The following is a 144,179-nucleotide window of genomic DNA, read 5'->3' as shown; positions in this document are numbered from 1 at the left end:
AGCTTATAAGGCTAGTAAAACACGGATCTGGGTTTGATGACTTCAAATTCCAAGGTCTTTTTAATAAACCATGTTGCAAAAGCATTTTACCTCTAGAGAGAACTACTCATGGGGAACAGTCAGTATCCAACACCAGGTTAGTAAACACTTCTTTTTTCCTCTGATTATAAAAAGGAACACACAGGGGCACCTGAGTGGCTAGGTGGGTTGAGCATCTGCCTTTGGCTCGGGTCACGATCCCAGGGTCCTGGGATGAAGCCCTGCATCGAGCTCTTGCTCTCTGCTCAGTGGGGAACTTGCTTCACCCTTTCCCTCTGCTCCTCCCCCTGCTTGTGTTCTCGCTCATTCTCTGTCAAATACATAAATAAAATATCTTAAAAATAATATAAATAAATAAATAAATAAATCACATACTACTATTACATTGGAATTTTCTGAGGATATATATAGTTAATCAAGTATTGATGTACTCATTACCAATCATAAACAAAATGCAATTTAAGCACCTAAACATACAGTGGTTATGTACATTTGAGTTGAAGTGTCTATAGGGAACAAATTGTACAAGCATTTCAAAAACGTTCATCTTTTGGGATCTTCAATAAGATGAAGGTCTTGTTGATTATGTTTATATGAATAAATGCTGCATTATATTTATATAAACCAACTAACAGAAGTGTATATTATATTAATATCTTAAAATGTCCTGTAAATAACTAAAATTTGAAATACTCAAAAGAATTATGAAACCTATCAATTATCCTCCACCCATCTCTCAAGCCCCATGTCCATTCTGTAGCCTCCAGCAGCTCTGCTGGTCACTCAATGTCAACACAAAGTAAATGCAGAAAATTCTCCAATGCAAGAGGCAGCTTACTCTTGAGATAATTAAATACCAAGCTGTATCTTTTCCATCCAGTAGAAGAAGAAAGAAAAAAAAAGGAAGGAAGGAAGGAAAGAAGGAAGGAAAAAAGGAAAAAAGAAAAGAAAGGAAAGGAAAGGAAAGAAGAAAGAAAGAAAGAAAGAAAGAAAGAAAGAAAGAAAGAAAGAAAGAAAGAAAGAAAGAAAGAAAGAAAGAAAGAAAGAAAGAAAGAAAGAGAAAGAAAGAAAAGAAAGAAAGAAAAGAAGAAAGAAGAAAGAAAGAGAAAGAAAGAAAGAAAGAAAGAAAGAAAGAAAGAAAGAAGAAAGAAAGAAAAAAAGAAAGAAAGAAAGAAAGAAAGAAAGAAAAGAAAGAAAGAAAGAAAGAAAGAAAGAAAGAAAGAAAGAAAGAAAGAAAGAAAGGAAGGAAGGAAGGAAGGAAGGAAGGAAGGAAGAAAGACGGGAGGGAGGAAGAAGGAAGGAAGGAAGACAATTAATATACCCTTTGTCTTCTCTCCTCATGTCCATCCCCACTTCTTACCCTCCGTTAACAAAATTCCTTATAGTTGTTGTCTGTATCCACTGCCTTTAATTCTCTCCTCCCATTCTTTTTGCAACCATTCAAGTCACATTCTCTCTAACACAACCCTGTAACACCAAAACTGTAGTTATCAATTCACCAATGACCTCTCTTATGAACAGAGTAGTGACCCTCCCTCCCCAAAAATCATATTCTGAAGCCCTAGGCCCCAGTGTGATTGCATTTGGTGATAAAACTTGAAGCAAGCAATTGAGGCTAAATGCATAAGGGTGGGGCTCCAGTCCAGGAGGACTGGTGTCTTTATGAGAAAGAGAGTGTGTGAGCACAAAGGAAAGGCCCTGTGAGGACAGGTAAGAAGGTACCATCTACCAGTCAAGGCAAGAGGACTCATGAGAAACCAACCCAGGCAGCAGCTGGAATAAGACTTCCAGCTTCCAGAACTGTGAAAAAAGAAAAAAAGATCCTGTTGTTTAATCCACCTAGTCTGTGGTATTTTCTTACCGCAGCCCGAGCTGACTGATATAACCTCCATGTTACTAAATCCAATCATCAGGTTTTTTTGTTTGTTTTCTGTTTGTTTTTTGTTTTTACTGTGTCAGCATCTTACTTTACCTATCAGGAGCATTTTATGCCATTTGACATTCTCTTAAACTGTGTCTCTTAGGACACCATAATCAACAAGCTTTTAGCTTGCTTTTTCTTTTGTTTTTTAAGCTTTTATCTTTCTACTAACTCTTTGTCAGTGTCCATGTCGCACTCATTTCCCTACTTCTAAATGTCGATGTCATCCACATCGAGTGACCCATTCTCTTTACTAAGTAACACAGTCCCTGGGTAATCTCATCTGGTCTCCTGGCTTCCGTTACCTCGTATATGCTGATGACTACAAACTTTATATCACCAACCTGTAACTCTTTCCTGAACTCCAGACCTAAAATTTATACCCAACTTCTGGCAAGATATTTGCACCTGAATGTTTAACAGGAACTCAGATTTAACATATTCCAAACTGGCCTTCTGATAAACCACTACTCTTCAACTAACCTATCCCACCTGCAGTTTTCCTATTTCAGTTAATAAAAACTCAAATTTTGCTGAAGCCAAAATAATTGTATTTTACTCACATCTCAGATCCTGTCCATCAGCAAAGCTGTTGGTTCTCTACTTGGGGAGGCCCCCTTCCTGGTCTACAGATGGCCATTTTCTCATTGTATCTTCACACGACAAAAAGCAGAGAGAGAGAAGAAGCAAGTGCTCTGGGGTCTCTTCTCACCAATCCTGTTCATGAGACCTTCACCCTTTTGGTCTAATCACATCCCAAAGGCTATACCTTCACATATCATCACACTGGGAATTAGGTTTCAATATATAAATTTGCGAGGGTGGGGGAACACAAACATTTAGTAGATAGCATCATTCATATAAGACCCCTCTTCTAAGGGGACTTCTCTTACCCACACAACTTTAAAGAGTTGGCTACAAAAGCAATGTTGCATTCTACATGTTAATGCTCTTTTTGGGCCTGATTAGACCAGGAATGAGCCACAACTCCAGGGCAGAGAAATCCATAGTCATATCAACTGACCTCTTATCACTAGAGCCTCATCTAAGGAAGTGAGATGAGCCAGGAAGAGTCCTCTCCTGAGCATTTGGTTTGTGGAAGCTGAGAGTTTGAGCTACCTGATAGAGTTTAAGAAGAGAATGACTTAGAGGTGACAATGAAGGCCCATGGGGAAAGCAAAGATGGGGGCTACAATGTGCACAGGAAATTAATTCACAGGGAAATGAAACTGAAGCAAAAGAAGAGCACAGAAGCTGTGATAATAAAACAAGGTCCCTAGAGAAGTCTTGCTTCCTAAACATACCAATCTGTCTATAAATTACTGTTTTTAAGGTAACTTGAATAGATCGCTCTTCCTTGCAAACAAGCTAGTATACAAACTCATCAGCTAAGTGCACAATGAGGCTATATTTATATTAACTATGTAAAAAAAATGATCTTACTCATGCATTTGAGCACATGCTTGTGAAATCAGGTGTATCTATCCACGGGTGTCAACAAACAACAATGTAGAGAACCATGGTTAAATGGTTGCATATTTAGGTCAAGTGCAGAAAGCAATGTCTTGTTGAATGGCATTTTGTTAAACCTTTAATGAACTACTCTTTACAAATGATCTCATCTATGTAAAACGGCTAGTGAAGCTCAGAACTATGCAGCCATAATTTACTTTGAACTGGCAGTAATAGGTGTAGCAACTCCGTGGTCTTTCATTTTGCTCTCCATGTTCAAATACACTAAGCTGAAGATCAACCATAGCAAGAGAAGGTGGAAGGTGATTTTTTTTAAGGGGATAGAAATTATATTTTCTTTGGTGATGCTGATTTTTTTGGCATCTTTTGTGTGAAGGGAACAAAGAAAAGTAGACACTACGACATTAATCACACAAAATCTGTCACTAAAGAGGGACACAACCAACAATTTTACCATCAAAATGCAATCCATAATCAGGAGAAAAGGGAATTGCTACGCTGTGTGATTCTACCCCTGATAACTCATTAATTAGATGCCAACTGTTAAATACTAGAGCCAAGGCAGACGAAAGGTCTATTTTCTCCATTTGCAACAAAAGCACTTATCAATGGACGATACTCATTTCTTCAAAATTGCTTTTTGTATTTTTTTGTCAGTTTGGGTTTTGACATGAATCATTTTTAAAACCCTTGTAATTAAAATCTCTAGAGCTTGGGGCATAAATTTGCTAGTTGAAAAATGTTTAAATGTGATCAGTAGTATTTATTCTATATATCTTTGAAAGAGTATGGTATGCTGTTTGGAAAATTTGACACCTTTGTTATTACCTTGAGTTAAAATTTAAATGAGTATTAGACCAAGAGAAATGAGTTTTCTATAAAGGCCAAATTGATACATATTTTTGTGTACACATGGTTTACATTTCCTGTTGAGAGTAACGAAAGAAGTAAAATATAAAAAAGAATGGAATAAGAAAAGTTGTCCTTGGACTTCAGATTTGAAATCCATTAAAAGATACATTGTAAGGAGGTAGTTGCTTTATCTGAACTGTTTTTTTTTTTTTCCTTTCTTTCTTTCTATTTCTATCCTAGTTATTAACCAAATTAGAGTTATTACCCAAAGAATAGAGGTCCTAGAATCAGGCCCAGAGGGAATTCAGGGGAAACAGCTTTTGTGTATGAATTTGTGCTGTTCTGTTCAAAGCAAGCCATTCAGGCTTTCAACACTTTATTTTATTAGTGTTTTAGGGAGAACAACCAAAAAGGGAAGGAAAAAAAAAAGGATTAAGATTGTGCGTGCCTGCGTGCGGAGAGTGGGGGTAGGGTAGTTGGGATTTTAGTGGTCTGAAGACAAAGCAGAAAGATACATTGGTGGGCTAGGGCTTCAGAATATGATTTTTGGGGAGGGAGAGTCACTACTCAGTTCAAAAGAGAGGTCACTGATGAATTGATAACTACAGTTTTGGTGTTGCAGGGTTGTGTTAGAATGTTAGACCTAGTGAGTTGTTGTTATCATCTGGCTTATACAACTCCAAACCTTGTCTGGTAAATCTGCATATCAATTGTCACTAACCACTCTCTATACTGACCCACACATTTTCTGTGACCTCCAATAGGAAGTAATATTCCATGGGTCCCCGAGCTCTCTGGATCTTGAACTAAATTAAAGCCTCTTCAATCAAAAACGTTAGTTAGTCAACTAAGCACAAATCATCTTGGCCCTCTCTGGCACAATTCACTACTTTTTGATTGAGGATTTACCATGTAACTATCCTGTGCAGGGCCTTCTGGAAATTCCAAGGTCTGTAAGGCATGTTTCCTGTCCTCAAAGAGGCCTGTCATCTACAGGCTACAAGGGACACAGATGTAACACACAAGAAATAACAAAGTGTGCACGTGCGTGCGTGCGTGTGTGTGTGTGTGTGTTTGGCAGGAAGGAGCAAACTGTAATGCTGACTTAAAAAAACAAAGGAAGTTTCCTTACTATCAATTCCTCAATTCAGAAATAATTCCTATGTAAGTTGATATGGGGTGTTATGATAAAGATATATAAGCTCATCTTGTTCATGTTTACAGTACTCATTAGAAAAGCTAAAATAATTTACATATATTTTTTAGTTTGAAAAAGAAACTAAAGCCTGTCCTATAGCTAGTCAGTGCTAGTCAGCTTTCCTTGATATGCCACCTTCTATAAAGGTCTCCGATTTGAGTTTAATTTTCAATGACATGCTCATTTTGTTCGGGTGAAGAAACCACACGTTGAATCCTTCTTTACTACTCTGTTCTCAGTTTCCAAGAGGCCCTCAACTCCTAAAGATACTACTGAAATCTTTACTAGTTAAAATAAATATTTGATTAAGAATTCATTTTCTCCATAATATAATACACAGTGACATATTTGAATAGATTTTTAAAAGTATACCTGCGTCATCTTCACTTGTCAGAACATAAATTATTTTATGACATTTTATGTATATTCAATTATTGAGTACATAAATATCATTTGTGTTTTAAAATGTATGTAGAGAGGAACCATGAGAGACAATGGACTCTGAGAAACAAACTGAGGGTTCTAGAGGGGAGGGGGTTGGAGGGGTGGGTTAGCCTGGTGATGGGTATTAAGGAGGGCAGGTACTGCATGGAGCACTGGGTGTTACACGCAAACAATGAATCATGGAACACTACATCAAAAACTAATGATGTACTGTATGGTGACATAACATAACATAATAAAAATAAAATAAAATAAAATAAAAAAGATGTATGTAGACATGGGGCACCTGGGTGGCTCAGCTGTTTAAGTGTCCGACTCTTGATTTCAGCCCAGGATATGATCTTGGGGTCCTGAGATGGAGCCCCATATCAGGCTCCATGCTCAGCAGGAAGTCTGCTTAAGATTGCCTTTCTCCCTCTCCCTCTGCCCCTCCCTGCCACGCTCCTGTGCACTCTCTCTCTCTCCCTAAAATAACTAAATAAATCTTTAAAAATAAATAAAAATGTATGTAGACAGTTTTTGGGTGTATTATGCCATTTCATTTATTGAGAACACTATACTGTTTATAGTTTTGATATTAGTGGACCCTTTAAAAAATTGCACAAAATAACCATTTTTTCAAAAAAAATGTTTGTTTCTACAAACTTTAAGAGCAGTTTTATCTCTGTTTTTTACTTTTCTCAAATCTTAAAAGCGGGAATCTGGAGAGCTAAGTCTCTATTTGAAGCTACATTACTGACCTGTTTTCTGACCTCGGGCAAATCAATAAACAATTTTAATGGTTTACTATTTTATAGTAATAATAGCAATAACAACAATAAAAGTTAACATTTTAACTTATTCCAAGTCAGGTGGCCAGGTGCTACACGTCTTAATCTTTACTACATGCTAATAATAACATCATTCTCCTTTACTGATGATGAAATTGAAGGACAGAAAGACCCAAGTTCACTTAGCTAATCAGAAGCAGAGCCAAGATATGGACAGTTTGACTCGAGAATCTGCGTTTCCAACCACCAGGCTATATGACCTCTGAAACCAAACTCTTATTGTGCCATGTATATCCTTCAACCACTTGCTTTTTTATTTTTCAAAAGCTTTCTCCACATCTCTGTGGCTCCAGAGAAATGACACTCTTTTCCATCCCTAATATATATTCCAGTCCGCAGGCTGTGGATTTTCACTAAAGCCTGTCCTCTGACTGGAATGTCCTTTGCCTATCTCCAACATTCCAAGTCCTGCCCACCCTTCAATAACTAGCTATTCCTAGGAGTAACCAACTGGAAGATAAATTCTCTCATAATCACACCAAAACTTTTAGCTACTAACTATACAAAGAAGAAGACATTTACAAAATCATAGGAGAAAATTTGAATAAACAATAAGAAACCAATTATATGGATGAGGCAATATACCATGGTAACATCAATTCTTCCCAAACTGTTCTACAAATTCAAAATAATTACAATAAAAAATTCAGCAGATGTTCATAGAAAATTGATAAAACTCCTTCTATAATTAATATAGAATAATGATGGTCTGCAAGTAATTATGTCAGTTTTGTAATGAATGAAATAAGGTTGACTTAGTTTGAATTATTTCACCACATATTAAAATATATTATATGATTATAATAAGAGAAGCAGTATGGCATATAAGCAGGAACAAAAATGTCAATGAAACAGAATACATAGCTTATAAACAGACCTACTTATACAAAGAAACTTATGTTATACCAAAAAAAAGTGTGATAAAAATGATGCTACAAAACAAAGAGGATAAGATGGATTGCTCAATATATAGTGTTGGGAAAAAAGGCTCCTTGTATAGAGAATAATTACACCAGTCCTCTACCTTCCATAAAATGCAAAAGCATACCCCATAAAGATTATAAAAAATAATTAAGGCAATACCATTAAGCTAATAAAGTAAAATATTTAAGAATACCTTTGTAAATATCTCTTGACTTAGCAAAAATGAGAAAAACTTAAACAAGAAGAATTTCTATCTAATCGAGGACAATATATACATGAAGTTAACAGACAGATAAGAGACTGGAGAAAGATATTTGAAATGTCTTAAAATAAACATACTATGACTATCTGTAATAGACAAAGAACTCCACATTTTAAAGAAAGACATAAATCCAAAAATTTTAAGTGGGAAAAAATATTAAAATAAGTAATTCACAAAAGAGAAATTTCAAATAGTAATTCTATGATGAGGGTTATCAACTCATTAGTAAGTAATCAGATAAATTAATAGTTTAATGATGCTATTCTATATTCATTTAAATCACAAAACTTAGTACTGGAGAGGATGTGTAGAGATACACTCATGAGTGTGTAAAACAGAACACTCCATATGGAAAGCAGTCTGTTAATACTTAGTGAAATGAATTGAGCACATACCCTGTGATCTGCAGGCACCTTCTTCATAGAGGTCTGTAAGGGTCCAGGTATATAAATATTCTTCATGGCGTTGAAAGATAGAACTGGGGAAATGAATAACAAAATGTCAAGGATGTATGCTATGGAATACTATATATTGAAAGCAATAAACAGATATATCTCAAAAACACAATACTTAGTTAAAACAAGTGAGAAATAATATTTATAGCACAATACCCTTTATGTAAATTTAACACATACACAACAACAGCACCATATTAATTTTTCTTACAAGGATACATATGTATTTAAAGACATATATCAAACACTGTAGTAAATGTCTACAGGATGAAAGGAATGGGGGCAGAGGTCAGGGATGAAGGGGGAAAACTACAGGTAAGGCAAGTAAGACAAACACTTGCTTGAATCCACAATGATAATTTGGCATAAATGGATAAGTTTAATTAACTCAAATTTCAGCCCCTGAAAAACAAGAGCCAAAAAAATAATAAAATAAAATAAAATAAAATAAAATAAAATGTGTTTTAGATTCAGCTAGATTTGTGTAGACTGACACAACAAGGAACTTCCGAGAGGGACTGTGGGTGGGTGTGCAAGGGTCTGAGAAAGGTCAGGAAGCAGGGAAGTACTTTGTCTATCCTCGACACTTAGAACCATGTGCTGTCTGGGTCTCTCCTTCATTCTGAAAATGTGGTATTTGGGCTAAAAGCACTCTTTTATTTGAAGAACAAAGAAATTGAACAAGAGGATCCTTAAGAAGCACTGAGGATTCACAGAAAGAACGGACGCTTTGGCATAGTGTAAGTCTCTACCCAGCTATGCACAGGTTGTGTGACTTTGGGTGGGTCATTGATTTCTCTTTTACAAGCCTTGCTTTTCTTGTTTGTCAATAATGAGAAGAGATCCTATGGTCCAGAGCCATTAAGATGAGATGGTTTCTTCACTTCATTCAACAGATATTTATTGAGTCTGTGGCATAGTCCACTGTTCTAAGGGCTGGACTAATTAAAAAAAATTCTAGCCATTATGGATTTTAGTTGGGGGAGGGATGTCCAGAATAGCAAATGGTGGTATCTTTGGGTGAGCCCCAGAATAGAGTAGGTGGGTAAGAAGTGTCCAGAAGTAGAGCAATTCCATTGTAAATAGGACAGCCGGGACAAGCCTTGTTAAGAGTTTAAACAAAGATCTGGAGAAAGTAAGGGAGCAAGCTGGGCGGTCCAGGGTGAGAAGGAACCAGGAGGTGGAAGCTAGTCTGACATGTCCAGGAAGAGCAAGGAAGCAGTGGAATGGGAGAGCAATGGGCAAAGGGCAAGCAACAGGGAATGGGAGGTGGGAGTTCACAGAGTCCAGGACACAAGGGTCTGGTGGGCCATTGTAATGACTTTGACTCCACTCTGAGAGACAGGAAGCCCCTGAAGGGCTATGAGCAGTGAGGGATATGACTTAACTTATTCTAAAAGAAAACATTCTCTCTGTTGTGTTGACACAGACTGAAGTAGAGTAAGAATGGAAGCCAGAGAGCAGCTTGGAGGCTTGCATCTCTTGCAGCAGGAGATGATGGTGGCTTGGCCTGACTTGTAGATTGGAAAAAGCGAAAGACTCAGACTGGATCTGTTTTGAATATACTGGCATATCTGGATGTGGAGTCCAAAAGAAAGGCATCCAGAAGAGTATGCACAAGTCATCTAGTGTAACTATTAGCATCTAGAAGTTACCTCAAACATTGGTTAAGCTCAGCACTCCCAGGAGGCACTCAGTTAAAATGCAGAGACCTGGTACCTATGCTCAGAGATTTTCTTCAGTATATTTGAGATGAGCCTTCTCAGAAATTTATAGTTATGGCAGGCATTTTAGATAGTTCTGGCCCAGATGGTCTATACAACTATCCTTCAAGAAACACTGCTCTAGAAAGGTGAACATTTTCGGAATTTTTAGCATTCTTGGAAGAAACACAATTAAACTAGAAAAAGCCAATGAAAATCTTGAGGTAAATATTGCATTTTAATTATAAGGTGGGGAAAAATATACAGTTACAACCATGGAGTGATTACAAGTAATGCTTTCTTCTTCCAGCGAATGTAAGAGCCAAGAGGACTGGGGATGCCTAGGAAAATATATTTAATTGTCTTTATAAATGGAATTAATGGACAATACAAAATTGAAGTAAAAGCAGAAACAACACAAGGGAGGGGGTAAACTGACTCTTTGCCTATTCTCTTGCCATTATTTTGTGTTTAGATTAAAATTACATCTACATCTGCGGAGGCAAAATCAGTTAAAATGAAAAGTGTCTGCTGCGGACAGTCAAATTTCACTGTGAATTGAAGAGTCAAGTTAGAAGGATAGAAAATATTTTTAAAGTTTTTTTTTTTTCCCCCTTTTAAACTTGATTTTTATCTTTCTTCTAAAAGTGCAAACTACTTAATACCTCTTGACCAGGGTTTCCTCATTTGCAGATTGAAGACCCTCAAATGGATCCTCAATGAAGATCTTGGGTCCAAATAATATGTCATGCTAAACAAAGCCAAGTGATAGTGTCAGTTGTAATTTTAATCAAATACCAGAGGCTGATATACAGAATTTCCATGCATGTACCGAGTTCCTCTGAATTAGCCAGTTTTCTTGAAAGTGGGAAGCCTAGTGAGAGAGGTTGCTCTCTAATTTCCAGCTCAGAATTTCAGGGTTTCAGAAGGCCCAGATCATTCAGATAAGGTTCAGATAAAGATGCTAACATATGGATGCAGTCGAGCCTTTAAAACTCATCCTCTCCACCTAAAGTGGGAGATCGGTATTTATGACTAAAGCATAGAAATTGCCAGTGCAGATGGAGTATGTAGACAAACATCGAGGTTAATGACAAACAATATCTTTTAGCAATTTTTATAAATAAAATTATAAATAACATCATTATTATTTTGGCCTGGGGACAGCTAGAAGATTATAAACAACCTTGTTATTTAGCCAGGAAAAATTAAAGGCAGAGAGTGCCAAAAGTATCTTATACTCACTAACAAATCACCTCAGATTGGTAAATAACTTGGAAAGATGTGGTACAAATGCAGAAAGATGCGTGCCAGGCTCCAATTCTTACAGATGACAGTTCACTGCAGACAAGTGCAATGTAATTATGACTTTGATGGGTCTTCATGCTACAAGACAACTCTTTGTAAGAAATAAAATATGAGATTTTTTCCTAAAGGATAAAACAAAAAGTCTCTGGAGACAAATTGCTGTGTTTCATTAATGAAAGAGAAACAAAGAAAAAGACAAATCAATGCAGTTAATGAGTCTTAATGGCTGAGTTGTGCATTCACTTCACCAAAACTGAACACTTGAGCGAGCACAAAACAAAAGATGAATTTTGAATAACAAAATCCTCAAAATGAGAAGCAGACTTCGAAAGTCTAGGTACTCTTTGAATGGGGAGGATGGTTCCCGCGTCCTCTCAGTGTCAATTTTGAGAAATCCAAAATGAGAAAATAATGATGCTCACAAGATTCCCAAATGATAGCATGTCTGGAATATCTTATTTCCTTGTTTTTTTTTTCTTTTCTCCTTGTCAACTACAAGTAAGCCCTCAAGGGGCAAATAAAAACCTTCAATTATGTTGAATTCAGTGGCTATTTGGTGGGCACAGGACTAAGGCTAGGGAGATGCAAAAGTTTAGTCGAGAATATTGGTTCTTGACCGTGGCAATTTTGCACCCTCCCCCCGGGAGACATTTGGCAATATCTGGAGGGAGGGGTGCTACTAGCATCTGGTGGGTAGAGGCCAGGGATGGTCCTAAATATACTGTTCAAGTGCCATGCATGGAACAGTTCTATTTAACAAAGAGTCATTCGGTGCAAAATGACAAGAGTGCAAAGAATGAGAAGCCCTGGACCTGTCCTTTAAAGATGTTTCCATCTATATACACGAAGTAAAATAGGTGGAGAAAGATATTCAGAGTATAATGAGAACATACCTAACATTGTGATTAGTTTCTTTAGGGATATGGAGAAAGTAAAGGAAGTTGTCACCCTATAGTGTCCGTTAAGATGCACATTAAAGAATTTTGGTTGATGGAAGTAAAGAAAAATGATATTCCAGGTGGGGGGATGGACTGATCCAAAGCAGAAAGACATAAAAGTGAGTGAAAATGTCGATGCCTGCTGACTTGCAATCAGGAAGACCTGGGGCTGAGGAGAGGCAGATTCGTTCATAAAGCACCAATAGTGTGCAAAGAATTATTCTATAACTTGTCATTACAACTGATAAAGATGAATTGCAGAAGAAACCTCAAGTTTTGGATACCATAGTCAAGAGTTTGAATTTATTCGATCACTACTGTAAAGCCATTAAAAGCTTTTGAACACAGGGATGATATGATCAGACATATAATTATACAAAAATAATTCTGGTGGCAGAAGTAAGATGGATTGAAAGGAGAAGTTTGAATAAAGAAATTGGTCAAGGTATTGGAGCACTTTCCAAAATGTGTTCCTGGACTTGTTAAAAAGTGTCATTAAATAAAAGTTTTCTATGGTTAAATACGTTTGGGAAATTCTTGGTTAAACTAAGTCAGATGAGTTTCTCTAATACAGTACTTCTTGGACTCTTTCCTTAGCTTTTACACATTGTTATTCTTCACAAGGGGCTATAGTATGTAGCATTTTCCAAGTGTATCTGCCTCAGGAATATTTTTTCATGGCATATACAATAGGAATCATGTTCCAAAGGGCACTTCATAAGAAATGTAAGTTAATATTCAGAAAAAAAAAATGTTGAGACTGGGTTAATATAAAAGCTATTGAGCTAGGGGAACTTACTTTCAGACTTCCAGTTTAAGACATTGGACAGAGAGTGATATCCTAAGGAAGACTATTAAGCAAGAAGACAGTCTTGCACACATATGATAGGCCTGGAGCTGGAAGTAAGAAATTCCAGGAAATGGCTAGAAGAGAGATGATGATGCATTTGGTTTAAACTAACATGCTGATTACTGAACAATTATTGTAGCTGTCTGAAGTGCTGAATTGAGAAGGATTCTCAAGCTTTATCCATAATCAATGAGGGATTGCATGAGTAGAGTGATGCCTTCCATAGAAGCGAGGAACATAATATGCAGTACTCATGTCATATGTTGGTCACACATGGGCCAGAAAGTAGCTAGTTTAACATGGATTATGTATTGGTTTTAAATATTCTTAGGTTCATGAAAATTTTCTTCAAAGGGAACCTCTTCTAGAAATGTAAAGAAACAGAACGGATAAAAGCAACACTATCTGTGTAAGGTCTAGAAACTCCACTACTCTCCCTCTGGGACTTCCTCCTCATGGACATAACTAGCTATGATAGCTTCTAGAGCTAATTAACTCATTGATCAAGATAAGGCTAGCAGATCCTAAGGGAAGCTGGCTGTGGTAAAATACTTTTACCTTCTCAGGGAAAATGTTTCCTGTTTTCTTTTATTTTCTAATTGAGTTCCCATTGGTTCTCTATTAATATTCAGTAAAGATTTGAAAATTTCCAAATTAATTCAGTTTTACCAATAGACAATCAAAAGGAGGGCTTTTCAGTTCACACAGTAAACATTCAGGGAAAAGTTAGAGTTTACAGCGGAGGGACCCAATGGACGTTGGATGTGCACTGGCAGCAGTAATAGAAAGTGGGGAAAACAGTAAGCAGTAAGAGAAAGATGTCTCTGTGACAGGCAGAGTCCACCATCTCCTCTCCCTGGCAATTACCCTTGCTGAACTTTAGAGGTTTTGAGATTTATTTAATTACCGGAGAATGATTTCTTTGTAGCGCCAGTTGTTAACTTAATGCTTTTGTCCTGTAAGCTCACAGCAAAGTGCAAAGCAAGAAAACATATTTTAAAACAGTATTTTCTCTTGGAATCAACAGAGAAGTATTGCAAGAATAATTTGTCACTTTGACAAGCTTCAGATAGCCAATGAAATTACCAGATACCTCTTTAAAAAATATTAGATCTGGAACAAAAGCAAACTAATACTCCGTAGTTGGACATTAATTAAAGAGTTTTATCTGATACATACATACCATTCTTGTCAAGTAAAGCAACTTAGTGTCCTCTCTTCCAGTTTCAATCAAATAAACTCTGATGACCACAGCTAGGGGAGCTTCGCATTCAGCTTTGCATCTCCCGTACCTAACATAGATGAGCGGCTCATTTGTGCTAAGTTCCCAGTTATTATTTGCTGAGCTAAAGGTCTTGTTTCTGAGTATCTATCTAGATCACGTTCAATAGCAACAGGCATATTACTTGGGAGAGACTTGAACAAAAGGAGGCTGAAAAACTCTAGTCTTCATTTTGGAGGCCTTGTAAATATCTCTGAGGGCATAAGATGTTTGTTCGAGTAGATGCAAAGTCTGGGGTACATGCGGACTCTGCTTTCTGCTAGTTTTTTCAGCAATGGGGCTACCGGTTGCTACAAACGTGTTTCAATCAATACACTGGTATACTTAGCGAAGTTGACATGAATGGGTAATTCTGCTACATTAAAAATTTCAAGGTATAGGTTAGAAACACATTAATAAGCAGATTTTAAGCAGTGAATCTTTAAACATTCCCCAATGACTTGGGTAGTTACTTCCTGAGATAGCACTTTAAAGTGTTCTATTTTTTTTTTAAGCTTTGTGTTTTGAATTATCTAAAATGTATTCCATGCACTGTGGCTATGAAATGTTGACGAGTTACAATATTGATCACCTTCTTTGGATTTGTTTCAGCCAAAGTAATAAGTTTTTACAACTAATTGTAAATATCACCTTTCAGTGGTTTTAATGAACCTAATAAAGAGATACGGTAATTTGCCTGCTCTCTGCAGGCACTTAGCTGTGAGAAAATTAAATTAGGATTAAGCCATATTAACCCTCATTACTTAGAATAATGGATATATTAACATAACTTAAGACAATAAAACATTGTTATATATGAATCTTCAGCATTTTTCAAAAGAAACATGTATGAGATTCTTTTTAGCTATGGTTTAGATGTGGGAGAATGGAAATTTTCCTCACACTTTGAATACAGTGAACCACCTTTCGGGGAACTTGGAGTTAGTCCTTGATAGACTCTGCCTCATGCTAACAATATACTTTTCTTTCATTTTTATTTTATTTTATTTCATTTTTGTTTTTAACCTATGCACTTTTTCATTAAAAGGAACCATTTCTTTAAATAGAAATGCTCAAGGATTTGTTGTTAGACCTGTGTTCTTCTTTCCAAATGACAGTATAACCAGGAAGATCTTTTGAAGTTGATAAAAGTTTTTAAAAATAGTAAACCTTAAGATCTGCTTTGTGGGACATACAGAATCCATGCATTTTACTTTACTTTCTGGACAATGGATTATTTTTTCCCCTCTGGAAACAAACATAAACATATATATATATATATATATATATATATATATATATATATATGTGTGTGTATGCATGTATATATATATATATATATATATATATAATATATACTCTAAATAAACAGTCTTCAATTGTATTCTTCCAAGTTCTTTTTTCTAAGTAAGTTAAATGAAACCTTATCCACATACATCTGGACATACTCAGGGCTTGTCATGTTGGGATTAAGAACTTGGGATGGCATCAACCTTGCTGTCATTGGTTTTTGACATTTGTATCAATGCCCTCCTTTAAAATGGGACGTTTTAGACAGTTCTGGGAAGGGTTCTCGAGATCTAAAGCACATTGACGTGACTCAATGTACATGATAAGGAAATGTTTCATTGTTTGGTGGTGGTTTCCATGCCAAAATTTTCCAGAGGCTGAAGACACTGACACCATGTTTTCAGAGACTGGGGATTGGAGAAGTGGCAAGAGGGAGGGGCATGGGCAGGATATCTGGATTTTAGATGCTAAGACCAATGAAAGGTTGAAGTTCCAAGTTATATTTGCCAAGAATTTAAAAGCTACATCTTCTCTCATCGATGGCCTAACTGTGATAGCCCAAGAGAAGTATGCCAGAAAGGAGGGGTGAAGGGATTTCCTTTACTCATAACATATAATATCTCCCAAATGTCTTGCAGAAACCAATAATTAGGAATTGCCAAAATATTTTAACATCATGTTATGGTGCAACCTCACTGAATTCATGTCCATCTGCAGAATAGGAAGGATGAGAGCAAATATGGACATGGAAAAGGTAAGAAAATAATGGCATGAGAATCCTAGATCTTTAACATGACAGCAGTGACATTACATGGGAAATTAGTAAAATTCCCATCTTGAATAAAAGTAAATAATGGATGAAACCACTTACAAAAGAAAAGAAATACAATACAAAATATAACCAATGTGATTTTTTGAGGGGAAAAGGCAGATTCTTCACTCGTCTTATCTCTTAAGAATGAGATATTGCACCATCTGCTCCCCAAACAGTTATTGCATTTCACTCTGGATTTCTCCTTGGTCTCCTCCCTATGTTTCTCTGAATTTTCAGATTGGCTCTCTTCCTGTGAGCCACATCCTCTCTTTAAATGCTTCCATATTTACCCTCTCTCTCTGCAGCTTATGTGTGACTCTTTGTTAAGCATTTCAAAATATTACATGTTACCATGTCGTAATACATTGCCTGTATCTAGCACCTTCTTTTCTTAGAACTCAGTGGTGTTCAAACAAATACTGTCTTCCTAATTACTATGTTTTAAAAAGTGATTATTCATTCTATAGGTATAAAGCCATATCATAATTTGTAAAAGAGAGAGAGAGAGAGAGAGAGAATGACTAGCCCCCATTGATTCTACAGTACTTAATCTAACTTGTGTTTGTACATCCATTGAAAGATATCCTCCAGGTTATAATCACTCCTCTTACTGAGTTATTGCCTTCTTCTACAATCTTCTCCATGATACATGAATACATATACCTTTAACCAGACTTAGGGTCATCCATTGTAGTTACCTCTCACATAGAGTTAGAAACTTGACATTTCCCTCTCCCTTCCTTCTAACCAGTGACCAAATCCTTGCAATTTTACCTCATTATCAGCTTTGTAGTTTTGAAAACTGTGGCCTGGGGGTCAATTCCTGCCAGCATTCTTATTTTCTAAATAGTTTTATTGGAACACACCTACACTTATTTGTTTATATATTGTCTATGGCAGAGTTAAGTAGAAAAAGCACAAATTGGTTCTTATCACTCCCCATTTTAAAAAACCTTCAAAGATTCCTTTCTTTGAGGATAAAGCTCAACTTTCAAAATACAACTATCAAGCCCTATTACTACCTATGTCTCTTTTCTTTCCCCCCTCCCCGACAATAGATATTCGAAGCAAAAGGAACAACTTTAAATTTTTGTTATATTCCATACCCTACCAGAAAAAGACTCTTGATTCCAAAAGACTGAGTTAGATGCCTCTTCTATGTTTCTTAATAAAATGTCATATTTCTCTTAATCTAGCGCTTGCTACAATCGAATTGCAATTTCCCTTGTCTGAATACTCTGTAATAATCTACTTCCTGCTGACACATTTACCAGTATAAATTACAGTGTCTGGTATATATAGTATGTCATAGAGTTTCAGAAATATTTAATTATGTAAACAATAAAATATGGATGCCATGTACATACTAAGGGAAAAAAAAAAAAAACTACCCTGTGAAGTTTATAAAAGTACAAAGAGAACAACCAAATTTAGAGAGAGCTAGACAAGGCCCAAGAGTAGGTAGAAAGAATATGGATTTGTTGGGAAATTAGCTAAATTTGAGTAGGTAATATGGTTTAACTATGAGAAAGCATGAGGCAATAACCAGACATATTTACTGGAATGTGATACACAAGCACCAGGAAACAGTCCCATAACTGTGCTTCATACTGCTTAGTCCATTATTATAAGTGTGTTGACATTATCACATCCATACTACCTTGCTATTGATGATTCTAACTTACCCTCTGAAATCATTTAGAGATTAATTATTATTATGCTTAGCAATTGCTTAGTTTGAATCTCACTTATTTTGAAGTATGTGTAAAATACTAGCATGATAGGAGCAAACTTTTAGAAAATAAAAAGAGAGACAGTAGGATCAACGATGAATCTGAAGAAAATTACTGTTGTAGGTATAGGAAATACATGCTTCATTATCCATAAACACTGTATTAATTGTCACCCATTGTCAGTATGTTCTATAACTTGTTTATATATAGATGGTTATGGATTGTCTCTGATCCAGCCATATGATCTTTCTCTGTGTATAAATGTCATCCTGCTGTGAGACCCATCAAGTTTTCCATCCTATCTATACAGAAGGAAGATAGCTTGCTTTTATAGAAGCTCCAAAATTTGCCTTATTAAACCAACGTCTAACCATCAGAGCCATGGCTTTTCCTAAGGGGTAAACAAATGGAGGGAGTCAAACGGCAAAAAAAAAAAAAAAAAAAAAAAAAAGCAGCCAAGAAATTAATTCAATTTACCATATCTAGAACTTCCCAAAAAAACTTTGAAACTAGGAATTGATATTATCTTCTTAACTAAATTGTAAAATTAATAATATTAAAATATACATTGATATGTTCCTGTACAAATTTCAGCCAGCAGCTATTTAAATGGTCTTGTTTGCATTAATTCTTTTGGGATCTTTGCTATTATAGCTTATAAGAACTACATTCCAACTGATGGATATGCTTGAAAACATTTCCATGAAGGAAAATATTAATAAATAAATAATAAAATATTTACAAATGAGAAGAGAATTTTACAGACTTTGGAAGCTAAATGTAACCAAAATTTCAAGAAGAACCTTGAGCAGATTAGTCCTAGTGAATACCAAATGTACTCCGATCCATATCCCAAAGGTGGCCTGGCTTCTTAGTTGTCTCAAGCGGCCCATTCATACATAAAAAGACTTTGCCAACAGGACATACAAATCCGTAAGCAATAATACTTTCCTCTTCATCTCACCCAAAGTATCCATAGGAAGGATTGTCAGCATTTTTTTCTAACTATAACTTTATAGCATTAGTTTCCAAAGGTGGAAAAAAAAAAGGAATATTATGGGATTCACATAAATGATTTGACTTATCCTGAGAAAGGAAATCCCTCCCCACAGTTCTTAATGGTTATGTGACTGGGACAAGCCATGTTTGTACTGTTTGAATACATATCCCCTTACTCCTGCCTGGTGGGATTCAGAGTCACCCACTAAGCAGGATTAACTAATGACTGAAATGAAATCCTGTCAGTTAAGAAAATCTCAAAGGCTGGAGTTTGGTTGGAAAGATGTCACTAATAGAAGGGCGGTACTTTATGCTTTTGCAATGTTTATAGAACCTCTAACACAATGGAACGTGATTAATGAGGCTCTCCAAACTCTAGCCCAAGCATGGAACTTTGTACTTGTCATATCTAAAGATCAGCCCTTTATCACCCTCATCACAAAAGAAATCTAAACCAGAACCTGGTCATTTCCTAGAGGAGTTACCCTGGTTTTCATCCTCAAGTAAGCTAAGGGGTTAAAGAGGAGACATTCACATCTTTTTAATAAGAATGACACTTTTGCTTAAGGAAATGCTTTTCTCATATATATATATATCTACATTTACCATTTTATTCTATGCTTACAAAACGATGCAAAGCAAGTTTGCCAGGAATTATTATCACCTCTGAGAAGAGACATCTGGGGCCTCAGAAAATTGAGTGGCTTTCCTAAATCTTCAGCTAGTTGGGAACATATTTGATACCAGAACTCAGCCTGCTTCTCTTCCAAATAGACTGAAACATGCTCTTATACTTAAACACATCCTATAAGGCATTGACAAAGAACTTGGCCAATTAGCGAATTTTCTTAATATCTTTAAACCTAGTCTCAACTCTCTTCCTAAAGCCTGAGAGTAATGTTAAAAATGAAAAAAAAAGAATGATTTTTCTATCTATGATAAAAGATTTTTCATTGTGTTGATTCAAGACATTGATCTCAAAACCTTCAAAATTGTGTTTTTTTGCCCATTCCAAGCTCACACATCATTAAATGTGCTCCCCCTCATCTCTCCTCCATCTGGGATGCTGCTGTGAATGCGTGATGGATGGCTCACAGGTCCAGTGGATCTAGCTCCACTTCCAACCTCCTTTATTCTAGCAACAATTTCCCGAGGCCTGAAAAACGAGGTCTTCCTGGCTGGAGAAAAGTTATTAAAGAGCACATAAACTTGATTTCACCACATCTAGTGGGCAAGCTCCTGTTGGAGAAAAATGAATGTAGAATACCAACCAGGGCCCATTTTCAACTGAGAACAACTATGTCAGTTGTCCTGAAGCTCCTCATGTGAGGATTATAAATCTGTACTTTGGATCCTTTTATACTGTTGAAGGTAGATGTAGATTATTCTTCCTAGACATCTCATCAGCAATACCCAGAAAAGCATGATGCAGTTCATCCCTCGGTAATAGACACGACATGCCCTAATTCTATTTTCTTCTTCTTTCTTGTCTGCTTTAGCTAATTTTTTTTTTTTTTCAGGTAATCCTCCTAGTAAAACGACATGTTTATCTCTTCTAGGCATTAAAGTGGAAACCGTGGAGAAACACCTTTGGTGGTTTTGCTTTATTTATTTTCTGGTTGCTCACAGTTTGGGAGCTGACATCATTTGAGAAAAGAAAGACTCTTGATCTGAGCTCCTTGATGGACAAGATGTTGTCTTTATTTTTTTTCCTTTGGCAACTGATACTCTGTCTGACTTTCTTCTTAACCCATCTGTCTTATGCTTTCTTGTTTTGCCAGAAAAAAAGAAAAATGTGACATCCTCACAAAATGATATTTATATTGCCCTAACTGGACAGGAAGAAAGAAGATTCCTGATTGATGACTATATAAAGGAATTAAGCTGTTCAAAGGGTATGTTAAAATAATTGATCATTCTATTATCAAAAATTGATTTTTATTACTAAAATATGTTTCCTTGAGCCATAGTAAACAAATGTACTATGTGTTGTAAAAATAGAAGACTCTTTTTGGCAGAGGAGTCTGGTGAGCAGAGAACTTAATACAAAAGCTGAGAATTTGTTTTCCCTTATTGCCTCATAGATATTTTTTAGATGTTACTTTTTTTTTTCAGAGAATAGAGTGGAAAGGCTATGTCACCCTGTATTCTGTTTATTTTACTTCTGAATTTTTACAGATCACATGGGTGGATTTAATCAGATTGTAAATGATCTGCTCTTTTGAAAAAGTAGGTTAATAGGTAGAATGTTTAGACACACATATTAGTTTATTATTTCTACTTCTCTCCATATTCTTTATTTATTAGTCTTAAGATAATTCAAGTCCTATTTATTGGTGATGTAAGAAGTTTTAGCAAGAATATTACCAAGATTAAATATTCATAGATGTTGACATTAATCCTCTTAGTTTTTTAAAAATAATTTTATTTAGACATGTTTTGCATATCATATAATTCATTCCTTTTGAGTGTACAATTCAATTCTTACTTTGAGTAAACTTGCCAAGTTATGCATACATCACCATGAATCAATTTTAAAACATTTTAATCGCTGCATTATGATCTCTTATGCACATTTATGGTAAATCTCTGTTCCTTCTTCCCCTGGCAGCTACTGATCTGCTGTCTTCAAAAACTTTGTTTCTCTGTAATTTTTATGAATTAAGTCACACACTACGTGGTCTCTTGAGTATAACTTCTTTTATAGAGTGAAATTATTTTAAGGTTCACCCATGCTTTACCATGTATCTTTGCTTTGTTCAAATAGCAGTCCATTGCATGGACACACTACATTTTGTCTATGTGTTCATCTGCTGAGAGACATGTAGGCTGTTTCCAGTTTGGGGCTACTCTGAAACATGCTGCTAAGAGCATTCATGGAGAAGTGTTTGTGTGGACGTATGTTTCCATTTTCTTGGGTAGATAGATATACCTAAGGGTGGAATTTCTGGGTTGTATGGTAAATTTATGTTTAACTTTTTAAGAAACCTTCACACCAAAGTGGCTGTACTATTTTACTAATGTCCCATCATCAAGGTATGTGGATTCCAATTTCTCTACTTGCTTACCAACACTGGTTATTTTCTGTCTTTTTTATTATGGCCATTCTAGTGGGAGTGAACTGGTTCCTTACTTTGGTTTGTTTCCCTAATGATGTTGAGACTCCCTTAGCTTTCACAGGCTTACTTCTATAATTTTTAATTCTATCTCCTTAGGATGGACATGTAAGAAATACAGGATGTCTTTTAAGGAAATTGTCTCTTAATTTATAGAGATTTAGAAATACATTTAAATAACTTTGGTTTTATCCATAATGATAAGAAAATATTATTTCCTGTTGATGAGAGACCAAAATCTACATTAGGGTAGTGGCTAAACTCTGGACAGGTTTCTGGAGATCTGACATCTACTGCTAACTGCTTCACTGTTTCTGTGACCTACAACAGGAGGGTAGAGATGGAGAGCTCTCAGACACAGTCATCCATTTGGGAATGGTGTAAGGGATAAACATCCTACAAATGGAGGTATTTTATTTTATTTGTTAAGGATTTTTTATTTATTTCTTTGAGAGAGGGAGTGAGAACAAGAGATGGAACACTAGCAGGGGGAGTGGGAGAGGGAGAAGCAGGCTTCCCAGGCAGCAGGGAGCCCGATGTGGGGCTCAATCTCAGGACCCTGAGATCATGACCCGAGTGGAAGGCAGACACCTAACCACTGAGCCACCCAAGCACCCCAAATTGAGGTATTTTAAAGGTTAACTTCTTGTCTTTCTACTAGCTCTGATTGCTAATCCATATTCTTGTATCTGCACACTTAATAATCTGACATGATTCCATTTATAAAGCATTAAAGTAAAAGGAAGGGGAAACTGTGCTCTTGAAACTCAAAACTGAAGCACAATCCCTAGAAATAAAAATAAATACATAATCCAAGGACAGAATGATTCAGATATTTTCACGGTTTCATATTGTTTGAGATTCATTAGATATCTCTTCAAAACACCGAGGAAAATGGGAAAGACTTTGGAAATCAAGGTTGTAATGCCTTCTTTGGAGAAAGGAACACCTTGGTCTTTGCCAACCTATACACCAGACTGTGATCAACAACGGCCCTTCGGTGTTTAGGAAGAAGAATTTAATTCATGCCCTTGTACTATCAATAAAGAGTAGAAATCAAATGCAAATAAGCCCACTTCATTCATATCATATGGCTTTCTAGTGTGTCAAAGAAATATGGTACTAATGGAAACTTCCAAATGTGACACTATCTGTGAGGAGCTACCTCTCTAAACTTTTTACTATCAAGTTTTAGTGACAATTTACTTTTTTCAAAAATGTTTCAAGTGGAAAGAGGGGAAACATGAAACTAACTTGTTCCAACTGAGTAAGCAAATGAGATGACTAAATTCAGAAAATTCAAGCCTGAAAATAATCTAACAATAAAATAAAAAAAAAAAAAATTAAAGAATCATGGGCGCCTGGGTGGCTCAGTTGGTTAAGCGACTGCCTTCGGCTCAGGTCATGATCCTGGAGTCCCAGGATCGAGTCCCGCATCGGGCTCCCTGCTCGGCAGGGAGTCTGCTTCTCCCTCTGACCCTATCCCCTCTGATGTGCTCTCTCTCTCTCATTCTCTCTCTCAAATAAATAAATAAAATCTTTAAAAAAAAAAACAAAATTAAAGAATCACTTGGAAAAGTTTAGTTACTTCTATTAGCTAAGTGGAGGAACTGCAAAAGAAAATTGGCCAACAGCAATTATATGAATTTTTCAGTGATACAGTGAAATAATAGCTAAGAATTCCGTATGTTGGACAAGTTCACTGTTTAGGTAGTTCAAAACTTGGTTGACTGGCACCCGAAAATATTGTTTAGAGCAATTTTGGAGGAGTTAACAACTCTGTATCTTTGAAGCTCTGAAACTTTGTGTAAAGCAGGTTATCAGAAAAGCCAGGAATCTCTTAAGACAATACAGAGTGAAAGAGATCTCATATTAAATTATGTTCCGTAAAACACAGCCATTACATAAATAATAATAGTTTGCTCTTAATTTGAGCTTCAAAATAACCCACTTCACTTACTGCTTATATATTTACGCTGGCAGATTGTTTGGTTTTTCCCTTTTGGATAAAAGAGAAACTGAGGCCTTTGGCTGTTAGTGATTTCCCTGATAAAGTAGTAGAGACTTGAAGTCCCACCACCCAAGTCCAATTTCAGGCCTCTTGCAACTACATATAGCTTAATCAATATAGTATTTATCCTTATAATAAGAGTCGGGCAGACTTGAAAATTATCTCTGACCTTTTAAAGAATGCAATTTTATTTTTTCTAATATATCAATAGACAATGGGAAGTATATATGTGCGTGTGTTTGTAGATAGATAAGTAGATGATAGATAGATATGTAGTCTAGTGGGAAGTTATATATATTTGTTATATGTTTTAGATATATTCTAATTCAAAATATTTTTACTCTCTCAATGAAATATGTTTTCTCAGATTAAAATGGCACTTCCCTCTTTATCGGAATTGTAGTCAGATACAGAAGGCTCGGTAACATTTGCTACATTTGTAGCTCCTATGTTCAAATCAGTCTCTGGGTAGATCTTTCATCTCTTCTTAAAATGACTTCCATCTTTATATCAACCGTATACTGTTTTTAAAAAGGGCATTTCCCTCATTTATTCTTCCCCAGTGCTGTTGGAGAATGTTTGCTTCAAGTTTTTGCCAGCTTCCCTTTGGAACAGAGAGCAAGTGCTTGACAAATGGCAGGTTTATGTATGAGGAGATCTCCATGGTTTAACATGCTTTTGTTTCCTGTCATTGTGGACCTTCTGTTTTTGTTCACGCATAATCATCTTGTAACCTGCATGGAGAGGCAAAGCAACCAAGGCTTAGGGGAAATGGATAGTCAAGCAATTACTCCTGCACTGATTTTCCAATTCTTGGCCCAAAGAGATTTCCCTGAGACAGGGGACTCCGGTTTGTTCCTGGGTTTGCTGTATGCAGAAGCCTGGAAGTAAAAATAATGTCACAAGTCCCCTATAAAATCAGTACATTATCAAGAAAGCCTCCTCATCACTTGGATGAGGACTTCCCTCCTCAGAGAATCTGTTTCAGGGCACTAATATGCTTTGCATATACCAAATTGTTTTATTTACCTAATGAGTATATAATTATTTAAAGTGTATCTCTACTACACTGAGAGTTTTGATAGAACAGGGATTAAGTCTATCTATCAAAGTTTTCCTACATATTTTGTGTTTTCTACAAATGTTTGTTGGATAAATGGACGAACCATAAACTGTATCACGGTGTTTCAAAACCAGCAGAGTATGCATTTCAGTGTCACAGATTCACATGAATCATACCACACACACAAAAAAATGCATAGAGTGTTTTATACTCATGTGAGAAATGAAAAGCCACCTACCAGCAGTGTGTTAATCATGGATTTTCTTACAGTAGCTCTCATCTTAGAAGAAAGGTTGGCTTTCTCTCTAATTGCTACAGAAGCTTATTCATGAACTCAAGACGCATGCTTCAAGCATTTACCAGAATAAAAGAAAGGTAAGACCAACTAAATTCTTTGAGACTCTTAGACTATCCAGACACAAACTAGTTGATTGCTATTGTCCCTTGGAGGGAGAATAAAATGAACACCAAACTCTCAGGAAACCATGAAAGGGAGAAAGGGATAAGAGGTCATGGATGCCATCTTTTTGTAGGAAAGTTGGAATTCTAAACCAACCAGATGTGACAATAAGAACTAGGAAGGTAGGATACATTTCAGAAAAGAACCAACAGGATTTGGAGACTGGGTTTGGGGATTGTAAAGCATGGAGTAGTGAAGATGGGTTTAAAATACATATCCACGAGGAGATAGTTGAACACTTTCTTAAGGATGTAGAATACAGGAAGAATTTCCTGGGAGATTATTCCTAGGTGGATTCAATATTGGGGTGTTTAACAGTTGCACTAAATGCTTAGTTTGAGCATTTACAAATTCTAAATCCATGAGGGTCAGCAGGACTTAGTGACTCACTTCCAAAGAACAGAGTATAGAAAAGGATGGATAACTTTGTAGTGGAGAAACCTTGTACACAATACCTTGGAGAGTGATGATGTTATCATCAGTGACATCATGCCGATATCATGCTCCACCTGCTATGATGAGATGAGAACAGTACTCCACTTCCCTGCTTTTTTTTCCCCCAAACCCAGAACTATAGTCAGATCAGACAAACCCAAATGGAAAGACAAAATACATGAGCACTATTCTTCAGAACTCCCAGGTTCATTAAAAACAAGGAAAGATTGAGGAATTGTCACAGAGCACAGGGGATATGATGATTAAAGGCAATGTGGTATAATAGATGGGATCCTGAAACAGAAACAGGATGTTAGTGGAAAAACTGATGATATACCAGTAAATCCTGGAGTTTAGTTAATAGCAACATAGCAGTGTTGGTTTCTTTGTTTTGATAAATGTTCCAAAGTAATGTAAGATGATAACATTAGGGGAAGCTGTTCAGGTTGATGTAACTTTCCAAAGTTTTGAAGGCTGGGTCTGTGTGATGTAATGATAATATTGCTAGCAATAACTGAATAACAACTGAAACTTCTAAAGCACTTTCCTATGCACTGACTCATGACGTGACAATATTATGAGGCTGGTATAACAGGTATTTTTATGCCCATTTTATTAATGAGTAAACTGGCTCAGAGCCAATCTTTCCCAAGATCAAAATTTTCAGGGGCTCGGGCTTAAACCATGATCTTACAAATCCAAATCCTATGTTATCTTTACTTCTGCAAAGTGTTATTATTATGTTTTAAGATTTTATTTATTTATTCATGAGAGACAGAGGCAGAGGGAGAAGAAGGCTCCCTGCAGGGCGTCAAGTCCAATGTGGGGACTTGATCCCAGGACCCTGGGATCACAACCTGAGCCAAAGGCAGACGCTTAACCAATTGAGCCACCCAGGAGCCCTTCCACAAAGTAGAAACACAGGGAAATGTACATGTGGATTGTATAGTTGGGGGAGTGTGCAAAAAACATGGAGAGGGGCACGAAAGGTTTGAGATGGCAGTCAAGTTTCAGCTGATGTGAAAACTCCATCGAGGAATGAAGTCCAAAGAATAACGAATGAGCTAACTTTCTGTTGTTTTTTTTTTTAAGGTTTTATTTATTTATTTGAGAGAGAGAGTGCACCCCAGAGAGAGTGCACAGGTGGGGGAAAGGACAGAGGGAGAGGGACAGAAAATCTTCAAGGAGACTCCCTGCTGAGCTTGGAGCCCCACAAGGGGCTAGTTCTCAGGACTCTGAGATCATGACCTGAGCCAAAATTAAAGTCAGACACCTAACTGACTGAACCCCCCAGGTTCCCCATGACTTTCCATTTTGTGAGGCTCACAGATTTGCTTTTTGTTTCTCTACTCTTCTATTCTTTTGTATTAGCGATGGTTTCTTAATAAAAATAAAGTAACCTAATTATCCCAGTTTTGTGAGTCTGCAAAATTATTACCCTCTGGAGCCCCTGAACCACATTTACTACTCTTTCGCTTCCTGTGGCTCCACCATCACACATTTCTAAAGCTGACTTATGGGTCATGTGGTTAAGAAACTTGTTACAGTTATTCTGTTCATACATTTGATGTGATGTTTTTCTTACTTAATTTTCCTTGTCCTGATTACAGTCATCCCATCAAATAGTCTTTAGTAGGAAGCACAGCCAGATGATAGTGTTTGTTTTTAATTTATAAACAGCTATAATCTAAAATACAAATTCTGTACATCTGCAGCCACCTCGCCTCACTTTTTTAATCTTACTCATTTTCTGGCAGCATAAATCAGAAAGTAAAACCTGCACGGATTTCCATTTTCTTTTAAACAGAAACGTATTCTTAAAGATGAAATAATTATACTGTTACCTCAGATCAAGGTTTCAAAGAAAGAACCTCATGTGGATACTTATGTACACTTAAACACACAAAGATGAGTATTTAAAAGGAGGCAGATTAGTATTTGTCCTAAAATGTGGTCTTCCGCGTTGATTCGGCCGGCTGAAGAGCTCTCCCTATGCTTTGCTGCCACCTTGGCAAACTAGAAGGATTTACAAGGAAATTCTGCGCCAGGCCGGCTGGAAAGCGTTCCCATTACCTCCCCGCGCAGGCCCGGCTCCGGAGGCGTTTGAAATGGCTATTACAGATTCCCATTGGCTCGGGTATGTTGCAGAGAGAACTTAGAACATCTATCCTGTGGAGAAACACATTTTTTTTTCTTTTAAAAATAACTCAGTTTTCGCAAGATCCACGTGCTACCCTCTAAATGATTTTTGAAGACTCGTCCTTTCTTTCTTTAGTCCAGAATGGAGATAGAGAAAAAGGGAATCTGTAGAAGATTGTCTGAGTTTGCGCTGTGGGCGACGGTCTGGCTCACTGGGGTGTGCCGGTGACAGCAGAGGCCTTGAGCTGTCAGTTTCTCTTGTCTAAGCTTCCATTTCACGTTTAGGAGATGACTCGCCTCCAACTCCAGTTTACTTCTTGGGAGTCGGGAGCACTTAGACAAAGCTGTTTACAAAACGCAAAGCATCTGTGCAGCCAAGGCTGAGCCTCACTTATTCACTTTCTCTCTCTCATTAAAACAAAACAAAACAAAACAAACTCCCAAATTCATTCATTCATTCATTCATTCATTCACTCGTTCATTCATTCTGCTTCCAAAGGAGCTGGGGAAATATTGCCGATCAAAATTTAGGCACTAAAGCTGACCTGCTGTTTTCAGTGTTGGGACTCAGATATATTTTCTGCATCATCATTCTTGTCTGTGTTTCCCCTGTTTATTCCATTCTAAGGCACGTTCTCTCTCCCTTCCATCTCCCTATTCACAGCTCCCTCAAACCAGCCCCTTCCCCATCTTCTGGTGTCTTGGTCTTACTTGAATATGTGGTCATTCGCCATTGCCTACACTGGGTGAGTGGATGGGAGACAGCTTTCCCTGCGGTTTCATTTAAATTTTGCGTGGGTGGATGGGTACCCTCCACCGTTCGTCTCGCACACGCAAAACAGTTATAAGCTAGAATTAGAATGAGCGGAGTTTCCCATCTTCAAAGCACCGCTAGGAAAGGAAATAATACGGGGGGGGGGTGGTAGAGAGGAAGAAATAAACGAATAAAACCCAACTTTGCTGGCAACTTCAATAAATCTGGTAACTGGAGGCAAAAAATAGATTCCGAGGGCTGGGTCTGGTCCGGATGAAACGCTGGGGCTCCTTCCCATGCCGGAGTCTGGCGCTGGAAGCCTGCCACTGGCGTCTTGCCACGCGAATGCCCCCAGACAGCAACACACCCACTGGAAACGCACGTGAACAAAGCTCTCACCCCGGGAGCCGCCGCTTGCGGTTTCTGAGTCGATTCTAGCTTCTCCAGGGAGTGTAGGGCGCACACAGGGTTAAATTAGTTCCCTCCCCAGTAGGAGGGAAAGAAGGGGGAGGGGGAAAACAGCATACAGTCTCAGGCTGGGTACCTGGTAGTTAGTTGTACGTTCGAAACCTGTCGCTGTCCCTTGCGAGTTTCGCATCTTCCATTGTCACCGCAGAGGAACGAGCGCACCGAGATAACATCAGTGGCCACATTCTCCGCGCCAAGGCGCTGCGCTGCTTCCGCCCGGGGTGCGTCTTTGGCCCTCGGTTCCGGGTGTCTAGCAGCTGCGAGGCCGCTGTGTCCACCCAGCCCCGGGATCAGGTTGGCGGTTCTCAACGATGGGCAGGAGGGACCTTGGCGGTGACCCCTAAAACAATACCATGCCCCGGGATCCCCGCTGCTGCCGCGCCAGCTTCTTCCCTTTCCACCTCCCCGACCCGGTCGGATTCGGATGAGCGCACTGCGAGGAGACACGACGGCCGCCAGGTAAAGGGACAGAGGTGCCAGGTGGAGTTTCCCGTAACCGCCGGGGCTGCTGCTACGCGGCTGGGGGGAGATAAACATTATATATTATTTATTTATTTATTTTTAACCAGCGTAGGGTGGTCAACGGGATGGGATGTTTTTGGCTTTTTTTTTTTTTTTTTTTTTTGCCTCCAGAGAGAGCATAGGCTGCTTAACTCTTCCTCCCGACTTTAGGGAGGTCTATTTGTAAGTAGAATTCACCTCCTCGAAAGAGTTTTGTAACTGAGCTTTGGGTCAAAACACACATTTGCCAGTCTGCTGGGAGGATCAATCCCAAATTGGGGTTCTAGAGCCATTAAGCTTGCTGTAATCCAGCCTCTCACTTCCCCAGAATGAATACGATAACTTCTAGGAGTAACACCCCCTACTCCTCCACCCCGCGCCCACTCCATCTGCTAATGTCACCGATGTTATCAAGCGGTTGCATCTAAAGCCACCAGCCCGCCTCCTGCCCGCAATCTGGGATTGATTCGTGGCTAAGAAGATGCCGAGGATGCCAGTGCATTTTCCTTCGAGTTGGGGAGAGGGTTACTTTTTCCCCCAAACCAAGTCTTTCCCCAGCTCTGCTGGTCTTCAGTGGCCCGGCACAGAGCTCGGGCCGGCGCGTCTTCCCCGCGCGCCAGCGGGGGCGACGAAGGCGCAGGGAGCACACCAGGCTGAACTGGGGTTGCGTTGTCTCAGCTGCGCGCGTGGGACGCAGAGAAGGGGTGGAAAGCTCCGGGCCCCCCACCCGCTCTAAGTGCCGGGGCCAGGCTGCGGCGAGGAGGGAGGGAGCAGAGCCTCGCCAGCTGCCACCCTGTCCCCGCGCGGGCTCGGAGTTGCCTGGAAAGATTCCGCCGCCGCGCTGACCAGTCCCGGGTTCGTCTCAGCGCCTTCAGCGCGGGCGCGGTCACTTCTCATTTCTAATCAGGCCCAAGATCAAGGCTGCCAGTTGAGGTCGGGGCCTTAACCAGGGAAGTTAAGTATCAGGGAAGAGGGTGACTGGGGCCGACTGGTCTCTCAGTGATGCCCGGGAAACTCCAGGATCGCGTGGGGCTCCGGCCAGCGACAGCTGCTGGTGGAGGTGGAGGCCACCATGGCTGTCGACGTTGGCGCCTTGCTCCTGGAACCTCCCAGCAAGATGGCACTCACTGTCTGTCCCTGTCCAATTAACTCCCCCCGGCGTGCCCCTCCTCCTCTGGGTACTTGTTAGTCACACACTGAGTTTGAGTAGAAGAGCGGTTATGTCGATGTAAATCAAAGTTATTTCCCTGACCACTTTGCATAACGCAACAGGAGCAGCGACCCATGGGCACAAACCCAGGTCGTGTGTGCGTGTGTGAGCGCGTGTGCCAACGTGCGTCTCGGCCGTGCGTCTGGGTGGATCCATGCGTGGCTTGTGCTTGGGAGGCAAATGGGGCGTTTCTCCAAGTCCTCTTAACACGACGAAGGTAGTCAAATAAGTGAAGGCGGTAGACACAACAGGGATGCGAAGGAAATAAAAACAATTGGGAAAGTGGTGCCAAGTGACTCAGACTTTGAACTGAGGACGGGGAAATCCTCCTGAGCCAGTCGAGGCCACCGCCCCTGCTCAACCTTTGGTCCGAGACAGCCCCGCGGATCCATAGGGAGTTGGTCCTGAGCTAGTTTCAAGCTCGCCGTTTGCTTCTCGCGTGGCCCCACCGACGGGCGTCTCGGCGCAGCCTGGAGCCTTGGCTCCAGCTCGCTCTCCCTCTTCTGTTCACATTCAGCCTCTCCACAGACTTGTTAAAACATGACAGCAACTTACTAGAGGCAGGAGGAACGACAATGAAAGGAGAGGAGAAAACCAGAACCTTTTAAAATAAGTTTTCCAAGAAAGAGAACGTGCACCTGGTTTTCTTACATTACTCTTTAACCTTTGCAAAGAGATTGCGAAGTGGAAACATTGCCCGTATACAAATCAGGCTCCCTTTGCTGTCAAGTCTGTTTCCTGAATCTTTGAGGCTGAATTTACTTGTCCGTTGTAATCTATGGGGAAAGTGAACAATCTTTTTTTCCAGCAGCCAGAGTGAAGGCAGAAAATAGGTGTTCAAAATAATCATGTTAAAGTTCGGATTATTTTTCCAGTTAAAGTTATTTAATGAGCCCCGGGATCAGGGAGTTAACTGGTGATGGGGTGGGAGTGGGGGGCGCAAATCATCAGGGTTGGCTTCATTTGAAATAACGCCATCTTGGTTGAGAGACTTGTTATATTTTTACCCTCTAATCTCACGTTTCGATCATTTCTCAGTGTCTAAGTAATAGATCCTGGGCTTGGAAGTACAGCCCAGGCGGGCAGGGAGGAAATCGACTTTCAGCGCTGAGACAGCGGCATTATACCTAAGAGTTGGGGGTGGGATGGTGCTGGCTAGAGAGAGGAGAAGGCTTGCTCGGTCAGGGTGGCATCCATGGTGTTGGTCCAGGCGCTCTGCAACTCTCTTCGGGGAGGAAAGGGTTAAAAACCGAGTCCGACTTTGCCTCTTGGAAAGCTTAGGGTTGCAGCCGCGCCTCCCAAGCATTCTTTAAACCAGAAATGTGGGAGGGACTCTGAAAGGGAGGGAGTAAAGGGGGGGGCAGAAAAAGAGGGCTCGAGAAGGGGAGCGCGCCAGAGCGCGAGGGACCGAGGGAGAGGAGGAGCGCGGGAGCGACGCAGGCGATCCCGCGAATTCATTACTGTAAACATCTCCCGGGGGTGTCAGGAGGGGTGGGGGTGGGGGCCGCGGCGTCTACATTAGCCCGGCCGCATCCGATCGAGGCAGCAGTGAGGTCGGAGCAGCCTCGGGACCCACGCTGGGCCGGCGCAGCACTTGGAGCGAGCCCCGCGCCCGCCCCCGCGCAGCCCCGCGCAGCGCCCTGCTCCGGGCTCAGTGCGGTGGGCTCCCAGGAGCCCGACGAGCGCCTGCCCGGGTCTCCGGCCGCCCCCCAAAGTCCTCCGCCTCCGAGGAGCCCCGGCGCTGCGGGGCCTCTTTCCGCTGCCTTCCCCGCTCGCCCTGCTTCTTTCGGGACTCGTGGCTTGGTCTAGGCGGAGAGGGGGAGGCAGAGGAGGAAAGGAGGCGGGCGCCGCGGCGGCCGGAGCCGAGAGAAAGTGGCATGCCCGAGCCCTGGAGGCGGAGGTGGCGGAGGACGGGGGAAGACGATGCCGCGGCTCCGTAGAGGAGAAAGACGAGAGCGAGCTAGGCGAGAAGGGCGCCGGGGCTCCGGCCCGTTGCGGGGAGGCGCGCGCCGCTCTAAGGCTCCGGCCTCCGCACCCCCGCGCCCCGACGCTGCGGGCGAGAAGGCTGGGTTTCGGCAGCCGCCACCGTCGCCGCCGCCGCCACCCGGAGGACCTAGCAAAAGTTTGGATCTGGGGGAGGACGCGGCGCTGAGCGAGATTACCACCGGGGCTGGGAGGAGACCTCGAGAACCTTCGCAGGTAACGCTCACCCCCAACCCTCTCCTTCCATGCCCCGCCGCTGAGCTCCTGCTCCTTCCCAGCGCCTTTCCTGACGCTCGCCAGATCTGAGTGAAAGTAAGAAGGAGGCGAAGTTCAAGATGCCGGGGATGGGCACCTAGGGCGGGGAGATCTACAGTCAGGTTAGAGGGGCCCGCGGCGCTTCTCTGCCCTAGGCGGGCAGCTGTGCAGGGAGGTGAGGCTCCACTGGGGATGGATGAGAACCCTCGGCCTTAGCTGGGGCCTCATCTTGTAGCTCGTTGGAAATCGAGAATGTGGATTCAGGGGCTTCTAGTATTCTTCAATCCGGGAAAATGATGCATGGATTTCACTGACTCCCACCCTCACCTCCTCACCTTCACCCTCTCGCTCACTCAGCCCTATTCAGCATCTTTTAAAAATGATAGGAGCCCACTCCCATTCGCCCACCTCATTTAGCTGGTGCAGGAAAGCGAATGTGTGTGTGTGTGTGTGTGTGTGTGTGTGTGAGAGAGAGAGAGAGAGAGAGAGAGAGAGAGAGAGAGAGAGAATCAAGTAAAGGGAAAAAAGTACCTTTCCCCCTTTGACATCCCCGGAGCCTTCCCTTTCTCCCTCCTTCCATTCACCTTCTGGCGTCATAAAATAAAAACTTTAGAAGTCACATTTTTATTGCAGTCTGAGATGAAACGTGTTAGCCATTGGCAACATGAATTTACACTGATGTGTGTGTGTGTGTGTGTGCGCGTGCGTGTGTGTGTGTGTGTGTGTGTGTGTGTGTTGGGGGGTTGGTTAGTGGCCTTGCAGAGAGGCTGGTTGTTCTCAGTGGCCTGACACACCGTGGTGTGGGGGGAGCAAGTGGTCCCGTGTGTGCACTTGGGGCCAGGGGCAGCAGAGAGAGAATATGGTCACGTTTCCCAAACAGCAGCCTTACTTAGGTTAACTAAGAAAATAGCTCCTGCTTTGCCCTCAGAGAGCTACAGAAAGACTCCAGCCCCAACTCTCCACAGTCCCCTTTCCCCCAGCTGAGTCTCAAAGCAGCTCAATGTTTGCTGCTGCTGTCATCATTATTATGATCATTATTTATTCACCTGGAAGCTCATCTTGACTTCTCTTGTAAATGGAAAGCAGTCTCCAAGAGCTTTTGATTAATTTTAGTGGAGGGAATCTCTTGTAAAGCTTGCAGTAAGCTAATCAAGTGCAAAGCACAAATCCGTGTAAATGCTAGTGCAGAGTGCAAGGTGCTGATTAGATTTCTTCACATGCTGCATTTGCTATGCAAAGCCCCATCTAAATGGGAGCTATTGCTTACCACTCAGCTGGGAGGCTCTTATATCATATAGGGTTTCAGGGAGCTTTGGGGCATGTCCCCTTGCTCAGAGGCTTATTGCTAAATTTATTATGTCTAACTTCTCCTAGCCAAAAGCTAATATGTAGGCTAGCTTCCATATAAGAATCCATATTGTTTGTGGGTTTAAGTGATATGACCTTCCTAAGTCTACAATGAAAGGATCCCCAAACATTTTGAGGTAATAGAATGCAGGTTGGCATCCATCCAGGGATGTACTTGGTTGTTGGAGTGTGAATGTAAAATGTTAGGTCAGTATCTAAAGTGTTTAACAGAACTGGAGTTTTTCTTTTTTAATTACTAAGAAATATGCACCAGGTACATAAGATTGACAGGCCACCGTATTAGAAGAGAATGAATCTTTGGTTAATACACATGCCATGAAAAGTTGCTTATTTCACCATGATGTTATTGCTCCTCCAAATACAACTTTTCTTCCTCTCCTCCTCAAAAGCTCCAAACAGGATAGGGTTAAACCATTTAAGAATTTTTAATAATCAGCAGTGGAGGTGCAGTACCATACTGTCATGTTGAGTTGCAAATATCTGAGTGGAGGAGGTTGGAAGATGAAATTTCAAGCATTATTCCATGTCTCTGCCCGTAGGTACAAGAGATTGTAAGAAGTGGGCTAGCCGTGTAGCAGAACCTATTACAAACCTAGCATGGAAAGAATGCTGGTTTAAAAAAAAAAAAAAAAATGCCCATGTCTTAACACTTCAGTAGTTTCACTGCAGTTTTAGAAATTCCAGGGGATGCTTTTAACAGAAGAAAGTAGATTCACAAATGACACCATGCTGGGCTGCCTTGAGGTCCCCTAGGCAGTCATGGTTTTTCCCCTGTATGCTAGGTTTCAGATGATGTGATCTTATCCGAGTTTGACTATGACCGGCTGGATCTAATTTGAACCTCCTCTGATGCCCGTTACATTTATATCCTGGCCTGTTGGAGAGTTTGATTTAGGATTTAGACACATCTCCCTGAAGCAACCTTATATCTTCCCAGTTTGAAGCTGTGGTTTCAGGAAAGCCTCAAGTATGTATGTCCAGAAGCCTTATTCTGTAGATACTCAGTGTGAACATCTGATCTAGTCTGACTCTTCAGTCTTGTACCCTACAAGGAAGAATTGCTGCTTCTGTGATCAGCAGTGTCTGAAGTTAAAAAACAGCAAAGGGTGGGGGGCTCTCGGTTTTGTTCATTGTTTAGAAGATTCAAAAAAGGGCAAGATGATGCAATTTTATTTCTATTCAGGTCAGACCTTTATGAAGAATCATCTTTTGGTATTTTTACTTTAATTTCAATTCAAGTTCATTTTTCACTAGATTACTTTAATAACTTTGCGGTTTCTGCTACAGTGATTCAAATTCAGTCCATTAGTGACCTCTATCTGTGAGAAGTGGATACTCATTGTTTTTTTTTTTTTTTTCTTCTCATCAGTCTGCAGATTATGGGGGTGGGAACCAACAGCTCTGTAGTTCTTTCTGAATATTTAGATTTTCCAACCCGATTTTTCTAATAATGGAGTTCAGTATGGGTAATGATATTTAACAACAGTAATAAAACGTTACAGGCTAATAGGCTACTAAATGATTATTCCATATAGCATCGACAATATGATCAATATAAATAAAACACCAGGGCTATCCACTGCCAGTAAAAGGATTGTGCAGTCAGGTAGATTAATGTTTTGAGACTCACAATGCTGCTGAATGTAAGTGAAGTTTTATTGCCCCTAAGTGCTTACATAACAAGGGAAACTTGAGACAAGCTCAGAACTACATGTGATAACTAGACTTCATAGTAGCCATGTATATATATCTTTAAATTCAGCTTTGCTTCTGCTGTGAACTTATGGTACAGATCAGGGACAAGGTGGGATGTGAGAAGGGTGTCTATAAACAGATGGTCTTTTAAGGAGACTTTTAAAATCTGATTCCTAATCCCAGCTTTGTCTTCTGAGGGTTTTCAAATTGAAATTTCAATTTGAGTTGATTATTCTAAATGGTAATTGAAGACAAAGTTTACTGAATTTCTTAGGTGGGCGGTTACCATTATCTGACATTTTCCAGATGGTTTTTGATGTAGTGGTGTTCAGGGATGTGGAATTTTTAGGAGGTTTTCTTTCTTTTCCCTTGGGCAGGTTTTATGTAAAAGACCTTTTTAAAGACCAATGATTATTATTATTATTATTATCAAACAACCATTATAATATCCCAGCCAACTTTCTTTCCTTTCCCCACCTTCCAAATTGCTTTGCTTTTTAAAAATTATGTATTTTTCCTGGAACTACATGTTGAGGACAGGACTAAGACTACCAGTATCTTTTTACTCTTTTAAGCAATGTGAACTCCAATTAAGTATCTGTTTATAGTAAAACACATGCACTCACCTACACATCAAGAACCATTTTAGGACAGAGATTCTTTTCAAGGTTTTAAATATGTTTCCTTTTAAAGAGCTATGACACAAATATTGTAATAAAAATATCCTGTGTTCCGATGAATACAGAGACTTATTTCAGCCGCATGGAACAGTAAAACACTGTATTAGCAAAATAATCAGTGGTATTTTCAGTACATGGTCAGAATCTGTTAGAACCTTCATGTTTTTTTTTTTTTTCTTTCTTGGCAAATTTCACATCTACTGGTCTTTTTGGTTTTCTTTGATTCCTTCTACTGAGGCTCTTTGAAGTGATTCAAAATTAAACAGTAGCTACTTTTTTTAGAGAAATTCATCATGGTATATTCAGGATTCCAGAAGAGTTAATGATGCAGAAAAAGTCCTGTAAAACATCTTTCTAAAAGAAGTCCTTCTCTTGTAGGCTTCCCACTTATGGGCCTCCGGTACCATTTGCAGTGAATTGGAGCTCCGTTATTTATTTATTTTTCAAATACCACCTCTAACTTAATTTAATGTGGGATGTGTTTCTGCAGTAGCATGCAGCACCATGTGTCCCGAGTCTCCTGAACAAAGCAGTATCGTTTTTATGGATCTGCAATAAGGGAAGGTCAAAGAAAATATCCGTGTATACTTTGGGAAGTCAAAAAGGCCACATTCATGATTCTCAAACACTGTTCAGTTATTCTGCTGATGCTTAATAAGGCCACACGTTTTCTGGCAGGTTAGTGGTTAAAGACCTCAGCCATTTTTTGAAGCATTCACAAAATAAATCCCTGGTGTTCCTACCCATTAGGTGCTCATTAGAACTGAGCAGTTTTTCTCACTTTCTTCCCAGGCTGCTTTTAGGGAATGTGCAGGAAACATGGCAAAAGGTCCTCTGTCCCCTTCAGTTCACAGGTCATGTGTGATAATTTCAGTTCTTTTTATTAGAGCTTTCAAGACACAGATAAAGGAATCTTCCATCTGAACCTTTTAAGAACCTGAGGGCTTTTGGATTTATTTATATTTATTTATTTATTATTTATTTAGGCTTTTGGATTTAAACCCACTAAAAACCATCATGTCTCAAAGCTCATAGGTGGTTATTAGGTCCTTGGAATATTGAAACCCCCTTTAACAGGGAGTAAAAGAACAGCGGCTCCCAAAGTCTGTTCACAAATATAGTGTCCCTTGAAGTCAACAGAGGTCATAAGCTGAATGGAAAACATTAGACTCATATCAGTCCCGAAATAGGTCCATGTGCTGGTGTCACTTATCCCCAGCTGCCTATGGGCGTCACTTTTCATGAAATCCAGTGTCAAAATAGCCTCTGTGATAGTTTCCTCTCCCACTTGGCTCCAGAACTCGGGCTGAAATATTTTGAAGAAGGAAATAATGCAGGGGATCCTAATATCCCTCACAGATAAAGAGGAGATGACGTCTATGGGAATAGACTCGATAAGCATTTGCCACGGAGCTGCTGGGAAATTCTCTGTATGCCCCGAGGGATGAAATGGATCCATACCTAGCCTTTACCCCCTCCTCTCTTACCTTTCCCAATTATCACATGCAGGATTTTATGGCTCACAACTGCCTCTGTGAGTTGGTCTGAGAAAGCCCTATTAGCCTGGCCTCTCCTTGGGTAGCCAGAGCCCGACAATTTGAAGGATACCTACATATGCTCAGAGATCTCCCTGAGACCATTGGGCTTTGCCCAAAATGATGAATGTTACATTTAATCACAGATGTTCGATTTCTCCAGATACAGTTTATAAGTTTCTTCCTTTACCAACCTATCCGAAATGATCAGTTGGATTTCTTATTAAAATAGTAACCATTATTTCAATCACATAAATATGTAGTTGTAAAAAAAAAAAAAAGCATTTCATTGTCTCTCCACCGTTAGAGTAGATACAAGTTTTCCTGTTATGGATGAGTATAATTTTATGATGTAGGCCTTGTGATTTTGGACCCTAACTGTGGTAGGGAGTGAGCAGTAGGGAGGTTGTTTTGGAGGAAAGAAAATATGTGTTTATATAAAGAAAACCTGCATTCTCATGTCAGCACACTCCTTTGTACGTTTATGACCTTGGACAAATTACTTAATCTCCTGGAGACTTAATTTCCTTTCTGCAGAGTTCAACAGGGTTGTTGCAGGGTCAGATGAGATTAATGTGTGGGAAAATACCTTGATAATCATACAATGTTATATTCCTATAAAGATGCATTATTCAAATTGATAACATTTGTCCCCACAGGACTGTCATATGCCAGGATAGTTCTGGATCTTAGAGTGCTCTGCCCTCCAGGAGCTTTGGCTTTTGTGAAAGTAATGGGACATCACCCAAGCAGTCAAGTGTCTGGTGGTCCTCTACGTCATTTCTTCTATTCATCTAATGGGGCCTTGTCTTCTTTTGTAAGTTTGCTCTGTTTTGATGAAAGTATTCTTTTCAAGGATCAAGGGTAATTAGGGTGAGATCTGTGCAAGGGCCAAACTTTCCATCCTTGACAGGCTGGCTTGATGTTGGAAAGTGAATTTATCACAGATGAATTCCACCGGGGCTCTTTTGGGAAGAAACCATCCACATTCCTGCAGTAAGGTTGTTTCTCTTTTTGGTTGGATTTATACTTGAGTCATCCAAGTTACCTTTCACAAAAACACAAGCCATTAATAGAATATATGATGATGTTTAAAATTTTGGTTTTGCAACATGAGGCGGGCTATGCAAAAGACTACCTCTTTGGTAGGGCAAACCTCCTGAACTCATTCTCAGTGAATGGAAAGACTTGATTTATTATGACATCGACATACTCCCCAAAGCTTGGCCTTATTTTGATTTTGTTAGTATCACAAAACCCTTGTGGGACAGTTCTTTTGACAGCTTATTTTTGCATACTTCCTTCAGTTGCATTTTTATAATTGTCCAATCTGAGACAGTTTCAATTTTAAATGTTCCAAGAGTGAGCATGTTTATTTTATTTTCTTGATTTATATACATGTAGACCTTTGTAAAGGTTAATTTTTAATCATTTTATGGTTGCTTAAATGAAGCTTGCAGAAAACACATGCATATGTGAAGTGTATTTATAAAATGTATGATTAGGTTGTGATTCTTGATCAGAAGAATGTTTTTATCCATTATTTGAATGTATGACAGTGTGTATTTAATAGTGTTCTTTTCTGTTTCTGACTTACTAGTTGCCAAAGTTCTGACACTTGCCCCGCCCCCCCCCCCCCAAGTTGATGAGAACTTTAGCAGTGCATTGTAAAGTACCTGGCCATATAATTCTGTTTTTACATGACAAATTACTTTTGTAGTTTGGCAAAATTAATGAGTGCTTTTTGTTCTGGCAGTGCTGAATGATACAATAATAATATTTGAAGAAGAAACATGTTTGCCGCTACTCTGAAGAGTTCCACTAATAAAACCAGAAGAGTCTAGAGGTATATGTGTGGGGAGTTAAAAAGGCACAAACAAGTATAAAACTTAGATACCATGGGGAGGGGGTGCTTTTTATATTCTTCAGCTTGGTGGTGCTAATGTAGCCCATATGTTCCTAACAGAATAGAAGAATGAAATAGCCAAGTTATTTTTAATTGTTCATTTTCTTTTCCAAATAGGTCCTAAGGAAACTCTAAATAAAGAAAAGCACAAAATGCAACGAGGGAATTTATTTTTGTGTGAATGGCTTGGTACTCATGAAGGAGATGTGATTCCTTTAGAGGCAAAGGGTATACATCAGATGATAAAGAAAGCTTTTCCATTCATCCAAGGGGTGATTTTTAGCACTTGCTGTATGCCAGGCACAGAGTAAGATTGGAGAGGCAAGTGGTAATGCAGGATCCCTCCACTTGAGGCTGTCTAGGCTGGGGAGGAGAGAGGGAGGCACAAAACCTAATTGCATTTGATTTGTACATGACTGAGGACAGTCAATCCTAATTGTGCCAGGAATACATAGTATTGATGAAGAAAGCTTTATGTTGGGAGAGGGATAGTCTCAGGTTCTCAGGCTGGCTGTGTCACTTGCTAATTTGATAAACTTGGGCAAATTTTTAAATGTCTTTTAATCTCTGTGTCTAGTCTAAAATGGGAAAAAGCATTCTATACTCACAGAGCTGTTCTTCGGAGGGTTGAGATAATTATGTAAAATGTCCGCCTATCTGGCACACCGTAGAGGCTTAATAAATGCTGACTACAGATTCTTTTCTCTCCGAAATGATAATAATTCCATTAGGTTACTCTCCCCTTCAACAAATATCTTTGCCATTTCTCTGGAATCCCCCAAAAGGCTTTGGACCCCTTGAACCTGTTCACTAATAGGATACAGCCTCTTCTGCAAAATAAAATTCCAATATTTATGCGTGAAACAGAGCATGAAAAGGACAGCAAGGGAAACAAGCACTTCGCACAGTGGTAGAATGAGCTCAGAGCTAGTGGTATACAGCAGGCTGCTTGTGTGATAGGGGCTGGAGAAAGGAGGGCGAACAGAAAAGAGGACACATCTCAGTTTGGGGAATCAGAAAGTGGTGTCAACCAGGTCCTGTCTAACTTGTAGTTTGTTGTCGTTGTTACTGCTATTGTTCATTGAAAACACAGGCTTTGACAGTTGAGGAGTACTTCTCCACACACCCCCACCTCTGTGCACCCTTCCCTGGGTGGCCAATACCTGTAGCTTGCAACAAGTCCTGTGTCTAGACTATGACACTGGGCGCACCAAACTGTGGTTATTATGTCTTTGCTAATGTCCCGAGATTTTTATCAGAATGAATTTTAAATTCTTGCTTCACGCAATTCATCTCACACATGACTCTTGGCAGAGTCACGCAAGTATCTTATTGTAGAAGATTAACATGTAAATTATTGTTATATTTATATAATTCTTAGTTTGTACTCAGAGAATGATTGTACCTTGCTGGTATAATGACAGATGTCCAAATCGGAATGATGCTATTGGATTATCAGTTTAACATGGAAATATTTCTTTCAGAAAGTAATTTTCAGTTAATTTAAGTAAAGGGACTTCTAACGGCTTCTGTGGAAGATACTCTGAACAAATAGAGAACTCAAAGGCACTGGTCAAAATACACGATGCTGGAGTTATTTTTCATTTGCCATTGTAATTGGGTGACTACATAGTATAATTTTTTGGCTTTCTACTCAACAATTAAAATGTAGGGTTTTTTGTTTCCACTATGAATCTGTAAATTTATTGCTATAAGAAAGTTATACTTAACAAGATGTTAGGCATGTCCCTGACCTCCGACTCCAGAAGCGCAGAAGCTTTTCCTGGTAAGATCACGTAATATATAATGTACTATATACACATATAATTAATCAGATTGGGGCAGAGAGAAGCAGGTACTAGGGTATATTTTGTAAGGTGTTAGCATCTTAGTAAGTAGCTTCCAACCCAACATTCCACCCAGCGTAAAACAATAAGACCTTGTTTTGCTACTTTAAAACATGTAAGAGAGATTAAAATTCTTTAGAAATGGTTTAAAAAATTTTCTTTTACTCAAATAGGTAAGGGACAAGTCCAGTAGTGCTGACAGCAGTGGAATTTAAAACTGAAGTCTAATAACCTCTGAGTCCCGAAGGAATGTGCAACAGACATCCGTTCTAGTCACGCGCTTGTAACCGGGCATTTGACAAAAATTGAATCCTTACCGTGTGCCAAATACCATGCTGTTTTGGCTTTTGGGATATTATTTCAAAGAAGACCTCACCCTTGCTCATCAGTAAATCTGATAGATCCACCTAGGGACACCCTCTTCCAAACTTGACTCATCTGTCTGAATCAACTGGAGAAGTTGCTTAAAAACCCATGTTCCTGGGCTCTGGGCCTGGAGGTTCTGATTCGTTAAGCCCATGAAGAAGCCTGGAAATGTGGATGCATAAAACCCTCCAGGATTGGAGTTTACTGACCTCCGTGATTTTTAGAAATTTTTCTGACCCAGAGACTCAGTAGTTTTATAAACTCTGGTTTATAGTTATTTGTGAATTTCTGACAGTATTTTTTTTTTCTATGTGTTTTGTCACATAGGAAGTATTGCTTTATGTAACCCAACTGTTCTAGTAAAGAACCTTCTCAGGGGCCAGACATCAGGGCTTCCTTCTCTCTCGGTAGCCACAGTCTCCTGTGTGATGCCGCCACCAGGCATCTGTGTCCATTACACTACTCACTGTACTGATTTTGGTAACCCCACAGTTACTCTCCTGAAAAACAAATTATATTACTTTAGCCATCTACCACTCAGATTCCCTGTCGCTCTGGATAAGGCCCATCCAAACTTGTTATCAGGACATGTGAGACATGACCCTCTGGGTCTCAAACCATCACTCAAGCCTCATTTTCTTTTCTTTTCTTTTCTTTTCTTTTCTTTTCTTTTCTTTTCTTTTCTTTTCTTTTCTTTCTTTTCTTTTCTTTTCTTTCTTTTCTTTTCTTCTTTTTTCTTTTTTTTAAAGATTTTATCTATTTATTTGACAGAGAGAGACACAGCAAGAGAAGGAACACAAGCAGGGGGAGTGGGAGAGGGAGAAGCAGCAGGTTTCCCGCTGAGCAGGGAGCCCGATGTGGGGCTCGATCCCAGGACCCTGGGGTCATGACCTGAGCTGAAGGCAGACACTTAACGACTGAGCCACCCAGGCGCCCCTCAAGCCTCATTTTCAAGCGCCCATCTCCTGCACCCATGTTCATGATAAGGCATGGCCTTTTGATGTTTAGCCTTTCCCATGCTGCTTATCCTTTATGTAGAATATGACCTCTAGCTCTCCATTTGGCAAATTCTTTTCCTTTAAGACCCACATGAATTTCACCTTCCCTCCTAGTCAAAATTACTCGTTCCTTTCTCTGGGCTTCTACAGCATTTTGTTTATACCTTTATTATTTCCCTGCTCATGTTGTATTGTAATGTGTCTGTTCTAATCTGTCTTTTCCATTGGACTCCAAGAACCTTGGCTCATTCGTTCCATCTCCCTAGTGTTGACAATAATGCCTAATGCACCAGGTTCTACATAAATGCAATTGAATGAATAAATGCATAATTGAGCTGGCCAATCCTGGAAGACAGGAAGATTCACAATCTTCTTGGGACTCCTTCCTCTAATCCCATAGATTGGTTGCCCAATGGGGAAAAAAATACAACTACCCCTTTCTGCCTTCCTCTAAGCAGGTTTGCCAGGTAAATGCCTGCTGGTTAACCCAACCCTGATCAGCATCAAGCACTCCAAACCACACATGAGGCAATTCAGATGCTACACTGGAGGATCTTTTTAAAGAAGAAATAATTCCACTTGATGATATATCTTTCTTGGCACCGAGTGAAACCATCAGTTAAGTAGTTGTGCACACAGATGTGGTTAACCATAGGATGAGAAATTTAACTCATACTATTAACTTTGTGTATCTTTCTTGGCATAATTAAGAGAGCAAAGCAAAGAACTCATGAAAATTTTGTGCATTTGCACTCTTTTTTTATTTTTTACCCTTTGCTTTTATGGCACATTATTTCCTGATGGAGAAATCTGAGCAGCCAGGGTTCTCCAGAGAGGAGAAAAGAAGACTAGAAATCATAACTTCTTAGTCACTCTGTCTCCACAAAGCAGGATCCACCTTAGTCTTCATGATGTACACATTGAAAAATATTTGAAGGGTACAATAAATTCTAAACTTACTTTTGTTTAATGTGGTCAGTCTGTCTTCTTCTCCAAAAGATAATTTTAACAATACTTTGCTACTTTCATTGTGAATTATCCACTGATGAACAGAGATGACTTGCATGCATGTGGGCCAGGTGTATGCAAAATTTCCAGGGGCTAAATAGGTAGAAGATGGTGGAGCATATTTTGATATGCTTTTCCCTTAACCTTTGGTTCCCTCTGAGCTGTCTGCTATGTTGGCAACACATTCAATGGCAATAGGAAATACACGGAATGACACCTGAGATGATTTTTGATAAGCCACTGTGCTTTAATATAAGAGGCTTAGAACACCACCCAGAAGATCTTATAATGTTAATTTATGGGACTGTTTAGAAACAGTATGCTGTCCTTATTCCTAAATCACACTGGATATCAGCAAGACCATAGTCTCATCTGGGGGAATAATAATAATAATAATAATAATAATAATAATAGCAGTAGTATTAAACACTCCATAAAAGTATGGATCATAGATAAGGTTTATTTAGAGTGCTACTTATACAGTTTATGTATATTATCACATTTAAATTTTCATGAAACCCTATAAAGTAGGTCCTGTTTAGTAATACTGCTCATAACCCAATTTTACACACAGGGAAACTGAAGTGGAGAGAATTGCCTCAGGTTGCTTACCTTATTTTGTAGCTATTAATTATCTTTATAGGATAGCTGAGCACTGAGTAATTTCCAAAATTAACTCTGCATTTATTTTTCCATATCTTTAAAATCTGAATTCAGAGATTGTTCATGGTCCAGTAGGTAATCTGTGACACGACTTTTTTGCATTTGATTTTTTTAGTAGAGAACTATGTAAGAAGTCATTATTTGCTCTTTGCCATTTTTGAGTGAAAAAGGTTCTTGGGTCTCTCCAGGTGTTTCTGTAAAATGGGAAGAGGGAAGAATCACTAGTTTGAAAATAAAGTGTGACAATTGTGATCCTATTTTCTGTACTAATGAAAGTCTGTAGATAAGTGCCAGATTGTGGGGTATTTGTTTTGCAGAGGACACTCTCCACTTTTTCCTTTAGCAGCACTACTAATAAATAGTTAAATGAATTGATTTTCACCTCATTTTCCCTGTGGAGGTGATAATGGACGATGAAATGACCAGAGAGCAGATAATAGCATAAAGCTAGTGGCCTCTGAGAGAGTCTGGAAATAATGGAGAATTGACTGTGTTATAAATAGGTCAGATTCTCTCCTTTTCTAGATCTGTGTGATTGCTCAGGCTGTAGACTTTATTGGGGAAAAAGAATGACCCCGAAATGGGCTGGAAAAGGCTGTTTGTTCTCCATTGGTGGTTTGAAAAGAAGCACAAATGTGTTTTAAAGTCTTCACCTTGTTGAATATGATGTTTGGCCATCCCTCCCTTTTCTTTCTTTTCTTTCTTTCTTTCTCTTTCTTTCTTTCTTTCTTTCTTTCTTTTTCTTTCTTTCTTTCTTTCTTTCTTTCTTTCTTTCTTTCTTTCTTTCTTTCTTTCTCTTTCTTTCTTTCTTTCTTTCTTTCTTTCTTTCTCTTTCTTTCTTTCCTTTCTTTCCTTTCTTCTTTCTTTCTTTCTTTCTTTCTTTCTTTCTTTCTTTCTTCTTTCCTTCCTTCCTTCCTCCCTCCCTCTCTCTCTTTCTTTCTTCCCTCCCTCTTTCTTTCTTCCCTCTTTCTTTCTTTCTTTTTCTTCTTTCTTTCTCTTCCTTCCTTCCTTCCTTCCTTCCTTCCTTCCCTCCTTCCTTCCTTCCCTCCTTCCTTCCTTGCTTCCTTCCTTTCCCATCCCTCCCTTTCCGTATTTTATACCAATGCACTCATCTCTGCCTGTAGCAAAGTTGTATTTTTTAAATTCAAGAATTGTAGTGAAGACCTCCCAATTATCTGTCCTTCCTAATTCCATATGAATATTATCCATGCTGCCTTAATTCCTTATTTCCCACTCCTTACTTCCCCCATTTCCCTTTAGACAGCTAGACCATGGCTACAGGTGTTTCTGTGTCCTTCTGTCCCCATATGGCCTTTATGTGTCATGAGGCAACTCTGGGTGGGTGGCATACTAGAGTCAGTCTAGATGAGCTCATTGATGGAGTTATGAAATCAGGCTCTGCCCAGGCATGGGAGCAGTTTGGTGAATGGCCCCGTGGCCAGCCAGCTCCATGACCACATGAAAACACTAGCTCTGTTTGGCCCTTCGGGAAATTCTGCGGCATTTCTGTCTGTGACGGTCTGAATTCGGCTGAATTAGGTGGAACCAAACATTTGCTATCTGAAGTTTTCAACTGAGAAATGATCAGGCCACATGAAAAAAATGTAAATATACTCGTGTCGCTCCTACCAGGAATGGCTGCCTGGCCTGTCTGGACCACATGCATCTGTAACAGATCAGCCTATGACCCCATGTCACTCTTCCCTCTCCACTCTGAGTGCTGACCTGATTGGATTTTCTGCTGGACTTCAGTGTGGGTGTGTGTCAGTGTGAGCTGATTGCAACGAAGTCCCAACAAAGAACTTAATCTGTATGTCTTTATTAAACAAGCTATGTTAGCTAGAACCACTACTTTGAGCCATATTTGATGACTCCCATTCATTCATTTTCAAGTATTCTATCTCTGGTTTTAGGCATCTTTTCAAAATCTTGTCCTTCTAACCGTTGCACTTCGGTTCCATTTTGGCCTACGTATGTCTTTCCTTCCTTGACTGGCACACCATAGTTACCTTACTCTTCCTCATGCCAGTGATGATGACATTGCTTTCCATTACGTACAAGGTCGAGTCTAAACTTCTTAGCCTGCTACTCAAAGCTGTTCCTTCTGTAGCTCTCCCTAATCTTCCCAAAGAAAGTTTATCTTCTCTTCTGAACTAAATTTAGAGTATGTCCTTACTTTTATCTTTGTAATAGTCTTGTTGTGGTGTAAAATTTTACCTAGTGCTCTGTCTCCACTATCTGTGAGCTCCCCTAGGGCAAAGATCACGCCCAGTAAATGTTGGAGGTGCTAAATTGACCTCAGGTAGCTAACCCCAAGCTACCTCTGTGAAATTCCTTTACAGCACAAGTCTTGTCTCCTTCTATCTGTACTACTTCCCAGTGGATTTTAAATAGGGGACAAATTAATATTAACAAGGTTTGCACAGATGACTCTTATGTATTTGAGTTTTAAATTTACTTAATGGAATAAGCTTCCTTTGTTGCGTTGGTGGAAATCTTTGTCAAAGCAGTGCACTCTTGCTTTGAAAACAGGAAGGTAGAACATTCCAGCATCATCATGAACCCTCTGTTTATATTGGTAAAACCTGTCGTCTTTCCAGGCCTCTAGGCAAGAGCAGATAGACATAATCAGAGGCATTAGAACTTGATTATGTTCAATTGGATTCTTATAACTGAGGCTTGATAGCCCAAATTAGTGATGTGCTAGTTTATACTGAAAGAGATGCTTGCATTATTGCAACACCATAGACTTCAGCTTGCTGGAATCTTTGACGACATCTGGATGTTTTGAAAAATACAGCAATCACATGTTTTTTATTATCTCCATAATTGTGTTCTTTTTAAAAGGGAGCTGCATAAAGACGTGTGGGGCAGGGGGTAATGGAAGGCCATGGAGTTTGGATTCAGATAGATGGATTTGAATCCTGGTTCTGCCTCAGACAGCTAGGGTAACTAGAGCATGTTTTGTTTTTGATTTTTTTGTCTTTGTATGTACTTTCTCCATTTTTAAATAAGGAAAGATGTTATGCATCTCATAGGATCACTGTGACAAATAGAACAGGTGATGCCTGACTCCGGTCAAGTACTAGTGAGCATTACCTCCCTTCCACCTTGCCCTCTGACTTGAAATAATATGAATGCTGTGGCTTATAAGTGGCTATTTTTTCCTGCACAGATAAAACAGTTCTGTAATACCGTGTTACTTTTTCCCCAAAGGATCTCTGTAAGGACACAGTTCCTCCTACCCAGTTTCTCCATAACACTATTTATTTCTAGGGTCCAGAAGAGGATACAAGACCCCAGAAATAGTCATTACTCTGTCTGACTTAGGACACTCGCTGATGAAAAACTCTTAAAATTACATCTTTTTATGGAAAAAAAAATCATTCCAGCAGTCTCATTGCCTCAAAAACAGTAGGTATCATGGATTATTAGAAAGGAATTATCCAAAGAAAGTGCTCTTAAAAACGACCGCCTGCAGAGGAGTCTGGCTTATCAACAGGCAAAAAAAAAAAAAGAATTTTTTGACTAAATTTCAGCTTGTCACTACAAACATGAAAATAGCAACATCCATAATATATTCTTTGGGGACAGTGCTGTGAATGTTTCCACTAGGTGAAATTCTCAAATAACAGCTTCTAAGAATGAACATGAACTCTCCGAGAACCCCAGGGAATGTCTATTAGGAAACAGGTAAACAACAAAACGAAAGCCATGACAAAGAGGGAAGAAATAGGCAAATTAAGTAAATAATTTCTTTGCAGACCACATTGTGAAAAATATGATGTGATAGAGACACAATTCATTTAGCCTGAATGACCAATGTAATTATAACTGGCTAATGAATATTTTTTTTTCTTTTTCTACATAATATTAGTGTCATCCACAGTTATGAAGGTGTTTTTCGTATCAAAACACCACAGCCATGCAAAATTATATTTATCGACTTCTTTCTTGGTGAAAAATCAGTGGTGTTTTAGCCTTTACCTAGATTTCCGTTTCAAGGCTTATCCATAGACTGGAAACACAATGTTAGAAGATAAAAAAAGATCTACAGCATGATTTTTTTTTAACCTTTAATAAACAGGTATTGGAACTTACCCTCGATTATACTTTTCTTGGGTGATACTGATCTCCTTATGCAAAATACTCTGGAAATCTAGAAGAGGTTCATGGGAAAATTGTAGCATTCCCTTTATTAGTGATGGAAATAACAAGAATAATTATCCTGGTGGTTTAGCTTAAGTTTGGTATTTTCATGATAGGCATGGAAACAAGCTGAGTCGACATTGCCCCTCCTATTCTGTGATTTTGTATTTCTAAATCATTACCAGAATTTCTCTTTTTTTAAAAATTTTATTTATTTGCGAGAGAGAGTGAGAGAGAGAGAACACATGAGAGGGGCGAGGGTCAGAGGGGGAAGCAGACTCCCCGCTGAGCAGGGAGCCCGATGCAGGACTCAATCCCGGGACTCCAGGACCATGACCTGAGCCGAAGGCAGTCGCTTAACCAACTGAGCCACCCAGGAGCCCCATTACCAGAATTTCTATGAAAATGTATAGTCGGTATCTTCCTGGAAAAAAAAAAATAACTATTCAGATAATTCTTTGTCTTTAAGCGATGGAAGAGAGACTTGTAAATAATGATATCCAGAGGAAATCTCTAATTTTATTTAATGGTAGTTTAGGTTTGATTCTGACTCGACCATTTTACTGGGACTCCTAACGAGAAGATGAAAGGATTGAACTTCAAGTCCCATATCCTTCTTTCTTCAAAATTAAAGAGCACGGGGCGCCCGGGCGGCTCAGTTGGTTAAGCGACTGCCTTTGGCTCAGGTTATGATCCTGGAGTCCCGGGATCGAGTCCCACATCGGGCTCCCTGCTCAGCGGGGAGTCTGCTTCTCCCTTGGACCCTCCCCCCATCTCATGTGCTCTCTCTCTCTCTCTCATTCTCTCTCTCTCAAATAAATAAAATCTTAAAAACAAAACAAAACAAAATTAAGAGCACGTTGCACATGAAGGAGTGGTAGTTGGTATCTGTGAACTGTGGTGAACAGGGCCCTTAGGTAATAACTGATGTAAGGAATAGGGTTGTTTGGAAAAGTTAGGAAATGGGGTCCAGGGGACAGAAGCTTAAGAAAGATCCAGGCACATCACTGGTAGAGAGAACCTCCCAGAATCTCTTTTTCTGCATACAGTAGCTCTTACCCTTCTCCAATGGATAGTTACTGGGAATTCATAAAAACATGAAATGTTTGCTTTATTCATGTTACTCCAAAATTTAACTGTAAAGCCCAGGTGACAGCAATAGAGGTTTCAGTGTCATCTCTGCTTGTCCTGTTTAATAGGAAGGGCTGGGAGGGGTGGTTCATTGTGGTCATGGGCACATCCAAGAACCACCACACACAGAGGGAATCTCAAGTACACCATGGTGGTTCAGTGTGGAATTAGGTGGGCCGGAGTTGAATCCCAACTGTACTATTAACTGACTGTGAAACTGGGGGCAAATTATACATCTTATTAAGCCTCTTTTATAAAATGAAGATACTAATTTTTGTTAGTGTTCTTATAAATATTAAATGCCATAAGAGATGAAAAGCATTATACATAATAGGATCTTAGTGTGTTGTTGGTTTTTCTGTGTTTGACGAATTACCACTCTATGGATGGAGAGACGTGTGGACTGGGTGCATGTGTGTAGAGGTTCTTCCCTGAAATGTCTAAAAGATTCATATTATTTAAGATTGCAGTGGAGCCTACTGGAATACCTGAAGATTAGATTTAATCACCGCCAGAGAGAAAGTACGGTATGAAGTGAGACACTTGGAGATGGGAACCATGTTTCATGTTCCTTGTCATTGTTGTAACTCATGTTTAAGTCTGAAAGCACTCATTTGGTCTTACTTTCCTGTGTCCTGTAGTAGGTAGGGCGTGTGTCATTATCACTTCCTCATAGCGTCACCAAGAGGAAAATGAAATGCTGAAGGCCATGCCCCTTTCTGTTATGCATCACTGTATACTACACAGTCATCCTGTCAACAGTTGATGCCATGAATTGAATGGGACAGGCAGTGTGGAGTACTCAAAAGATCGTTAGGTGGGTGGGTGGAAGGTCTGAGTTCTAGTTTTTGTGCTGTCTCAAAAAAATAAAAGTCCTTTGCTTTCTGTCAAATTATTCAGCATTCTTGAACTTTGGTTTCTTCATCTGTTCAACACCAGACAGTTCCAGTAATTCACTAATTATCAGAATCTAGGGAGCTAGCATTAGTGATTAGGAGCTTGGCTCTGGATTTTGTCTGCTCGGGCTTGGAGCTGCCTTCCCTACTTGACAGCTCTGGCACCTTGGCAAGGAACTTAATCTATGTAAGCCTCACTTTTCTCATCAGTGCAGTGGAAATAGCCAAATTAAAACCTCCTTAAAGCGTCGCCTTAGGATTCAATGAGATAATACATGAAGAGCGTTTAGCAGAGTACCTGGTCAAATTACATGCTCAACAGATATTGACAGGCTTTCCAACATGTCTTATTCAAAAAAAGGTATGGTAAGTATTTCTGATGTTTTCAAAAAGCAGCAGACATTAATGTGTCCCTGCATTACTGACCCAACAGCGTAGGTCATGCCCTTCAAAGCTACTAAGGGCAGGTGATCACAGAGGAACATCCCACCAGCCTCTTCAGAGATAGTCCCTCTAGCTCCCTCTAAAAGCTCAGTAAATGTTTGACAGTGATAATGTTGATGATTGTCATAGCTGGGAGTTTGCTGGAGCAGATAGGTAAGACATGGGGACCTTTTGGTTTCTGGCAGGATTTGGAAGGCTGATTGTGAAACCTTTGGTGTGAGCGAGCTATTTCAGAAATCCTGCCAATAGGCCTAAACTGCTGTAACTAGCAAGTCTTGTTTCTCTTATATCTGATGCTTCTGCCATGCATTAAGTCTCTGGAAATTTACCAGCCTAGCCACCCATATCTAGTTTCAGAACACTGCAGAGGTAATGGCACTTTTGATGCCAGGCTCAAGATAAGACTCTCATGTTTAATTTTGACTATAGGGTTTTTTCAAATTAAAGACATTCAGCCTTAACACATATAGCAAATAAGGCAGAGAAGACCTAGAGAATATCCACCTTCCACCTGGTTCTTTTCTTTTGATTCAAATTAGGTTGTATGGGTGTCTGCCTTAGTTGTTATGAAATGCACACCCGCTCTCCTTTGCAGCCTTCAGGCAGAAAAAGGATGCAGTGGATAATGTGGCTGTAAAAGTTTATTGGCCAAGAAACATGAAATCAGGACAAAATGTGATAATCAAATCTCCTTAGAATGCAAACAAGGTATTTAGTAGTGGACAACTTTTAAATGCTTGCCCCCAATATTCCACATGTGCTCTCTCTCTCCTGATCTCTCCTGGTGATACCAATGGGATCATTTAAGAGTCATTTCTCCTTACTGAACCCATTGGAATGGCAATTGTCCAATTCATATTTTATCCCCAGTTCCAGCACTGACAGGGTATAAAGTTAGGGATTCAACACATATTTGTGGAGGGCAAGAAGGAATCACAGGAGGAGGGGGAAAGAAAGGAAGAGGAAGAAGGAAAAGAATGGATTTCAGCTTACCTCCAACAGGTGATTATAAGTAATTTTGTTGGTGCTGGTGGTTCTGCACTGTAACTTTGGAAAAGGACAGAGCCTTTAGTCCTATTGAAAAAGTAGCATAACATGACTTTTGGAGCACAGTGAAACTCAGTTCTGCCTGTGTGCTTGACATGGGTTATCTGAATTACTATACAAACAGAATAAATTCAGTTTTATATTCATCAGCTTATAGGGTAGGGCACATACGTTTCAAAAATGATTTTGAAGGTTTAAGTTGGAAAGAAAATCTCATCAGGAGTAGAAAGTCAAGCCTCTCTTCTCTTTCCATTCTCATATAGAAGAAAGGAGAACACATTTTATTTTATTCTTTTTCAAAGCACTTAACTTAGTATATTAAAGGGCTTCATTATGCTCTGCAGGACTCTATAAAAATTTAAAGAAAGATGCATGATTGAACCAGCAATCAACAACTATTTATTGAAGTCCCAAATGTCAGAAAGTTCCAAGTACCAGTTTAGTGGTCTTCTTGAGGGATTTAGTAAACTGTCATCTTGCAAAGGAAAATAAATCACTGCAGAAGACAAACATTTGTCAGCGAGTGGTCACAGGCTACAAATGCCCTTTCTGTAGAATGCAAGTCTTATGTGCTTCATTTCTTGATATATTAGTCCAGCTAAGAAATACAGTCCAGGACGTACAACATTTTCATTTATTCTTTTTTTTTTTGAAGCTTGTCAGGTGCGTACAGATGACTCTGAGATCCTACGTCTTTGCTGCTTGAATACCTATTTTGAATCCTCCACACCTGTCCTTAGCTGAAAGCTGGCATTCCAATTAAAGCCGACAATAAATTCAGCTGAGAATCCCTCCCTCCCTCCCTCTTAAAATTGTGATATCTTACTTGATCGATTATTTGTAAAATTCAGTTCATTGGCTTTGACCAGTCAGCACTGTGAATAGGAGTTTCGTGTTTAACCTGATCCAAGGAATGGTTATGTGTTTGTAGCCATTTCTTTTTGAATGTAAAAATAGAAAGCTACTCCTGTGAATTATTTAATTTGGCCTGGTTAAGAGAACAGTACTATATCACTACAGGATGCTGGGAAGGTGATTCTGAGGTTCTTTTCCCCTGAAGGTGGCTTGCTATATGGCAGGGTAACAGGAGGCCCTGTCATGAGCCAGCCTCACACGTCCTCACCCCCTGGGTATACATCACACCCTGCAGAAGGCACTGATGTGAGTTAAAGACCTATAACATCATCTAATAACGCCTGTCTAATGGAGATAGGCATCATTCTGGTAATGTAATTGTGGTCCTTAGACACTTGCAAGTTAGAAATTTGATTTTACTCCTCATGTAAGAGCTATCTTTATTGAAAGGTAGTGATGGAAAGTTTACAGGTGGCAAAACATGGAAGGCTTTTCACATCAAATGTCACAGGAGATTGAGATCCTGATGTAAGGGGCCAAAGGAGGTTGGCTGCCCACATAATCTTGCTGTGCCTTCAGAAATGAACTAGTCACTGTGTTAGAATATGCCCGGATTCCTATAAGACACTGTAGGTGGGCAACATATTTCTTCTCTTTGTGAAAATCTTAAAAAATGAATCTGATAAGGAGAGAACAAAAGGGGAAGAACAACTATTGAAAACTGGTGAAGAAATAGCTGTTTGAACTTTTAATGATTAGAGGAAGAAAATAAGTGTTAAGAGGTATACATGTTTCTCTTTTCTAGCAGTGAGATGTTAATACAATATGGATAGAAGACATATAATTAAGAAATTTACTATTAAGCTGACAAATTCAGTCTTGTGAATATAGATATTTTGTACTTAAGACTGTCTGGAATATGCAGATGATTCTCTTAAATCAAACAATAATAATAGGTAGTGCTGTTTGGATATTTAAAATGTCTTCAAAGTCTGATATCCTAGAGACAGTTTTATAGATTTTTATCTGCAATATTTGTCAGCTTGTGAGAATGCCCACTGGGTTGTTGAAAGTTAAGCATACAGGGGTATGTGCAAGGCACAGTAATTTCATTGGTAGGAGCTTTATTGGAGATATTTAGCTTAACCTTTTGACAAGCTCTTGCCTACATCTCAAACATCCCGCTTTCTTTCCCGAAATTTTACCTATAAGTGGTACTCTACTCGTGTCAAAAAGCTGGTGATAAAATTCTATTGGGAAAATGTTTTAGCTCTCAAAATGGAATTGTAGCCGGAGCCTGATCTGAGAACCACACGTTCTTTGGAGAGAATCTTATTTTCAGCCCAGTAATGTTCAGTAATGTTGCACCTGCTTTCCTGTGCAGAGGTGCACCTGTACCTAGACAGACTTGTAGAAAATGGTCAAACTCGTCCTGGGGCCAGACTCCTTGGGTTCAAATCCCATCTCTTCCTTGCCTTAGACAAGTTACATCTCTGTGCCTTAGTTTTCTTATCTACAGCAAGGAGGTAATGTCTACCTTATAAAGTTGTTGAGGAGGTTTAATGAGCTGGTACATACAGTGTGCTCCAAACGGGGCCCGGCATGCAGTATGTGCACGTTAAGTATAAGCTATTTAGATTAGCTCTAGATAGTGCTTCCCTAGCACCATTTCTGCACCATTTGTAATCATCCAGTAAATAACTCTGTGAACTCTTCTTGTTTTCTACGTGACAAACTTAAAAAAAAAAAACACAGACCCTGTTACTCAATTGGAAGCTACAGTGATTACTAATTTACAGTGTTCTTTTGTAAAGCTTTTTTTTTTAATTAGGTAGCTACATTATTAGTTTGCAGACACCTTGAGAGCAGTGTGCATATAATATTCGTCTTGTAATACCTCCACAGCTCCTAACCAAGTACTGAATGATGTGATGAATAAATCTGCCTGCACTACTTCTTCTCTAAGTTTACATTATGAATATTAGATTTTATGAGTAGAATACCTCAATTTTCCAGAAGAAGATAAACCAGGTGTTGTACCTCCACAGACCCAGAGGTGATAAAAACAAAGGGAAACAAAAGGACACTTCTCAAAACTGTTTTTTGTATAACACTAGTTCACATTAGAAAGAAAGTGGTGATTGTACAAATCTGGGACCCTTTTTCGAAAGTAAAGCAGGTAATGGTAATGGGCATCTGTAAAAAGTGTCTCTTAGGATGTTCTAAGCACAGAGCATAAGGATAATGAAACCTCCGTGTGGCCCGTTTTGCTCTTGGAATATATATGTCCTGCGCATGTATGTGTTTTCATGTGGGTGATGAAATTGTCATTTTGCAAACAGAACAAGAGGCAAAGGGCTCTCGTTTCCCTCCTGAGTTATCCTCAAGTTTTCCAGGGGAATTGTTTTTCCACCCTGCAACATTTATCCTTGCTTCAAAAGTTAATTTTCAAAACAAGTAAATGAGAACAAACAGAGGAAACAAAGTGGGGAGGGTGTAGGGGGACAATCAGAGTCATGGGCAGGTGCTTAGCTGATTTTAATGAGAAGAAAAGCAACGGCCGATGTTCCTGGATAAATGCCGATATGCATTATTAAGTGAAACAGTGGTAAAATATAGACTGCCAGAGGCATTTTTCTTCTGGAAACATGGGGAGAATTGAAATGCACTTTCAAAGGAGACATCTCTTTCAGTGTTTCTTCAATCATTTTCTGTTTGAAGCTTTAATTACAGTGCTTCTTGCTACCTAATGCTTTCAGTTTAAAATCACATCACAAAAGAGGGGGCAGATGGGGCTGCTCTGATGAACAGCAACCATAGCATCAGCTTCGAGGTGTTTATTCACCCCGGAGTTCCCGCTACATGATTCCTTTAGCTGTTTATTCACCCAGGAGTTCCCGCTACATGATTCCTTTAGAGATCAACATTTTGTTTTTGGAATGCTTTTGTATCATGCATATCGGACACGATGTTTCTTTAGAGTAATTGCTACTATACTGCTATTGCAAGAACAGATAATAACCTTCAGGAAATAACGTTTCCTGAAATAAAGGCACTGTTTATTCCCATGGTCTCCTCGGGATCGGGTCCTGTGGGTGGCTGGTGACTTCCTAAGAGTTTAGTATCCTAATCCAAAGAACCTGTATTTAAAAGATATAGATCTAGATATGAGCTGGTGAATACACATGTAAGCACATACATACACACAGGTCCGTACTTACCTACACATATGCATGCACTTTCAGGCATTGATAAGGGTCATAATTTATGCTGAAGAATTTGTTATTCAAGCCCCGTCAGTATATACTCTGAAAACGTGCTCAGCCAAAGGTGGCAGAGGTTCAGAGGACTCAGCCTCCGTCTCAAGTTGCTCATGGCTTGGAGGTGGACAGACAAGGGAGCAAGTATCATAACCTGCGATGGTAGGGGGGGTGTATGCAGCGGCCTAAGCAATAAAAGTGAGCTTCATTTCCCCTCTGGGACCCTGGGAAGGCTCCAGGAGGAAGTGACCTTTGAGCTGATCTTTGATGAAGGAACAGCTAAGCAGATAAGCAGAAAGAGGTCTACCAGGAGCAGTACATAATCACTTCAGGGCATGACACCAAAATGAATATGAGCTCTTTTGTTTCCAAATAGTTTAGCTAGTTTTTGAATGCATTGTTCTCACTGCCCAGAAGAGGAGTCAGGGATCAAACCACAGTTGCTTGTAGTAAAGATTATATGTAGTATGGACTCTACGTATATATACGTCTATATGGAATAAATAAAGTCCTTTATAAAGTTCTTTTATTTATTTAGTTTTTTTTTTTTTTTTCTTTTTCTTTTTACCTCATAGCAGTTCAGCGAGTTAGATGAATCAGATCATTATTTTTCAGGTCAGGAAAGGGAGGCGCACAGAAGTGGCATCACTTGCATATGGTCACATGATTCAGTTTCCCTCCAGTGATGTTCTGAGACTTAACCACTGGGACCAGGGTCTGCGCTGCCCTTGCCACAGTGAGGGGGATGGCAGATTCCAGGTCAGATCTAGGACCCTGGGATCCCCCCAGTTATCAGTGGTCAGTGGCTTTCCTGAATCATTAGTCACTAGTGATGGATAACGAGGTAGCATGAGTCAGTGGGCCTGTCTCGATTGGTCTCACTTCATGCAAAATTGACAAGGATTTGAGCAAAAATGTTGACTTTCTCATAGCTCTGCCAGGTCCACTTCCCTTCTCCCCCCAGGAATTTAAACAAATGTCTTAATGCTGCATCCTCATTTCCGTACTTCAAAGTATTTCTGCCAGACAGACCTTGTCTGTTCTAGCTCTGACTCTTCAGGGACGGGTAGGTTTCTTTCTTTTTTTTTTAATTGTTACTTGTCTACTATCTGTGGATTTACACCCACCCAGGAGGAACAATTTTGATTTTCCTCATTTGTACAGGTGCTACTGTGTGACCATATAATTAATTGAAACTAAGTCTGGAATCAGGAAGCATGGGGGAGGAAAAACCTCATAACCTATAAAAATTAAAAGTGCTATCACACAATAAGGGACTGCCTCCTAATAAAGACAGTCTTCACATGTAGAATCCATACTCTGTAACAAGGAATTTGTAACAGCTGAAAAAAAAAGTAAGTTGCTCATAAGAAAAAAGTTGAAAGATGCTATATGTAGCAATGTGACTAGTCTGCCTGATTTTGGATTCTGTGACGCTTGTGAGAAATTAAAAAAAAAATGAAGAATATTCTTTTTTCTCTTTTTCTCCCCCTACAATTAAGATCTTTTTGACTAAGAAAAAATGCAGAAGAGCAATTACTCCGTTACTTTAATTACTCTCTTAATTATAACGATAACCTTGTCACATTATCATAATTCCCCAAACAGAAAATGCAAGATCGAAAATGCAAGATCCAAATTGCACCAATATTTGATAATTTTACCTTGTTAACAGCTCACTGTCGGTGTGTAGAAGACTAAATTTTTTTCTCATTACCTTTCGGTAGCATGGTGTCTATTTTTTTTTTTTTTTTTGCCTCCAAAAATGTTGTTTCATTCTGTAGAACACGTTTGTGTTCCACCACCCCATAATTTGAATGCAACTTTGTAACAGCTCCTCACAGCTTCCAGAGCTATCTCTGGAGCAGTCTGTAATTCACCCCTGGCTGTTTGATGATGAGGGGAGCTGTGCCTGTATCAGGAGAGAGGAGCGCACAGCGTAGGGTGAAAAGTAGCTATTTATCAAGGTATCTTACAATCTCAGTTTATGTTGTTGTAAAATGTTACTGTGCATGTTCTATGAGATTATATCCGCTAGAAATTTGTCAGCCATTGTCAATATACTGTAAGGAATAAGGACATGTATTCTTCTAGTCGACTTAATTTTAGTCTGCATTTCTTTGCCCTCGTTTTCAAAGAGACGGACTACCAGCGACACTTGCTTGATGGTGCCATCTGTTAGATTGTGAAATGTGCAGAGTGAGTGCTGCAATTCGACTCGAACACTCATAGAACCCTGGCAGGTAGACAACGAGGCATCCTGATGCATGAGTCTTGCCTGTGTGGAAATTCTCCCTCCATTATTATAGCAGATGATATTGCTGACAACCAATAAACTTGCAGAATGGCTGCCTGGTTTATAATGCTAATGTAGGGGTGAGATAAGATAGAATCATAACAGAAATCCTTCCAAGCAGAATGGTAAATTTCCCTTATTTTAAAAGGTATAATAATGTAGCCCTGAAAAGCATTAGTTCTTTAGACAGCCTCAGCCTTTGGTAAAATCATGAAATCGTGGGGGGTGGTAGTTATTTTTGTATTTTGTTGTTGTCTGCTGTTAGTGCCCGTAAAATTCCAGAACTTTCCAATTTTACTTCTATGGGACACTTTGGTCATCATTTTTTTTCTGGTCCTCAAACTCCTACCAATAAAACCAATCTCAAGATGAGTTGGTAACTCATTCCCCTACAGGGAATATAGCTGCCACCAGTGCTAATGGTTACTTTTTTGAAAGTATACACATTTTAAAAACTATGAGTAGGCCTAGGGCTAAATGCAAGTAGTTTCTGAAATGGAATATTTGGCAGCTACTGAAGAACTAAGCAGGAAGAGTGTTCATGGGAGGAAAGGTGTTGTTTCCTTGTGAAAGTTCCCCGGACACCGGGTCAGCTTTTTAAATCCATCAAACTCACTCAGGTTTTCAAAAGGATATTTCATTTCACATAGACATAGACATTTCTGAAATTCAAACCCAAAGTAACTGGAATGTTATGTAAAGAAAAAAAGTTAAACTTTTTAATGATCCCTGTGTTTCCCAGGAAGGATGTCTGGCAGGTGTCAGGAAAACCAGAGTTGAGTACAGTCTCTACCACTTTTTGGCTTTGAGGATCTACTGCAGGTTATTTGGTTTTTCTAGCAGGGTGGTCTCCTTCTCTGGTGACTGAGGTTCATAATACCCACCCATAGACTTGTTCTGAAGATCAGATAAGATGATATTAAGTAGTGGAGAGAGGGATGGAGCAGATGGGCATGAAACGTCAGGTAGTTGTTGCTGGTTCCAACTTGACTCCCTGTCCTACCTTTTTTTTTTTTTTAATTCAGATGCAAGATCCCTAATTCGTTTCATAACTGTCTTGAAGACTATGATGCTCATGAGCATCAATTATTTTCCTGTTCTTCAGGACGTTCTTCAGGCAACAACAGTTCAATAACAGGAAAGAATGCCATCACATGATTGCATCATGTTCTTCAAAATGAAATCTATTGATGGTTGAACAGTATAAACAACAAGGAACATAATTGGTCAGAATGACCCAGGGGAAACAGCCCAATGAAATTAAACAAAGGAAATTTTATACTATGAGGAAAAATCAATGGGTTGTCACAGAATCCTACATGGAGGGACAGAGCTCTTGAATCCTAGAGACCTAGAGAAGCTGTGTGGACTAGAGGAGCCAGGGCTTTTTGGTTTACTTTTTTCTAAGACTGTTTTCACACTGTTAAGTATAAAGATAAATAATAAATACATGTATTTTAAATCTGTTTTTTCTTACATAAAATTAGACATCCAGAAGCATCTATAGCACATATCAATTTTTGAGAATTACAGTTTTCTAGACACTGTTGCCCTACTCAATTGAATCATTACAGAAGGCTTATGAAGTATTAATTTTCATGGTCATGCCCAAATAATATCACAGCAGTTACTTCTGTCACCAGGGCCACACAACCAGGAAATGATGAAATTGGAGTCGGACCGGCTGTATTTGACTCCAGAGTCTATGCTATTTAACAAATGGCAGATGCATTTAATGCCACCTCACCCCAAGTCCCACCTTTTGCAACTGACTTGGTTCAGATCTTCTGTAATCTCCAAGCCTCAGTACTTAACGCGATCTTAGAAAAGAGAAACAAAAACAGAGTGGACTTACCTTGCAAAAAAATGTGAAAAGTCCTAGGTGGAGAGTATGGTTATGTCTGGTATTTATTTGTACATAACTTAACAGATGACAATTGACTCTAAATGTCAATGAAGAAACTTGAGTTGAAAGGGAGAGGGTGTTAACACACCCTGTGTAAAAATCTTACCAACAAAAAAAAATTCCTTAAAGAAAGCAGTCCTTTATGTGGCACTTTAATGGACAGTCAGAAATCAGAGCATTGATACTCTTCCAGAAGATGATCTTTATCAAAGGAAGTAAAGGACAGGCATGGGCTCTTCAGTGGCTCTCTTTTCAGTATTTACGTGGCAGACAACCAAAGTGGCACTTGGACACTTACTCTTCTCTGCCTGTACATGCAAAACATTATAGCCAAATGGCATTTTTTTCCCACGTCTCATGAATTGATTTGGTCAATAACTATGTATTATTACTTGAGTTGGATGGATACATTTAGAAATTTTAGTGATTTTTTAAAAAACTCACAGTGAATAGCAATTTGGGAATGTTAAAATTAACACTGTTTTCTTTCATTTAATACAAATGGATTAACTTAGAGAAATAGAGGATAATAAAAAATTGAACAAACAGTATCCATTACTGGCAACCTGAGTTAGAAATATATTTAGGTAATTAGAAGACTAAATCATTACATCTCCACTGGGCCAACCAGGGCCACTCCAAATGTATTTATGGAGGATCTGTGTGAAGACATTTTTGTCTTTGGCAAAAAGGGCTGATATTCTGAGTGTGCCATCGGACTCATAGGTAATATAAAAATAAAGTATTTGAAAGTAGGGTTCTGTCATTTTCTATGTCTTTTGTACACCATAGAAAACCATTTTCTATGTCTTTTGTAGTCATAGGTAACACTATTACAGAAAAATACGACTCTACCTATCATGATTGAAACAAATGATATGTAATTTAATGTAATAGTTTTTAAACTGTGCAGCTCTGCATCGTCCTGCAGATCAGCTTCTTCATCTATATGATAAGGATTATAATAGTGCTGATTTCAAAGGATTTTTTGTAGTGATCAGATGTGAGATTATATCTAAAAGTGATTTGCAAGTTGAAGGGTAATATTCATGTGTAAGTCCTAGTGGTGATTATTATTCTGATTCTTTGGGATAGTTCATACATTAAGCCATATTTCATGTGGCCTGTCTTATCGTAAGAAGTTTGTATAATAATACCTAATTTAAATCTATTTCCTTTAGTTTCACTAATTTACAATCTCATATTTCCTGTATAACCACAAGTTAGTTCTCACATGCAATCCTGGCCTTACCAAAAAGCAAACAATTTAATTTTATAATTCAATCCGGGCTTGGAGATTTTAAAATGTCGCTTCCTCAATATTAAAGAGAATTCAAACTCCTGAACTGATGGGTTGCATGTAATCTCTATAATATTAAATGGAACACTGTTGAACATACACTGGTCATTTCATAATAAGGAGATAAGAAATTAATCATGTGACCACTGGTTTTATCTTGTCTCTGTCTTACCATTCCTATGACAGCAAGAAAAGAGTAGTGAAGTTATGAACTATACTAGTTACAGAAACAGAATTAATAAGATATTATATACAGTAGTCAAGGTCCAAAGCCATAGAAACCCTAGAGTTTTTGTTGTTGTTGTTGTTGTTGTTGCTGTTTTTTTTTTAAGTAAACTCTACCCCAACATGGGGTATGAACTCATGACCCAAGATCAAGAGTCACATGCTCTACTGACTGAGTCAGCCAGGTGCCTCCCCCACCCAGAGTTTTATTTTAATCTAGACTTCCATTTCTGTTGCTTCTGTTCTCTTCAGGGATCTTAGGAAAATGTGAATGAAATATTCTGTTTTAAAAACTGCTCTTTTTTTGTTTCTGGGTTTTTTTTGGGGGGGGTGATGTAGGGGCAGGATGAGGGTAATGAAAATCTTCCTGATTCAAATGACATGCAGTCAGGGCTGTCATATATTGTTTTTGCATAGGAAGAGTGATATTAATACCTCCAGTATGTATGGAGTCATAAAAATAACTTTTGTCATAATATCTCTTGTGTGCTGTTCCTTTTCTCATAAGAAATCTGTCACATTCATTTTAAGTTACAATGTGAATATGAGACAAGTGGATTCTGCAGTTGTTTTAATGGATTGGGTGTAAAACTAATGACCTTGATGGAGCTATTCTGAGTACTGTGTAGCATCTGGAATGCCAGTAGTTTCTTAATCCTATTAATAATAATAGTACCAGTTCTCCAGTAGGTGCATGACCAGTGACCAAATTTCTTTATTTTTAAAATTTTCAAGTCATTTCAGGAACCATATACATGGAGATGCATTAAGATGTATATGCTTGAGAGTTCTCGTGCTCAGGTTATTGGTTTTAAAATGCAGGTGGTTAGCTTTTTAAAAAGTTGCTATTTTGGGCTGTCATGCTTAAAAGACATTTGGAAATAGCATAAAAAAGACTCCTACATTGAAAGAGCTGTTTCAAGTCATGAGGGAAAATGTGCTTGACATGACACTGATGTATTCGTACCTATTGAATCCATGGGTCCTTGGGAAGGTTTAGAACCTGTAATGGAATTTATTACAAAATGCCAACAAACAGGCCATATCTTAGGGGGGGAAAAAGTCCTTTCTTTGTTAGTCCTCCAGACAGAAACTTCACTGCTTGTGGAGTGCTTTTAATAGAGGATGAATAAGCAAAATGCACCAATTTTTATAAGATTTTTCCTCCACTCCCAACCATTAGAATAAGAAAGATGGGTCTTTGCCCTTTGCCAAATCTAGGCCATGCTGACAGGTGAACCAGAGTAGGAAAACCACAAATGGAGGGAAACTTACAAATGCTTCTGTGCCAGTAGATTTCTGATGAAGTATCCTGATTATTCATATGATGGAAACTGGAGGACAAGGGAAGAAGGTATAGTTGGATAGAGATCCACTTTCATATTGGCACTTTCCTAATTCCCTCCGGTTGAAGGCCTTAAAGAGAACACATGAGTCAACAATAGTTTCTAGATGTGTTAGAGGGGGGGAAAAGTCAGTGTTGTGGACTGAGGTACCCTGATGAGCCACGCACGTATGGGTCAGGGGAGATGGTACCCAGTGGATGAAGACTGGGTCTGATTGTAGAAACTTACAAGGGAAAATTTCATTGAGAGATAAATGTAACAGATTCCTACTCCACTCAAGATTGAAATCAGCCTTTGCTCTCCAAGAATAAAATGGCTTTGTAAAGGAATCCAGGGGATCATCTTGATTTTTCCGTCCATAAGATAACACTTGGTAAATTCTCAAGGCTAATTCTAAAGGAGACATTCTTACCACTCTATGAATGTGTGCGTGTGTGTAAGAAAGATGGAAATTTCTGCTTATATTTTGGTGAAAGCATTTTGGAAAATGCAGTATTTGGTATTATCCAGTAGTTGATTCAAATATGTATGGTAGAATACACAGGATTTATATTCCTGGCCTAGTTGCAGCAAAACAAAATGTCATCTGGTGGCTGAAAAATAATCTCAGTATTGGGTCCTGTCAAATCTTTGGCACGAATAAAAGGGAACATATCCCTTCCATGTATCAGCTTCCCAGGAATGAAGCAAGCGTAAATACTTTTCAGTTTGGTCATTTGTGAATTCGTCATGATGAAAAAAACAGTCCATTTCTGCCAGATGAAGGGTAATAGAGTGCAGGACTTTCAAACAGTATTAATATTTGTGTTGTGACTAAAAAGTAATGAAAATAGTCTCCACAGGTCACACAGAGCTTCTTATGATTCAACCAGTGTCTTTGAAAATTGGTGGAAGGACACATCTATTGAAACCTATTTAAGTGAAAAATGTGATGAGGCCTGTGCTCAAGGGTCTTTTCTTTTTTTTTTTTTTTCTTCCCAGAGCAGCTGGGCCAGGGAAGTTGTGTGCAAATACATCCGTAAATTGGGAGCAGGATTGTGGATTCGAGCTTTACAGAAGTGGTAGAACCATCCTAGTTCAGCTGCCACATTGACGTGTCCACTCACACGTCACATTTAGGGGTCAATTATTTTTTAAAACATTGCATAGATGTGCTTTTATTTTGTTTGCCCAGAACTCTGGGCACCTGGGCAGTGCTGTGAACATCACAGTTTTCCCATTACTGTCATGGTGCCTGCCCATAATAGAAACTCCAAAGGGATTTAGAACCTCTGAGCTTCCTTCCATTCCATACCGTTCCTGTTAGACTAAAATGGTGCTTTCTAGAAAAACAGGCACTGTCTCTCTATGCCCTGAGTGTGTTTGCCCTGTGGCCATATTGTATGGATTAAGAGCATGAATTCTGGAGCCAGACTTCTGGACTCAGACCTCAGCTCTGCCGTTTACTTATGTAGGAGACTGGATAAAGTTCCTTTATCACTCTGCCTCAGTATCCTGCCCTGTACAATGCAGATAATTATAGTACCTCCTCATGGCATTGTTGTGAGGGTTGAATGATTTAGTATCTGGAAAGGTCCTCGAAAGGAACCTAGCACAAAGTAAATAACCTGATGAGCAAATTTTGTTTTCCTGTAGAGATCAGGTGAATGTTAGCGTGATTAACTTCTATGAACAGCATGGTTTATGCGCCCTCCCCACCCGACAGGTGAGTTACAGAAGGCTTGTACAGAGCCGCCAACCAAGGACTCTTACCACTTATTTGGAAATTAGTCATCCCTGTTCTTCTTGTGGTTGGGCCTTTGAGAATTTGGCCCCTTCCTTGTTTCATAATGGGACAAATAAAGATGAGATAGTGAAAGCAGAACGGTGTTGACTCAGGAGAAGGTGGTGCTGGGGGACGAACATGGGCCCATGGGGCAAAGCACATGGCTTTGTTCTCCTGTGCTAGGCAAGTCACTCACTTTCTCACTGAGTAGGAGTGCCCTGCTTGGGCAATCAAAAGGGCTATGGTATGAATGAAGACTGAAATTAAAAGATGATTGGAAAACCTTAATGACCATGTGTGAGGCACTAATATACCAAGATAATGGTCATTGCTAGGTGTATTTCCTAATTAACTTAACTCTCCTTGCTTATATAAAGTAAATGGGGCTTTTCCTTAAAAAATGTGCTCATGTTTGGGAAGCATGGAGCAGCTCTGGACCAGAGCGGTACAGAAAAATGGTTGATTGAGCTTCACACTCAGTTTACCCTCTGTTTCTTTTGTCTTTTCTTTTTCATTTCCATGAACCTTGTCTGGGACCCAGGGTCTCAATCCTGCCTCCCCTGCCTTGCCATTAATGAGGACACCTCCCTGTGGAACCCCACCTTGGCTGCTCTCTCCTCTTATTCTTGGGATACTTACCTTTCCCCTGTAACCTTTTGAAACCTAATTTCAAATGAAGCAGCCTTTACCGACTTCAGAGGTTACCGGACATGGTATGTAAGTGCCTGGCATATTTTAGTCACCTCTCCCTGCCTCTTAATTCTGTTAGGGATTTGCAGGTTGGTCTACCTTTTATCTTAGAAATTCCAGCTATGATGCACACTGATCAGTAAGCCTTTTCATGAGAAATAGTTAACATTTTAACAATAATTTCCTGGCAACTACACTCCTTCTCTGAAACAGAAGGACTGTATAATGATGGACCTATGGGGACTGTAGCAAACTAGTGAAGACTCTGTAGGGCAGAAGGAGGGCACCTTAGCCAGTCCTGGTGATTACCATTTTGCCTTTGAGCACTACTTTGGGATTTCTAGGAAGAAAAGACCTCTGCCCAAAGCAGCTCTGTCATTATTACCACACATCCTTGGTGCCTGACTATCTATTGTTAAGGCTACCGAGTGTCAATGCCGGCTTCCTTTTTCTAGTCTGGGATAGAGTGAAGGGGAAATGTGAGCTCCCCTGGTTCCCTGGGCTGACCGGAAAATGGCACAAGAAACAACCTGGAGTGCAGAACCCGGTGTGGAGTCCTCTGGGCTGGGACCGTGAAACCAGGGCAGGGCCAGGACAGCACAGGCAAGAGATCATTTCCTGCACCCAGCACCACACTGGCCCTTAGGAATGTTAGTGACAAGGAGACATGAGGAGTCAGGACATTGTGAGAGCACTTGAGAGTTCTAATAAAAGTCTGCAGACAGTCACAGTGGGAAATGTGTTTTAAGAATTTCAGATGAGGTTTATTTTGTCCCCAAGCCCTTTGGATACCATGGTTTGTTTGGGTTTTATCAGCGCTACTGAAAAATACATTTCTCTTGCTAAACACTGATGAGCCAATGGCAGAATACCAATCGTGAAGTGATGTTATGAAAGCATTCTTTTTCTGTGCTTTTGGAGGGATTTTGCATTAGCAATAAAAATGATCACAAGTGCTGTCATTACCAAGATGTTTTCTCTTAAAGTTTCAGTCAGTACAATTTGGGGATCATGCTAATTACATGTGACAGTGAATCTTATTGGCTTTTATAAAATGTTGGTATGTTCATTTCATCTACCACACTATTCTTCAAAGAGGCTTTCTCCAAATGGGCATATCATCTTTCAACATAAGAAAAAAATCAAGCACAGAAAGTGACAAGCTGCCTTCACACCAAATAAGACTCTTTATTTCAACCATCCCCCTTCTCTAGCTTCCGGTATTGACAACCATCATCCAAGAAGGGAGAGTTGTCACTTTGACACCTAGATTATACCTTGGCTCCTTTAAAGATGTCCTCTTGTTCTTTTGCCAACGTTGCATTGACCATTAAAAGTGAAAGCCCTTGGTTTTCATACGTTTCACTTTTCAACTCTAGATTAGAATCTATGTAAGGTTATTGTAAATAACTCAGTAGATATGAAAATTGAACATGTAATAATTCAACTCCTTTTTCATTTTAGGTATTAGGATTCATTGTTGTACTTGCTTACCTCAAGCTGATCACAGCATTGGAAACAGCTAAATGAATTCACATTTAGGGGTCAATTATTTTTTAAAACATTGCATAGATGTGCTTTAATTTGTACTCTTAATGAAAGAGCAGAGTGAAGTGTATGGTTTTAAAGAATTCTTTATGTTTGTGTTTTCCCTTATATTCTCATTATTTCTTTGAAAACAACTCTGGTAGCTTAATATATTCCATTTTACTTTTTAAATTTTTTTCCATTGCACGTTTATACTGAGTCAAGAGTTTAGATTTTAAAGCCTTGTTTCTTCAAGTGTTTGTAAGACCTATCTCTTAAGAAAGTCTCTGTTTAGTTTTCTCAGTGGTATTGTGTTTGGATGGTATAAGGTGGCGGTAGTGTATCTGGGGCACCGGTGACATCCTAAGGATTTGGAACCCAGAGCTTTTTTTCATCTATTTTGCTCAAGCCTGAGTGGTTTAAAATGGATATACTTATTTCAGTATGGCATGCTATCTGCTAATGTTTTTTTCTTTAGAAGAGTACATCATTTAAAGTCAACATGGTATTAGCTCAGGGTTGACTATAATGTTTTTATATTTGGATTTGCTATAATATTTTTATATTATAGAATTTCTTTTAAAATAGAAATTATCACACTCACATATTGGTTTCATTAAACTTTAACAAACTATAAGCAAAAAAAACATGGGATAGGGAAAAATATTAAATTGGGGGGCCAGACAGTGCATACTATGACATTTTCATCTGATGGTGCCTAATTGGCCGTTGAAGAGGGTAAGCCAGTGGATGGGCTGGTTAACGTGGGCATAAGAAGGAAGAACTGGTTTGTCTAAACTCTGAGCCCGTCCCTTCCATTGACATGTCCAAAGGCTATACCAAAGATTGATGCCAGAAAAAGGGAATCAAAGACAATCATTATTTGCCAGGTACTTCGTTAACTTTCTTACCATGGTAGAATGGGAAGTGAATAATAAGACTGTGGCATAACAAGGTGGACTGAAGCAAGGCCGCTGGGGCAGAACTAGGGTGGGGCTCCCCTCTGGCTCTGCATTTGACACCTGAAGAGTACAGTTACCACCGTCTCTCTCGATTGGGTTTGCCAAAGCTCTTCCTGGCTCTTTTGTCCCATGATATAAACCATTTGTCAAGAGACACCATTTTTTTGTAGTCAGTGAAACGGAAATGTGTGTGTGTGTGTGTGTGTGTGTGTGTGTGTGTGTGTGCTGGGGCAGGGAGGTGTTACTGCCAGCTTACTAAGGTTGTATATACTCTACAGCCAAGCTTTTCTAAGCAACTCCAAACCTTTTTGGTTGGAGTCTTGACAATGGTCACTGTGATTATCTCACAGTTGTATAGTGCTGGGAACAAACATGAAAATCTTGAGAACCACGGGCCTGAATAGCAACGGTCCAACTTCTGTGCCTGGCATTCAGTGCTGCAAATGACCTGAATAATGTACTATCTAGCAGTAAGTCATCACTTCACCCTGCGTTTTCTCATTTCTGCAGCTTTACTTTTATCAGAAACCAAGGATTTCCTCTTATCTAAATCCCACTTCTCTTTCAAGGCCAGTCTCAAGTAGCTTATCTTCCATGAAGAATTCCCAGACTGCTTCAACTGTGGCAGTTCCCTTTTCCCCTGAGCTCATAGGCCTTATCAGTTATACCACTTCTGCCACTATCCATCAGCTATTCATCAACTACCATTTCTACTTCTCTGTTGTCCTTTGGTGGTACTTACCTGGCATCATTTTCATTCACTTCTCATGAAGGTACAGGTCACCTCTTTATGCGAGACCTGGGGAGCCCGGGACGCATGTCTTGGAAATTTTGTATTATCAGCACTAATTAATCAGGTCTGATGTCCATGACAGGGATTATGAAGCTTGTATTGGTTAACTGATTATCAGACAGTTATCTGCGGACAGTGAGTAGGTCTTGAATTCTTTTATTGCTCATTGGTTCTGCACTTAGCCAGGAACAGAGCTGGTTCTTACCTCAGTACAAGCAGATACATCGTGACCCAATGGACCCACAGAAACACACACTCGTGCTTCTCATTCTCACCATTTAGTGGGCCATGTGCCCTGCCCTGTGGTAGGTACTCCACACCTATTCATTTAATTAATCCTCATGGTTGGATTCTTTAACTAAAAAACTAACTTTTTTGGTAGATGCTGTTATTTACATTTTACACATGGTGAAGGGGCTCAGAAGGTTTGAATAACTCACCCAAGTTCTCATGGTCAGTCAGGGTGGAATTTGTCTGAGTAACTCTCAAGAGAGATCTCTTATCACCACTTTCCACTCTACTGTAAATCTATTGCATGCTGGCCATGTTGCACTTTTAGCTTCCAGTTCTCCACTCTTAAATCTAACTGATTCACCATAGGTTCTATGTTAACATCTTTCATGGCTGAGTCATGTTTTTAGACATTTTGAACTTCATAGTTAGCCACCTAGAATTGTTCAACATAGCCTCCATGGGAGGTAAGTTCTCATTAATTGTAAGTGGAGGGGTGTTGGGGAGTTATAGTAAATGTCCAGAATATCACAGGAAAGAAATTCTGCCAGTAGTAAGAGAAGGAAACACTTTCTCCTCCATCACTCCTACCACAGACACAATGCACACACACACACACACACACACACACACACTCACATACACACACCTCATATTCTTGGAAGCAGTAATTGAGTTTTATATTCAGTAAAGTGCAATTAGATTTTTCTTTACTCACTTTTAATGCTGTGTTAACATTTACTGATACAATGAAGAAACAGCTTACATCTGTTGAGTTAATTCCTGATTCAAATGTGGATTTCTTTATGTTATGTTGTGATTGGACAGTAGTTTGTAGCTAAGGAGTTTACACATTAGCTAAGGATAGAACTCATTCAGCTGTTTCAGAAAGGATGGAAGGAGGAATTCTTTAAAAATGACAGCATGGGGTGAATTCTGGCATCAGGAGTCAGATATTCTTTGTTGTGCTTCTGGATTGCTAATTTAAAGTGAGTGATTTCAGTGTCTTCATCTGGGTAGTGAAGAAATGGCCCATGATGATATTTTTTTAAACAAGATTTGGGTTTCCATGATCTCCTTTTGACATTCTCAAGTTAGCACTGTCTTAGGATTTCAGACATCTGATCCACCTCTAACGGCTTGATGGGGTGATTTGAACCATCAGAGAAATCAAGCTTATTGTGTCTTCCTCATTTCTTTTTATTAGTCTTGGTTAAAACAGTCATTCTCAAATGTGTGTGCATCAGGACTCACCTGGGAGCAGGTAAACATAATGCTGTTTGGCAGCATCTGTAAGGGAAAGTCTCAGAAGTCAGCATTTTCACAGAGCTTCTCAGGAAACCACAAAGCACACTAGTGATTAAGGACCTCTGGTCACACCATTCACCAGCTCAAGAACAGTTCATTCAAAATTTCCTCATGACTGCTTGATCATAAGGTTAGTAGATTTCATAAATAAAAATACAGGATGCCCAGTTAAATTTGAATTCTTGATAAACAGCGATTTTTTTTTTTTGCATATATATGTCCTATGCTCTGTCTATATCTTATTTTATTTTACCTGGCAACCTTTCATGCTATAGAAATTCAAGGCTGTCTTGCTTCTTTCACAACGGTCAATACTGAGAGGTCAGAAAGGATCCTGATACAGAAAGAGGTGTATGGAGGCTTTGGTATTGCCTGTTAACTTGTATCTTGATCCTTTTGAGTATTATATTAGAAAGAAATTTGAAGATGCCTTTTTTTATCTTTTATTCATTTTTGTGCTTTTATGCTGCATTTTGTCAGTGTTGCATTCATTGTCATTTCTTAAATAAATTGAAGGGTTTTTTAGAGTGCAAAGGAATTTAGCCACATGGCTCTTATTAATCCATCACTTCATGTGGAAATTTGTTCCAAAGCCTCTCATGTGGGTACAACCACCTTCTCCTAAATTACAGAGCTCTATTTTGATGCGAGGCTTATGAGGAACCTAAGACCTCCCTGTTGACCAATTTGTTGTCTTCCCCAAATAGTTATTCCTCAAAATGGAATATTTTCCACTGTCATTGAATTGAATCTCTTTGCTCTCCTTTGGAAAAAATTTACCCAGGACATAAGTGGGTACAGTAGTCAACAAAGGCATTGGCCATCGTTCAAGAGGAGACCAGGTCATTGCCAACAGCACTAAAATTCGTTTCCACTGAAATTGATCTCTGGGTATCTCTCACCTGATTATAGACTGACTCAGCAGGAAAGGCCTGTAGTCACTGGGTAAGCAAATATTTTCCCTTTGGCTTTTATTTAATAAAGTTCTTACACGTGATTTTTCTATGCACTTAGTGGGTACACTTGTCTTGTGAATATGGCAGATGCTAGCACAGAGCCTGTAATAGGTGGTTGCGATTGCCAAGGAAATAGTTCAGCTGGCTGGACCCAATCTTATCATCACCCTGAAAGTTGTTGATTCCCAACATTTGCTCCTGGGCTTTTGCCATCTCACTGAGATCTCAAAACCTGGACCCAGATCATCCCATATGGTCCTTGTGTGTGAAACAGTCCCAATGTTACAGTACAGGTAAATATCGAATGCGTATATTGGTGCCTTGGAGTGGAATATGGGTGGGCAGAGCAAGGGACTTTGTGACTTACAACCCCATTTCTAATTTTCTGGAGCTGATGACAATTTGATTAAGGTCTTACATAAATATTTCTTCAAACTCTAACAGTATCTGCTAGTACCTCGTCTCCTCCTCAAAACACTGTTTTAGAATGGATTAAAGGCTTCTGCAGCTCAAGAAAGAAAAGATGGTTGTCCCCAAATTGACTCACCATTTTTGTAAGTACGAGTTAGGTTGGAACTAGGGAAATGAGATGGTTCTCTGCTTTGGAACAGGCATGTGGGCCTCCCCAGTAGGAATCCCATGCAAAGGGCAGCTAACTGGATTATGGGAGAGGAACAGTTTGGATTCCCGAGACGCCCCAACCAACACTGCCTACAGCAAGTATTGAAAACCCTGCCTCGGACTACCCTTCTCCCCGTGGGGCAAATGACTGTTGCAGGAGCCAAGCACAGCCGCATGCCCAGCCCCAGTGAGTGTGTGCACAAGGAAGACAGAATGGGACCTGTCTTTGTTTCACCTAAGCCACGTTCTAGCCCTACTTCCACTGCTCAGCACCTTCATTTCCTTGTGTCAAATTGTCCATCTGTAAAGAGGTGATAATACTACCTACTTGGCTGGGCTATCCAGAAGGTTAAAGCAAATCATACACATTAAATGCTTAGCGCAATGTCTGGAGACACATAGCTTTTAAGGAGTTCAGTAAACCTTAATTCCCTCTTGCCTGTAAAACTCCATTTGTGAGGCTATATTCTAGCATTGGAAATAACGCTTATTGCACTAACTCTTTAAGAAGTGATGCACGGCCTTGTTTATTTATCCTCTGCACTTTCTCTGATTACTGATCTACCATTGGGTTCACCGGTGACCAGTCTTAAGCTAAAATGGTCTTCCTTTCCTTACAATTTGTGCTGTTACTTGAAATTCTGGTCGTGAGGGGCAGCCTCAGAAACTCATGACCAAAATCATAGTTTTTTCGGTTTCTTTCAGATTCACTGCTATTTTAATTACATGTGTTTTCTTATTTTCCTTTCAAGACAAGAGCTATGTATTTTCATCACCATGGTTATCTTCTGATGCTTTAAAGTATTTGGCTGTTTTCCTCTATTTGAGCATAGAGGCAGGGTGCTGTACTTTGTCTGAAAGTATTTACTGTCTCCCAAGAGTAGACACAGTGACTTACATTTATAAAGTGCTAAAACATTATCATTGTTTTGTGTTTGGTGCTTGCAAACTCAGAACTTTACATGTTGTTAAGAGCTTTCAACACCCTCCCTTCCTCCTTTGAAAAATAATCAGTATATTGCCTCTAGCATTCTTTCAAGGAGAGCCAAAGATTGCGTTTTCCAATTTCTGAGAATCTAATCCCTAAAGCAATGTCAGTACAAACTGCTTGTAACTTTTGGGGCTAAGTTAACAATCCATTTGTCTTTTTTGTTATCAAACTCATTCAGATTTATAGATTACAATATTAAAACCAATTGCTTGCTTGATGGTGGTTATATTCTATTGCAGTGGAGGAAGGGCCATATAGACATACCTCGAAGGCATTCCAGATCCCCAAGAGCATGGATCTACTATGCTCAGAAGGCAGCAAACATTCTGATGGCCAATCCCAATCCTTGACCTGAAAGTCACAAAATGAGCACATGGTTCGTATTTTTATTCAGAAAAAGTGAAAAGCCAGCTCTGCCTATGATCTTAAATGTTGTTATACCTTTAAATATAGCTCAGGACATTTGCCAGGAAACTGTTAAAAACAAAATGGAAATTCAAATCTCACTATAAATAAGGAGTGATTTGTAATGCATTGCCCTTGCATTTTCATTTTGGGTTGGCAAATCGGAAACCTGTGGGATTCCATTGTGGGTGACCCATTTAAATAATTTTTCAAAGGCTACCAATTCTTATTTTTCTGATGTCTATGTTTGCTGTTGGAGTAGAAAACTCCAAAGCTGAATCGATTTTTTAAAATGTATTTTTATATTTTGTCTGTATATGTAAAAATGGAGGCGAGGAAGTGAAATGATTCATTTGAAATGACGTATGAATCCATTTTCTCCTGAAGTGCTCTTACCGAATTCCTGTTGACATTCAGGAGAGTTGAGTGCATCACGAAGAGGAGAATTCTAGTCACAAGCCCACTGTTGCTGTCGTTAAAAAGGAGGTGCACAGGATTTTTATTAATTCCCTGCATCCATGCTCCCCTTCGATATTCTGCTTTCTAGGCAGTATGCTCTTTATTAGTCAACTGATTAGCCTCTGAAGACCAGGCCCTGCCTTCAATTTGTGTTCTACTTCCTTTAATGTCAATAGGACTTGAGCGAGAAGGTCGACAGACTGGCTAATGGCAATCACTACCTTTGGAGAGAGTTTGTCAAGCTCTGAGTTGAGGAAAGAGTCGGATATTTTTATTATTGCCTGGGATGCTGCCTTTTATGTTGTCACCATGCACAAAAGGATACCCAGTCTTTTTTTTTTTTTTTTAAATACATCCACACTCCCCCCCCACCCCATTTCTATGTGTAACCATTCGGAAAGTTGCAGATTTGTGATTTGTGCCAGCACGAAAATCACAGGTGCACTGTTAACTAGGCAGTGTAAAAGCATATTGCAAACATTATTATCAGATGAGAACATCTTTATAAGTCTATAAGCATTTTGAATAATAATGGCAGCAGTAACAATGATAACTGATGGATGATAAACCCAGGCTGAGATGGCTAAGTGGCTGCTTCTGAGAAGTCACCTTGTAAATCAGAGGCAAAGCGGCAGGAAGGATGCTTTGGCCAGACTTGCAGGCAGAACCTTCTACCCCTGACACCAGCAGGAAAAATAGATGCCACCGCAGAGTAGGGCAGATGAGGATCGGGGAATGTGACATGCCTTTGTAAGGAACTGTTTGGTTATTTCACATGTTTACTCTATGTAGCTCAATGTAGGAGCATTCTCTTACAAAAAAAAAAAAAGAGTATGGCTTCAAAGTATAGACACACACAAAGTCACAGAAGGGATGCTCAAGAGTCACACAAAGATGCTGTATTGCAGAGTAAAATACTCCTGTCTTTTCATGGTTAAAGGGGCAAATCAAGTCTCATTGAAATCTCGATGGCTGGCCCTGCTTTGTAAACCCAGACTAGCACTCAAAAACCTGCAACCCTCTTATAAACCTTGGAAATTTCTGCGCAGCAGTAACACGTCCCTCCCAGTCGAAACCTCATATCTTCTGATCCTCCCGGCAGCCCTGGTAGAAACCAGCTTTTGGAAAACACTTTGAATTCTTTTTTTTTTTTTTTTTTTTGAGATGACTGACATCCGCAGTGAATCTCTGCTCTTCTTCTACTCTCCCCTAAGCATGAGGTCCTTCTTCCAGCTGGCCCCGATGGATCTCATGCTCCCCTTCCTCCCAGATCTGTCTTTGAAGTATAGTGGCTGGTGGGCGTGGGGGGCCAGAGGGGAGGAGTGGGAGTCAGCTGAAATTCATGCTGCTTGGTGGGATTACAGGTTTCTCCTTCTCTCTCTCTTTTAATGTATATATTTACTTTTATTTTGAAATGTATGCCTTCTCTTGGCTAAAGTAAGAGAGAGTTGGTCTGGTTTTAAAGAACACCCCCAGGGGCGCCTGGGTGGCTCAGTTGGTTAAGCGACTGCCTTCGGCTCAGGTCATGATCCTGGAGTCCCAGGATCGAGTCCCGCATCGGACTCCCTGCTGAGCAGAGTCTGCTTCTCCCTCTGACCCTCCCCCCTCTCATGTGCTCTCTCTCTTTCTCATTCTCACTCTCTCAAATGAATAAATAAATAAAATCTTAAAAAAAAAAAAAGAACACCCCCAGAGCCATCTTGTTTATGCATAGTTGACTGTGACAAGCAGCTGCCCCCAAAGTCATCAGTGCCAGGATTTGGAAATTGGACGTAGACCCCTTTTACTTAGGCATAGTTATTTGGGGGGTGGACAAGGGCTGGGAGGTGTCAGAAAATTTATAAATGCATCCTGATGCTCTCTCTTCCCCAATATCTCATTTTCCAGCTACCCGGAGAAAATTACTTTACCTCTCAGAACCTCAGTATTCCTTATCTATAAAGTGGAAATCAAACTCTTAGCTCAGAGGGTTGTTTTGGGAAGGCTAAAGGACACAGTCTTTTAAAGCCCTTTATGTAGTTTCTGGTTTATTTTAACAGCTTAAGTACCTGAATCCTTTGTCATTATCAGGACCAGGTTTATAGTGCGGCATATTTTTACTGAATATGTATGGAGATACAGAGGCAAGATTTGACAGAGTCTTCCTTAAAAGCAACACCATTGGAATAATAATGAATACCCTTGTGAATCTATATGCCAATAGTCCAGATGAGGAGGGCGTGGTCATCCAATGCCCAGGCTATTGGAATTTCCTAAAACAAGTATTTCTCAAAAGGGGATGCCTGGGTCATTTGTAGATTTGTCCTTGAACACTCAGCAGTCTGGTTTGGGTTGTCTCAATTTTGTCACTCAGATTTGCATCTTGTCTTTCTTTCTGTTTTTAGTTGTTTGGATTTCTCCCAAAGTATTTGTGGCTAAAATTCCTTTTGGACTCTGAGGCTGCCTTTTTTACATAAGCCTTGGATTGGAATCAATAGAATGTCAAGATGCCAGGCACATTCAGCCTAATAGCAGGTGGGTGTCTGCTGGACAGTGCGTCGCCTGATTTGCCTGACAGTAGCAAATTTAGGCCAGAATTAATGAGCCAGAGAAGGTGCTGTTGGTGTTGCAGGATTTTTGCAGAGTTTTCAGAAGTAATTTTGTTTTCTCCTTCTAATGGGATCATGTTTGCTCAAGACGTTTGTGTTAACGTCCATGCCTGTGCGTGTGTGTGTTGTGTGTATATGTTTACTGTGACATAGAGCTGATTTATGATTCAGAAATAACCTTGACACACACACACACTTAAATATTGAGCTCATAAACCTCAATAGAGTTGAGTTTAAGTTAACAGTTTGTCCCAGACTGTTTAGTGTTCAATGAGAAGAAAACACTCAAATGCAGAGTGAACCCCTGAGGTTTTTGTTTACACTTATTGGGACAGATTCCTGTTGTATGAAGAACAATGTCAGAAAACAACGGGTCAGCAGAAGGGAGGTCCTCTGGGTTAAGGGAATGGAGTTATAACCAGGGACTACTGTGTTTTTCCTGCTTCTGCTGTGTAAAAGATGTTTAACATTGAGAAAACCACCTGCCTTTTGACTTTCTTTTCCTCTGGGTCTTTACTTATGTATCAGGGAGTCAAAAAAAGACTAAATATGGAAATGCAAGTTAGGTAGCTGGTGTACATCATAGCTTTCTAGCTCATCCGTAGAGAGAGAAGAACACAGCAATGGTTCTGGTTTCTTCCCTGCTTATATTTTAGTTGGTCTTTTTGTTTTTCTTACTCTGTGTCTTGCAACAGGCTTTCTCTTCTTTCAGCATTGGATTTCAAACAGAAACTCAACTCTGGAACCTATGCTTTCTAATCCTTGACCAGGAATGCCCTTTAAATTCCTGTGACCTCCCACAGCGGGATGATATTAAACATCCTGATCTAGATTTTGGCAGAGGATGAATAAAATGGAAATGAGGCTTATGCAAATTAGCTTCCCATTTGTTTGGAGATGGTCTGGGGCAACAGCAGTCATGGAGTATTCCAGGATTCTAGAACAGAGCAAGCGATGCTCTGAATGACAAGCCCGCAGTTTCACATGGCTCATTCCAGGATGCCACTTACCCCAGAGAAGACCGGCTTCTATATTTAGTGGTCAAAGAAAGGAAAACAATAGTTTGACAGTGCCATTGAGTCCCAGTTTAAACAGTTTAGAAAATTCTACCACGTCTCCACTTCTCGGAACAAACTGATGGTTGTTCCCTTCCTTTGGTTCAAAGCCCTAGTCCTCATGGACGTTCATAGTGATGAGTGCAGTAATGTTGGCATTGTAGATTGATCCAGGATGAAGACTTCCATTTTCTTCTGGAATAAAAGGTTAAAGTCTCCCTTTGCACTGATGATAAAGTTTGTTTTATGGTATCGATTATTTTTAAATTAATAAAAATTGATTTCAATAATACAGTTATCAATATTTATTCAGGAAAAAGGTGTGCATATTTATGGGGATCATGAAGATGGTACCCAAAGTTCCTTTGCCACAATTCATTGAAATGAAAAAAAATGATCCAGTATTTGGGGTCATTTTGCAGGGTTATTTCTTCATATTATGCTATCCACAATTAGGACGTCTGACAAAAATGATTCTGTCATTTCATTTCAACTTGGGTCGTAAACTTTGAAGGGATGAAGACTTGGCTGTGGAAGACACCTGTACCTGTGAGTGCGGATACAATCTGGCATTAATTTTTGTTTCCCTACATTGAAGGACATGGTTTTCTTTTTGTGGAGTTCGAATTTACCCTGGCTTTTTTTTTCCCCCCTTGGAGTGTCGGCAAATGGAGAAGTATCATCAGTGCAGTCTATTTGTGGAAAGAACACAGGCTTTGGAGGAAGAACTAATTTTAAATATTTATTTGATGATTATTTTTCTGAATCTCTAAACTGTACATAAGAAGTCCTTCTGGGGGGCGCCTGGGTGGCTCAGTTGGTTAAGCAACTGCCTTCGGCTCAGGTCATGATCCAGGAGTCCCTGGATCGAGTCCCGCACCGGGCTCCCTGCTCGGCGGAGAGTCTGCTTCTCCCTCTCCCTTTGCCCCTCACCCCGCTCATGCTCTCTCTCTCTCAAATGAATAAAATCTTAAAAAAAAAAAGAAGCCCTTCTGGAATATTCTTAGGAAGTTTAAATGAGAGGATATTCATAGGGAACAGCACCTCTAATCTAACAATGGAAGATATTTAGTTCCCACAGCTACCACCCCATATCCTGTGTGATATACCAGGCTTAAGGTATGCCCAGGTCCTGCTCTTAGATGTGCAAGTTGGTGGTAAGGCAAAATGAATGGGGTTTTGATATCATTTTATTCAATAGCGAGATGAGCATTTGTTTGATGTGATATGTCCTTACAGTTATATGATGTGTGTGTATGTGACTGTGTGGGAGTGAGAGAGGACAGGGAGCAAGGGGTGATGGTGTGTTTTGACTTAGGAGCCCCTACAAAAGTGGTAGAAAGCTTGAGTTGGGGAAAATAAGGGAGAAGTAGAAATGTTTTGCTCAGTTATTCTTAGGAATCTTTTTCAGCCCCATTCATTGATTTTCATTTGTTCTTAGTGTTTGTTTGAAACAGTAGAGCAAAGTGGTTAAGAAGTCTAGAATCAGGCCAATCTGGGTTGGAATTCTGGCATTTATTAGTATTTATCTTGAGTCCGCGACTTATCCACTGTGGGCTCAGCTTCTTCATCGGTATAATGGGAATAACTAGAGAACCAACTCTGTAGTGCTTTTGCACACATTAAATGAAGACATCTGAAGTGAGCTGTCTGGCACATAGTTAGGCACTCAATAAATAAATCATAGCTGCTGTTTTTTTTTTTAAAGATTTTATTTATTTATTTGAGAGAGAGAGAATGAGAGATAGAAAGCATGAGAGGGAAGAGGGTTAGAGGGAGAAGCAGACTCCCTGCTGAGCAGGAAGCCCGATGCGGGACTCGATCCCGGGACTCCAGGATCATGACCTGAGCCGAAGGCAGTCGCTTAACCAACTGAGCCACCCAGGCGCCCTAAATCATAGCTACTGTTGTTGTAACATTACTATGATGTGTATAATGGGGATAATAGTCTGATCATATGCAGTTATTATGAGGATTACATGAGATATTCATGCATTGATTTGTCCTGCAAAGAAAGAGCTCAGTAAAGTCTAGCCATTTTTATTATTAACTCAGGATGAAAGCACCTAATTTTGAGAGATGCTAAGTAGTGGCTGTGGAAAAGAACACCATTTTAAAGAGTTCTGGGAATGTTAGATATATTTTAATTGTTTAATATATTTCTACAAAATTCTGTGTAATTTTTTCAGGAAAAAATGCACAGTGTTTCACTGCACAACTTTGGAGGTTAAAGCTAAGCTTCCTGCACAAGCCCCTCCTGTGACTTATTGAAAATAGAAAGCCATCTGAAAGAAAAGAACCTGCAGAAAAATTCCCGTGTGAGGAGTAAGATTGTGCTTGTGAAGGGTTAGGGCTCTAGCACCTGTATGCAGAAAACCCTTGAAAGATAATCTCCACAAGATGCTGAAAATTACTTGGTGGGGCCGGGGGCAGGGGGTGGGAGGCCTTTGTTGGGGAGATTGACCCCGAAGGAAAGACTGCCTCTCCCAATATTTCCAAAAATAAATACTTAGAGGGACATTTGTTTGTGTATGATGAATTAAATTTTATTCATATAATGTTTATAGTATGCTATAATCCTTAAAGAAGCAGGGGTAATGAGAAAAAAAAATAGGAGGTCCGCACATTTTATTAAGTTGGAAAATAAGGAAACACTTTTAAACCTTTCAGAATCCTTGTTTTTGGTGAGCTGGAATGGGCAGATTTCCCAAATACTAGCAATCAAGGAATTAATCCGTTGAGTGACTGATGGGCAGTCTTTCCCATGATCAGAATTCAAATGTGGGTTAAAGCAATGAATTTTGGGAGCAGAACACTCCCATTTTGGCAGCAGTTACTGGGAGCTCCAGATACACCCAGAAGAAGGCAGTGGATGCCATAGGGAGAAGCTCCAAGCCCGTCCCAGAACTCCTCCTCCATGAGGTCAGGATCAGACTCCCGGTCTGGTTAGGGGTATTTCTTCAAGGCATTGTGCAAAGAAGAAAATATCCCTTCCTTTATATAATATGAGCACTGCATTTTGACTACAGTGCTCTGGAGAGAGCAAAAGCTGAAACCTCCTGAAAAATCAAGGACAGAAGGAAGAGGAAGTGGGCCTTTCTTAAGCTAATCAGAATCTGACAATGGACAGATGAATGTTTTAAGAATAGGCGGTGATTGGAGCTAGTTTTTTGGTATTGATTGGCTCCTGCGGTGCACTGGACTGTTTTTATCCCTGCACTAGGATTTATTTATTTATCCCTCTGAGAATAAGGGCTACCCTGTTCCCTGGAAGCTGTGAGCTTCCATTCTAGGGAAGCCTCCACAGTGAAATTACTCTGTCTTAACCTCTCCATTTAAGCACCTGTGAACTAGGGCTCCTTAGCTACTTGCCTTACAAAATGCAAGTGTTGATTAGTATTTGCACAGGACTAGGAAATGTCTTTTATGAATGGGATGTGCTCACACCAGGCTGTACAGTGTTGACCAGGGGCATTGTGCTTGTGATTGTTTAAATAATTAGCAGAAGAAATGACATGGAAAAGAAACACTGGAAAAATGTGGGGTAATGGTGTCTTCATTCTGTACTTGCATAAAGCAGTTGACATTGAGGGCTTAGGTTGGGTGACTGGACGCGGTCAGACTTGTCGGTTCTTCCTTCGCCATTTATGTGGCTCTTTCTTCCCTTCCTGTCTTTCGGGACATGCCAATATGCCCTCCAGAGCCACAGAGGACAGACATTCTTCTCTGGACTCCTGTGGCCGCTTCTCTGCTCCCACAGCAGGCCTGCCTGGGTTCAACAGAGAATTACTCACTGTGCAGAAGCTGGCTACAGATGCCCGCTAACACAGGGTTCTGAGTGGCACTGAAAGCTGCTTTATGAGCCTTGCAGAGTCGGTGTGCATGTATGCAGGTGCACGTTTGTGAGAAGACTGGGGTGTTGGGACATCGCTGGCCTGACCTTTGTCAGGCCCTCTGTGTGGGAGCTATATGAGGTTTTTGTGCCCCCTGTTACTTTTCATTGCGAATGGGGCATCGTCCAAAAAAGCGTGGACAGGGTGGGCTGGAAGTGCAGGGGGTGGGGGTGGGTATGGGGAAGGCAATGAATAAAGATATAAGAGCACGGAGGAAAAGCAAGAGACAGGCGAGGATTTCTGTGGCAGGGTGAAAGCATATTTATCTTGGAGCCAGGAAATGTGGTGGACCTTCTACAGCCACTGCTGCCTGGCCCTGTGACCTTGAACCCTGGTTTCCTTATTTGTAAGATGGGGGTCTAAATAGGTGGAGGCAAGATGCAAGGGAGACATAATGCTTGTCCAGTCATCTGTCATCAACACTCAATAAGTGTCTCTAGTCCCCGAGCCTTCCGAAGCCCTCCCTCTGCAGGTCTGACTGAGGTCAGTATCTCTCCTCTGTGTTGGAAGAGCAATACTGCTTGTTCCAATGCTTCATTTCTCTTACTAATCTTTTTCAGATTTGGTCCATCCCAGACTATCATTTTTCAGGACAGTATTTATATTATCGGTATGCTAACCCTGCCTTCCCCAAAGGAGGCTCAATAGTGTTCATTTCTAATGGAAATACTAAAATTATCCTTATTTAAAAAACACGAAACTTATTTCTGACCACAAATATAAGACGCATTTATTTGCAGATACATAAATAAATCCAAAGTGAAAGAGTAAAATAACCAACACTTGTAATCTCAGTCCAGAGAATCATTGTGTGTGTGTGTGTGTGTGTGTGTGTGTGTGTGTGTGTGTGCACACGCACGCATTATATATGCAGGAGGGTATATGTGGTGGGTATTTTATTAGGTATGCTATTACTTAATGTGTTATTTAGAGTTCTAGATTCCGCAAAATAAAGTTTGTTGAGATTAAGGATGGATGGATTTTATTTCCTTCATATTTAGGTATATCTAAATCGTCAGAGATTTGACAATGCATTTGGTCCTGGAAGCTGTGACCAGGTTTAGCTGAAGAGCTGGGAAACCAAGGATGGGCAGTTGCATTTTGTTTTCTTTTCTTCCTCTAACTTTTGAGGAATAATTGACGAATACAATTGTATATACATTTTCCTTTCTTAAGGTTCTTCAGGAATACCATTGCTTCAGCCTTGCTGCTAGTCAACAATAATGATAGCAAATATTTTTATATCATTAACCTCTTCGGCATTGGTTCCACTTGTCACGCACACATTTATATAACATATATACACACATGTATGTTTTATATATATGCACACATACATATGATTTATATATAATTCTTTTTATAGACGAGGTAAGTGAGGCACAGAGAGGTTAAGTAACTTGCCCACAAGTCACACAGCCAGTAAACAGTGAGCCAGGCTTCAATCACAGGGCGCTGTGCAACTTGAACTTTTATCAACTCCACTGACCTCATTGACGATACTGATGTCAGAAATAATGCCCAACCAATGGGCATAAAGTTTCCATTCTGCAAGATGAATAAGTTCCAGAGATCTGCTGTATAACTTTGTGCCCATAGTTAATGATAGAATATGATACACTTAAAATTTTGTTGAGAGGTCCTATTCATTGTTCTTATTGCAATAAAATGAAATTAAAAAGAAAAGAAACAATGCCCCAAATTGGTGTCCCATAATCCTGATAAAACTCACCTCTACTTACATGACGATTCTTCCACGGTTTAGGAATTGAAAATATGATGTTTTGTTCTATTTATTTCAAAGTAAAAAATAAAAGATAAAATGGGGTCTTTGTTTATTTTTTTTTTTAAACAGTTGAAGTTCAAACACCAGTCAGGCAAATTCTCCTGGGCATGGTAGACGTGGAATCAATTTAGTAATGATCCTGTCATTTGTACAATGGGGCCATGATATTTCTCAAAGTCAGAAAGAAGTTCACATCCAAAAGGTCAACACAGGAAGGTAAGCTGGTTCTCATGGAATTTAGGTAAATCAAAGTAATTCCCAGGTAACATGTAAATGTTAACAATAGCAGAGATTTTTTTTTTTAATTATTGGAGTTGGCTTTCCTTTATAAGTCAGTGTTCTCTAGTTTGGCTATAGGGGAATCTCACTATTGTATATAACCAATCTCACTTGATATTTGGCCTTTGGTTACGTCTTAGGTAAGGTGTTATAATTTCTAGTTTTACTATCAAATGAGGAAGCTCAGTTTACACTGTTTTCAAAATGATATTAAAAAAACACATTTACATACTTCTAGCGTTTCAGAAAATAGGCAGAAATAGATGTTAAGCCTGAAACTGCTTGGTCATCCAGTTTGTAGATGGCTAAGGGATGAAAAAAAAAAAAAAAAGCAGAGTTCATCTTGGTCACTCTAATTGACTCCGACAGCAGACATCAGTGTGCCAACCACTCCAAAGAATTCTTGTGGACAAGCTACTTCTGCTGTCCGAGATTTTTCTTATTTGTTTTGTTTGCTCATTTGATGTATAATCTTGTGGTTTCTGGCCCCCTTCTCCATCTAAAGCAGAAAAACATATTGGATTCTTAGGTCATTTTAATTGGAACTTGCTCTTCAAGTCCTAACTATTTCAACAAATTAAAGGACTTGACTAGAATTCTTTTTTTTTTTTTTTAAGTGAACACTTTGCTGTTGCTCAAACCCTACCACAGGGTCAGCAGACAAATGCCATCTGTCTCTTTAGATGTGGTCACAGTTGACAGTTCAAAAGAACAAAATCAAAACACTTTAAGACCTGAAATCAAAACTCATCCTTGGAAGAAGAGCTCATATTTCAAAGATGATATTACAATGATAATAATTTTAATATCCCCTTTTAGCATAAATTTTTCCTGTTTAAACACTACCCACAAGGCTATATTGTTTTCATCATCCTTTTAGTGAGATCTCTGGAACATTTGCCTGGTGAATGATAAGGAAACGTTCTAAACGTGCTTTATTTTAGCTTCCTTTTTTTAATTTTTGGTGATGGGATTAGATTAAAATATTCTGGAATGAACCACGTTTGACTATTTGAGTCCTGAATTTTATTTTGTAGTACTATGACAACTTGAAATGAGTGATTCCTGTTGTGGCCTTTTATGTTTTCTGTCTTCATGCATTGTTAAAAGAAAGACACAAGCGCTGTTATTAATACAAATTAATAAAAAAAAATACTTCCAATCCAATCAGCCTTCCAGGAATTGGATGAAGTGCTTTGCTTGGATGATGTCTTATATTATCTTCATCCACCTTTCAAGACAGATTCTGCTACATTACTATTTTTTACCTTTATGCAGATCAGGAGACCTGGGCTTCCAGAAGGTCACTAACTTGGTCAATGTTCTATGACTAGTTCAGGGTTTCTTCCCAACAGTGCAATCGACAGTTTGAACTGAAAAGCTCTTTGTTGTGGGGTGTGGTGCTGCTTCCTGCAGGAGACTGAGCAGCATCCATGGACCCTACCCACCAAATGCCAATAGTACTCCCAGTCATGACTTGAAAATGTCTCCAACATTGCCAAATATCTTCCAGGGGAGGGGGGCAAAAATGTCCTCTGTTGAGAACCAATGCACTGGTTATGTGGTGGAGCTTGGGAATGTCTTAGGTTAATTCCCTACGTCTTAGCTCCTCCATTGTACTGCTTCTCTCTGTTCACGTAGCACATGGCTACAGCTCTCAGCTCTTCTTGCCTCTTTCTCTCCCCTGCCCTTTCTTTTTTTCTGAACTTAGAGTTTTTGCCCTTAGTAAGTGGTCACTATATCTGCTTGTTCATCTCAATGATGGGCTAAGTGCAGTGATAAACACCTTCCTATTCTCTTTGTGGGCATAGTCAGTTAAAAAAGGAGTAGGAATCTACACATCCCAAAGACAATAGCACATGCAGAGCAGCATGCATGAAGAAACATACAGTGAGCATTTTTTTAAATTGCTCATCTCACTTGCCTTGCTGAGAATATGCTTGGGTTATGTAGTAGTCATGTGTTCATGGAGTAGACTTCGAATCACTGTTGCCTGAATCGTCCACGTTTCCTCTTTTTTTGTTGTTGTTTTGATGAAATGAGAATCATTCTTCTATCATAATGCCTCTTACTTTTGGTTTTGGAGAGTGGTGCAATGTTCACAGCAAAACACTTTGAAAAGAATTCTGAGGCATCCAATTTATTGAAAACTCAATGTAATTTTTGAAAGACAAATCATTATTCAGTGGAATTGATTTTCAAGATGAAATGGCCCATTTGTCTGCCATTGATATATAAAGTTGAAGAAAGCCAGGAGGTAGCAACACAAGGCTCTCCCAAGCTATCCTCAGCTTGGTTTCAGTTTTCTCAGGATTAAACACTTTTTCAGGCTTTATAGTCACTGAGGACTTGGACAAATATCATTTTGAAAAAATGGAATGAAAACACACATCAGTGGTGTTTTGATGTTGGTGTCATCTGTTTATTTGACAGAAGCTGAGGACATATCTTGCCCTCTTCCAGTGTAAGTGTGTTTGAAGTGCATTGTCCTGTGGGAATTCATTCTCCACAGAAAGTCTGCCGTGAAAAAGAGTCTGAACTCTGAGAATCTGAAAATGCACAGGCAGGGGAAGGACCACAGCCCTGTCTGTTGCTTGGTAGGTTATGGAGCAGGTTCTTATTAGCACTTGAAACGTAACTTAGGTGAATGCTTAGGTGATCAGAAATCCCATCACCTTCAGCCTGCAAAATAGCCATCAAATTGTTTTTGTCAATTAGCATATCAAATAGCTGAGAATAAAACAAACCTTTATATACTTAGGTTAGTAGGCAACTAAATGGTTCTCCTTATTGCTTTTGATTTATTGAGTGGCAGGTGTACATGAGTACCTAATTTATAAATGAGATTCAGTTTTGTCTACTAAATATATAGCATTTTTATTGCTTAATAAATATTTCTTGAGCTAAGTCCTGACTCTTATGGATGTGAGGAATAAAGGGGCATTATGCTTACATAGAATGCTATATAAATTTAATATACATTTATCTTGTTGTTTTAAACACATATAACAGTCAAGAAATGAATGACTCACTCCACTAAATTGAAATAACAGAGTAAATTGCAAATTGATTTTTTAAGTGTCAAATTAAATATCTGTCTACATAGTAGTTGATTTCACCCTGCCTGAAATGGGTCATTAAAATAGATGGGACAGAAAGAAAACAAAAATCTTTTATAAGTTTTTTTTTTTTTTTTAAAGAAAACACGTGATAGGATAGATGGCTTTCTTATTTCTTAATGTTAATCAATACATTCTGTGACGACAGAAAAGAAAATAGAATAAGGAAATAACTCTAGAAAAGGAAGGAGGCAGTTTCTCCTTTGTTCTGCCTTTTACATCATCCCAGGGGCCACATCCCCGCTTTCTCTCCCCATCTGGTAGCACTTAGGCTGCAGGTTGTGGGACACACAGTGTATAATGACCTCCTCCCTTCTTTCCATCTTTAACAGGTAAGAAGAATTGGTACACCCTTTCACCTTTGATGATAAAAGTGCATCAATTCAGAATAAATGGGGTCTGGTATGTGCAAAGAAGAATTGTCATTACTTGCTGAGTCAAAAACTAACCACATGAATTCTGCACCTGTTCACACAGGATGCCATGCAGAGTGCCCTGAGGGTTCTAGACGTGGAGAATATGCTGCTTAGCCAGTTCCATGAGCTCAGGGCTTTCTTCACAGTCAATCCACAATATTTTAAAATTACATAAATATTTCACATAATATTTTCAAATCAGTGGTTGGAAAATACACAAAATATGTCTTCATCTACTATATAGACTACAGATCAATTCACATCTGGATATGGGTAACATTTTCTCTTCCTTTTAGGCTGTGTACAGTTGCCACTGGCTTATACTCTGATTTGTTAAGCTGATGTTAACTCCAGAAGAAAGGAAGAAAAGATGATTTGATTAGATGTCTATATAAAATATCTAGATTAAGTTTTCATTTATTTGAGCATAACTTTCAAATGGTTAACTAATGAGTTTTTAGACTTTTCTTGAAACTTTTAAGTTTGTTTGTTTGTTTTTTTAATGCCTGTGTACTCTACTCTGTGTTGCTTTTGAAATTCCATGAAGCTAACAGCTGCCTCTCCCTCATGATATTCAAACTCTGTTTCTGTACCTCATCTCCTGGCTGCATAGCCTGTAGGTTAATTTAAGGTTTACCAAACCTTTCATATGATTTTTTAAATACAATTGGAACTCTGTTGATTTGATAAGACTGAAACATGTTGAGCCAAAAACAGTAGGTGCCAGCAGAATTTTAAATATGTATTTCTGGGGATTGGAAATATTGAAGGGATATTGTTGAATATTTATAGTCTACCTGGGAGCTAATTAATAACGTTTTATAGATTTTGGGCTCTTTACACCATTGCCCACCTTTAACTATTTCTTTTGGTTATTTAGCATTATTTACATGGCTCTTGTCTTGTATGTGGAAAGTACGTGCATGTGTGTCTTTTGAGTATGATGTGTGCCTGAGTAGAGTTTCGTTGAACTACTTCCCCTGGTATCCTTGTGCCCAGTTCCCTCCTGCCTGCAAGTCTCAGCTCAGATGTCCTGTTGAAAATGCACACACTCCAGGGTGCCTGGGTGGCTCAGTTGGTTAAGTGTCCAACTCTGACTCTTAGTTTTGGCTCAGGTCATGATCCCAGGGTCCTGGGATGGGGCCCCATGTTGTCTCCACGCTCATCGGGGAGTCGGCGTGAGATTATCTCTCCCCCTTTCCCTCCGCACCACCAACCTCTCCCACCCAACCCTGCCCCAGCTCTCATGTGCACACTCTTTCCTGAATAAATAAATGAATCTTAAAAAATAAAATAAAATAAAATGCACCCACTCAGCCCTTCCCTGAGCTCTGAAAGAAGTTCAGCCTTTACAGTTGCCCCAGTCTCTATTTCCATTTGAGGAACATACATGAAGCTTTTATGTTTTAGTACTTTTGATTCTAAGCCCCTCTCCTATTTACATTTCATATAATCCTGAAAAAACTAAAGTTTTCTTTATAGTTCCATACACACCCACACTAAATTAGTAGGAGGTGTGTGTGATATGTCAGAACAGCCCTGGGTTTTGGGAGTTGCATAATCCTAGATTCAAGAGCTGATGATGGTTATAATCTGTGTGAAGTTGAGAACATTATTTCACTTGTCTTAAATTTAGTTTTGTTTTGTTTTTTTTTTTTAAATCTCAAAATTGGGTTAGTCATAATGACCTACAAGTGATTTGTGAGGATTAGTGGTAGGATGTAAAAAAATGAGAAGGTGGGCTTGGCATTAAGAATGTGCTCAGTAGTTGGTAGGCACACATTTTGAATATATATATGTATGCTTATTTATTTTATGTTTGTGTATATGCACATAGCTCTGAGAAATCATGGATTTCAAAGATATAGAAGAAAGAATCCTTTGAAGTCTATATGAAAAGAGCTTAGGAATTAATGTCCCTCTTTTATCCAAGCTATAAGTGCCTACCATGTTCAAAGAGCATCAATAAGATTAATATTCAGAATTTTCTTTGAAGTCCTAATACAGAAGGGCCTGGAAATGAAACCCATAGCTATTTCTATAGGGGGATAACTTAATATCAAGTAACAGGCCCGGCGGATAAACTAGGCCATTTCTGGTTCTCTATATTTTCCTGCTTTTATATATACATTCTCTCAGTGCCATGAAGAAGGTTGAGAGGGGTTCAGTTGACTGGCAAGAGGTGAGTGTGTTCCTTGCTTGGTCTGGAGGTTAGAGTCAACTTCCACAAATCCCCTAAGGGTAGGCTTGAGGGCCTTTGAGAATTCTGCAGTTCGGATTGGGCTCATTTTCATTCATCTTCAGACAAGCTTTAGGCCTGCATCTCTCAGGAAATTATAGTTCATTTTTTGACTGTTCAGGAAGGACCTTTTAAAATACTGCACAGGTCAGGGAGGTGGCATCTCCCCAGGGTCCAGGAAACATCTCCTCTGAAGTCCAGAAGTGGTTTGTTTTCACGTGCTATCTACTCTTCCAGATCTAGAGAATGACCGAGAACCTGTCCGCAGGGATTGAGGTGGGAATCATCAGCCCTCATCCTTACAGAAAGAAAGTTACAATGAATCAAGCATTTCTGTAAATATTAAAACAGTTGGACACACCCTTTTCATGTAGTTTGTTTTTGTTTTTGTTTTCTTCTTTCTGAGATGCTCTAGCACATTTGCTATTTGCCCTGCCTCTGCCTTGTAGAGTCAGGGATCAAACGAATCAAACGAAATTAGACACAAACACAAGACAGGCTTTTTTTGAAGTAACCTCTTCTTCTTCCTTTTCTTTCTTTTTTTTTTAATGTAGAAAAAGAACTTCAATGTGAGAATTTATTTTTTGAATTTTTCCAATGCACAAATAGAATTTCAGACTGAAAAATTTTGAAGTAACTGAACCCATTATCTTTTGAAAGACTTTTTTTTTTTTTTTTTTTTTTTAGCATTTTCACTGTTTAAACTCTTTCTGCCTATCACCATGGTACCTGGGAGAATTTGGATATTTCATAGACGAGCAGTTACCATGCAACTGTAGAGATCAGAACACGCTAGTGGTGCCTTGCTTGTTATGTGATGTGTTGACTTTCAATTGATTTTAAGCACACTTTAAATGGTAATGAGAATGCTGAGCTGGGAGATAGCATATGGCTTGAACAATTTGACTCTAAGAAAGCAAGCAAACATTTAAAAATGATAGAGTTTCCTGATAGTGAAAGTCAAGGTGAAATCTGAATGTTTGAATGACAGACTATTTCTTCCCTCTCTATTATTTTCAGCTGCGTCTTTATTATATTTTATTCTGTTAATATGAAAAAAATAAAGAGGAAAACCAAAATTTGCTATCGAAGTTGGGATCAAATTAAATATGACATAAGGTTTTGTTCAAAAGGTATGACTCCTCTGGTGCTTTTGAACTCAAATCATCCTTTCAAGCAAAATTTAATATGAAAAGTCAATTAAAATATAATAAGGAAAAATGTAGTTCAAGGAGCTGGAAAATGAGAGAAAATGTATTCAGGCCATGAAAGAAAGATGAAGAGAAATATTAGCTATTTAGGCATGAACTACATTTATGTGTATAGCACTCAGTATATATTCTCTGATTAACCGAGAGAACTGTGTGAGTAAATGAGATGAGCCACTTGGAGATATATGCTTTCCTCATGAGGAAAAACATCATGGGGGTGTCATTCCTGAGTTTGTTTCCTTCATTTGTTCTACTAGATTTTACTGACTGCCGTTCCCAGTAAATAACAAAAATCTGTGATTTCATTTTTTTTTCCTTAAACTGTCCTATTTTCATAGTTTAAACTTAATCCTGGAAATAAAATGCAGTCGGTCTTTGAGAGATTTCAGGGCTTAAACAACTCGTGAGAAGTCCCGTCTGTTCACAGATTCACAGAAGCACCACGCTTCTCTACAGTTCACTCACTCACTTCTACTTCTGCAGAAATCTAAAGATATTGGCAAATTATACAGTCAGATGTGGGACTTAAAATTATATACTGATAGCATGTTACAGCTGAATGCGATTGCAGAGAGGTTATGCTCTGGTGGCATTTTTTACACCAACAAAATTGATTTAGAGTCATAAATGAAATTGCTGCAGTTGGGAAAGATCTCCTCTGTTTTAGACTCAGGTTGGTAGCTCTATCCTTGTTACTATTTAAATGTAGTTATTTCCTTTGAAACTCTTTTACTGTAGTTACTTCATGTAGAACAGCTTACATCCAGTGATGAAAGTAATGATTATCATTTATTGCGCACTCGGTCCATTCAGGCGATTTACTAAGTAAACACTTTGTATAGATCCCCTCCTTTAATCTTTATACCCACGTTGTAAGGAATTTTTGGATTAGAGGAATTAAATGATTTGCTGAATGTTTGCCTACCGTTCATTAATGACAGAAAAGGTGTCTGGACATACAAGTCTGTCTGACTCTATTTATTCATCCTTGAATTAAACACATTTCTTAATTGAGTAAAGTCATTCTACTGGAATTCTAAACTTCCTTAGATTTTCAAGTGATTTTAGGTTGCAGAGTACAAGCCATACTTATCAGAACCCAGGTACTAGAAGCAGGTTCAGGAAACCAAGTCTTGTCTGTCGTCCTTCCTCATCAACACATTAGAGTCCCTCTATGTATTGTGGGGCTTGGCTTCTGATGGTAACATTCAGATGCTTGGAGAAATTTCTTTAAATGTCAAAGCTAATTCTCAGTTGAACCCAACAGGTGGCACTCCATCCCTGGGACTCATGGGATTTTCAAGCTGAAAGAGACCTTAGGCTTTGTAACAATCTTCTTCCTATTATGGTTTTAATACTCAAGAAGAGAAATTAAATGACTCCCCTCAGGGCCACACATCTAGTTAGTGACAACACTAAGACAAAGACCCAAGTCTCTGGAATCCATGGCTTTACCTCTTTCTACTATTCAGACAGACTTCCTTTAAAAAGTATTGTCGAGTAATAGATTTAATCATATCCAACATATTTCATGCAGCTGTACATCAGGGTGAAATAGGGGAAGTGGTTTTTTGTTTGTTTGTTTTAAATTCAGATGGCAAATGCAAATGGCTTTTGGACCCATGAAACACTCTTGACTCAGTAGGCTAAAAATATTTTCCAGTGTCAGAGATGGCCATGTTCTGGTTGTTTCATCCCTAGACCATGCTCAAGAATAGTATTAATAACCACCATAAAGCTGATGACTACCGTAGATAAACCATGTTGCTATTGCTAATTTTTAAAGTAACTCTGTAAGGTAGATATCATTATCCCTGTTTACGGAGAAAACCATGACTCAGCTTAGTTAAATGATTTTTACAATGTCATATAGCTACTCATGAGAATATTCAGGAGCTGAACGCTGGTTTCTCTAACTATAAAGCTTACGTGTTTCCCTCTATACCACGTTGGCCTAACAAAATTAAAGGTAATTAATGCTAAAGAATTATTAAGTACATCTAACAATGCCACTCACAGCAAAATTAATTCCTCCTTCTTAAATTGCCTCTTGGACATTCAGTTTAACCATCATTCATCTATGTTTTCTTTCTCTCATCAGTGAGTTAATGAAAGCCTGTGTATTTTACACGTGAGGAAATCAGGTCACGGGAAGATTAAGTAACTCCCCCAAGGTCACACAGCCAGAAAGTGGCAAATCTGGGATTTCAATCCAAGACCCAAATAAAAAAGATAGGCTGTATCCAGCTATGAAAAAGTTTAAATGACAGTATCTCCACAAGCAGTGGAAATAAAATTTTGAGTGGGGCAATACAATGATACTCTCAGGATATTCATATAAGTAGAGAGTGGTTAGAAAGGAGAGACGGGACAAGGAGATATGAGACAAGTGTAGTTTAGCTCTTTATGGGGTTATCAGCCAATATATGAAGAGGGAGTTATAAAGGAAGAATTGACCTCACTAGTGACTCATGTCGGTGGTAAGTTAGGAGGAAGTAGAAAGAGTGGGTGCCACTACTGTGGGTAACTGAGGGGATGACCATGTCTTTGGTTGAAATGGAGAAGTCAGAAGAAGAGCTTGAGAAATTGAAGTTCCAGATGGATGTATGGATGCTAATGTCTGTGGGTTTGGAAATCAGTTCAGATGTATCAGTGTTGAACTGGGTTGAAGATTTGGAATCCAGCTTTATACATTTAATCATGTATTGAAGAGAAGGGTCATGAAGGTAGAACTATAAGGGCTGTCCATATTTGGGGGGTTGGGAGGAAAACAGATGTTGTCAGAAAAGTAAGAAGAAGACTAAGAAGATATCAGAGAAACTGATGGGAGGGAGAGTTTAGGGGAAGGAAATGTGGTCAGGAGTAGCAACAGCTCAGGAAGGCAGTGAAGAGACAGGGAGAGAGGCTGATGCGCTGAAGGGAGCACACAAGATTTAAAGGAAGCAAAATATGAAAGAGACCACCTGACAGAATGTGGCCCAGGGCAGGCAGCAAGCACACTGACAGTCCCAAGCCATCAGGGCCAGGTTGAACTCACCCTGGACTCATAGACCATTGTTGAGCCATTTTGTCAGCATTGTTTACAAGTCCCTTTGAACTTTAAATGACACAGCATGATCCTAATAAAGAGGTCCTGGAGCACAGCCAGGCTGCCAAGACTAAAATTATGTTCAACATCACCAATTCCCTAGAGAGACTGCAGGCCTCTGGATAATGGAAGACAGTAGGCTGCCTTAGCAGCTGGGTAATAGCAAGCCACAGTGGATGGATGGCCTGGGGAGAAAAGCCCTAAAGATCTTTCCACCCCAGAGGAAGGAGAATAACGTTGGGATGAGAACACTTGGGTTTAAATCCCAGTTCCGCTACCCACTACCTAAATAAGGTTGAACAAATCCCTGGAACTGCCAGAGCCTCAGTTTTGCCATTTATAAAATGACCCAATCACAAGACTTGTCTTCTAGAGATGGGAAGATCAAATGAGATGTATGGGGGAGTACTGTGTAAATTGCAAATTCTATGCAAATATTATCTCTTTCTTAGGTATCATTATTATTGGTAAAGCCACAGAGATGTGGATAGCAAAGAGACAGTAGTAGCAGGATGATTACCCTGTATCTCAGAAATGTACTTGTCCTTAAGTCCACCATGGAATGTTCTGAATATGAAGCTATACAAAAGGTTGTTCCTAGAAGTCAAGTAGAAGACATTAGTGTCTGTGACAAATAGTGCTTCATGGTCTATATGGAGGAAAGGCTCTTTTCATAATAGACATTTGAATTTTTTAACCATATCTAAAATTTATCATTAAATACTTATTTTTAGGAGTGCCTGGGTGATGCAGTTGGATAAGTGTCTGACTCTTGATTTCAGCTCAGGTCATGATCTCATGGTTGTGAGATTGAGTTCCACATCAGACTCCACGCTTCGCATGGAATCTGCTTGAGGTTCTCTCTCCCTCTCCCTCTGCCCCTCCTGCTTGTGCTCTCTCTTTCTCTCTCTAAAAATAAATAAATCTTTAGGGTGCCTGGGTGGCTCAGTTGGTTAAGCGACTCCCTTCAGCTCAGGTCATGATCCTGGAGTCCCGTGATCGAGTCCCGCATAGAGCTCCCTGCTCAGCAGGGAGTCTGCTTCCCCTTCTGACCCTCCCCCCTCTCATGTGCTCTTTCTCTCTCTCTCATTCTCTCTCTCAAATAAATAAATAAAATCTTTGAAATAAATAAATAAATAAATAAATAAATAAATAAATAAATAAATAGTAACGGGTAGAGAAGTGTATTTTGTGGGTATAAATATATTTGCATTTATATACACACACATACTCTAAAGGCATATAAAGTTTTACATGTTTGTTACAGGAAAATATACATATACCTACCTGATTTTCTTTGCTCTAGCTTACAAAGTTGTCTTTTGAAACGATGATACACTTATTCCAGTTTCTCAAAGTAACCATCTTGCTATAACAACCTTGGAATAGTCCTTGTGCTCAGATTTGGAGTTATAGCTTCAGAAGCATTGCTGGTATGCTCCTGGCTCTTCGCCGGACCCAGCTCCTCTATTGGAAGGCTAGATGGCACTTCCGATTTCATTAAAGCACCCTGGAGCTCAGAGAACAAATTGGAGAAATCAGGATTGGTTACATTCTGTGCTCTCTTTGTCTTCATCAGGATTTGTCCAAAGCCAAGTTAGAGTTTTCAAAGTGAGAGTAGCTTAAGGGGCTCTACATTCAGTACAGAAGGCTGTGATTTGGTAAAAGCTCCAATTATTATGAAAAGTAAAATGGAAAGGGTGAGTGTAATTTTGCTTTAAGAACCACACCTTCACATCAGTGACTTCATTTGCCCTGTAGCGGAATGGATCTGTCAACTTATTTATTAGGAAACGAGTTGCTACAATGTCATAAATGGATGGCATATCCTTTGATGTATGAGAATTCTGTGTGGAGATCCTTCATTCCTGTTGAAAATGAAACTAATAACCATTTGGAAGATATATATGCCATAACCCCAGATGAATGATCATCTCTGTTCTTTGGTTTATTTTGAAGGGTGTCTTGAGGTGATTTTCTTCTTTACGACTAGATGGGGAGTTGGAAAATGAAGCTAGTCTCAAATGCCACTTTCTTTCCAAGTCCTTCAGATATTCCCAAATATCCCTCTTTCTTACCAGCCTGGATATAATTTTGTTGATGCCCCTATTTATGGCATTTATGACCTCCTGCCTTCAGTTATTCATTTATCCATCTTCTTTGCCTTCTTCTTTCCTAAGTAACATGCAGGCAAGGACTTGAACTGATTTATTTCTGAATTCCCTGAAGGCACTTAGTAATTCCCTCCACTTAGCTTTTGCTCACTTGGTAGCTGCTGCAGCTGTTCCAATGAAGTAAACCCCAGAGAACAGTAGATAGAGGCCTCTTTGCTTGTGTCTGTAGGGAAGACGAAAGTTGAGGTTCTGGGCATCGATTATTAAGAAAAGAAAAAAAAAGGCCGTGTCATAATGCTTTCTAGAATAATGGCATTGACTGAATAACTGATAAGCTCAAAACCAGCATATAAAGAATGACCCTGTCTTATTGTTCATTGGTGAGTAAAGCCCTCTGCTTGAGGACATGATATGGCCAGATAAATAACTTCTGTTAGAAGATGAAGGGGTTCCCTCTTTATTTTTCCTTCTCTTGTCTTTTTGTCAGATCTTGGCAGCTAATTGAGAACCTGGATTAAGAATGGAGAAAAGGTCAGAGATTAACACTGTACCATTTCTGGGTAACAAAAAGAGTCCCTCCACTGTTTTTGATGGGACCATTTTGACTGTGTTCAAGCATACTGCTTTTGTTCAAGCTCACATCATTACTTTCATTAATATTACTTCTGTGAACTCAAGAACTTCAAAAGCTACCTTACCTAAATTAATACCACCGGGTTTTGTTTTTTTTTTTTAACATTTTTTGTGGAGTTTTTGTTGTTGATTTTGGGGGATGAAATGCATTGAAAAAATGTCACTTCTTTTAACATTGGGAATGAGCTTAGAGAGAAGTGAGTCCAGCTCCTTCCATAAAGTTGTGTGTGACACAATGCCTAGGAAAGTTAAGTGACATTCCTGTACTGGCGGGACATTCAGGAGTAAAATCAGGATCTCCAAAACATTACCCAGGACTTCCTTTAGTTATACCTTATTTCATGTGTTTTCCACCTTGTTTTTCTCTTGTCTGTAATCTTCTCTAATGTGCATATTTATTTAGCCAACCGAGTTGTGAAATTTTCAAGGACTTTGATTGTATCTTCGACTTCTTTTGACCTTGCACAAGCAAGCCTGAGTATTTGAACGTTATTATTCACAGTAGGTCACACTTCAAGAATTAATGGTGGCTCTGGGCAGCATTTATTTGCACAAATTGTGGATAAAGAAATTGAGAGAGAATTGGAAAACTCTACCAAAAGGGGGAAAAAATCAGAAACGAGATAAATAAGCCTAAGGATTGTTTTTAAAACTGAGAAGGATTTCTTTTTGTTCTTATTGTTTTTGAAATTGGACTAATGGCAGAGGAAATAAAAAGATGCAGATAAACTAAATTGCTCTAAATCACTGCAGTTCAGAACAGTGTTAGAGAAATACCTTCAAAGAGGGTTTAGAAAATGGGAAAGAAATTAGTGTTTCCGGCTGTGTGTCTGTGTGCAGAGGGGTGGACCAGGGGGATTAGGAAAGAAAATGGGAAGACCACAGTGGCCCTCCCAGCCTTGGTCTGGCTGTCAGTGCTGGTTAGCGAAGACAGGGCACTTTGACAGGACACGGAGGGTTCAGAATCATCACAGGTCAAAAAACACGACTAAGAATTCATAGCCGTTTTGGAGCCTAACTGCCGTGCACCTGATAAATAATTCAGGTAGTCAGAAGTGCCTGGGTAGGGTAGACTTTATGTGTGCTTTTTCATTTTTTCCTTTAATAACATCCCAGACTTTCCATCTGATTTAATTAAATTTACATCCTCCCTTCCTTCCTTCCTTCCTTCCTTCCTTCCTTCCTTCCTTCCTTCCTTCCTTCCTTCCTTCTTTCCTTCCTTCCTTCCTTCCTTCCTTCCTTCCTTCCTTCCTTCCTTTCTTTCTTTCTTTCTTTCTTTCTTTCTTTCTTTCTTTCTTTCTTTCTTTCTTTCTTTCTTTCGTTCTTTCTTTCTTTCTTTCTTTCTTTTCTTCTTTCTTTCTTTCTTTCTTTCTTCTTTCTTTCTCTTTCTTTCTTTCTTTCTTTCTTTCTTTCTTTCTTTCTTTCTTTCTTTCTTTCTTTCTTTCTTTCTTTCTTTCTTTCTTTCTTTCTTTCTTTCTCTTCCTTTATTTCATCTTCCTTTCCTCCCTCCCTCCCTCCCTTCCTCCCTTCTCCTCCTCCCCCTTCTCCTTCTCCCTCTCTTTCTCTCTTTCCTTTTTTTAATAAAGAAAGGTAATTTAGGACAAAAAGAAAGGTCATTTAGGGAGCCCAGTGTTTTGTTTTCTTTGAGCTACATTCTGCCTTTCAAGAACTCACAGCTCTAGTTGGAAATAAGGAGCATTATTTATTTTGGCAATGGTAGGTGCCTCCACTGGATGGTGCTCATCAGTTTTGCTTATGTTTTTGTCTTAATAATAAATCACAGCTTTTCTAGGTTTTAGGGCTGATAGAATGACAATATGCTTTTGAAAATGTCCATATTGTACAAGTTATCCATATCAGATACAATCGGGACAGTTACTTCATTTTAATTAAGAAATTATAAAAAAATTAATAACTTAAATACACATAGAACAAAACCATTTAAGAGGACATTAATTTGCCAGTCTTTTGATGTAGGCCCCAGGGTTCTATCTGCATATGGAACCTGATTGCATTAATACTGTTTTCTTCCCCAAATGCACCAACTCTGATTTCCGGTTTCCTTTCTTATATTGGAATTAAAACATTTAGGCACTAAGAGAGTAACCTGAGTATAAATTGAAACAAATCTTTAAGATCCTGCTCTTTCCATTTTTGTCTTCCCTAATGTGCTGGCAACTTTAACTGACTTGCCATTAAAAAAACAAAAAAAAAAAGAGTTTTTCTAAACGATTCAACCATGTTTTCATATGAGTAACTCCCTTCTTGTACTTCTGTTTCATTGCTTTACAAAATCTTTATTCTAATTGTATAATTACAGTACAAAAGCCTGACTAGCATAACATGGTTTGCAACTCTTGGTAGACATAGAGCTCACAAGTCAAGAGCAGGTGTGGAGGTACTGGAAGACTATCCGAGCAGCATCCAATATGCCATTGGTGCAGTCAGTGAGGGTATGCGAGCATAGTATTTTTAGGTATATTGATTAAGTAGCAGATTGGTAAGGAGCTTTCTGCTACATATATCCCAGCCACTACAGATCTAAGATGTGTAACCTTCACAAAATTAAACACCTAATGCCTCCATATCTACATCACTAGAATGTCAATATAATAATAACAGTTACTTCTTGGGTTGCCACGAGAATTAAGTGAGTTGACAAAGCTCAGGCATGTGGTGTTGTGCATTTCAGTTTTACATGGCACTCAGCACATGTTAGTTATTATTCTTCTTACTTCCATGCTTGGTATTCTTACTTCCGGTCTATACAAGTATCTCTCATTTTTTTTGTTGTTGCTCCTCTAAGAAGGTTGCCTAGATATTTTCTTTTCCTAAAGCTCCCTTTCCCTTGTGACATTTTAATATTGTGGATATACAGTGTGTCTGTTTGTATCGTGTGGCCACTTGAAAGGCCACAAACTCTCATAATATCTAAGGTTTTCTTCTCTTTCCCCCAAGAACCAGTTTTTACCCACCTTGGGGATGGTATCACCCTTGTAGAGAATGAGTGATCTATTGTAAGTCAGGTGACTACGCTTCCTCTCCAGCCAAGGCTGCGGGGCACTGTGTCAGAGTGGGACCGGCTCATTATAAGACTAGGCAAGTTGACCTGGTAGTCATGCTCCCTTCTCCCCTAGATGCACCCCACCCTGAGATGGACACTTAGATTTGAGAGCTGTTGATGCAGAGAAGCCGGCAAAGGGTTGAAGCACATCAATGATTTTTAGAGCCTGAGAGAGCAATTAAGAGTTAGACAACATACTTTTCTTAATAACCTCTTAGCAGTTTTCATTTTTTATTAATGGATTGTCATCAGAGGTATGAAGTCATTGTTCGTTGGCCTGAAAAATAGGGGTGGATGGATTCTTGGAACTTCTGGGGGTATATGACCACGGTACTTGAGAAAAGATTTTCAGCTCCAAGAATGAGAATGCTTACGTCCTAGAAACTGAAATCCAGTTCAGAGTGGAGATCCAGAAGGAAGACTTTCCAGCGGTGTACAAACAAATTCCTTTGCAGTCCTGCTGTGGGAGTGGGGCATAAGTGAGCTGCTTCTCAATCACCTCGTTTTACAATTGACTGGCTTATCTTTCTTTTCCACTGCATTGTGAACTACTGAAGTGAGGTATCTCTACCAGTTTACATGGGCTGCCGTAGCAAAGCCCCACAGACTGGGTGGCTTAAACCACAGAAATTTATCTTTTCACAATCCTGGAGGCTAGAAGGGTGAAATCAAGATGTCCGCAGGATTCTGAGACCTCTCTCCTCAGCTTGTTGATGGCCATCTTCCTCCTGTGTCTTCACATGCTTTCTCTCTGTGTAACTGTGTCCTGATCTCCTCTTCTCGGAAGGACACCAGTCCTATTGGATCAGGACCACCCTAATGACCTAATTTTAACTTAGTTACTTCTTTAAAGACTCTGTCTCCACATATGGGCACATTCTGAGGTTTGAGAGGTTAGGACTTGAACCCATGAGTTTTGCAGGGCACAACTGCATCCATAACAATCCACTACCTGTCATGTGTGGACATTCAGTAGTGAACTAATAAATGAATGGATATTTATTTTTGTTTTGTTTTGCCAAGTTTGAATTAGCAATTCTCTCGATACTTGTGAGTTATTAATAAGTTTCTTAAAATTTTTATATTTCTTTCACCCTGAAAGAGATAAAATCCTATAGCGGTATTTGTGTTTATTCAATGGAGGCAGGTCCCCTTATCACCCGGAGAGCCACTGACACCAGCAGTCCTGCCCCAGACATTTGCAGGGCCCTGCACAAGGGTTACAGAGAGGCCCACCACAGAGGTAATCTCTCAAAAATTGTAAATTTTAATAACAAATTGTTTAGAAGGTGTGTACCGTTCCCTCCCATGTGAATACCGTTCTCCATCCTTTTAGAATGTCCTGGAAGAGGCCAGTCAGGTTTGCCTTTAGGAATCTTAAACTCTACCACATTCTGCATGGAAAAGGGCAATATGGACAGAACTGGTACCAAGTGTCTTCTGTTCCCTCAGGGATTCCTTCCTGAGCCCCAAGGGGCCTTGTGTGAGTGCGCGCACACACACACACACACACACACACACACACACACACACACACACACACACACACAAGCCCTGCACATCCCCCGCCCAGATAAACAGGCATTGAAGTCCCATAACCTCGGAAAGACAGACCCCGCTGAGAAGCCAGCCCAGGCCCTGGGAGAAGGTTTCTGCGACCTGTCTACTCAAGACCATAGCCTGGAAGGGGCCATATCGGCTTTGGATGGTCACAGCCTTTGGCCCGGTGCACATCTTGATCTGGTGTGAGGGTGCAAGTCATAGACAAGTCTGACGGTGGTACTGTGGTCAGTCACAGTTTGAGGAATTCTCACTGATTTTGAGATTATTCCCATACTCTGACTTCCCTGAATAGTGAGCAAGAGAGTAAGGGAACAGAACATTCTGAGGAAACATTAGGGTTAGGGCTTAGCAACAACCAAAGGAAGCTAATGGAGGTGATTGTTTCACCTGAGAATCTCTCCACTAAGTCTTGACTCTAAGTCTCCAGTTTCTGATCCCATAAGTCCCTCAAAAAACCAACTCATCTCTTGTAAAAAAACGAAACAAAAAGCTTGGGTCTAGAAGCACATGAGCTTTCAGGAGGAAACAGACAATACCCAGGTTCTTGCCCCCCTTGAGTGGGGCCCATCCTCACCACAGGGAGCCAGGCGGCAGTGCCCACCCCCCTCAAGTGAGACAGAACAACCTCTCTGGAGTGATGCAGCCCTGCCCAACCCTGGACAGCACTGGCAAATTTTTTGTTAGTAGGGTCACTAAAAGCTTCTTTTTCAATTTAACTAGGGTTGTTTTCCATGCTGTGCTCATAGCTTCAGAAAAAAAAAATTAAAAAAATTATAAAGTCAATGCTTTTCCTCACCACATAGAATAATTTATAGTAGGGAGCAATTTACTTGCTAGGGAACAGCGGGTGGTCTGTACCTTTCCCAGTGAAAGGGACATTATGCTAAACAGGGTGGCTGGCTTCAGTGCTCAGGATAGAAGGGGAGAGACCCTTCTAATTAATTATGTGGCTGTCTTTACCCAGCATGGGTACCTCACTTTGTCTTTAAAGTTCTTGTTTAGTCAAAGCTATATTTCTTTTATTTATTTATTATTTATACTTCATCTATTTCCAAAGAGAATTTGAGACAGCTGAAAAATGTGGGGGTTATTTATCCTGAAACGGGACATTGAAAGAGAAAATTCTGAGAGAGTATGGAGCTTACTTTTCCTCCCCAAGTTCCTCTTCTCTATAACATTTTCTGTTCTACTTTATCCCTTCCCCCAAAACTTCTTTCAGCTCTTTGCTGTGCAGATTCAGGTTGTCTCTTTCGATCCTTACCTTCTCTCACCATACCCTCCTCTTCTGGTCCATTTAAACTTGGGCTTCCCATTGCCCTTAGAATAAATCCAAATGGCTTGCCAAAGCCATGAGACTTTGTGCAAACAGGCCTATCAGTGGCCCTCTGTTCACTCCACTCCTCACTAAATAAATGCCAGCCACATTGGTCTTTTCATTCCAGGAAGAGGTTAGGCTTTTCCTCCCTTGGACCTTTGCACCTGCTCTTATTATGCCTAGATGTTGTGTTGGCCTCTCTCTTCCCATGCACTGCCCTCCCTTCTCCCAGATCCTTCATTCATTACAACTCCTCATTCTCTAGGAATCCCATTCTCCAAGATGTCATCCATGACCGCCATATCTAAACCCACACCTATCACCCACAGTGATATTCTCTGTCACCCTTCTTTATTTTCTTCATGACATTGCTCACAATTTTATCATTCTTGTTTCATGTGTGTAGTTTTTTTTTTCTTTTCTGTCTTGCTTTCTAAACATGTCACTTTCCTGACTGTAACCACTTTATCTATCTTTCTCAACTTTGCATCACAAGGATCCCATCCTGTGCCAGACACATAGTAAGTAGCCACTCAACAATTGTTTGATGAATGAATGAGTGAGAAATACTAGCTCTAGGAAAAGGTCAGATACTCTTCACTTGATTTAGAATGTCTGCCAAGAATGTTTGGATTTCTAGAGAGAGTAGCATTCTAATACAAAGGAATTGGTTTATAATTATAAAATTTTAAGCATCAGGGATCTGGTGAGGAAAGGTTTTTGAGGAAACCACATCATGTTAATTGGCTGCCCATTTAAAGTGTATTTTTTCTTTACCTATTTCTTGAATGTTTTGTCTCAGAGAACAGACCTGCCATTTAGATGTAATCCTTTAGAAGATAAATCTTGTCACACCAATCATGATACTCCCAAGGTTATGGGGACCCCGTATTTTAGTGAAGAGTGAGAGTGTGGCTAAGGAAGCAATCAGTAATCTAATCTCATGTCATGCATATGATGCCGCCCTCATCGATCTCAGTATTTTAATCTGCTTTATCATCCCAAACATCATGTTACTCTCTAATACTTGAGTTTTTTATTTTATTTAGAAGTGAAGGTTGGAACTCTTTTCTGGACATTTATCAAGTAGCTGAGACAAAGGTGAAAAACCAGTCTAAACTGTCTTCTCGCATGATTGTGTGTTTGTTATTGGGACGACCTCTCAGCTGTGTTGCCTCCCTCTGGTGGTGCCTTTGTGTACATGAACCTGGGTGGCACTGAGTCAGACTGTAGTTTGCTTTCCTTAATAAAAAGAAAGAAAAAAAAGTCATCATGTTCTGATATGTGTGTGTGTGTGTGTGTGTGTGTGTGTGTGTGTGTGTGTGTGTGTGTTTGTCGGGGGTGGGGAGGAAGATCTTTTCTTTAAACAAAGAATTAAGTGGTTGAAATTGATTGACAGCGTATAATTAAGAAAATACAAACTTTATGCATTGGGGATAAAGTTTGAAGCCCACAATGTTCATAAATGAAAGGAGTGCTCTGACTGTGTATAAACCTGTGAAAGGATCTGCTCGTATGTTTAAATTCTTCTTTGTTTGGGAAACATATCTTACTTAACATCTCATTCAAATGAGAAAAGCTGTTAGTGTAGATTTTCCAAAGATAGCTTTTAAAATCTGCTGTGTATTTTTAATATTTTGCTTTGAATGATTCCTTTTGTGTAGTGTGAAGCTTACACGGGACAATACTAATGGCTCTCATCTCGGGTTTAATTTTCAGTCTGGGAAATCACTTGATTTTAATTTATCCCATATCTGATCATGCTGGGGGAGATGCCCTTGAGAAAAGAAGAAGGTCAAGGATAGGAAATCATCATCTTTCTTTTGTTTCTTCTTCCCTCTTATGCCTCAAATCCAGAAATAGTCCCCTGAACATAGCCTGACAGTTCAGCGTGACAGGTGTTCAGAAAATAAGGAGGCGCTCTGTAAACCTGTTTATTCAGTGAGGAAATTTTGTACCATTTACATTCAGAGCCATCCCTATGATACTAAAATAGGCTTATGCAATGAATTTTTCATTTTTTAAACTCAAAACCAGGTAACTCACCCGCAAATACACACTATGTAATTTCATTTCATGTGCCTGATCAATATCACTGACTGAAATCTGTATTCTCCTTGTGAAGGAGACAACAAGATTTTCTGTTTCATTTTGCATATTACATATGTGGTGCAATATTTTGGTGAGAAAATGGGTCATGTTTATATTTTTAGATTCAGTTTATTTTTTTCATGAGCTTTTTTATAGCTCTCTAAGTTCCCGGCCTATTTTGTATGGATTCTAACTATGCAGAATGGTAAAGGGGTGTGCAATTAAAGCACAGTTGAACTGTCACATTGAAATTTGTGTAAATATTTATAAGCTATTGGCATTATATGAGAAGAAACACTTGGGTTTTCTGTTTTTGTCATTGTTTTGGGGTTTTCTTTGTTTCTTTGTTTCTTTGTTTCTTTGTTTGTTTGTTTGTTTCTTTCTTTCTTATTTCTTCTTCTTCTTTTTTTTTTTTTTAGAAACAGAGTTTCTGTGGTAGACCATAAGGACTTATCTGAATTCGGGTCACAATCATCATAGAACTGAAAAGTTAGGTATCCAGGGTGATCAGACGTGCCTTTCATCAAACCAAGTTTGTAATAATGGGTCAGGCTGACCCCATTTCAGTCGATAAGAGCACAGAATTTGATGTTATTTTGCAAAACAAGTATAGTGCTATGGCAATTACAATTATTTTCTAGTTGCATGTTTTATGCCCTTTTCTAAGGTCATCTAGTTTCTTTGTATTTGAAGACTATTCATCCATCTGTCTATCTATCCCTCAATCTCTCCAGGTAGTTTAGTGTTGCTTAAAGCCTTTGAAGCCTTTTCCAGAATATTAGCTTGGTGTTTCCTTATGAGACCTCAGACTGAAGATGTCAAAGAGTTTTTACAGACTGCCTCTTCAAGCAAAGTAATCATCTGAAGGTTGCTTTTTGATTCATCTATTTATTCTATAAACACTTCTTGAATGTCTGTCATCTACCTTTGTAGGCTCTGGGGAAACAGTAGTGAGCAAAAGCAGTCCAACCTCTGCCCATGTAGAGCTTACAGGGAAGCAAGAAAGGGGTTAGGAGCAAGGCTCTGCGGCTCATGCCTGAGTTCAAATTCTGTCCCTCCCTGTCCCTTATCTGATGATTGGCTTTGGAGAAGCTACCTAACTTGGGGCTCCTTCTCTCTGTGGGGGTAATAACAGTATCAAATGTATTGCTTTGTTATGAGTCAGTGTATGGAAGGTTCTTAAAAAAAAGTTTCTGAAACTGCAAATGCTAAGTTAGAATTGCTCTTAAAACACTGAAATGAGTAAGTCAAGTGGGTGTTTAGCTGTACAGGTAAGGAGAGGCTAGGATGGAGACGGTAGTTTCTGATTTATTTGCATATACAGATGACAATTTAAATTTAGGGCTTGGATGCCATGTCCTACAGAAAGAGAAGAAGAAGAGCACCTGGATCCAAGCTTATTAGACGCACACTGAATGCCTAGATTGAGGAGAGGAAGCCTGCAAAATAGGAAATAGGAGGAATGGGAGGAAAACCATAAGACTATGATGTCATAGCTACCAGAGATTGAGAATGGTTCAGGAACGGCATGCACAGCAGGTCTAAATGATGTTGCAAGATAGAGAAAAAGAAGACAGGCAAGAGCCCTTTGGATTTACCAACCCAGGACTGACGATGTCAGTGAGACATGCTGGTGTGAAAGTAGAGACAGGAACCAGTGTGGAGAGTGATGGTGGGAAATGGGTGGGAGGTGAGAAAACAGAGATTCGATTATGAACCAATCTTTCTAGAAGTTTGGCTAAATGTTAGAAGAGAAATGGGGCAACAGCTGGAGGGGGGTGATTATTTTTTTAAGTGGAAAATACTAAAGAATGTTTATTTTTTTAAGATTTGTATTTATTTACTTTAGAGAGAGAGTGCTAGCAGGGGAGGGACATAGAGGGATAAAGCAGACTCTGCGCTGAGCACAGAGTTGCACTCGGGGCTTGATCCCATGACCCTGAGATCACGACCTGAGCCAAAATCAAGAGTCAGATACCCAACCGACAGAATCACCCAGGCACCCCCAGAGAATGTTTAAACATAGATCTAGTTTGAGACAGAGAGTTTGCATACACGGGGAAGGAGAACAGAGAGAGATAGATTCTAGAGAGCCCTGTGGGGCAAGGGCTCAACAAGAGAGATGGAGTGGTCAGCCTTTGAGGAAAAGAAAGTGGGGATAATAATGACGTATTTCTCACGGCTCTGTGAGTATGGCACTGTACTAGCAGAGGTTAGTTAGCACTCAAGGAGTGTTTGACTAGTTAGCTGAATTTGAACTCAAGTTGGAAATGCAACAGAAGCTTAGTGATGCACAAAGTGATTGTAGTCATTTGCTTATTCGTTCTGTTGAATTATTAAGGGCAGTGTAAACAGCAAGCTCTACTCTCTTGTCCTGCCCCAACATAGCTTGCCTCTCAAAAAAAAGAAAAAGGAGGTTAGAAGAAGAGAAGAAAAGAAGATGACTTCTCATTCCCCTCTCCCCCGCTCTAGGTGAATGCTTGGGGGCACCACAGACTAAGGGACACAAGTGCTCAGAGTGAGCACGCATTTTTGGTTCGCAGGACAGAAGATAGAAGAAGAAATCTCTCAGACTTTCTGGAGTCAAGCGTTCTTATGGGATTGTTTAGAAACGGTCCTTTGCAGAAGGAAAAAAAAATGATCTAGCAAGATCTTTCTTAAAATTACTGTGTGTTAGATTACTGATCTCACTTTCTACAGATTTTTTTCCCTTGGAATTCAAGGAATTATTGATACCTACAACATCTCGTCCAAAGCTATCTATGCAGAAGGTAGCCATGTGTGGGCAATTGGTGACTAGCTTTACTCCTTCAACAGCTTTTACCACAGTGGTCCCACATAAAGACCTTCCCAAGCTGTAGAATGTGGTGACAGCCAACTTGGGGTTCTTTGAGGAGGAGAGGCAAGGGAACTTTGCTGTCTGTTTTGCTAGCAGCCTATCAGTAGCCTCAAGTCCTTCAGACTCCTCCAATCTTCGGCACCTTGAGGCTGCCCATCAGCTGAACTGCAGCTTGGTTTCCCACTCCTGCGGAACCCTGGAGTCACAGGGAAGAACAAACGATGGGTTCCCTGGCATAATTACCCTTTATTTGTGCACTAGTCCATCATGGAAGTTTTACTCACTTTAGATGCCAGGCTACTGATAGTTTTGTATATTTAATCAGTAAGGAGAGGCTTTTGTTTTTTCAGGGAAGTGCATGTTGGTTTTAATACCATCATTTTAACTAAGACCATTCATAAAATTATACCAGTAGCTAGTATTTTCTTAGGGAAAATTTATAATACCATCCTCTGTTCATACCATCAATATGGCTTCAAGCAAATTACTTCATCTCTGTAGACTTCATTTGAGGTTGATATACATATCTCCTATGGGTTATTGTGGGATTACATGAAGTGAAACATATTAAAATGCTTTTAGAATTATAAAGAGCTTTATGCAAAGAGTTATTTGATCTGACGTGAACTGATAGTCAAACATGGAGCCTGTGCCATAGATATCTTTCTAGTAACTGAGTCTATGCCTGGCAGTCACTCCCCATGTGTTTGCTGGGCTGTACTTGGTGCCGGTCACACCATGTGAGTCTTGTTTTCCATTCTGGGCAGCACATATCAAGAAATGGAGGCATCAACATTGCTAAGATTCTGAAGCAAATGAAAGAAATGGGACATTTACATAGGAAAGGAGAAGATCTGAGAGACCCAGTAAATGTCTCCACATCTTCGCAGTGTTGATGCATGGGAAGATGTATGTGTATATCTCCAAAAGAAAGAACTATGATCAATGAACGAAAGAGGAAAGTAAAATTTGATGGATTCAAAAGAACCAACTCGCTACTAAATTCAGGACAAAAGCTCCCTGTGCGGGAAGCTTTTTGTTATTGTTGCTGGTTTTTAAAGCTAAAAATGGGAATGGCCAACACATAATGAGTGGATGTTTTCCACATGTTCGATAACACTTGAAATGATTTACAGCCTTACAACAACTGTGAGAGATTAATACTACCATTTTCTCCAGTTGACAAATCAGTTATCTGGGGCCAAGGGAGGGGAAGTGATGTGCCCAAGTTAACACCACTGGCAAGTCAGAAAGCTATCCAGGTCACCTGTCGCCAGAGCCCAGCACACTTTATTAAGTGCCTACTTGGTATTCTTAGTTACTTCACATGCATTACCTCTTGTCTTCCCAACAATTTTGTGAGCATGGCTTATTATCCCCTCGTGAGATGAACACAGAGACTGAAGGAGGTTAAGTCAAATGCCCATTGTCATGCTTTTGAAGAGTGGCTGAGCTCAAGTCAAAACCAAACTTGAACTTACCCCAAACTCTTTGCTCTTGCCAGGCCACCACATCTATATAGCTCCACCTCTCACAAGTAAATTTGATCCAAAAAAGAGAAAAACCAGTTGCCTCCATATCCTTATAGTGGGTGCCTGGGTGGTTGAACCCTAAAGTGGTTGATCATCAGATCCATCTGGGGAATATTGACAAAATGCACATGCAGAGCCTTCTTTGAAGACCTATCAAACCAAAAATCTGCAGGGTAGTACCTAGAAACCCTCTTTTTCCATCATCTTCCCCTAGTGTTTTTGATGACCCTTGGGGTTGGAGAATCTCTGAATCAGATGATGGGAAAAAGTCCCTCTCAGAGATAAGAGCCTAAGAAACCATCTATTTGCCTTGCTTGAAACATGAGGTGCTCAGTATACGTTTGTTTGACCAAATGAATGGATGGATGTATAATTGAGTTAAGTACCTTTTTTGGAAATGGATTGACAAATATATAGATATGGGCTCTAGGGAGTCCACCCTTTATGGACTGTATACTTATTTCTTTTCTTTAATTGTATTGGTGCTATCTCAGTAAAATTCTTCTCTATTAGTGTCTGCTCACCCCCGAGTTTAAACACCATGAAGGCCCAGTCTTGCATCCAGATATGCAGATTTTCAATGGAACCGAGGAATGGTCAGTGGGGACTCTCTAGGGGATGTAGAACATCAAGTGACAGTGATGAATGTGTCCTCAAAGTTTATGCACTTGAGTTTTTAACATTGGTTGCTTGTTCTAAAATTATTTGAACCAACTGCATTGGAAACCATGTGGGAACAACTCTTCAAATGTGTTAGAGAATTTTATGCTTGCCAGGAGAATAGCTCTTTTTTGGGGGGAGGGGTCCAATCTTAATGTTTTCAATTCGAGACTGACTGGAGCCAGGGAATTGTCAACTGTTTATATAAAGTGTTTCCTTTCCTTCCTTCCCTCTTTTCCTCCTTCTCTCCCTCTTCCCTTCTTTCTTTCTGTTTTAGCGAAAAGAAGTATTTGTCTAATGAGAAACTTCAAGGGGCTTGGTTGAGGGTCAGTGAATGAGATGGAAAATGGCTTCAAGTTAGGGGGTGGCTGTTGTTTTATTTTTCCCCACATTCCTCTGCTAATCCCCACATCTTGGCCCACTAACCGTAGAACTCTCCTGACTGTTGTAGGAACAGTATTTATAACCTATCTTCAGGGATGTGGAAATGTGCACACAATCTATAATTTGTTTTAGTGTTTCCAGATTGTAACAGAGACATTTGTAGTATAGTTAGGCCTACGGATTCTGCACCTGCATGTCTGATTTTAAGCATAAATTATTTAACTCCAGAAGTGCTAAGTCCCAGGTACCCAGGGAAACTTTTGTAGAGAATCGTTCTTCAGGTTAGCTTTCTCATTCATAGCATTTCATGCACTGCGCTGTCTTGTGACAATCCAGCCAATGCTGAGACCATTAAGATTTTTATTGGGTTTGTCCTGGTGTCATTATATTATGCAATCGGCAGGGCTTGTTGACAATTCTTATTTTCTGAACTATGATTTTTATAGTCTGAGTTTATTAAGCGCTCCTGGAATACAGGCTCCTGGAATTAATTAAAAAAAAAAAATCTTCTTAGCACTGGGAGAGAAACATTTTGCTGAAAGCTTTTACATGATTTATATGCTTTGAGTCTCAGTTCCTATGAAAAGAGTTAAATTAGAGTAAAGTAGCCCAGAATAACTGCCATTACAGTCAGCTTTAACAGACTGGCAGGGCCAGGTTCTTGGGGTCTCTAAAGAGCATTTGTTCCGTGTTGATTTATACTCAGCCTTTGGAAAATGTGTTTTCTACTTTCAGTGAAAATTCCTGTTTTTCCTTAGCACCTTCCATTAAACCATTCTTCACAATCTCTAGTTTCCTGGAAAGGAAGCATATTCAGTGCAGTATTCAAACAAATAGGAAAGGGGGGAAGAAGAAAACTTTTGCTCTCAATATTTGAAACTCATCGTGTAAAGCAAAATCTTTTATTCCCAATATTTAGAGACTTATAAATGGAAATGGCTAGTGACCTTGAAACGTGGGTTTGTTTATTATCTTCTAGAAACAGGACCCCCTGAGTGAGAAGCAGGCAGAGTTGGGAGAACATGCTGTACTGTCCAAGTTTTATTTCTCCTCTCCGCTGGGCTGGGTTTCACCTCTTTTTTTTTTTTTTTTTAAGATTTTATTTACTTATTTGTCATAGAGAGAGAGAGCACAAGCAAGAGGAGTGGCAGGCAGAGGGAGAAGCAGGCTCCTTGCCAAGCGGGGAGCCCGATATGGGACTCGATCTGAGGACCCTGGGATCATGACCTGAGCTGAAGGCAGCTGCTTAACCTACTGAGCCACCCAGGCATCCCATGGTTTTCACCTCTTGATCCAGATTTCAACCAGCTTGGGTCCATGTGCAGCACTTCTGGAATCTTTCTCCTTGCTTGCACCTTTTTAGCCTTCAGATCATCACATAGACAATGCTTGTCCTGCAGCATTTTTCCAGATACCCTGGGGACTAGGTTAGAGCTCTTTAAGCACAACCATAATTCTCTGACACCCTAATATTAGAACACTTTACATAGTACCGTAATTCCTTGCTTATTCATTTCTCTCCCCTCACTGACTTTAGTCATACTCGTGAAGCCAAAACCCACATTAGCTCCGCCTCAGACTGTATCCCCATTCTGGCGCCCTATAAATACTGGTTGAATAGGTGAATGAAAAACATGTTACATTTTCATGCTTTTTTGGTGTCCTTGGCAAGAAGCTTTTTTAGGTTCTGTTTATTAGAAACCGATGCTCAATTTCTTCTATAAAATTAGAATAATAATGCTAACCTTCTAAGGTACTTCTAAGATGGTGTGGGTCAGTGGTTCATAACTGGGGGTGATTTTGTCACCCCAGGAGACATATGTAGGACCATGTCTGGAAACATTTCTGGATGCTCATGGCATCCCCACACAGAATTATCCAGCCCAAAATGTCAATAGTGCTGAGGTTGAGAAATTCTGGAGTATATGGAAAGGCATAGAACTTGGTACGTTCAAGGTGATTTTATTTTGCAATACACATTAGAGTTTACTGCTTTGAACAGCATAAATAATAATAATTAGGGAGAGTTAACAGTTTATATTTATTATGTTCTTGTTTGTGTCCAGCATCATGAAAGCTTTCGGCAAATACTATCCCAGTTAATTCTCTCAAGAATACTACGAGTTAGAAAAAAAAAAAAGAATACTATGAGTTAGGAACTATTATTATCCTCATTTTTCAGGTGAGGAAAGGAAGGCATGAAAGGTCAAGATCCTGCAGCTACTCCGTGTGAGAGATGGGATGAGAACTCGGGGGCTGTGCTTTTGACCATTCTACTATACTGCTTTCTTTATGAAGAGTCTCCAGCTTAAAGTCTGAAAGCATTTCTGCTTTTAGTATTCAGTAGGAATTAGCACTGAAAATATAGAGGAAATTTTAGCCTACTTAAATGAAAAAAAAAAGTAATTATTGCCTATATGTTTGTAATTTTACACTTGCACTAATTTGAACAAAGATACAGTATATTGGCTGACATATATAGGCTGTCATTGATCCAAGGATCACAACAAATCTGCTCTTTGCTGTAATTTTTTGGGATTCTCAAGAAAGTCAAAGAAAACCCTGAGAGCTTGTTTTCATTCGGAATTGAAGTTGTCAAAGCTGATCAACACATGCTGATCTCGATGGGACTTTTCTTCTGTTAAGGTGGATAAACAGTGACAGTTTGTCCAAAGTAATCCTATTAGAGGATTTCTTCAGGACCACATCCTCTTCTTACATAATTACGAAAGAAGCACTCCTAAGTAGAGTACATCAGCAAGAGATCAAGGCCTGGGGCAAATGATGGGCTGATGGGGCTTTTCCCCTCCTTACATAAGACACAGTGCCGGCAAATGGAAAATGTATAATTTGGAAGCATGATAGTTTCCAGGTCCAAAACTTGAGTATTTTGTTAGCTCCCAGTGATTATTACTTTGAGGTTATTAGTTGATGAACTTTCTAAGCAAATTCTGTCATCCTCAAGAATTAGCTCATTGTTTCCAGGGCCTTAAAACTTGTCTTGTAAACATAGTTAAGAAACATCTATTCTTTTTACTTAGGAACTTAGAACCCTGGAGCAACTGTTTTTCTCTCTTTGGAAATTCTATTTATTGTGTGCTAGTACCACATGTTGAAGATTCCTGTGGAATACTCGAAACTACGTTAGGTTCTATTCTTTCGGTCTCACTTTCCTACCTCTTATGAAGAGTAAATGCTAATAGCACCAAACAAATGTTTGTTCTTAAATAAATCCTGCTTTATCAAGTGGGCTCCCCTGATTACAAATAACTTTTTAAGCTCCTACTGGGCATTAGTGCTTGTCACTCAGACATACATTTTCAAGGGTCTGTGAAGGCCAAGTGTATGGTATAGTCATTGCATTGCTCCACATGCAAGCTGTCATTTATGTGTATAAGATGTAATTTGAGACTATCTCCTGGGGACAGAAGTGATCAGTATGCCTTATGCTTTTGCTCTTCCTAAAGAGTCATTTGACCTGCTCTTGCATTTGTTTTATATTTAAGAAAGTAAAACGTTTGAATGATTAAATAAGATGTTACTGTGTTTAGGGCAATGCCCCTCAAATGTTAATATAACTCCCTAGGTTCTTGCTAATATGCAGATTCTGCCTTTCCAACAACTTCCCAGCTTGAGCTCACACTCCTGGACCAGGATCACCCTTGAGTAGCAAGCTATTAGGGAACGCTGAGATGGCTTAAAAATTTGAAATCTGAGCTAAGGATGACATCAGGCTGAGGACATTAAACTCATTTTTCCTAAACTATCCCAGTTGTATTATAAATTATTCTTTAAGCAGATAGGGAAATTTTTTCTGGGGGATTGGGGGGGGATGGCTCCTGTCTAGTGGTGAAATGTATATTTGTAAATTTTAACAAATTAAATATATCTTTTTAAGATTTTATTTATTTTTTGACAGAGAGAGACACAGTGAGAGAGGGAACACAAGCAGGGGGAGTGGGAGAGGGAGAAGCAGGCTTCCCACAGAGCAGGGAGCCTGATACAGGCTAGGTCCCAGGATCCTGTGATCATGACATGAGCCAAAGGCAGACGCTTAACCGACTGAGCCACCCAGTCACCCCAAATAATGTTTGGTTTTTAATAAAGTTATAGCTCAGTCTGTTTTGCCTAGACAAAGATTCCTTATTCCTCCCCTTTCCTTTTAAAAGGTTTTTGAACAATAAAACATGCATTTTACTGTTTCAGGTCATCAGAGGCATTTTTTAGGTGGTTCACAATTTTTTTTTTTTAAGTTATAGAACAAATTTACAATATACTTGACAGGATTTACAGTGTTTTTTTTTTTCTTTTTTAAATTACGTTTCTAAAAATAGCTAAGGGAACAATTTCAAACAGTTCCTCTGTGCTTCTAGATATAAGTTGTTTTGAGCTTCTGTCTGTTGGTGAGAATTAAGAAACTCAGAGGTTGCCATGTCCGGTCTTGTTAGCTTATTTTGTAAGGAAATCAAATCTAGCACCTTTCAATTAACTGCTTTACCTCTCTGATCTAAAAACAGACAGGACACGTTGTGGAGCAGGAAGGCATGATTACTATCTGTGGATTGCCTTTACTTCCCCAAATGGGTCTTCTATCATTTCAAAGTCTGCTGAAGATCCTTCTTGAAAAGTAGAAAAAAAAAAAAAAAAAACCCTCACAGATGAGAGGAAGGTAGTAGTGTTGAAAAATAACTTATCCCCAGTCATGAGCTTGGCAGCTCTTAAGGGGATCAGAAGGGTGTATCTCATCTGTACCCGGAAGTCCCAAAAGAAGGAATAAACAGAAACATATCACATGGACTGGAGTCCAGTCGTTCTCCTTGGTAACTCATGTGTAAGCTGTTTTGGAGAAAGACAAAGATGAGAAGAGGCAAAAAGTGGGGAAGAAAAGAGAAATCTCTTTGCCTTCATGCATGCTTCTGTGCGTTACTTTTATTCCTCTCCCTCAGTGTCAGATCAAAAGGACACATCTTTTATTTTATTTTATTTTTTAAATTAGTTTTAGAGATAGAATTTAGTGATTCTAGGGCCTTGCATATAACACCCAGTGCTCATCACATCAAGTGCCCTCCTTAATGCCCATCACCCAGCTACCCCATCCCCCTACCCACCTCCCCTCCAGCAACCTTGTTTGTTTCCTAGAGTTCAACATCTCTTATGCTTTGCCTCCCTCTCAATTTTCCTCTTACTTTATTTTTCCTTCCCTTCCCCAGTGTTCATCTATTTTGTTTCTTAAATTCCACATATGAGTGAAATCATATGGTGTTTCTCTTTCTCTGACTTAATTTCGCTAAGCATCATACCAAAAGCACACATCTTTTTGAACGACCTTATCAGTCCCTATCTTGCATTTGTTTATCTATAACTAGAAAGGATTTTATGTGTTTGCCCTCAAATTGTATTAGTTACTCAGTCACTTGTGTCATCTTGAAACAAGATGTGACCAGTTGGATTTGTAGGTGATCATCATTATTGATTCAGTGGATTCAACACTGTGCCTTGCACTTTTCTATTTGGATATGCAAATGGATATTTAAGAGAAGATACTGATTGGGATGTAAAATTCACAGTATGATCACTGAGGGTGAGGGTAACAGTATACTTTTCCTTTGAAGATCAGATAATTGAATCATGTTCCTTTCTTGAACACCTTCTCAACTAAATTATTGTCACTTAAAACATTACGTCAACTCCTGCCTCTGGCCGTTTGGTCCCCGGGCACATTGTTCTCGATGGGCAAAGAGTTAGATCAGCACTTCATCCATTAGGACCCTTAACTAACTTTTTTCTCTTTGCTTTCCTACAACAGATTGCAGATTGAGCTTAACCAAGAAGTTCAGAGTCTGATCAACGCTGAACTGATCTACAACACGAGAAGGGAGTTCTAGTTCTGCCTGCCCAGTTGGGTCCCTGATGACTGCTGATAACTTGGCTTCACTCATTGCCTATGTGGAAAATTCTCCCTATTGAATTTTTTTTTTTTTCACATGGAGGACAGTAACAAAGAAGACAACATAGGCTGATAAAACCAGAGACCACAGGAGAATTCTTTTACCACAGGCTTTTGAGACTTTTCCTGTAGTTGGAGTTCTGGACGTTAACAGAACCCTGTCCAGTCATTTTGGTTTTGTTATATATATATATATACATATTTTTTTTTTTTCTCTTTTTACTTTCCCCACCACCTTGTATTTTGTTTCTGTACTTCAGAAATGGGCCTACAGACCGCACAGTGGCCCAGCCATGGGGCTTTTTTCCTGAAATCTTGGCTTCTCATCTCCCTGGGGCTCTACTCACAAGTGTCAAAAATCTTAGCGTGCCCTAGTGTATGCCGCTGCGATAGGAACTTTGTCTACTGTAATGAGCGAAGCTTGACCTCAGTGCCTCTTGGGATCCCGGAGGGTGTAACCGTACTCTACCTCCACAACAACCAAATTAATAATGCTGGATTTCCTGCAGAACTGCACAATGTCCGGTCCGTGCACACGGTCTACCTTTATGGCAACCAACTGGATGAATTCCCCATGAACCTTCCCAAGAATGTCAGAGTTCTCCATTTGCAGGAAAACAACATTCAAACCATTTCACGGGCTGCTCTGGCCCAGCTCTTGAAGCTCGAGGAGCTTCACTTGGATGACAACTCGATATCCACAGTGGGGGTGGAAGACGGGGCCTTCCGGGAGGCTATTAGCCTCAAACTGTTGTTTCTATCCAAGAATCACCTGAGCAGTGTGCCTGTGGGGCTTCCTGTGGATTTGCAAGAGCTGAGAGTGGATGAAAATCGAATTGCTGTCATATCAGACATGGCCTTTCAGAACCTCACGAGCTTGGAGCGTCTGATTGTGGACGGCAACCTCCTGACCAACAAGGGCATTGCCGAGGGCACCTTCAGCCATCTCACCAAGCTCAAGGAATTTTCAATTGTTCGGAATTCACTCTCCCACCCTCCTCCTGATCTCCCAGGTACACATCTGATCAGGCTTTACCTGCAGGACAACCAGATCAACCACATCCCTTTGACAGCCTTCTCAAATCTGCGCAAGCTAGAGTGGCTGGATATATCCAACAACCAACTCCGCATGTTGACTCAAGGGGTCTTTGATAATCTCTCCAACCTGAAGCAGCTCACTGCTCGGAATAACCCCTGGTTTTGTGACTGCAGCATTAAATGGGTCACAGAATGGCTCAAATACATCCCTTCATCTCTCAACGTGCGAGGTTTCATGTGCCAAGGGCCCGAGCAAGTCCGGGGGATGGCTGTCAGGGAGCTGAATATGAATCTTTTGTCCTGCCCCACCATGACCCCTGGGCTGCCTGTCTTTACCCCGGCCCCAAGTACAGCCTCTCCAACAACTCCGCCCCCAACCGTCTCTGTCCCTACCCCCAGCAGAAGCTATACACCCCTGACTCCCACCACCGCCAGACTGCCTACAATTCCTGACTGGGACGGCAGAGAAAGAGTGACACCGCCTATTTCTGAACGGATCCAACTCTCTATCCATTTTGTGAACGACACGTCCATTCAAGTCAGCTGGCTCTCTCTCTTTACTGTGATGGCGTACAAACTCACGTGGGTGAAAATGGGCCACAGTTTAGTAGGGGGCATTGTCCAGGAACGCATAGTCAGTGGTGAGAAGCAGCACTTGAGCCTGGTTAACCTAGAGCCCCGATCCACCTATCGGATTTGTTTGGTGCCCCTGGATGCTTTTAACTACCGAGCTGTGGAAGATACCATTTGTTCTGAGGCCACCACACATGCTTCCTATTTGAACAATGGCAGCAATACTGCTTCCAGCCATGAGCAGACGACTTCCCACAGCATGGGCTCCCCTTTCCTGCTGGCGGGCCTGATCGGGGGCGCAGTGATATTCGTGCTCGTGGTCTTGCTCAGTGTCTTTTGCTGGCACATGCACAAAAAGGGGCGCTACACGTCCCAGAAGTGGAAATACAACCGGGGCCGGCGGAAAGATGACTATTGTGAGGCAGGCACCAAGAAGGACAATTCCATCCTGGAGATGACTGAAACCAGCTTTCAGATCGTCTCCTTAAATAACGATCAGCTCCTTAAAGGAGATTTCAGACTGCAGCCCATTTACACCCCAAATGGGGGCATTAATTACACAGACTGCCATATCCCCAACAACATGCGATACTGCAACAGCAGTGTTCCAGATCTGGAGCACTGCCACACGTGACAGCCAGAGGCCCGGCGTTAGGAAGGCAGACAGTGAGACTCTGGCAACTACACACGTGTGTACTCAGAGAGACACGCAAATTACATTTGATAAATGTTACCCAGATGCATTTGTGCATTTGAATACTCTGTAATTTATACGGTGTACTATATAATGGGATTTAAAAAAAAAAAAGTGCTATCTTTTCTATTTCAAGTTAATGACAAACAGTTTTGTAACTCCTTGCTTTTTAAATCTTAAAAAAAAAAATAGTCGCTGAAGTACTGTACAGGGTTGTACAATGAGAACCCAACGCCAAGGCAAAAGATGGAGTGATTCTTCCTCATGATGCACATTAACCATTTTGCTGTGGAAGCTGTCAGAATAAATTCCTTTCTTACAGTCGGTGGTCAGATGAAAGGGCAGATTAGAATGAACTCATCAGGGTAGGCTAAGTGATGTGGGTAAAACAAGAAATGGCGCGGATACCTTCATGCTATTTCTGAACTTTCTGATCTGGAAGAGAAGTTAAAAATCTCGAAATATCAGAAAGGAGGTAGTTACCCTGCTTTGACCCAAAGCAGGAAATATAGAAAAGCATCACAAGGAAGCCCGTTCCTGTAAGATAAGTTAACCCAACCTGGCAGAATCCAGCAAGTGACATGTTTGGAAAAGAACTTCAAACCCGGGCGTTGGCTTTCTGACTAGGAGCTTAAAAATCACTCCTCATGCTTCCCTGATTCTATGTGATAACAGAGTTAGAGACTTGAGTCTGATTTCAGTCATCTTCAGGGACAGGTAGGATGTTCCAGCAAGAAAACTCCCTTTAAAAGTGTTACTATTCAAATCATATGTCAGGTTGAATCACATTCAACAGAGATATATTCTAGAATACTTTTTTAGAAGAGGCTAATAAAATAACGGGAAGAATTATATTGAATGGAATTATTTTTGATAATGAGAATTATTTGGGTAGATTCACTGCAGCTATGTCAACATGATATTTAGACCAAGAGATTAGTGTTTGGAATATACTAAACTTGTTATTTAAAAACTATTGATACCATTTAGACAAAAACAAGTGATCAGCTATTCTGCTCTACTTTATTAAATGACTGTGTTAGTATCATGTTGAAATAGCTTGAATTAATACCTTTATCCCCTAACAAATTTGTCTTCCAATCACCTCACATATATTTTCGTAATTAGCTGTTTATGCTACATTTGTTTTTTTGTTTTTTTTTTTTCCCACTCTGCTTAAAATTTGAAAGAAAATTTTGGATGCCAGTCTTGGTTGCACAAAATATCCATATATACTTATACACTTTAAAATGTATAGTAATTTTCAGTGTTAATAATTCCATGGGAATACATCAAAGCTGGCTGAAATAATGTTTTGTTTTGTTTTGTTTTGTTTTTTTTTAAGCAATACTGAGTTTCCACCTTGGACTGACTTTGATCCTGTTCCATTTTTGAAATTTCATTTATTCCTTTTCAGTCTTGGATGTTCCTCTTCTTTGGGAATCATAGAGGGATAATCAATCTTTTATTAACAGGATAACATGAAAAATGAACAAGTCAGGGAACATAGGCTTGTTCCCCTAATCTTGGCAGAGTGGGGCATAGAGCAGAGGGCATAGAGAAGGGAGGGATGTCAGTGCTTAACTCTAGAGACTTTGGAAGCAATGCCCATCTTCACAAACTATGTATAATTTACTCCTTTTCATCCCTTAGATGTAGAAGGGCTATCAATCGCATACATTATCTAAAAAACACACACCCTTGGAAAATTCCTTTTAAAGTCAAATTTCACCCTGTGTTGCATATTTCTTTTACCACTGGCCATTTTTTAAGGACCTATGAAGTTAATGTCACAATCATTTTTGCTTTTCTCTCTCTCTCACTTTTAACAAAATAGAACTGTGATGTGTCTTCTTTGTAAGAGTTTAGGTATAAAATGCTATGCAAGTTTTTTCTTTATAGTAAGAGCTTTATTTTCTTTAATAATGTACCCCCAACTTATATGTTTTACTCTTCCTTGTCCCTCAGAATAAGCAGAAAATATAACTGAAGTTATAATGTTGTAGAAGCAAGAATTGAAACCACAGTTGAGCTGAAATTAGCTATGAATTAATTTGAATTAATTCTAAAGTGACTTAGGTTTCCATTTTAGTATATTAGCTAGCAAATTTTGGCTGTTGCTTTTTTAAAGTTAATTCCACACAGCGAAGGGACAAGACAGTCTGTGAAGGTGATCAGTGTTACTGGTAAGCCATGTAACATTCAGGACAATGACATGGGGTTTTCTGTACTTAACTGGATAATTCCCTTCCACTGTGCTCTTCCCCTTGGCTGTGTAGATAAAACTCTGTGTTCAAATGATGGTACTTTGATTTTTGAGGGTTTTTTTCTCTCTTATCCACAAAAAAATCATTCTCATTTATTTCTATTGTGTGTATAACCCCGGCGCGATATTTGGCTGCTGAAACGTTTTTGCTTTGGGCGAAGAAGACCAATGTTGGAGAGGTTTCTATGACGTCTTATATTCTCAGAATTATTTGGGGCTTACCTGGTACAATGAAGACCTAGTCACTTGAAATGGTTCCTTTGCTAGAAGATGTTCCAGAAGATATAGAATGTAGTATAGGCTTCACTTTGATCTTGTACACAATGTGGCAGAGACTGCTAAATCTAAGATCTCCCATTTCTCATAACATACCCAGGGCTCTCACTTACACCAGGATAGAAAGCACATCACGGGATTTGTAATGTCTTACGTGTCTTAGGAAAACTGCTGAATAACCAACCATCAGTGTTGGGTTAGGCTTTGACTGGCATTTTCAGTCACGGGAATGTGTTCTACTCTGTATTTTAGCCTCTCTTGCTGTCATTGGTTCGTATTTTGAGATTAGTCAAGAGTCACAGTTGAAGGTGCAGGCCAAGTCTGTGAACAAAGCCATACATAAGCGACTGGCTTATAAAGAGCTTGATATCATTTGACCAAACAAGGTGATCAGATAATACACAGCCACTTTCAAAGCTAGAGAACTGTCACTGTGCAGAGGCAATTCTAAAAGGAAAAGGTATAGCCATGGTCACACAGATCTTATTGATCGTTATTCCAGCCTAGGGTTGTCATTAATACCTATCTGTTTGGGGAGATGGGCTCGAACAGAGAGAGGCTCTGGGCTTCCCTCAAAAATGTATTAACACCTCATCGCAAAAGACAGTCACGGGCAGGGACAAAAAGTGTGTTTCCCTGCCTAATTTTCCCATGTGAGAGGCGGAAAACATTCTATCCCATGAGAAATAATGCAATTTCTAGTTATCTGAATGTTCATTGAAAATATATTAGATATGTTCCCTGAGGTAAAAACAAACACAAACAAACAAACAAACAAAAAAACAAAAAAAAAAAGAAAACCTGTGATGTGACTAGTCTGGCAAAATTATTAATGAAGTAGCTAATTCTAAGGCTCCGTTTCCTACCAGTGCAGATCATGATGGTCTTAGTCATTTCACAAGATCACAACCTCCTTCCCCTCTGTGGAGAACCAGCTCTGCATGTAGCCAGCAGGACACCCAGTCCAAACATAAGTTACGGGGAACAGTTGCTGCGCTAGTTTAGGGAACATCAGCTGGAGAGCTCAGTGTCACTTTTGATCACGAAGGGTTAATTTCCATTGACATCTTTGTTTATAGCATTTTTCGGGAACCTACAACAAGAAGACATTACTTTAGAACATGAGAAGAATGGTTTTGCCCATGATTTTCCTGCTTCATGGGCAAGCTAAGCAGTTTCTTTGTGCCCCAAAGGGAAAGAGATACAAACACAAAACAAAACACTCTCCTAGTTCTTAATCTTTGTCAAAACTGGCCTGATGTTCTTTTTTTTTTTTTTAAGTCAAAATACTAATGAAGAATGCTATAGCTTACACCCTTCTCTGATTTCTTCAGCAGGGTCAAAAGACAATTGCTGGCAATGGGGATGCTTGTCACAGATTGTGGGGAGAAAGATTTGTACATGTATGATACTGTTGTTATAACAAACGGATCAGATTCTTGTGCTATGGTTTTCATTTTTCTTTTTCTAGTGTCACATCCACCAGAAGAGCACAAAGCAAGGCCATCGCAACAGGCATTTTTAAACTAGCATGAAACACACACACGCATGCACACACACACACACACACACACAAACACCGAGGCATTTATAAAGATATCCACGGGATGTAAGATTTATAATCTTTTTGAGGCAAGGTGAAGGTATCGCCACTGTCTGTCCTTCCTAGGACCAGTATATATTCACTGAAAGTTAATCCCGATGATTTGTTATTGTTTGAACCATATGTTGATTTGCTTCTGGTTTATGTTTAGTGTGTTCTCACTGACAAGGGACTGCAAGGGCCTGGAAGATTCTGCATTACACATCTTCTGAGACCTAGCATGTCGTACACTTTGTTAACTACAAACTTCACTCTACACTATACAGTACCTTGTTGCCCTATTCAGTAAAAGCTTATTTTAAAAGAAAAACACATTGCGTTTATCTGAGTAAGTTCATTGGGTTACAGCCAATACTTGTGTTGTTATTGTTAAAAAGAAATGTGGGATGCTTCCTGATGATGCAGGGATGAAGAAAGTAGTAGGATTTTTCCTTTTCTCCTACCTTGAAGACAACTTGTATTTTTTAAGGTCATTTGATCCTTTTTGTGTGAGGGGTTTAAATGACATCTTCATGTTCTTTTCTATTTCCCAACTAGATTGTGTGTTTCTATGAATATCTTTTCAGTATACACACATACATCAAGCATATTGTTTTGTATTTGTGAAATCTGTGTTGTTTAGGATAGAGATAAATACCAATGTAGTTATCCAATCAGAATCGTCTTTTTCCCTATTTCAAAACATAAGCTATCAGTTTTAACTGTCAATTTTCCTTACAAATTCTCATGGTACATTTCTACTACAGATTTCTTTATAGCTCATCCACCCATACTTACAATGAGCATTCATGAAAATGTATCTATTCATATGCTCCAGTTCAACTCAGATTAATCTCACAGTTTGCCAGAGCCCTTTCTCTAACTCTTCTCGGCCATTTCACTAATAATATATTTGACAGAGATTAAATCAGGAAATAAAATCATGACACTTCAGTTAACTAGTGTTAATTATTTGTAGACTATCTATTGGAAAATTAAGTATGAAAGACGGTGGTAACAGGTGATTGATATTACACTTGGGAGATTTTATGTCAAGTAATGTCCAGGCAACTGTTAGTTACTTTTACCAAGAATTACAGACCTTACTCTGTGAAGACCAGACCCTTAGTCAAGGAATACAATTCATTAAAGAAAAAAAGTTTATTAAAATCCTTCTACTTTGTTCCAGGCACGTGGCTGAGTTCAGAAGTTTCATAGAAGGATAAAATACAGTCTTAGGCAAGTCAATCATATCTTCTACTTCCCTGTGTTACTAAAGAAATCTGTCCATTCAAAGTATTTACTCCTCATCTACTTTCTACAGAGTACTATGTTAGATTCTTCTGGGGGATTCGGAGAAAAATATGACTCTGCTGCTAAAGAGCTCATAGATCATGCAATAAGCTCATTTTCTAACATATTCCAGAGTCTCAGAGACCGTGTAATAACTTTACATTCTCTCAAACTCAACAGAGTGTCTAAGGCGACAAAAAACAAAACAAAACAAAACAAAAAACAAAACAAAACAAAAAAACATGTACTTCTTGGTAAATTTGATGATGCATTTGTTGTATATATTAGATGATCTTGGTGTTTAATAGATGACACAAAGTGGTAGTGCACTGATAAAATTAGAATTTAATTTGAATTAAATTTTCTAACATATACTACGTGATTGAACATTTAGGAATTGTGTTTGGTAATTAGACTTGCAACCTTAAATTTCCATTGGGCACCTGAATATAAATTAATCTAAAACAAGAATAATGGCACATTACAATTATTGAGCACCTATGTAAGAACATATTCAGAATGCTTTGATACATGTGATCACATTTTGTCTTTAACCATGTAAGGTACTTTATCATCATTTTTCAGATTGTAAAACTCAGCTTCCTGAGAAGTATAGTGATTGGTCCATGATCACAAAACCTGTAAATGACAAGAGTCGAAATTAACCCTAAACGTGACTCTTAGACTCTTAATGATTTCCTGTCTCTTAATAAATTGACTAGCTTTAAGACTGACTAGGCTTCAAGACAACTTCTTTGTCAATGGTTAAAATTTGTGATGATGGAGATATCACGACTTCACTCAGTGGATGCATATATTAATTATTGTTCATGACAAATCAAGGAATCATTCTAAAAACCTGAAAATATCTGTCTTTTAAATCCCTTGGTTACCCATTCTTGTTTTTTTTAATAGAATTTCTATGTCTGTTATTATTGGGTGGCTGCACATTTATCTGATTTGAAAGCTTTGGACGGAATCAAGATATACTTAAACCCACAGGGTGAGCTGAAAGAACCATTAAAAGGACTTGAGTCAGGTTATTTTTAGTAATGAATTTGTTTCATACTTGAGAGGTTGCTCGAAGTATTTTGTAGATCCAGCTGTAGATGCTCATATGTCAGAATCTATTAGGGCCTGACCAAACTGGCTTCTGGATTTACGCTTTTTTTTTTTTTCTTTTCATAGCACAAATAGAAAACGTGTGCTTTAGAGGATATTATAGGAGCTTTGTTTTCATTAGTTATACTGAAAGTTAAGGATAAAGAATTTGTAATAATACACTCTAAAACAGATGCCTTTTTAGCACACACACCAACTGATGAACCCATTTGCCCATTTTCTTGGTATGAAGTCTAAACTAAATGAAAAATTTATTACATCCTTAAGGAGATTCTGATCATTTCAATGACATAACCAACTTCCATATTGGATCAATGTATCCTTAAGCAAATATAAATTTGCCCTGGTTGAGAGTCTGCTAAACTCCCTGATTTGGGTAGTAGGGGCCTTTGTTAGTTTCATTTTGTTTTCATTCCACAAATAATTGCTGAGGTCTGGTAAGTTTTCCTGAATAAGACTGTTTTCCAGGACAGTAAACTTTGCATCATTGAAAATTTTCCCTGGAAGTTACTGGCATTCAATACACGGGCTAAACTTTTCCCACTTTTTTGCTTTCTTTAAGCGCTCACACTCTTACGTTTAAATAATCTGGCAACATTTCTAATTCCAATACTTGTAAGATTTCGTGAATGTATTTTCTTCTCTCAGTTTCCAAACTCTGACATAGTTAAGACCCTTCCCGTGGTCTCTGGTCCACTTACACCTTCCCTATACCCTGTGGGACAAAGGATAATGATCTGTAAAGAATGCCTGATTGTGACACTGTCTTTGTTTCCATTGCCATGACTTTAAGAGAGAATTCAAACTCTTTGTATGATGCATATGTCATATATACATTGCTCTCTGACATTCCTTACCAGTATGTCCTCCTAGTTCATTATGTGCTCTAGAAATAGATCCATATTTGATATGAACAGAGTCTATTTCCAAGGAACCTCCAACTCCTTCAGACTGCTGTAGTTTTGCTGAGGGTCTTTTATCCTATGACATTGACTTTCTCCTTTGCTTAGTGACTTGTTCCTTCCTCAAGATACAACTCAAGGGCCCCCCCCTTCAGGAAATTTCTCAAATCATATCTGTCAATTATCTGAGCCCTCTGTGCAGCTAATATAACTTTAAAATACTTTTATTTATGGCATCTCTATGTTGTGGTTTTTCATGGATCTGTTTCTTGCCTATGCTCCAAGCCCCTTGGAGACAGAGGACATATACTCTGTCAATTGTTGTATCTCATCCAGTGCTGAGTATAGTGTCCACTTTGGCAGGTGTTTAGTACACGCTTTTGGGTAAACTGTGAATAGAATGTGTGGGACCCTGCTGTGATATCAGACTCCCTGTGGGGTCAGGCTTACCCAAACAGCAGCAGCTCAAATAATAGCTACCTTGTCAATCTTCTATGGCTGGGTGCTTTTTTAAAAAGCCTCAGAATGTTCTGTGGCATTCTGGATTTGTAGAATTAACCTTGCTCAAATGCCACAATATGCACTTTATAAGAATAAACAAAATATACATTTTCTAAAAAAAAAAAAAAAACCTCTTGTTTACCCATGACAATTTCTATAGAAATTGTTGTTTTCATGATTATTTGGTAACCACACATTTTTTCTGATTTGAAAGCTTTATTACAAAATCAGGATATGTCTATACCCACAAGGAAGGCCGAGAGAACTATTCAAATGATTTGAAGAACATACTTTTTAATATTTTACAGACAACCTAAAAGCTCTGAACCAACTTGCAGAAAGGCATATAAAGAGATACCTCGATGAACTGTCTTACAACAAAATGTCATCGTCACGAAAAGTACCCGAAGTATGGTTAGACATAAAGTCAAAGTAAAACATTTTGACAGTTTGCTAGTAGTCAGGATGAATTTTTCACATGTAAAACGCAGAAGTGGATTATTATTTTTTTGTTTCCATCAGGAATATCAAACAGGACAGCCATTATTCACTGTGTCATATCTTATATCTAAAATACGGCATGTATCATTTAGAGGTTCACATCATATTATCTCAGTTATTTGCTACAAGAATAAGTAGTTCTCTTCTAGAAATGATATTCCCATAAAGGAGGCAGGGGAGGTGGTAGTTAATAAGAACTCAGACTTGAAACAGGCTGACTTATTTTGGAAACCTTTCTCTGCCCATTGGCTTTGTTCATAATTATACTTTATGGTCACCAGGTTCTTCTACCTGAAATAGAGGTAGTGAAGCCAGACACATATGGAGGATGTCAGAACTGCAGGCATGGAGCACAGTAGGCAATGTCTCAGACTCGAGGAAGCACGGAGTACGTGGCATTGAGCACCACGTATTTTTCCAGACAAACCTCATTTGCAAGCACAGGGTGACATATTGCCAACTTTATATGAAGAGACCAAACTTTGTGTGTATTAAAATCAGAATTATATGTAAGAGTCATCTATTCAAAAGTAATTAGCATCTCAAATTCCATGTAACCGCTTACAACCGTTATCAGTACAAGTCCAACAGGGGTTTTTCCATTTTCCCTATTCTTTTCTTTTTTTTTTTTTTCTGGAAAAGTTGGGGAAAGGGAGGTGCCATCAGGTAGCACAGAGCCCTACCAGGTCTTCTATCTCAAGACGGATGGGACCACTCAGCAGCACTGTTGAATGGAAAAAAGAATAGACTTCTTTATAGTGTAGCTAACACATTTCCTTTCTGATCTTCAGAACACATATACATGGGATTATTGCTGAAAGTTAGTTCAGGAGTATCAAATGCATTCTAGGACGGAGTGCTCGGAAAACATTGGGAAATTAAAACATTAAAAGTCAAGATAATAATATTCTGTTCAGGAATCTATAATGTTAAATGGCAAAGTTTTATTTCATTTTACTCCATGACCAACCATAAGATCTACAGCTGCACTTGGTTGGCAGCTAGTGGGGTTGGTAGCCACCAACAGGAAGAGCATTTTAATGGGTTTGCAATACAGATGCAATCGTCTACCAGCTGTCACTGAGCTAACTTTTTGCAATCAATGCCATTCTTAATTTTGTAATCTAGTTGTAATTAAGAGGCATGCATCCTCTTCAGATAGGTCATACTTTTTCCTCTTGTTCACTTTCTGTCAATGATAGTTAAAATAGTCTCAAAGCAGCTCACTCACTGGGGTCCATATTAGCATTATTTTCCTTTTTATCCTGCCATTCCTCATTTAATAAGTGAAGGAGATGAGATATTCAGATGCTAGGTGGGAAAATACGTTCTCTTCTAGTTCTTGAGTGGAGAGTTTAATTGGTTTCAGGGCAGTTATTCGGCAGGTATAAATCAATACTTGGCATTCCCGTGGTATAGAGCCAATTTCTCTTCTCTCCTCTTTGGGCTGTTTTGATAGATTGCCCCCCAGCTCTTTCTATTGTTAAATATTTTACATATTGGCCTCATTAGTTGAAATACAGTGCACTCCACTGGTGTATCTGGAAAAACGGGAACCCGTGCTTTGCAATGGAGGCCAATCACCTCTGACAGAGAACAGCAGTTTCTATACAGACTATTGTATGGGAGCTAAATTACTGAACATGAGGAATCCCTCTGAGTCTGAGTTCAAAGCTGTCCACAGCTAGAGTTACCCTTGCTCCGGTCCATACTAACCTTGGCCCTTGAGCATATTTATGCTTCAGTTTTCTTTTTTGACCATGGGGTAATTACAATACTTACGTCTGCAGCAATCACCCAGCACAGGGCCTGACACATACTCAATGTCAGGTACTTTCTGAAAATATATGGAGTTAATGTCCAGAAAGTTGGGTTACATGGCTTGGGTCTCCCTTGGATCATGAGTAAGACCACTCATCTCTCCGGCTTGTTTCGACTAGTCAAGAACATAAGACTTTGGTTGATTTTTTAAGTTCTTTTGGACTTAAAATCTGTTTCATCCTTGTCAATTTTCCATGAAGTTTAGCTGTAGTGAATTGGGCTAATTTTTGTCATATGTTTTTATATATTTCAGAAAGATTTGTATATGATAGAAAACAGGGAGCATGTAAACACTCAGTTTCATTGACTTTATTACAAAGACTAGCATGCCCCCCATTAGCAACAGCAACAGTAAGCTCAATAGGTTTGGGAAGCAATATGCACAATTATCAAAAGAGCCGTGGATCACAAAGAACTGCCACTTTGTACCTGTGTGTTATTATTTAATGTTTCTAAGTTTCACTGCCCTTATATGTGAAATGGGGTAACAGTACTTGTGAAGAGTCAACAAGATAACTTATGTCAAGTGTTCGGTGCAGTGACGGATTCATTCAACTCATCGTGGCTGAAAATTGCAACGAATAGAAAGAGAAGAAAGTGGAAACAAAACTCATTCTTATTAATTCAATTATCTTTCCCTCAAAAGAGGGAAGTTCAAACTATGTTACTAAGTAGACATATTTATAAAATACTTTATTTCAATAAAAATTAAAGATAGATTTCCCTACAATAAAACTTGTATAAAGCAAGATTGTTTCTTAAAATATTGAGTGCATCTTCTATCTTTGTAAGCCTTTTATGTAATAGCTATTAAACTTTAAATATTCAACAGAAAAGAAATTATGAGAAGAATACCCAGGAAAATGCTGACTGATAAATGTGCTTTATTTTTGATGAAATAGAACAGATTTTAACACTGACTGTGCCACTTCTTATCTTTGAACCTTGAAAAAGTATACAATTCTGATCTTAAAAATAAAGAATGAATTTTTAGAATAATCAGAAAATACTTCTTTCCAGGACATTCAATACATTTATAAAACTGCTGCTTACCAGGTAGCTCTGGATGTTAATATTTGGCCTTAAAGTGGTTGCCTAAGAATCCCTACCAGTACATAATACCTTCAATTAATTACGTCGTACCTCTGAATTTAATAATTTACTAAAGATTTTTGTATAATTCAGACTTTCCAGTCTAGTGATGGATACTTTAAATGAATGGCTTTTAGCTGTGTAGTTAGAAAGTGATCTTTGGGATGCAAATCGAGGTATCATTATCTATTCGCTTCTTTTAAAATATCATTCATTCATTAGGTCCTTATTATGAAATTTTTAAGTTTGTTAATTCTATAAGGAGAATTGAATAAAATGTAACCTAGTTAGTAAAATAATTATTTTCAAAAGTCAGTTAAGGATTATGCTACTCTCTAAAGGACCAAAATAGCATTTTAAAAGGAATTTATCAAAGCAAATATTACAAAATTATTTAATAGTATTGTTTTTTCCAAAACATTAAAATTCTACTTGGCAGTTTAGGAACTTTTGAGTAAAGCAAAGATGAAGTTATCTGGAGGGAAAGCACATTGTTGTTAATCTTAACTAATTTTGCATAGTGAAGGAAATTCAAAACTTCAGAGGCTTGTTTTTGAAATAATTTATTTTAACAAAGATAGCTTTCACTAATGAAAGAATTACTAAAAGGTGAGTTTGTTTTAAAAAGCCAGTGCACCCTGAAAAGTAAACAACAAACAAATCAGCATAAGGAAAAAAATAATAAGTACATAAAATGTTTATATAAAATTACCAACATTTTAAGAGCAGTAACAACAATAACAACAACAAAAAGCCAACCAAAACTAAATGTAGAACACATTAAAATTGTGTTTTACATAACAGTGATCAAGTGTGGGCAAATACATTCTGGTGTAACATACTTTTTTAGGGAAAAATAAGCAACGTGTTTTGTGGAGATATGAATAAACATACCTAAATGTGCAAATCATTTATGGCATGGGTACAAGTTAATCAGGTTTAGTTTAGAAAATATAATAATAAAAAATATCTAGACCAAGAGGTTATCAAAAGAATTAACAAGTAGTTTGAAATATTAACCATCAAAGTACTAGAAATTTGAACTGCTTTTATTAAAAGTTATCCGAGATTCCATGGCATATGAGAGGGTGAAAATTGCATTGGCTTTGGAGTTCTTACTTTGGACACACTTACCAGCTGTGTCGCTAGCCAAATAACTAACCTCTTTTATATTGGTTTCTTATCTTGAAAGTGGTATAATAAAAACCCCTACCATAGTGTTGGTGTGAGAATTCATTTTAAGTTACCAGACAGAGGCACCTGGGTGGCTCAGCCAATTCAGAAGCATCTGACTTTTTTTTTTTTTTTTTAAGATTTATTTTATTTATTTGAGACAGAGAAAGCATGAGGTTGGGGGGGAGAGTCAGAGGGAGAAACAGACTCCCTGCTGAGCAGGGAGCCTGATGTGGACTTGATCCCTAGACTCCAGTATCATGACCTGAGCTGAAGGCAGTTGCTCAACCAACTGAGCCACCCAGGCTCCCCAAGAAGCATCTGACTCTTGATTTCAGTTCAGGTCATGATCTCAAGGTCCTGGGATCAAGGCCCCCCACCCCTCAGGCTCCACACTCAGCAGGGAGTCTGCTTGTCTCTCTCCTCCCTCTGCCCCTCCCCCATCCTCCCGTGCACGCTCTCTCATAAATAAAGAAATAAAGAAATAAAGAAATAAAATCTTTAAAAAAAAAGTTACCAGCACAACACCAATACCTAGTTGTTGCTTAGCTGTGTTAACTCCATCCAACTCCTTCCTGTCATTTTCTCTTTTCTTTTCTATAATCCCTGGTAGAACAAATTGCTTTCTTGTACTCCTGTAATGAGTACAGACATCTCACAATCTGTTCTTTCATGAGATTGTCAGAGAGAGAGAGAGGGGTGCTATCTCATGTGACCAGGAGTGACATAGCTTTGCGCATTATTCCACCAAGCCTGCCATACTTTGGGCATGCTCATGTATCGTTTGATTTAAATGAAATTTTAAAGCATAGTAGTTGCCTTTTGAGCTTCTGTGGGTGTTTGTGGGAGACCTGGTGGGGCACACACTTCTGCAAAATTTTCACAATGTAATCTCCCCACAGTAGTAACAGTAGATTTAATTATATGTACCCATGTAACTGGGTCATTTAAAAAAAAGCTTAAATTACCTGTGGCTCTTACCCTTTGCTCTATCACCCCCTACTCTGCTTGAGTAGCCACTTGGGTGAGGACGCCTGGAATCAAAAGAATGAAGAAACTATGTGTTACCTAGATTTTCAAGAAGTGGAGTGTTTACTAGCTATTATGATGGGGGCTGGGAATATATGTCTTACCCAAATACAGCAACTACCAGTCGAGGATGGGACAAAAGATAATTGAGTATGATAAATGGAAGAGTTGGGAGCACAGGCCATTAAGGATGGACAGCCACTGAAAGGGATCCCAAATTTGGGGACAGCACTAAGAGGAGCAAACTTTGCCTGTGTGTTTGGTATTCCATGAAGTGCTCTAGCCCTATTGGTAGAAAGCTGAGGCTGAAGAGAGAGTATTCACTAAGTTTCTAGCTTCTTCCCCAGGTCACCACCCTTACCTGATGACTGATAGGCACCTCGGCTCACAAATGGGTTGCAGCTTCAGTTTTAGCTTCACCTGAGATTTCATCATGGGTTCACTTCTCCCTCTACCCTGTCCTTCCTCCCCACCCATTGCTTTCACAGCTGTCAATTGCAAGAGCCCTCTCTACTAGTGCATGCTAATCTCTGTATAAGTCCGCTTCCCTAACAACCTAACCTGCCCCAGCCTGACTCACACTTCTGCTCAAGGCTGAATTTCACTAGAGGGAGGACTATAATTATAAGAAAGTGTAAGACTGAGCCCAAAGATGTTCCCTACTTATTGAACAACATGAAATAAAATTAACTTCATGTCATAACCTCTGACTGTTTAGTTCTATGAATTTGAATGAGACACATGAACATGAGGTCCAAATTTTGCTGCATGTTTATGGCAAACCTAGTTTAGTTAATCAATATTTAACCTTTACCCTTCTCTGATGATTGTCAAATTTCTGAGAAAATAACCCAAATATACCTTAAAAATAAAAATTAAAAAAAAACCACCAGCAGCAAAAAACCAAAAAATAATTAATATTCAATTCTTTTTTAAAGATTTTATTCATTTGAGAGAGAGAACGTGTGTGTGCATGCACACACACACAGATACACGCAGACACACATACACATGAGTGGGGGGTAGGGGTAGAGAGAGAGGGAGAGGCACACTCCCTGTGGAGCAGGGAGCTCCATGTGGGACTCGATCCGCGGACCCAGAGATCATGACCCTAGCCAAAGGCAGAATCTTACCCATCTGAGCTACCCAGGTGTCCCAACATTCAATTCTTTAAAACCAAGTGAAACCAAAATGTCTCAAAATTTCTCCCTATATGAAAGGAAAAAGATATAAGAAAAAGACAATCAGGGGCACCTGGGTGGATCAGTCGGTTAAGGGTCTGCCTTCGGCTCAGGTCATGATCCCAGGGTCCTGGGATCGAGCCCCACATTGGGCTCCCTGCTCCACGGGGAGTCGGCTTCTCTCTCTCCCTCTTCAACTCCACCAGCTTGTGCTCTCTCTCTCTCTCTCTCTCAAATAAATAAATAAATAAAATCTTAAAGGAAAAAGGCAATAAAAATGATTGGTGCTTTAGTGTAACTAAGTCCAAGTTTGTCTACTGGATGCACAGCAAAGACAATCACAGAGCCATTGAACATATAGCAAGGGAAGGGTTTATTGGAGAGGCAGCCAGAGGGGGAGACAGGAAAGCAGCCCTCAAATCTACCTCCCAGAAGGAGAACAGGCTGGAAAATTTAAAGGCAAAGGGGAAATATCTGGGTAAAAAGTTGTAGCTGCACTAATAAGTCTGTAGCTGGGATTAGTCCCATTGACCCTTTGGTTACTGGTTTCATTAGAACAAGTGTTTTCTGTGGATAGATATAAACTAAAGTAAAAAGGAAAGAATTTCTAGAGCAGGCAGTTTCTACTCTGTAACAACATTCTCTCATAATCCAATTATTTCAACTATACCTGCAAGATCCCAGAAATGTTCTCAATCATTGGCTGAACACTGGGAAAATGGGTGACTCTCACTGTGGCCCGGTTTCCTTCTTCCAGCCATAATACTTCTTGACAAATGCAGTTAACTGGATAGCAATCTTCTCGTTACATTGACAAAATCTTGACAGGAGTAAAAGAGTTGAATTCTCTTTTTGGAGTAGTTTATGACTTTAAGATAAGCAGCTTTTCTTGAAAGCAGTTGCTCACATGGGCAAAGAGAGGATGAGAATGAAAGGCTGTCAGGTATTTAGGGCACCAAATTTACCTTTTCTTTAATTTTTATTTATTACTTATTTTTTTAATTATGCAATGTTAATCACCATACATTACATCATTAGTTTTTGATGTAGTGTTCCATGATTCATTGTTTGCATATAACACCCAGTGCTCCATTCAATACATGCCCTCTTTAATACCCATCACCAGGCTAACCCATACCCACACCCCCCTCCCCTCTAGAACCCTCAGTTTGTTTCTCAGAGTCCATAGTCTCTCATGGTTCCTCTCCCCCTCCGATTTCCCCCCTTTCATTTTTCGATCCATTTAATGATAGCAAAAGAATCTATAAATATAAATTCTATTAACAAGCACTCTAATCCTAGCCAAAATCAAAAGGGAAAATTCAGCAGCTCTGAATTACTTTTTATAATGCAAGTAGAATTCTGGGACTCCACCAGAAATCCTAAGACTTCTGATTCTACTTTCTTCCACTTAGTTTACAATATGCCCAAAGAATGACAATGATGAATGAGTTGTCTCAACCATGTTGGAGAACTGCTGAATTAAATTAAATGGATCATCTATCTCAGAGATGGGATAACTGAAGACCCCTGAAAGAATTGGTGAAGATCTGACCATTAGTGATAGAGTGAGCTCTGAAGCTTTGAAACACAGGGTTTAGGATTTCAAATCAGGTGCTTCCCTTTACTGCATTGCTCTACTTTACTAGTAGGTTTTCCTGCAGTCATTGTTATTACCTAATTACATAACTATGCTGACTCTGCTATGAGCCTGTGGTGGGCCATTCTGCAGATGAAGCCAACGAGATCTAGAAATGACCAGTCTGAGCACTGTATTCCCAAAACTGTATATTTTATCAGAACGGCAAGGTACTCAGTGGATTAATGGCCCGACCAACCTGCTGACTACATTTAGAATCATGGAATTACTAGATTTTAATGCAGATCATGACCCTGTTTTCCTTGTCAAGTAAAAAATAAAATTTAATCACCAACATATATATATATATATAGCATATAGATGATAGATAGATAGATAGATAATATATTAGATATACTTGAGAATTATTTTGTTATTTTCTTTCATCTTTGGGAAAGCCATTGAGAGCCTTCTCTATAGAAACAAATTAGAAGAGGGAGAGTTCATTAATAATTTTTATAATTAAAATAATGACTGAGTTCTCTCATTAAGACCTCTGCCATTACATTACCATTTGCTGCATAAATTTCCTACTTTTTAATAAATGTGCCTTGTGAATATTACTGTATTTATATACATGCCCTAGATCTTCACTGGTCTCTCTCTGTCTTTTCGGTTGGAGTCTAGCATCTCTGCAAAGAGCTTTAAGCCCCTTGATTAGAACACAGCAAAGGACTCAGGCAACCAGGCAAACACATCATTAGAAGCCACCTCCTGGGCGCCTGAGTGGCTCAGTCCTTAAGCGCCTGCCTTCTGCTCAGGTCATGATCCCAGGGGCCTGGAATCCAGCCCTCATCTGGCTCCCTGCTCCGTGGGAAGCCTGCCTCTCCCTCTCCCACTCCCCCTGCTTGTGTTCCCTCTCTGGTTGTGTCTCTCTCTGTCAAATAAATAAATAAAATCTTAAAAAAAAAGAAGCTACCTCCTATTCTCTGGCAAACAGCCTGAGAGAATTAGTGTGAATGTTCCTAAAGTGTAGATCCTACCTTACGTTTTTCCTGCAGCATAGCTGAGTGCCTGGGTGGAAATCTTGACCTGGTTTTTACTCATCATGTGACCTTGAGCAAGTTATTTAAACTGTAGCCATAATTTCCTCATAGACTTGGTGTAAGTACTAAATGGGTTTAAGTGCATATAAAGCACGTACTACATCCAGTTCTCCATAATGTGGGTAACAATATTGTAATCCCTCCCATGGTGTACTTGGTCCATGACTAATTTTAGTGCCTTGCTATCCCAATAAAACACATTTTTGCTAAAACTAAATAACACTAAAATGAAAACTAATGATAGGGCTTTTCAAAGCATTACAACCTTGAAGGATAAAAGCAGGGAATGCAGTACTTAATGCTGGGGTACATACTGTAAGAGTTAACTTTTTTGACAAAGCCCTTGGTATGACAGATTGGTATTTGTCATTCCTAATTCTTTCTATAAACCCTTTTCTTTTTTTCCTGGAAGAAATCTAGTACATGTAAGGACATCTTTGCATGTAGGATTCTGTATATGTATAATATATAATGACTTTGTCAATTACATGCACATGTGCCAAGTTTTCAAGACAACCTTTAAGTGGGGACTATCTACCTATTAATGTTTGGTCATAAGTATAGAGGCAGCCAGCCAAGGTAGCTCTAATCAGTGTTCCAATGCCTGGTCATTAACTTCCCTGGGGTCAAGAGGCAATAGCAGGAGAGCCCTGATTTCTGGATAAAGGCTACAGTAAAATGTCATTGCACACAACAGTTTAAGGGGTGGTCCCAGATTTCTCCTCCCTTAGCCATTTCTTACTCTTCTTCTGGAGCTATGTCAGCCTCTAGAGACAATAGACTTTTTTGTTGTTGTTGTTAAATCACCTTTTTTTAAAAGATTTTATTTATTTATTTGAGAGAGAGAGTGAGTGAAAGAGAGAAGGAGCAGGGGGAGGGGCAAAGGGAGAGGGAGAAGCATACTCTCTACTGAACAGGGAGCCAGATGTGAGGCTCAATCCTGGGACTCTGGGATCATGACCTGAGCCAAAGGCAGACGCTCAACCAACTGAGCCACCCAGGTGCCCCTAAATTCACCTTTTATTATAAAGATTTTTATTTATTTATTGAGACAGAGAGAATGGTAGAGAGAGAGCATGAGAAGGAAGAAGGTCAGAGGGAGAAGCAGACTCCCTGCTGAGCAGGGAGCCTGATGCGGGACTCGATCCTGGGACTCCAGGATCATGACCTGAGCTGAAGGCAGTCACTTAACCAACTGAGCCACCCAGGCACCCCCTAAATTCACCTTTTAAATAGGCAATGGAAGGAAGAATTTTTACATGGGTGACATAGAAATAATTTAAAAATAGTTAGTGTTTGTTCTAAATGTTGGTAAACCATGGCTTTGTTACAATGAAAGCTGGAAGTGAAGATATTAAATAAAATAACCTATAAGCAGTCCAAGTATTATGCACAACTAATATGTTGTACACACCTAATATTTGTATTAAATCCTCTCCCGTTTAAAATAACTGGAATCATTTCTATCTCTAGCATTTTATTCTTGTTGGATGAAGTATTTGGTACCCAAACTGGCTGCAAGTCTATTTATTCAAGGATATAAATTTGGTATAGGTTACCTAACCTTTTATAAAAGAGGAGACAATTCTATTAGTATGTAATGGAACATTGGCAATTCTTGGCTTGCAGTGAAAAAAAAAAAAATCAGCTACTGAAATTATTACCTGAGGTCACTTGGAATGAAATACCCATTAAGCCAAAGTTTTGGTGAGCTGTGTGACTTCTTCAATAGAATTTTATGATAGGAATATAAATATAATAATTGTGGGGTAGGCTAGCTCTTTCTGACTGGACTGAAATATGCAGAGAAAGAAGACAACAGCTCAGGGTTTTAAATACTTTGCTCAAGGCAAGTCAGAAGCCCAGGGAACATCCATGACTACTTCCCACAGTCTTTTATATCTTGTAGCTTCAGGGCTGCTGTTGGCAATAAAAAGGGTATACGGCGTCTGATCTTGTTTATTGCTGAATTATAATGTGGGCTGAATCACAGCCTCACCAGATCTCCTCTGTGAAAATTATGGCCTTGATTGGGAAAGACTGAGAACCCAGAAAATTCAGATGGAAATGCTAGAGGGATATAGATTAGTGTGACTGTACCGAGCGAGTGTCCAAATCCAATGAAACTTCCTTCTCAGTAGCAGCAGGCCCTTATCCCTGTTGTAGAAGGTTGGTTCCTCCTTTCTTGGGGAACTAACTTTCCTGAGGTAACTAATGTACAAGGAATGCCATTTCTCCTCATGGCTTCTCCTTACCACCTTACTGTCCTCAAACCTGGAGTTAGAATCAGGTCCTAGAGTGTTAGTAGAGGCCAAAGTGTGAGCCAAAAGAAAGGCTAAAATATGAAAAAATGTCAAGTGATTGTTGGTTTTTATTAGCAAGAACCTGGGGAATATGTGTGGCAATAGATTTGAAAGGAGCTTCACCAGGTGGGAAAAATCATAAACACGTTGGTCAAAATTCCCCAATATGGGTGCAGGCACCAGAGTCTGCTTCTAATATGCTTGCCCAAGCAGCCCGGAGTGATTGTAACTGCCTACTGTGTTAGTTGCCTAAAACGTGGACTCGATGATGGCTCACACCAAATGAAGGTGTGAGGCAAGGGATTTCTTGGTATATGGTAGAATCTGAGGACTGTGGGGATATGAACAGAGGAGCGATTTATCATCTGATTTCCTTTAACTTCTAATTCTATCTTCTAAGGGTATTTCCTTCACTAAGGCATTTAACAATACATTTATGAAGCTGTCCTCTCTTGGACAGAGATGAAGGTGCAGATGCTGCCCTTGAAATGAGCTTCATGTTTAAGTGGGAATGATGGAATCCTGGAGTGGGAGAGGTCAAATGACAACACTTATAGGGTATAGGGTGGACATGATTATAATAGGCATCAAGAGTATAGTAGTAGGTAAATGGTTTAATCCATTCTCTAGGAGTGGATAATTGCTCATCATAACTTTATGAATAAAATAGATGTCCAGCCAACTTAACTTATATTGAATTGTACAACTGAACAAATGACCCAGGTGTGACAAAGGGCAGCCTGACTTCAATAATCATGATGGAGTGTCACAGCCAATTAACAATTCCAAGAGTTAAGTTGTAGGGGTAGCGATTTCTATGTTATCCCCATTACACTTGCTTCTTTCACCTATGAAGAAGTTGGCTATATTTTAGAGAAAAGCAGATCAGTGTACATTTAATCAAGTGGAGACTTCAATAGCTACTGTTGTAGAAGACATGGTATCTATTGGAAAAAAATCACCTGAGCTGTGACATTTTGTATTCTGCTATTAATCTAGAAATGGTTACAAAATATCTTCTTGTTTTATCTCGATAAGCAAAAAACACTAGAGTGGTTTGCTTTCATTTTAATTAGCATTTCTCATTTCTATCATAAATTACTTCCAGGGACCTTGATTGTCTCACCATACCAGAGGATATTACACAGGTCTACTATTTAATGACATCAAATGGCTGAAATTGGACAGCTGGGAATACATGATATCTAAGCTAACTTTGTAATTTACATACATGCCAGCAGGTAGGAGAAAGCCCCCCCTGCCCATGAAAATTTAGGACCTACCATCTTTTTCATATTTCTGATAGTTCAGTGGGACATGTCTGAATGTCCCTTCCAAAGGAATCAGCCCAGTTCTTGGTGGGCTTCCTAGATGTTTGACAGCAACGTATACCATTTTTGGATGTGTTGTTTCAATACTTTTACTAAGTAATTGCTACATCTGTGAATTTTCAGGTTGTTCCAGAATAAGAGTAGACTCTCCAGCTTATCCAGGATATAGTGCAAGCTGTTCTCTCTGCCACTTGGTCATAATGATTCAGCAAATTCCATGGTAGTGTCTGAAGCAGATGGCCTTGTAAATTGGAAAATCTTGCAAATCTGATAGGAGATTAATAATGTAGATTTTCGAGTACTGAAACAAAATCACGTTTTTTTCCTGAGACTGATTATTAATATCCCTTTGAGAAAAAGATCCTACTTTGCGAATGGATGCTAAGAGAGGCCAAACACTGGACCATTGGACCCCCAAGTGGCCATGCAACCATGACCATCATTTTTTTATGAACTAACCATAAAGTTGAGCTTGGGTAACAAAAGACCTATACAAAGTAGAAACGGTATATGTAAGATTGGCTCGATGCTCAAATTTGTTGCTTGAACAATTGTTTCCCCTACCAATAGGTTTTATGTTGCTGCATTGCCACTTCTTTCATCAATGCCTATTCCCCAGAAAAACTGTAGAGAAGGGACATCTTCCAAGTGGGCAGATCATTGAGTGGTACATCTGTTTTCTCACTTTGCATGGAAATGAAGGTTGCCAGAAGCATGAATATGGTTTGGAGGATTGGTAATAATGAGATATAAGGAAGAGATATGTGGAAAGACCTTTCAGAACTGGTAGATTCTCTGTGGATATTAATGTCCCATATGACTTCTCTTTAGAAGATGTTCCTAGCTGAAGAAACTCTCAATAATTATATGAATACAATGACCCATTATATGAATATTAAGCAGTTACTTTCAATAGCCACCTACCCTTGCTTGCTCAATGGATGAATGAATAAAGAATTTATAACAGCAAGAAGATGGTTGAAACATGGATTCAACAGCATGGATTATTTGATACAGCCAGTGCTGTGTACCTACACAGCCAACCTCAGAGACAAATGCTGTCACTTTCACAATTTGCCATCCACTAGGGGGCCAGTCATCTATCTGATGACAGGTAATGATACTGTTTTCCTTCCATTATGGAAAGGGCAATTATTTATCCAAACTGGAATAGACAATTATTCTGCATACGGATTTGTCTTTTTTGTGACCATGCCTCTGCATCTGTTGACTTACTTAATGGGACAGCAACAGAATGACCCATATAACATTGTTTTTGAACAATGCATTCATTTATAATACAAAGGTTGAAAAAATGGACTCAATTGGATTCACTTGTGTTATCATGTGCCTCAAGCTACCTGAAGCAACCGGCCTTTTAAAACAGTATAATGTACTATTGAAGGTTCAGTTATGGCACCACTTGGGAGAAAACACTGTTGGGGGATAGGGCACTGTCTTCCAGAATAAGAAATATGATCTGAATTACTGACCAATACATGATACTTTTTGTTTATATTTAAATGTCATGTGGTAATTACCTTAAACTATCCTAGAGGTCATTGAATACAGAGAGGCTCACAGACCAAATGAAGATCCCCAAATCTCACATGGCTAATTCAATTTAAAACACATGATAGGAAGTAAGGGGAAGGGCTATTCTGTAAGTGGGCTTAAGGCTTAAGGAAAGGTCTCTAACAGGTAGAAGATTTCTGGGGTCAACATACCTTATCCAAGTAGCACAGAACCATGTACACCTGGCATTGGAAGGCTGGGGCCTCCAATTACTGCACTAAGAGCTATGGATTTTATTTTAATTTACGGGATACAGGACACATGAGTTCAGGAGGAGTTTTACCATTGTGTGGCTAATCCTCAGCCTCATAAATTTTGAGTACCTCAAATGCTTTATGTACATTTAGTGTGTCAAGAACATTTGGTGCCTCAGATACCTCATGTATATTTAGCATATTATGAATACTAAGTGGCTCTTGGTCTTCCCATCCCTTAATATCTATGTTCATTACACACAAGACTTTCTTACTTTATGTTTAACATGGCTCATAGGTTACTAACTTATTAACACATAAGTTTTGTTTTTGCGTTTTGCATAGCAGAATTGAATCCTGTCTAATAATATGATGTATGTAACTCACACAGAGTATTGTCTGGAAACCAAGATATGGAACTGAGAAAGGAAACATTTATCTTTCATCTAAAGACTACTCACAATATTCAACTTTCCATTCACATGACTTTGGGCTATGATGGTTTATAGGTCTTAGCACTCAAAGGAAGACAGCCTCCCTTCCAAGATGACGCACAGCGATTCCTGTGAACTTTTAAGATTACCACCGGGTAATTTGGTCTTTCCATGCCACTTAACCAATAGGTGAAGTAGTTAACTGCATTGGCTGGCACAATTGATCCTGATTATTAAGAAAAAACAGAGTTGTTTCTACACAGACAAGGAGATATATATGTGGAGCCCAGGAAATTCTATAGGATCACCTGTTTAGTACTTCTATACTTTTTGGACAAAATTTAAATGGGAGAGTATAACAACTCCATACAGGCAGAACCACCAAGAATAAAGACCACGCAGGAATGAAGGTTTCATTCTCCTACCAGTCAAAAAACTCTGACCAATTTCAGTGCTGGCAGAGGAACTCAAAATTAAAGGAATGGGATGAAGAGAAAAGCTGTCATCAACAATAGTTGTGAGCTTGGAACCAGTTGCAGAATAAGGAATCCATAATCATTCCTCTTTTCTTCCTCGCTTTGTTATGTATGTACTGATGTTCCTTTTTGCCTCTTTCCTTCTCCCCAAAATTTTATATAAATTGTGCTGTTTGTAATTAGATCCTCCAGTTACAGACTACCAGGTTAGGATTATGACTGGAGCTGAAGGATGATGATAAACCATCTCTGGATACAGTGACAAAGAAATTTGGGGAGAAATACAAATATCTCTATTTGTATAAAGACTGGCTGCTATATATTAGGCAGGTGCATGTTGAAATTGTTTGTTTGTTTGTTTGTTTTAAAGTGTAAGTTACGGGTCTTGGGTTGCCAAAGGGTGCACTCTACAGAATACAGCAAACTGACACTCAGCATCCGTTCTCATATCCTTCTGGGTGCCATCCTGTATTAGAGAAGCTGTGAGCCTAAAAAGGCATTTCCAGACTCCCCAGTTGCTAGTGGTCTAGATGGGAATTAGGTACTGCTATGAAATACACATTTTTGAAAGGCAGTATGAGGCAGATGCCTTATGTTGCTGTTTCAGTTAGCATTTTCACTGAGACATGAGTGCCAAAAGCAGCTGAGATGGAATAGTGGTGGCGCCCAAGCAGAAGTTTCCCTAATTCCCAGAGAACAATTACCTGGCCACGCTGTAGAACCGATCGTCATTACTCTCATTGGCAGTCCCCTTTCTCTGCTCCTCTGCTATTCTCCCTACAGTTTCGTAGGTACCTGATTTCCTTCCTTGTCTAAATATGAGGGTCGGTTTTATTTCTTGAATGTACCTCTGACTAGATACCAATATTAAGTTCTGTCTGCTTCCTTAACTGCGCCCAGAACTACATCAAGGAGACCAGCTTTAAGTGGTCATCCGTCTCTGCGAATGTGTGTTTAAGGCCCATCTCCCATTTAATTGCAAGATCCACAAAGGTAGGGACAG

The 144,179-nt window shown here is 39.4% G+C and overlaps 1 protein-coding gene across 7 annotated transcripts; it reads left to right on the top strand.

Annotated features, from left to right (window-relative positions):
* The first annotated feature begins 29,742 nt into the window (after nucleotides 1-29,742).
* FLRT2 (fibronectin leucine rich transmembrane protein 2) lies at nucleotides 29,743-130,702 on the top strand. Of its 7 annotated transcripts, XM_027571145.2 has the most exons (5): nucleotides 33,604-33,650; nucleotides 38,225-38,286; nucleotides 39,627-39,784; nucleotides 40,724-40,813; nucleotides 116,994-130,702. In XM_027571145.2, the coding sequence occupies exon 5, from the start codon at nucleotides 117,397-117,399 to the stop codon at nucleotides 119,377-119,379; it is 1,983 nt and encodes a 660-aa protein (XP_027426946.1). In that variant the 5' UTR covers nucleotides 33,604-33,650; nucleotides 38,225-38,286; nucleotides 39,627-39,784; nucleotides 40,724-40,813; nucleotides 116,994-117,396; the 3' UTR covers nucleotides 119,380-130,702. The 7 variants fall into 7 exon arrangements, with proteins under 7 accessions (XP_027426948.1, XP_027426950.1, XP_027426945.1 ...); XM_027571147.2 differs by lacking the exons at nucleotides 33,604-33,650; nucleotides 38,225-38,286 and adding an exon at nucleotides 29,743-30,199; XM_027571144.2 differs by lacking the exon at nucleotides 38,225-38,286 and having other exon boundaries at nucleotides 33,516-33,650.
* The last annotated feature ends 13,477 nt before the right edge of the window (nucleotides 130,703-144,179 follow it).

Source organism: Zalophus californianus, chromosome 6, assembly GCF_009762305.2.
Source record: "Zalophus californianus isolate mZalCal1 chromosome 6, mZalCal1.pri.v2, whole genome shotgun sequence".
Classification (NCBI taxonomy): domain Eukaryota; kingdom Metazoa; phylum Chordata; class Mammalia; order Carnivora; family Otariidae; genus Zalophus; species Zalophus californianus.
Note: the sequence above shows the minus strand (reverse complement) of the source record. Positions and strands in the feature narration are given on the sequence as shown.

Bases quoted from the DNA above. Each gene is read 5' to 3' on its own strand.
- FLRT2 (XM_027571149.2), top strand. From the start codon at position 117,397: ATGGGCCTACAGACCGCACAGTGGCCCAGCCATGGGGCTTTTTTCCTG.